The sequence below is a fragment of the Passer montanus genome, unplaced genomic scaffold (assembly GCF_014805655.1).
Source record: "Passer montanus isolate IOZ18808 unplaced genomic scaffold, ASM1480565v1 scaffold8, whole genome shotgun sequence".
In the NCBI taxonomy this organism is placed as follows: domain Eukaryota; kingdom Metazoa; phylum Chordata; class Aves; order Passeriformes; family Passeridae; genus Passer; species Passer montanus.
This window is the reverse complement of record NW_024373256.1, coordinates 8037004-8181182: the sequence shown is the minus strand read 5'-3', so window position 1 is coordinate 8181182 and position 144179 is coordinate 8037004. Positions and strand designations below refer to the sequence as shown.

General features: G+C 44.5%; 3 protein-coding genes and 1 long non-coding RNA gene across 6 annotated transcripts; all 4 read right to left on the bottom strand.

Moving 5' to 3' along the window:
- Positions 1–44110: 44110 nt before the first annotated feature.
- On the bottom strand, positions 44111–48127 carry RPS15A (ribosomal protein S15a). The gene is made up of 5 exons (XM_039732000.1): positions 48015–48127; positions 47093–47230; positions 46875–46954; positions 45375–45460; positions 44111–44246 (listed from the first exon to the last, which is right to left on the bottom strand). The coding sequence occupies exons 2-5, from the start codon at positions 47223–47225 to the stop codon at positions 44153–44155; spliced, it is 393 nt and encodes a 130-aa protein (XP_039587934.1). The 5' UTR covers positions 47226–47230; positions 48015–48127; the 3' UTR covers positions 44111–44152.
- Positions 48128–48558: 431 nt separating this feature from the next.
- Positions 48559–55020, bottom strand: ARL6IP1 (ADP ribosylation factor like GTPase 6 interacting protein 1). 2 transcript variants are annotated; one of them, XM_039731998.1, is made up of 6 exons: positions 54870–55020; positions 53299–53432; positions 51495–51614; positions 50549–50666; positions 49836–49920; positions 48559–49606 (listed from the first exon to the last, which is right to left on the bottom strand). In XM_039731998.1, exons 1-6 carry the CDS (start codon positions 54903–54905, stop codon positions 49488–49490), a joined length of 612 nt encoding a protein of 203 aa, XP_039587932.1. In that variant the 5' UTR covers positions 54906–55020; the 3' UTR covers positions 48559–49487. The 2 variants fall into 2 exon arrangements, with proteins under 2 accessions (XP_039587932.1, XP_039587933.1); XM_039731999.1 differs by having other exon boundaries at positions 51498–51614.
- Positions 55021–58899: 3879 nt separating this feature from the next.
- Positions 58900–119113, bottom strand: SMG1 (SMG1 nonsense mediated mRNA decay associated PI3K related kinase). 2 transcript variants are annotated; one of them, XM_039731877.1, is made up of 63 exons: positions 118798–119113; positions 109766–109929; positions 106679–106834; positions 104055–104191; positions 101691–101749; positions 100782–100995; positions 99900–100025; positions 99733–99805; positions 98952–99049; positions 97304–97477; positions 96116–96340; positions 95908–96009; positions 95196–95465; positions 94509–94639; positions 93772–93933; positions 93195–93313; positions 92680–92767; positions 92497–92598; positions 91836–91976; positions 91347–91546; positions 90905–91101; positions 90085–90252; positions 89139–89293; positions 88514–88659; positions 87643–87844; positions 86625–86734; positions 86099–86246; positions 85573–85732; positions 84829–84949; positions 83934–84182; positions 83367–83651; positions 82121–82265; positions 81710–81848; positions 81181–81411; positions 80910–81087; positions 80131–80292; positions 79639–79856; positions 79314–79468; positions 78189–78411; positions 77006–77252; positions 76211–76440; positions 75419–75667; positions 74900–75038; positions 74703–74812; positions 73876–74094; positions 73118–73308; positions 72353–72525; positions 71701–71980; positions 70667–70939; positions 70312–70546; positions 68627–68853; positions 67811–67961; positions 67528–67717; positions 66829–67298; positions 65711–65848; positions 64703–64855; positions 64198–64377; positions 63765–63992; positions 63124–63335; positions 62824–62930; positions 62339–62518; positions 62117–62223; positions 58900–61469 (listed from the first exon to the last, which is right to left on the bottom strand). In XM_039731877.1, the coding sequence occupies exons 1-63, from the start codon at positions 118884–118886 to the stop codon at positions 61392–61394; spliced, it is 10989 nt and encodes a 3662-aa protein (XP_039587811.1). In that variant the 5' UTR covers positions 118887–119113; the 3' UTR covers positions 58900–61391. The 2 variants fall into 2 exon arrangements, with proteins under 2 accessions (XP_039587811.1, XP_039587812.1); XM_039731878.1 differs by lacking the exon at positions 109766–109929.
- A 1433-nt stretch (positions 119114–120546) lies between these two features.
- On the bottom strand, positions 120547–131116 carry LOC120513277. The gene is made up of 3 exons (XR_005630233.1): positions 130944–131116; positions 124929–125070; positions 120547–120911 (listed from the first exon to the last, which is right to left on the bottom strand). It is a non-coding gene; the product is annotated as an uncharacterized LOC120513277 (long non-coding RNA).
- Positions 131117–144179: the final 13063 nt, after the last annotated feature.

The window sequence follows — 144179 nt, the reverse complement described above, 5'->3', positions numbered from 1 at the left end:
CTCATCACCTTTCAGTGATTGAACAGCTTCAGGAAGAGCCCAGTCATACCCAGCAAACACCTGACTTTCAGAGAGCCTTTCCATCAGTTGTTTTGCAGACTGTGATTTGGATCCTTTTGAAGGCTCAGAGTGCTAAAATTTGCACTGCCAGACAGGTGCAATTAGCCCCATCTGTTCCTGCAACTCATTTACTGGTTTGTGTAATTTCTAGTGCAAAACTGAGCTTGAGGGGGGAAAAGAAAAAGTTATTTCAGAAAATCATTGTTAGGAAATAGGATTTGCTGTTTCCACAGTCTTGAGTGATGGGACAGGGAAATCAAACATCACTGTGGAGTCATACCTGACCCAGCAAGCAGCTCGGGCAGTCCTTGCATGCATTGCCAGACCTTTGTTGAACATAAACCTGCACAAAACCACAGGGCTTAGATAAAACCTGATGCACACGATGCTGTTACTGCCCAGTAAGGAGCTCTGCAGGGGCCAGGCTCACTCTGCATTCTGCCCCCACAGCCCAGGACCAGCCCCAGACTCCTTCTGACCTCCCTGTCTGCTGGCAGCAAGCACTGAGCTATTACCTGTAATTCAGTAATTCAGTGCTGTAAGCTGGGCTGAAGAAAACTGAATTAATAGCAAACTCATGCTTTGTAAATTTGGATTGAATTCAGCCAGCACTTAATCAAAGAAGGAGAAGCACTGAAAGCCTGCTGGCCTTACTTTATATTTTCAAGATTCATTACTGATATTGCATTCCACAGAAATTTTGTTCTTTTTTTTTTTTTTTTTTGCAGCAAAAGCAAAAGGCTTAGATCATTTGAAAATAAAATTACTTATTCATTTCAAGCTGAATAAAACATCTGGGTTGGAATGATGTTGGGTTTCCTTTTACCTGCATTTCTCCCAGAAATAATTTTTTTTAATGTTGTCCTTGTAAGAGGCAATAGCATGGTTATGTCACCCACTGTCTTTCAAGGAACCTCAGGCTGTGTTCAGGGTTTGAAGCCGGAACAAAAATTTGTTTTACATTTACAAATGGATGCACAAAAGGCTGTTTGTGTACTACAGAAAATGACATCTACCTCTGCTCTGCTCCCGTGAGGAGTGAGAGGGGAGCTGCAGATCCATGAACAGCTCAGATCTACAAATATCTCAATTTGTTTTGGGATCCAAGTAATTTCCACAGATCCTTTCATCAACCTGCAAAGAATGGATCCTTCCACATCATCTTACTGGTATTTAAAACAATGGGCTATATTTCCATTATGACAAAAAACATTCCCAGCAAGTTTCACAGCTGCTCTAGGAAGGTTTTTATTCTCCTGCATCAAAGCACTTGGAGTGTTATTTGAATTGTTATGATTTAGCCTGTCTTGGATACAGGTGCCCACACCTTTCTAAGATGGTGCAGTGATTGCAATGTTATGAAGATGAATGGGATGATATTAGTCATCTCCATGATACACAATATTTTTGGAGGAATTGTGCATAAAAAGGACAACCAATCCCTTCTTTGCAGGTGTGTGAGGACGCAAAGGAGTGGAGATGGAGCAGTACAGGATGGGTGTGGGGAGTGGAAAGCACAGAGACACCTCACACCTTCATTGTAACACCACACAGGTGATTTCTGGGTGGCCCAGGGGTGGGAGAGGTCCACACACCTTCCTAGCACTGATTCACATCCATTTTAGTGTTAAAGGGGACTAGAATGGTCGCTGATTTCTCCACCTTGCATGTGACAGCATTTCTCCCAGTAAGTTCTTCACCAGACACTATCTCAGCAGCAATCTTATTTTCAGGAAAAGCACCCAGTTTTAATGAATCCAGCACAATCCAATGTAAATTGCTCAAACAGCTAATTCCCCTGGCACCAAAAATGTTCACACATTTCTAGGCCTGGCACATCCCTTCCTTCTCCACTGGTTTTGCAGTACCCAGGAGATGCTCACACGCCCTGCTCCAGTTCCGTGGAGCAGAGTCACACACAAACACAAACGATGGGAGGTGCTCAGTGTTGGACACCCCCAGGCTCAGCCCCTGACAGAGGGCAAGCCCAGCCCCTGGTTCTGTGCAAACATGAATGCTGCAGCCCAGGGCTCTGTGCTCTCCCTGCCAGGATCCTGCTCAGCCTGCAGCCTTGCCCTGCTGGGCAGGAAAGATCAAAACTTTTCCATCGTGACAACAGCAGTGATTTACAGCAGCTCAAAAGCTCTGTAGAGCAACTTAAAGCAAGGCCCCATTAGTTACCAGACAGAAGATAGGAGTAATCAATTTTTCTGAGTCTGGACTGAAGTTCTGGAACTTTCCACGAGTTCAGAAGAAAGACAAAGGTGTTTGAGCACCATTTTTTAACCTATTGAAGAGAAGATGATAAAAAAAAAACCTCATAGAAAAAAAATCAGCTTGCCCTTCTGCTTGGCTTTCAGCATGTATAAACAAAATTTAAACAAATAGTGGTTGAGATAAGTGAGGATTGAGTTAAGAGTTTTTTGTTTCTCCTGGGGCTGCTTTTTGCCATTAAGTAGGACCTTGCTTCTGAAACAATTCATGGTGAACAGCAAGATTAGTCAGAGAAAAAAACTCTTTACACAAGAAGCTATATCAGACTATAGGAAAAGTCAGGATTTGAATAAGAGGGTGCTTTAGGCAACTGGACTTCAGCTGTGCTGAACTACATCCTTGGACTGCTCAGTGTGTCAGCTGCATATTGTCTCATTTCATCTTCAGTAGGTGAGCCAGAAACCATGGGAAGAAGCAGAATAAAGAAAACAATGAGAAGGAGACTGAAGAAAACAATGAGTGATGATGAGGACTTTGAACAGGAAGAGGTTTGTTGTGGTTCTTTAAATAAAATGCTTTCACAGAAAGGTTTAACAAAATTTACCTATGTTGTAATACCCTGCTAGATTAAAGGCTTAAGCACATTTGCAAAATGAAAATGAATCCTGTGTTTAATCATTCTATTATAAAATTCATTAATATTGCAACAGCTTTGAATTACACAATTACACAAATATTTTGCATTCTGTGATTTGATTCAGTAATCTCATTTATTTTAGATTTTATTAGCTATTTACTTCAAATTGTTCTGTGAGATGCTCATTTGCTTTGCTTCAGAATGGGAAGGATGATTTCTTCACTCTAGTAGGAAGATCAGAACCAGCCCTGATATCTCAGGGCTGCTCTGGAGACCAAGTCTCTTCTCCCTGGAGCATTGCTCCTCTCGGGGAAGTAAGTTAATCCCCTACCTTTTCCTAATTTTCTTGAAGTAGAGGAAATGGACTGAATAAACAGCTGGTATTTTTTGCTGGTGGAGCTCTTCCAGCTCCTCAAGGGCATTGCTGCTCCTTTTCCCCACTGCTGTCCCACAGGAGACAATCCCTACCCTCTCCCCCACTTTTCATGATCTCTCCTCCCTGCACAGCACGGATGAGGAGCAGGGGGCTGGGGCAGGATCTGCTGCTGAGAGCACAAAGCAGCAAGAGCTGCTTGGGCTGTTCTGCTGCTCGTGTGCAGGGTGAAGGAGGAGGACACCTCAAAGTTGGGCATTTCTTCAAAGCCTCAGAGGATTTTGGATTAACTGTGCAAAACTTAAAGACCATTTCGTCCCCATCCTCCCCCAATACACAGGGATTAAACAATTTAGCTGATGATTTTAACTTAACAGAACAGGTGAAAAAAAACCCAAAATGTAAGTCCCCATGGGCAGACCCCCACAAACACAAGTACTCTTCCTGAGCACCTGATCTGCAAAGCAATTTGTTTTAACAATGAATTAAGTGGAAAATATCATTTTATTATTTTATTTTATTATGTGGAAAGTATCATTTTAATTGTATTTGCAAAAGCAGTGGTTCAATTCCCTTGTCTACTGCTGAGACAACTCCACTTTAGAGATGACTTAAGCATTTGGAGCCAAAGATCACAGGGTATAATCCTTCTCTGGCCTTAGTGAATCTGTAAACAGATAAGAAATGCTCTCTGCAGCAGGTCAGCCTACACAGACATGCACACACACACTCTCTCTTCCTCTGTTCTAAAGGTTCAGAGTATTTTGTTAGCTGCAGGTAGGATTAAAGAAGAATTTAAGTCCCCCAAAGCCTTTCCCTAAATGTGAACATGTGATAAGACTTTGAGTTGAATCATCAAAAGCAGTGAAATTTGGGACTGAGAACAATAACAAAATCAGTACTGCAGATTCACATGAGCAATGATTCACATTATCAGCTCTTTCTAAGGGTTAAAAAATAGATATAGAAGGATTATTGCAGCCAGCCTTAGGCTTTGAAGGCCCACACAGACACATCTCCAAGGTAGAGGGCTTCATTCCAACTTGAAAGGCAGAGGGAGGAAAGTAAGAAAATAACAGGTGTGATGTTCTACTGCATTGAGAACTGAAAATCTGCTTTCCATATTCATTACAGAAGAATAAACCTGGAGTCACAACATTATATACCCACACAAAATTAATAAGATCTGCAGTTCATACAAGAGTTTAAACCAAATTTTCAAGCCCCTGTAGGTGTTTCTAATTCATAGCACTGAAGTATTTCCCTAAAATAGTTGGGATATGTACCTCACCTCTCACACACACACGGGTAGGTGGCACAGATGTTAACCAGAGTGTAAAGCTCCCTGTGAACTGCCCTGTCCTGTGAGCTGGGTGAGGCTGACCCTGTTCTGAGAGCTGCAAACAGCCTGCAGGGCTCCCTCAGCTCAGCTTCCCACCCTGCTGGGAGCTGCAGCATCCCCTCCCTGCTGCACAGCAGTCCCAGAGCTGCCGAGGGGCACACAGGTGACCCAGGCTGGGCTGCCTGGGCTCACCTCCCTCCCCTGCAGACAAACCAGCAGCAAATGGACTCAGCTTAATCCCCCTCCTAGGGAAATTAAAATCCAGGGAAGGCTTGGAAAGACAGCAGTGCCTGTCAGTGTTGTCTCAGTTGTCATTAGTGGAAGGCTAAAGCAGGGTGGAACTCCTCACCTCCCTTTTTCCTTGTGAAGGTGGTGTCCAAACCTGCTCCAGCACAGGCTTGTGGTGCTACAAAGATGTGGTTCAGACACCAGCAGAGGACTCAACAATTTCCTCACACTGAGAAAGCTTCAGCTGCCTTTGGGCATTTTGTCTATGCCCAGGAAGGAGGTTTACTTGGCCAGCTTGGCAGTCCACAAGAGTCTCTCTCAGGTTCAGAGTGAGGCATTGATGGGAAGGAAAAATTCCCAGCTGCAGATTTTCCCTACTGCTGCCCATCTATGCTGATGGCCTCCAAACAAAGGGCAGTACAGCCAGGGTGTGGACACCTCCTCTGCTTAAAATCCCCACTGACCTTGGGAGGTTCTTCACTCCTCCCTGGTTCTCAGAACTGCAGGATGGATCAGGTGTGCTGCTTCAAGTGTCATCCCCTGTGAGCAAGCCCTGTCCCTTCAGATGACAATAATTTATAAATATGTAAGTGTGCAGCATTTATCTGGAACACTGGCAAACACAAACAATTGCTACAAGGTCACTCAGACAAGAATTTATAATACTTTACATCAGCTCTTCTCACTGGGTATCAGTAAAGAATGGCTCTTACTGCCTTTGCAGACCACTTTTAAATGGTTCAATTCTATAGTGTTCGTACACAGAGAATGGCATTTTGACTTATAAATTACACCAAGATCAGTAAGCCTCTATTTCTTGAAGTTAAAGTTTCATTTTTTCACTTGAAAAAACACTAAGTCACTTCAAGGCAGGGAACATCTTCATATTGTGTATACGGGAGCCTCAGTCCCTGCTCCAAGAGAGGGGGAAAGACCCAAATACATCCCTGGGCAGCACCTCTGCCTTAAATTGGGTATTTACATACACAAGAAGTGGTGGCTGTGGCTGAATGAGAATCAGGCCAATTTTTTTCTGTCACTGAAACAAAGCTGCAAAGTTGATGATGAATTGAAGCCTGCAAATTTGGCATCACTGCCTCCCAGCACACATCTGCTGGGCATTTCCTCTGCCCTAACCCCTCTCCTGGCCCTGGTGCCTCAGTGCCTGGGAAAGGGGCTGCAGGGAGACTAAATGGTTTGGTGAAAGTCATGCAGGACAGGTTTGAGCTCCAGACTCAGCCTGGTCAATCCCCCTTCACTTAGCTGGGCTTTATTTAGCACCAGCCAGCCATTCCCAGCCAAAGGAGCCTCACAAAGACAGAGCCAGGCATGCATGACAAGGAAATGACTGTGCAATGCAGGCAGGGGCTGGCACTAACAGACATTTCAACTACAAAACCAAAGCTAAATTAAAATTAAATCTCCCTTATTAAACTTCTAATTGTCGTGTGATGCTGTGTAATCATTTTTAAACCACTGGCACCTTTTTTTTATGTGACAAAAGTAGAGGAAAATATGGACTGAATCCAAACCTTTGCTTGGCTGTATTATGTGCAATTCCTTTTTTAGCATTCTGAGCATTTAACCTTGAAAAATAGTGTTGTTTTGTTGCTGTGTTTTCTGATTGTTAGTCTCAAGGCATCTCAGTGGCATCTTTATAAATCTGCTGTAGCTGGTAAATATTTCTTGTGGTCCAGAGCTGAGGACTGAAAAACCCAGATCACTTTTAGCTGTCAGGCAATTAATGTAATCCAAAGGAAATGAAAGGTATGTGCAAGTGGGACTGCTTTTAATAACACAGGGTTCCTGACTCATGCTTCTAGGGGAACAAGGAAAAACATCAATAAAATAAAGCATAGACAGGGTGCTGGAAAAGATCTTGAGAGTCTGAATGCCATTTCATTGCAGATTATGTGACAACTAATATTGTGAGAGAAAACACTATAAATGTATTTATTGATATCCTGTTGCAAGCAACAGCCACGTTGTAGTTACACAGGGCTGCATCATCTCACACCATCAGTTTCTAACTTTTCCTCTTTTGGGCCATTCCTTTTTTTTAAGCAAAGCCAAGCACAGGAAAGAGGTATTTGTGTTTAGAGATGCAATGCCAGTACTGATGGCTGCTCTTAGCCAAAAGACAAGGGACAGAGGGAGCTAAGCTGGTGAGATACAAAGGTGGTCAGGCACAGGAGCAATACACTTTGTGTATGAGCCAGGACCTGAAACAAGTTGCAGGCTCCTTGTGGGCACAGAGCTGCTGCTGCAATCTGGAGTGCTGGAGCAGGGATTTCAGCCTTCACCCAAGTGGTGTGGCCATCAACAACCTCCCTGCAGGTACCAAGGCAGGAAGGAAGTGCTTGGCACTTCAAAGCTCCAACCAAAGTTTAGGGAAATGGTATCTAACAGCAATTCAGGGATTTGGCAATCTAACAGCAATTCAAGGATTTGGCAATCTAACTAGCAGCCTTTTTATTTGGTCAATAAAAACTGCCAGTGCCACAGAAGATGTGCAAAAGGAGTGAGTTCAAAAGCCTGGCTGGGGCAGGGTTGGAGGTGAATAAAGCAAGGGACAGGTTTTGTGAGCTTCTCCAAGGTCCCCTGGCCCAGCTGAGGATGTTGCTGCTTTAGCTAAACAGGGGCACAACCTGGTGGGACACAGCAGAGAATCTTCTAACCTCAACAGCTCCCCTGAGCAGAGCTGGGAGAGCATCAGGGCCTGTGGCTGCCAGGGCACAGCACCTCTTCTGTGGATTTTGCATGCACCTTCACCCCCCAGAGCCTGGACAATGTTTCCCTGCCCAGTTCTGCCCTAACCACTGTATAAGAAACCTCTGGAGCATCTCTGCCAGCCCAGAGCCACAGCATTCCCAGCTGCATCTCCTGAGTAGTTCAGCTTGCATCTACTAATCCTCCTTTCCTCCTCTGGAGCTAGAAAGAGCACTGTCTGTATTAAGATGGCAGGATCAGGCCCTTTTATGGTACTGCCAATATAGAATAATTAAAGCAAACTAAAAGAATAATTCCAGCAGATGAAAATTAACTCAGCCACATAGGCAGATAAAAGCATCTGCTGTTATTTGAAGTGTCTGTGGAGCTGCACCTTTAAACACCATGGCAACCAATACCATTACTGAGTTCTTTTTTAGATCTCATTTAAAATGTAGGAAAATTGATGCTTTATTCACTCTGGGTTTTCTTTTTTTTTTTTTTAATGAAAAAAATTTGATTCGGGTACGGTCCTGCTTTTAACAGCTAAATCCCTTTTTCTTGTAACCACTGTCCTCACCCTTCTGCATGCAGCTTTTCCTTCTCTAGCTCCCTGCAGGATGACCATTTAACCAGCACCAAACATTCCTCCCCAAGAACCCCTTATTGATCTGTTTTCTGTTCTTTGCCATTTCCTTTCCCAGTTCCAAGGGCTGCACTAAAAGCACGTTTGTACATTTTCATCTTGGCACCTGATGCTCTCACAGCCCACAAATGCTGGGTGGTTTTAATCAACAAAAAATCACTCATTAGTCCTGTGTCCTGGCTTGGAGCAGGCATTCCCAGGGCTGGGAAAGGGCAGGACTGTGCCCCTGCACTCTGCAGACTGAGGGGGTGCCTTCCCTGGCAGGATCCCACACAGCTCATTTGGGGATTTGCTCTGCCTGGTTTGTGTGTGTGAGCTATGGTCAGCCATTCCCTTTGAAACACCACTGCAGGCAACAGCAAATAGACAGAAATCTGTATTTTTCCCCCAGAAGATCAAGCTTTAAGCACAGGAAGGCTGAAAAGAGGAATTGCTGCATGGGATTCACCAGCCAAGTCAAGCATCTGCTGACCAGTCCCAGACACCTTGGGAAAAGCTAATTATGAACAACCTGTGATGAGAACAGACAAGCTGCCTCTCCATCACACTCTGCTCTCCCTGTCTGCACCACGGCTGCTCTGGAAGTGTCTACAAGGAGTAAAAGGTGCATGAGAACAGCCAAGAAACAGAGCAAGCCTCTGGCTCGCACAGACCCAGCCACAGGACAGCAGCAGCTCCAGATGCCTCCAGGACAGGCTGCAGAGGACACAGGAGCTCAGGTTCTCATTCCAAAAGAGCTTCATTTACAGCCTGAAGGACAGCACATGAGGTCCCTTCCATCAGCCTTCAGGATGTTTTTGATACTGCAATTGCAAGTTCAATCCCCTTTTCATTCTTTCTGTGTCTTGGCTGCAGTGCTGCTGCTCCAGAAGTTAACCCCTCTGTTTCCACTCTGCTTGCTGTCATTGTCTAACTGTTCACATCCTGCTGAAAAGGCCAGAAAGCTGCTGCAGCACTAAAATATACAGGAGGGCAGTTTATACCAGAGTAAAATAGAAATCCCCTTAGGTCCAGCTACAAGCTACAACAGAGGCATCACACTTTTGAGTTAAACTGTTCATTAAATAAATTACTTGTTCAAGAAATTTAGCCCTTCTTCAGCTCATTAACTGTCCCTCCAAAAAACAGATTAATTTTTACATGTTTTTTTCATTACTAACAGCTGGTTAATATATTCAAGAGTGCAGACAACTCCCAAGGTGGATAAAAAGAACCTAAATTGTTGGTGGCTGTTTGCTGCTCTGAGTTTACCTCTCTGCGTCAGTGGCTATTGGGTGTCAATTCTCCCAGCTGAATTCAACATTTCTGATTCATACTAAAATAATTTTTGTTTGTTCTTTATACACATTCTGATTCATCAGACCCACTGAAAGAGTTTGCCTTTTCTTGAAAAATTTCCTCTTGAAAAATTACCGGAGGTGTCCATGAACAATAAAATGGAAGATGAACAAGCAAATAAGTTACGGTAGAGCTTATTCAGATCTATTTTCTCCTCAAAAGAGTTTAAAAACTGCTGCGTACTCTGTTATTTGCACTTTTCTACTCACTTAACATAAAAGTAATGGCATTTTCTACTCAATTCTGCACACTCTGAGTTAAAGCAGCAATGGTCAGCTCTGAGCTTTCAGCTCAGGAGAATAAAGTCACACTTTGCAACACCAGACAGAGTGACAGAAATTTTCAGGGATGCAGTTTGCACTTGCTGGGTTGCCTGTCCTGCTGCCTGCCAGCAGAGAATGCACCATTCCCACCCAGCTGGGAGTGCTGACACAGGTGCTGCTGCTGAGCTTGGTACTGACAGAATATTTTCCCACCACTGCAAATATATTCCAGGAAACAGCACACTGGTGCAGCGGACACTTGGTCAGCCAGGATCAGAATATTGGGAAGAAAATTCAAATCAACACCACTTGGGAATTTCTCTTGCCTTCAGCTTCCAGGAAATCTGGTTCTGCTGCATGGCTGGGATAGGAGCCCAGCACCTCACACAGCTCCATTCTAGGATCAAGAAAGAGATCTGGGTGAGGGCTAAGGATTTGCTTTGAACGGTTGAGTTGTTGAGATTTATCACCAGTTATCAACAGGCTGTTGGATTGGAGTGGGCCACGCTAAACATGGGCAGGAAAACAACTTTATCTTTGCTGTTGGAGCAGACATGGGCAGCCAGACTGGGCTCACCTGGAAGCCCTGTGCCTCCTGGTGGCACTGCTGATGTGGAGCTGAACCAACACTTTCAGTTGCCATAACTCTCAGCCACAGCACCAGCAGCATTTTTTCACTAACAGCTTGTTCACCAGATGAGCTATTGCACCCATCTACCAGCAACACTCTAGATTTGTTTTTAGCAATTTTTTTTAATGCTGCTTGACTGAGTGACCTAAAGCATGTTGGCGACCACAAAATGTGCACACATGGAAGCATTATTAGAAAAGATTCCAAAGAACTGAGGAAAATGAAATATTGTACTATAAGCCAAAATGCAATCTTCACAGAGCTTCTTATTAAAACCTGAGAAGCAGCCTTTTAGTACTCTTTCTTCTACTGATATATGGAGAAGTGCCCAGGACAGCAAATTAACTCCCAGAGTCCTCCCCTTGGTTGCTTTTATCAAACAAGATACATTGCATTTACATCTGTGCTGGTGTGTGCACTTATGAGCACTTGGCCAAATTTAGACCTGAAATAAATATGTCATTGCAACTAAAAATCATCAAGCCTGCCTGTCCAGAGAGGATTTTGTCCTTTTGTCCTTAAGAATACATTTTGTTAGAAGTTTTTGCCTTCATGGAGCTGTCTTTGACCCCTGCATGGGGGAAATAGGGAAAAAACCCCAACTCTTGTTGACCTCTGTATACAGCTGGCCAAACAGTAAGATGTCTGATAGATCAATACCTGTTTATATTGAAACAAACTATGATATCCCCTGGATTCCCCTTCCTGAAGAGAAAATAATTTTTGACTAAAATGAAATTTTTCCTCAAATTATTTTTAATTTTGTGGAAGCAGGAGCAAGGAGTTGCTTGGGCATTTAGTCTGAGGATTTTGCATTTGCAATCTACAGAAAAAAGTTCTACCAAATGAATTCCCATTACAAAAGCAGAACAAATGAATAAACAAAAGCCACAAAATTCAGTAAAACAGCCCTCACTTGGCTGATCCAATGCAACTTCCTATAAAACCCACACAGTATCTTGCAAAGGTGAAAAAGATCAGCTCGAGTAAAGTCAGCTTCATTACAACTTGCTGACAGCTCTAATGTGGTGCACATATGCTTTGTAGCACAGAAACTCAAACATTGCTGATGTGTCCACACTTCCATGTGCCACAGTAACACACCAGTCAATCATCCAGAATCACTTTTGCCACCATGAACAAATGTGAAAAACTTCATCAAAAGATGAAGTTTTATTACAAAGATATTTCTATAATAAATAATTGACAGCCACAGAACACAAAATATTCCATCATTTGTCTACAGACCTAAGCCCTGCAGGTGCCCCAATGAATTTCACAACTGCACTTAAACTGAGTAGAAAAGTTCTCATAGCCAATGAAGATTTGCATGCCCACAAAATAAACATCAAGTGAGGTAAGACAGTGCTGAGATTTTACAGGGGCACAGTGGGATACATAAAAGGCTCTCTGCTCTCCCCCAGTCCCTGCTAATATCTGCTTCCACAGTAACTCCTTACTCTGAATGTTTCACAAAATAAATGTGGTTTAAGGAATTTCCAAGATCTAAACTGCAAGAGGAACTCTTGGACATGCCATCAAGGTACTGTTTTGCCCTGCTGGCTCCATTATTTCTCCAGAAGAAGCTCATTTATCAATAAAAAATTTCATTATTGCCAAGGTGCCTCACCCAGGAGGTGCTTTCTAGGATGCTGGTGATACAATGATGTAGAATGTGACTTGATGGCATCAGCAACAACAGAAAGAAGACATTTACCAATTTTCTTTTGGGCTCCAAAACAAGGATGTTTGGCTGTCAGAAATTCTGCATTAGACAGCTCCCAGCCTCCACATTCCCACTGGGAAACAAGCCACCAGCACCTCCCAGGCTGGGCAGAGAAGGAAGGGCAGCTCTGGGGAAGCTCTGGAGACAAACCAGCTCCTGTGAGGAGCAGGATGAGGGGCTGGGACACCTCCTCACCTCCTGGAAGGGACAGCCTGGGTCTGACCCTGCCCAGCTCTGCAGCTCTCTGCCCCAGGGTGGGCCAGTGCCTCAGTGCCCCCAGCATGTCAGGTAATTCACCTGCCTATTTCCCCACTTCTGTTCTTTTCTTTTAAATCATTCTCTCAGCTTTCTGCTGCAGCATCCTCACAAACAGCCCTGAGGAAAGGATCTCTTTGCAATGGGATTTTCTGCCCTGACAGCTCACTATAAAGTTCCTCATCAGCCTGGCTCCATCGTGCCTGTGCCACTTCACATCACAGCTTAAACAATAGGAATAAATCAAGTAAATGAAAATATGCATCCTGAAGGCCTAATGCAAGCGATTTCATCCATTTTAAGAGTCACCAGCTATGATTTACCTTAGAACCTTGCTTCTGCCTTGAGGGTGCCTCTGAAGTACCCTGTGACTAATGCCCCTATTTTTAGTTTTGTAGCAGAAGCCAAGGAGAAATTAAAGAAATAAAATGGAAAAAATAATGAGAGCTCATTTCAGCTTATAATGGTATTTTCTCAGGTGACTAAACATTCATTTGACTTTTGGTAGTGTTGAATTTGTTCTCCATTAGGGCAAATATGATTTGGAGGCAAGCTTGACCTCTGAAGTGTAGAGCTTTCCTTTATCTTTATTGCTGGCTCCAGTTATTTATCAGGTCAGTGTGCCTGCCCAGATTCCAGGAAAACAGAGCAAAGAAATGAAATTAGCACCAAAGACAAACACAGTTGGAGGAGCTGGCTGTTGACTCAGATGAGCAATTTCTTTCAGACTGTCACTAGCCCCAGTACAAAATGAGATGCCTGTCAGAGTCCAGTATCTGTCATCTAAAGATTCATTTCACTGAATGATGGGAATAAGAAAAAGCTTTTTTTTTTTTAATAGAATAAACTAATCTGGAAACATTTACAATATGCTTCATATATACTTGCTCCTTTTTGCATGATCTTACAGCATTCAACTTCCATAGAAGTCTTCAGAAAAATCTAACAAACCCTAGGATACATATTTTTAGAAACTAAGATTGCTGTGAAAACCACATTTATTAATAAATTTCATGTAGAAGAAACAAATGTTCTTATTGAAATGCAAAGCCATCTCATACTCTGAAGGTGGACAGCTTATTCTGTCTGTTCATCTGTGAAAGAGAGAAAAAGAGGGACCTGTTTCAGACTCTCTGTGAGAAAATGACAGATTTTTCTGATTCAGATCAAACATTTCTGTATCTCCCCAGCAGGTCTGAGGCCACGGGTTGGGAATTGGCTGCATTAAGGTTTAAATGTGCCACAGCTTTCCTCGCAGCCCTGCTCACACTCCCTTTGTCCCAGCCCTGCTGCAGGCTCCCAAGAAGTCTGAGCCATCCATGGGGGAGAAGAGATTTTTGCTAAGTAGAGCATTGCTAACTCATTTAGCAAAAAGTCATCCAGGACAAAGACCTTGCTCGAGCCTGTTTTGCTGAGGGTTTCTGTTATGAAGGGAGAGACTAAAGCTGTTAGTAATCCTGCCTTGTCCCTTGAGAAACACTGAGCCAGATTCAACAGGGCTGAGGAGCTCCGTGGTACAAGCAAAAATGGTTTCCAGTTGCAAGGAAAATTAAAAAAGAGCAGAGCCCAAGCTGGCTCTGTCAGTGGGAAGTGCTCCATTTAGCAAATTCAGTTCTTAGAAATGCAAAATGCAAACTATAATGCTCCCTGTTGAATAAACAGCACAACTGGCTACGTTTAGCCAGCCTATATGAAAAGTGACATTTTTTCCCAGGAATACCCCTTGTAAAATTAAGGATTTTTGGTGGTTATTTTTTCACAGACCACAACAGGAATTTCTGCACTAGTGAAAGGTGCCAAAAGCAGCTGCAGATAGTCAAATCCAATTTATTCCTCAGCATGAAACAGAGCAGCAGCAATGCAAGCCTCTGCAAACATGCTTGGAAAACGTCCTTGAAAGAGCCATTTCCAGAGGTGGCCAGGGAGCTGCAAGTCCCAGCCCCACAAACATCTGCCTCTCAAGGGTTCTGCCCACAAGGGTGTCAAGTGCAGCCTCTGCAGGGCACAGATGTGCTCACCAGGGAACAGGGGGAGGTTTCTGCAGGTTTCACCTAAAATCTGGGAACAAAGAAAAGGGGTTTTCCAGGCTCTATCCAAATCTGCACGAGGTGATCTCCTGCAAGTCAGGCTCTGCTGGTGGACCAAGGACCTGAGGTGCCACCAGGGCAGCAGGGTGACAAGCTGCTCCTCACTCACCTAGGGGGAGGAACACCTAAGGGGAGGAGAAAGAGGGGGTTTGAGTGTGAAAGGGAGAAAATGAAGAATCATCTTCACTAACTGAGAATAAACTGTGTAAGGAATGATTTCTGGGTAGCTGTGCTTCTCTCAGTACACATTTGTTACCTGCTGGCCCTGCTGTTCAGGCTCAGTGCTTCATTTAGATGTAGTGCTCTCCTCAATTTTTTTTTTTTTTTTTTTTAGAAGATCCTTTCCTATCAAACTTCTAACTCCACTCTGCTCCATCCTCAGCAAATCCCAGACCTGCCTGTTGTCCCAGCACCACGAGCAGCAAAGGAAGGATGGCAGTGACTCTGTGGTGTGTCCCTGTGCACCGAGCACACCCAGCTGTGCTGCTGGTGGAGGGGGAACACAGAGGGCCTGGGCAAAGGGCTGCCCACAGGAGCACAGGGCCCTTGGCATGGATGCTGAAAGGATAAGGGGCATCAACCTGACTGCTGCACCAAGGGCCAGTACACGACAGATCTCTGCTTGAGTTTCCCAATTAGATAGAAGAGAAATTAATTTTCTCAAAAACATCCTCTTTGGGATGACAGGAATGACCATAATGGCTATTCCAGCCTCTTGTTCCAAAGCAGCACAGCAGTCCACAGAGCAGTAAATGAGAAGCAGAGGGCAAGATACTCTGCTCCAAGGGCAGACTGTAAGAGATCAGGACCTCAGCAAATCCTGCAACTGCAGTATTCACTTTTTTAATCCCTTTCACAGAACTGAGGATTCCTCCCATCAAGAATTCCTTCCTATGAAAACACTAATTTCTTGTCTTTTAAAAAAAATTAGTCTGTAAAGGCAGCTATGCTGCTTTGGGTAGGATTTCAGCTTTTGATAGCTGCTCCTTCCACTTATTTAACAATGTAAATTATAGTCACAGCGCCATGTCTTCATTCCACCAGTCAAAGGATTTTGCCTCCCACAATGAATTAGAAAATGCACATTAGGAAAAAGCTGGCAGACAGATTATTGTGATTATCTTAACAGCAGGTATTTAAAGCTCATTGTCACTAAAGCTTCTTGCCAATGCCCAGCTTCTTTGCACAGTGGTAAGGTCTGTGCTGCTGGGACGTTGCCCTGACAGGCATCATCTCCACTGGTGCTGCTCCTTGTTTGGGCTCAGTGAGTGCAGCTCAGCAAGGCTCAAGCAGTGCCACGGTGACAGGGGCTGCTCACGGGGGGAGATGTGACCTGCCATCTGCTCATCCTCCACTTTATGGTCTTTAAATTGCACTGTAATAATTTCCTGGCTGTCATCCTGGAAGGAGATGCAAGCAGTGTGAGCTCAGTCAGCCAGCAAGGCGAGGTGAGCAGAGCTTTCAGGCATTAAAGAGGAGAATTATTCAAGCATCAGGTGCTGAAAGATTCTCTCATCTTATATATGGCTAAAATGAGACAAATGGAATTATTTTCTGGCCTCCAGCCTTCTCAACATTTGTTCCCTTTGTACCACGTGAGGTGTTTCTGAAGAGGACACTCAGTGGACAGGGACTGGTCTGGATCCAGCCCAGGAAAAGCACAGTGACAGAGTGAAATTACTTGAAAAGGGTTGAAATAAACAACTTCCCATCACTCAAATATCGGAGCTTTAAACTCTGAAGTTGTAAAGCATATAACAAAGTACAAGGCAGTTAAGGGCCAGCTTTGCTCACAGGAATATCATCTTGCACCTTGAATAAGAAACTGCACCCAGGCACATCTCCAGGTGTGACACAGTGGTCCCTTGGGCTGGGGAGGTTGATCTGGGCAGTGGCTGTGGCTGCTGAATGCAAACACCAGGTCAGAAAGGCAGAGGGAAGGGCAGGGCATGAAGGACCAGTGCAAAGCAAGGGGCAGAGTGTTTGCCCCCACAGAGGCTGCAGGGATGCAGGCAGGAGCAGCTCCCAGCAGGGCTCAGCATTCCCAAGGGAGGGGGAATATGTCTGAAGGAGAAAACAGTGGTCAAAGACTGAACACAGACAGACCAGGGTATGATTTTTGCCTTCTCCATTATTTTTACTTATTGAACGGATTAGCAGCAATTATGAAAGCTCAAATGCTAAAGGTCAAAATTTTAAAAAGAGGCAAGAATAAAAATTTAGCCAACTTCCAGGGAAACACAGTGTTAGTGTTATCAACAGTACAGACAAAGCAAACACTGGAGCAAAGCCTAAGGAAACACAGGATGCTGGCATGAGAGTCAAATAATTTAGGTTTCCTTTAATTTTTTTAATTTCTTCTCCTCTCTGTGAAGGCAAGCTGTCATACGTAAGGATTAGAAAGTATTTTTGTGTGCTTTGTCAGAGAGAACAAGGTCCTCACAAGGTGTCTGTGCAGCAGTGGCTCAGCACAGCTCCCTGCATGCCCAGGAGCTGCTCCCAGGGGTGTGTGTCCCCAGGAAGCCTTGCCCTGGTGCAGCCCAGCACAGCTCTGTGTGCATCTGCCCCTGCAGCAGCAGGCAGGGCTCAGCTGGGCTCCCCTGGGGCTGCAGCACCTCACACCAGCCCTGTGCTGAGCTCAGAGGCAGCCAGGTGACAGCAGAGCTGGGTTTAGAGGGAGGAAAGGAAGGTGAGAGCTGTGAGGCCACTGGTGTGCAGTTGTGGGTGTCCCCAGGTGCCATCTCCCACAGCATCCCCTCCTGCAGCTCCCCCAGCCAACAGGCACGATGGCAAACGCTGGCACTGGATTCACTCCTGCCCAGGGAGACTTTCATCCCAGTCAAATGAAGAGAAATGCACAGGGAGAGCTCACAGGTTATTGCAGCTGGGATAGCTCTTTACCTTTCCTCGCCAGAAATGTCAACACAAACAGGGTGAGCTATGAACTCAGGAGAGCTGCTGGTATTTGCCAGCTGGCTCCATCAAGCTTCATGTGAGATGAGATAACAGACATGCCACACTGCCTCCCATCAGCCAGCTCCCGTCAGCCTCATCACAAGCAAAAATTATTGCTGTTTTTAAAAATTTATGTATTTAGCCATTTGTTTCTTCCTCTTTGGGAATCTGTCCAAATAAACTGAAAGCAATTCTCCCTTTTCCCAAGCTCCAGATTAAAAGAGATCAGAAGCACTTAAGAATCCAGTATGAGAGGGATTCAGACACTACAGCACAGGAATGACTTTTCTTGTGTCTGATGCACAATAAAAGTGTGAGGTGAAGGGAGGGTAGCCTGTGAGAGATGCAAGTGAGTCTTTTCTGGAAGATGCAGAAGTGAGAGGGGGTGGTCTGCAGCACAGAAACCAGGGCAGGGTGGTTGTTTCCAAGTGCCCTCAGGTTAACCACCCCTGGCAAGCTCAAGGGCATCAGCCCATACCCCAAGGGACGTGCTGCCTTGTTCCATGTCACCATCCACCTCGTCAGGACAGTTGAGCGTGCTCCCACGTTAATGACCAAGTAGCTTGTGACAGAACCTCTTGTTTGAAATAATCCATTATCCCTGCATTCATTAATCGAGACACTTTAGCAGTAGAGGAAATTTACAGTGGGATGGAGCACGATATGTCTGTGCTTATATTTACAGAACATGCCATGGTGCATTTTTGTCTACCCAATAAATCACACAAACTGCTGCTGTGTCTCATGTACTCCGATATATTAAATGCAAAAGTCTCTTTTATATTCCTCAGCACAGAGGAGGATCTCACACTGGCTATGGAGATTGCTCCTAATGTCATTGAAAGTCAGCAGCCAGAAATCCCTGAAGTACTGAATGTCACTGGCAATATTATGGTACATGGGCAGATGAACATGATGTCAAGCTCCATGTCTGCTCCAGAAGCTGGAAGAAAAGCACTGTGTGGAAAGCAGAAGCCTGTGCAGGATGGTGGTTGTGCTGCAGAGGGATTCCTGGAGCTGCTCTCATGATAACCATTACACCACAAATCCTCATTTCACAGCAAGGCTAGATAGCCTCATTTCCTAAGGAGTGATTCCTAGAAAACTATCTCATCAGCAGTGCAGAGCTGGCTGCTCTGTAAAGCCACATTGCAGTTCTGAGTCCTGCAGAGCCACTGCCCCTTGGGACACGCCAGGCTCTCCCAGAACAGCCAGTGCAGCTCTCCATGGCACACGGCCTCCAGCGGGTCCCCTGTCCCCTGGAAACACCAGGGACCTCCACAGAAACCACGGCTGAGGGGTCAGCTCTCCCCTCACAGGGCCCCAAGGGGCACTGCCAGCCCAGGGAATGGGGGGCACTGCCAACCTGTAGCCGTGATGTTTTATGAAAAATCCTTTGCTAGGATTTTTCTCCTATTCAAGCTGACAAGCCTCAGAAAAGCAATGTAAACTAACTAAAATAACTATCTGCTGCTGTGGAATGCAACAGGTGCATCTGTGGTTGGTGCATGTTGGTTATTTCTAATTAATAGCCAATCACAGTCAACTAGCTTGGACTCTCTGAGAGTCATAAGTTTTTGTTATTCATTCCACTCCTGTTCTTTCTAGCCTTCTAATGAATCCTTTTCTCGTCCAGGAATGGGGGCACTGCCAGCCCCTGGGAATGGGGGCACTGCCAGCCCCCGGGAATGGGGGGCACTGCCAGCTCCAGGAATGGGGCACTGCCAGCCCAGGGAATGGGGGCACTGCCAGCCCCGGGAATGGGGCACTGCCAGCTCCAGGAATGGGGGCACTGCCAGCCCCGGGAATGGGGCACTGCCAGCTCCAGGAATGGGGGCACTGCCAGCCCCGGGAATGGGGCACTGCCAGCTCCAGGAATGGGGGCACTGCCAGCCCCGGGAATGGGGCACTGCCAGCTCCAGGAATGGGGGCACTGCCAGCCCCGGGAATGGGGCACTGCCAGCTCCAGGAATGGGGGCACTGCCAGCCCCGGGAATGGGGCACTGCCAGCTCCAGGAATGGGGGCACTGCCAGCCCCGGGAATGGGGCACTGCCAGCTCCAGGAATGGGGGCACTGCCAGCCCCGGGAATGGGGCACTGCCAGCTCCAGGAATGGGGGCACTGCCAGCCCCGGGAATGGGGCACTGCCAGCTCCAGGAATGGGGGCACTGCCAGCCCCGGGAATGGGGCACTGCCAGCTCCAGGAATGGGGGCACTGCCAGCCCCGGGAATGGGGCACTGCCAGCTCCAGGAATGGGGGCACTGCCAGCCCCGGGAATGGGGCACTGCCAGCTCCAGGAATGGGGGCACTGCCAGCCCCGGGAATGGGGCACTGCCAGCTCCAGGAATGGGGGCACTGCCAGCCCCGGGAATGGGGCACTGCCAGCTCCAGGAATGGGGGCACTGCCAGCCCCGGGAATGGGGCACTGCCAGCTCCAGGAATGGGGGCACTGCCAGCCCCGGGAATGGGGCACTGCCAGCTCCAGGAATGGGGGCACTGCCAGCCCCGGGAATGGGGGCACTGCCAGCCCCGGGAACGGGGGGCTCCCTCTCTGCCTGGGGAGTTGCCTGCCGCCCGCAGCAGCCTCGCTGCCCGGCAGAGGTGACATCTCCCCGGTCCCGGAGCCCGCGGGGGGCACTGCCAGCCCTGGGAAGGGGGCACTGCCAGCCCCGGGAACGGGGGTTCCCTCTCTGCCTGCCGCCCGCAGCAGCCTCCCTGCCCGGCAGAGGTGACAGCTCCCCGGGACCGGAGCCCTCCCGCGGCATCCCTGTCAAACACGGCCACACACCCCAGCCTGACCGGGGCTCTGGCAGCACGGATTAAGGCGACAAAAGGCGCAGCTGTCACTCAGGGCAGGCTTGCCCGGGAGAGCAGCCAGGTCCCCGCTGTCCGGCCGGGGTGACAGTGCCACCTGCAGCCCGTGCCCCGGGACACGGCTCCCAGCTCGGCACGGAGCTTCCCGGGCTGTCGGGGTCCACTCCGGCTAGCTACAGACCCCCGCCCACACCATACTTCACAGACGATGGTGAAAGATCGGAGAGGCGCTCTCCTCCACGCGGGAAACGATGTCCTTTATTCCAAGACACATCAGGCGGACAAACCCACGGGAGAAAAGAGATCATTCCCTGGCGGCAGGGAGCTTTTACACCCCGGGATGGGGACAGAGGGAGAGGTCCACAGCCAGTGGGACACCAGTGAGGAGTGTGAGGGGAGGGGTAACCCAGGGGAGAGACCACCAGGTGGTACCGGGATAGGAGAGGAAAAGATCATGAGATGGGGAAAAAGGGGTAACAAACCACATAATGTAACATAAGCTATACTGTGCAATATAAAACCATTCTGGGCAAATTCCCAATCACCCACCGCAAGAGAACAACTATACTGGTGCACCTCAACAGCACCAGACAGGCACGGCTTGGGAGCAGGAACCTTTGGGGTTTCACCCATTCTTGCCCCGGTCTCACTGCAGGTTCAGCAGCACAAGATGCAGCACAAATCAGTCAGCGAGGCTCAGCTGTGGGGACAGGCTGACAGAGGACAGGCTGACAGACACAGCTATGTCCCCACGCCTTTGGAATCATGATAATGTGAATACTCTTAGCTTATTTTAACAAACGAATTGTTGATGCCAGTGCAGTTGGTCTGGGAGCTGCACTAATCCAGGACAGCCAAGGTTTTGACGAGGTGAGCCCTGGGACTGAGCTGGGCTGAAAGGGGCAGAGGCAGCAGAGAGGAGTGCAGCAGCAGCAGTGTGAGTGCCAGCACCTCCATCTCCATCTCCATAGCCCATCCTGAGCCAGGCAGGCTGTAGTGGGGCCACATGCAACAACAAGAGTGCTGTGAAAACAAAATTGAGAGTACAGCAGAGAAAACGGTCACACCAGCCTTCATACCAAGTCAGGCAACAAAACCTCCACAGGCAGAAAGCAGCACAGTGCACTAAAGGAAAAGGTGGTGTCTCCTTTTTAACATGCTGTGGTGTTTCCAAATCCCAGGAGTGAGGGAATGCAGATGGAGCTGTCTGACAGCTGCCTGCAAGGAGCAGGGGGAGCTGAGCAGTGGCAGAAAGGGCTGCCAGCACCACAGCACCGAGTCCAGCCCTTTCCAGCTGCTGGCACAGCTGCTGACATTTGCTGTTAGGCTCCCATTCATTTTCAGCTCCTCTAATGTTTACTAGCTGGACAGGCTGGGTGGTGGCTGGGCACTCGAGTGCTCTGCCACACCACCAGCACCAGGCTATGTGGCCAGGCTGATTTTCAGCTCCTCTAATGTTTACTAGCTGGACAGGCTGGGTGGTGGCTGGATTCGAGTGCTCTGCCACACCACCAGACACAGGACACATGGCCAGGCTCTCCTGGCCTCCCACCCCAAATCTGCCTCGTCCCTCAGCTCCCAGCCACACAGCACCTCTCACTGCCTCCTTTCCCCTCCCTCACCAAAGAATATGTCCATATATTTCATTTTTCCACTGGTAATATTTGGGAGTTTTAAAATCATCTGTTGCCAGAGACCAACCTCTCCCTGCTAAAACCCCAGTGCATGGGCTCTCTTCACAGGCAGCACCCTGCAAATATCCACCTGAAGGCAGGTTCTAAACACCACACCCCTCTGTTCTTTGGGCTCAGTCCCCCAAGTTAATCAAAACTCAGGTCACAACACAACATCTCAGTTTAAAGCACAGATTAAAAGCAAGTTTTGTGCTACCTGCAGTTCGCACTCTGGGGAACCTTGGTTCATATATTAACCACTCAAGAAATTAAGAAATTATGAATTCCACTTGCACATCACAAAGTGTTTGTGCTCGTCAGACTGGGAATTATTTAGGGAAGAATCTCACATTTTGTTGCAATGAATTTTTTGAGAATTTAGCAATCTGCTCACAGGCCATTTTCAGATAGAACAAAGGAGGAATTCATCCAACAACGTAATTAATTGCAAATTAATTTCTCATGTGTAACAGAAGGACTTTCCACCAAGCTTCACCTCCTATGCAAAAGTTTCAGAACATTTTGCACACAGCAATGCAGCAGCACAATTACACTGTCAGAAAGGAGAAACTTGCTCTGTTACAGAAACTGAAAACAATGAACCACAGCTAGGCACTAAAAAGTAGCCAAAATACCCAAGGTAAAGAGAAACTAGAAACTGTGATTTTCAGATAATAACAGCTCAAAAGATTTGTGGGGGAAACATTTCTCATACTTCAAGGGGAAAAAAAAAGAAAAACAAGACAAAAAAAGACATTTCCCCTTCCATAGTTAATCGCAAAAGTCAGGTCAAGACTTCAGCTTTTTCACAGACAAACAAAAACACCAACAAGCTTGAGGAGTGTCATCGACTATCCTGAATGCTCTATTGCAGAATCAAGCAGATTTGCCAAACATGTTTTAAAAACAGAACTTGGAATCCTGTTTCTGCAATTTCAGACAGTCCCCAGCAAAATCTGGTTTGGGAGACCTGCAGAAACCAGCACTTCCCTGTGACCTCCCTTTCTGAAAAACACTGAGTTGTTACTCTGATTCCAGAGAATTAGAACAGAAGCACCCAAATGGTAAAACTGAGCTGGGCTGTGCAGGGTTGAGCATGGGCCCAGCCCAGCCCAGCCCAGCCCTGCCCTGTCCAGCCCAGCCCAGCCCTGCCCTGCTGCCCACCCTGAGGTCACTGCAGCCCCCCTGCTCAGCTCACCGTGGCCAGGACAGCCCTGCACAGGCAGCATCCAGCCCAAGACACTTCAGCTGAGAAATTAACCCCAGGAAAGGCTTTGCTTTTTGCAGAAGAGTGAGGTTAAGCATGAGTAGCTTCCTGGGCTAGCCTGGGCTGAGGGCTGCATCCCAGGAAAGGCTTTGCTTTTTGCAGAAGAGTGAGGTTAAGCATGAGTAGCTGTGTGTGCTCCTGGGCTAGCCTGGGCTGAGGGCTGCACGTCACCGAGATCCAGAGCTCTGTCACAGAGTGCAGGTGACAGCAGCTGCTGCTTACAGCCACCAAAAATAGCCTTTACAACACCAGCAAAGTCTCACACAAAGTGAGGCCTTAGAAACAGAGCTACAGCTGAATCCCCTTTCCAAGAGATCCAGGTACAGCTGTGCTCCCTGTTACTGAAAACTGATTTCCCAGCTCCGTGCTGGGCACTCTGCCACTGGCAGTGACACAAACCTGCCTCAGTGCGTTTTGGTTTTTAGTTTTGATGGACACTTGGACTGTTTTGCTTCCTTGAGGAAAGAGGTTTGTTTTCCTCTGTGTCACCAAGGTCTCCTCACCTCCTAATGTGAGAATGCCAGGGTGGTGCTGAGTAGCTCCCCACAGAGAGGTGACAACACAGCACACGAGGAGCACAGCCAGAGGGGTTTCAGCCTTTGAAGTAACACCACCAGACAGCTCAGCTTCATTCAGGCAGCTGGGAGCAGTAAGGCCCAAAACGTGTGTCAGTATCCTCTGCTTACACCAGTCAAAATTTGAGACCTCTAGTGTCAGGCATAAAATAGAGCTTGCATGGTAGTGTACTTATCTAAGTACATTACCATGTAAAATTATATTTTACTTAACTTTCAAAAAAGCTCAAATAGAATATCCTGTCAAAGCATAAAGCAAAGCTGGAATTTCAGAAGAGGCTGTTCAGTTGTTTTAATCATCTACTCCAGTTCTAAGTTCCTATTGTATAAATAACGTGTATTTTAATCGTGTCACATAAATTAACTCCACATACAAAAGTGAAATCAAATACTTAATTAAGGTTTGTGTGATAGAAATATCCTCATCTAAATGAGCTCAAAGGGAAGCACTCTCAAGACTTGAAAATCATTTTCATTCTTTATCTCAGCACAGAGAGAACAGATTTGAGTTGAGGGCGGCTGGGGATGTGCTGCTCCAGCAGCTCAGGGTGTCCCCAGTGCTTGGCAGAGGCACTGAACCTTCTGGCCCTGGCTGCTCTCAGCTCATCTGCACCCACACTGCTCCTCTCCTTCTCCTCCTGCTCCTTGGCCAAGCCTTCCCCAGCTCCTGCTGTGCTGGAACTGCTGCACCAGGCTCTGCTCCCACCCCTGATGGTGCCCAAAGCCCTGCTGAGGAACAGCCAAGACCTTTAATTTCCCCTCTCTCCCTGTGGGTCAGGCAGGGCCCTGCTGGCTGAGGTTTGGGCTCTGTCCCCTGGACACCCTGCAGGTTTGTCCCCAGGTGCAGCTGCCTGCATTCACAGCCATTCCTCCCCTCCCTGCACATCACCTGAGAGACCCCAAACCACCTGGCCATTAATAACACATCCTTTAGTCCTTGTCCCAGCAAAAATCCCTCACCATCTGCAGCCCTGACAATACCCTGCAAAAGCTTTGTCATCATCACCTGAATATTCCCAGCTCAGTGAGAAACCAAGTGTTCTTCCAAAAAGCCAGCACAGGGTTTTCTTGGAAGAAAAGAATAGGTGACATCAGTAGCCCAAGAACTTCCACAGATTTTTAAAAAAAAACCCCTCAGATTTCAGAACACTTCTGGCTCTCAAAACATCTGCCGTAGAAAGATGGTTTTGGAGGCTACTTAAAAGCAAAGCAAACTTCAATTGTCACACAATCAGCACAGCCAATTGAATTAGAGAAGCATATTTATGCACCTAACAAGTCTGAATCTGAATCTGCACCTAACAAGTTTGAACCTGCTGGGAGCAATTTAAAAAGACTAATGAGACTTTTCCCATCAGCAGACGGGTATATTCTCCTTTAAAGGTTTATGAGCATGTCATTTAGTTTCACTACAGCTTTTGCAAAATCATTAATGAACTTGTGAAAACAATTAGAGAGATAAAAGGCCAAGAAATTTATGTGTTAGCCTGAAACCTCTGATAATTCAGAGTCGACTAGGCAGAGGAGAATGCTCTGCTTTGAAGGCATCACACAGAAGATCCTGGTGGTTTATTCCTTTTAGAATTATCATTCCTAGTTTTGCTCTTGATAATATTTAAGTGGAAAAATATCTTTTTAGAAATTGATCCTGGAGACTCTGTTGCTTATTAAAACAAGAAGGACAGCAGAACAATCTTGTTAGGGTGAACAGAAAGACATGACTGTCAGGCCATATAAAACACACCTCATTAATATCTGCATGAGCTGAATGGCAGAGCCATGAATGCTATAAAGACTGCATCTGCCTTTGATCTTTTGAAGCTACCTTTGAATAAGTCCCAACCAACTACAGATTGCAGAAGAAAAGCAAATGTTCAAAGGGAGAAAGGACCTAGAATCACAGACTCACTGCCACAGCAGTCTTTTACTCTGGGCATGCATGGACTGCTTTAGCAAATGAGCCCACCAAAGACTGTGACCAGTGAATACACTGAGCACTTTCCCTGCTAAGGCATTTTCTTTTCTTTGCCAGGCTACAGGAACAGACATGGAGAAAGCCCTGCTCTGCTTTAGAACACCCCACTCTCCCTGTGAGCCACTCCAGCTCCCCAGCAGCACAAACACCCCCAGGGATGTCTGTGCCTGCCAGAGCTCTGGGCACCAGCACAGCCCAGGCTGCCACCTCACCTGGGCCAGGGCTGGGGCTGGGCAGCCCAGGGGGCTGTCACAGGGCAGCCCAGAATGCTGTCACAGGCAGCCAGGACTGAGCTGCAGACAGGTGTCCAACCCCTCCAGGTGTCACACTGCTCCCCTCCTGCCCCAGTGACTTCCAGCCCATCAGCCCAGCTCCACGCCCGTGCTCCACCTCGCAGCATAAACCTCTTCTCTGCCTCCATTACTAGGGAATAACCAATTAATTGTAGAGAGACTGCTCTGGGAACCAAAAATAAAGTAATGACCAGCTTCCTAAAGTGACAAGCAAGCTACAATTTTTTCTCTTCTGTGCATAAAAACTCTATTCTCAGCCCTATGCAACTGAGCCTGTGCCTTGGCATTCACCATCATTCCTGCAAGTGGTTTCTCTTCTTCACTAGCTCCTCTCAGAAGTACAATCGCTAATTCAGAAAATGGAGACTGCAAGCTTCACTCCTTCCCCTTTCCCTTGGAAACACCACAAGTTTGGCCAGCTATGTGGCAAAAAATATACCTAAATATAGGTCAAAAAACAACATAGATTCTGGGTCACTTAAAAACTAAACTTGAAGATAAACTTGAAGATAAACTCCAGTAGAAACTTGCTGTCTCTGGGAAAGTCTGAAAATTGAATCCCTTCTCCTCTGCACATTAATGACCTGGAGCTGGCAAACGGGATCCCATAGTCTGTCCCATCACAGCCTCAGGGCTTAGGTAATGTCTGAAAAGCCTCTGCTCCACAGGAAGGGGAGCGTTTCCATGTGGTTTCAGTGCTTAGGTGACTATGTCACTTGCAGAAATAGAGCTTGGCTGCCTCTGTTATGCCATCATTTATAAGTGGTTTAACCTACGTGCTGGGCTCTCTTTCCCAGTAGCCATGGACAATTCCAGTTTGGGTCCAGAGTCCCAGAGCTGGAGACAAGGACACGCAGCTCCTGGCTGGGAGAGAGAGAGCGAGTACAAATGGCTCAGAGTCAACACACAGTGATAGAAAAAAGTGGATTTTACCATCCCCTACACTCACACAAACTGGACTGCACTAAGCAGGATTGGTCCACAGCCCAGAAAAAGCACTGTAAATCTTGGCAATGACTCCAGTGATTTTAAATCACTTTAGTGGTGAGTGAGAAACTCTAGCTAGGATCTTCAGCCCCTAGGATCCACCTCTAGAAAGAGCTGCATTATTTCTTCTGCTGCAGCAATCAGCATCCTTCACAGACCACCCCTGTGCACCCCAGCTGGCACTGCAGTCCCTGCTGCCACTCTGTAAACCTGCATGCTCCAGTGCTTGCTCCACTGCATCAGAATCTGGCCCAGCCTCTGTGTCTGGCAGGGAAATTTGCATTCAAAGGTTCTCCACACCAGTCATTTCTTCCTCTCTCAACATGCTCCAGTCTTCTAATTGCCTTGTTTGGATTCTCCTCTCATGCCTCAAATCTTCCTGATAGGAATAAAATACACAGTAGATGACAACTTTCAAGTAATTTTCATGTCACGTCTGATAGCTGTGGTAGGAAGGTTATTGATACTGTTATTAATTCTTTCATTTCAATTTCCCCTATACATTTCTGCCCCCAGCAAACCCTCAGTATAAAATGATTTCCTGAACTGTTTCCAGCCTGTTCCTGATGTTGCTCTCAGAATGATCTGGAGACAGATAATACAGCTGTCATTTCTCAAGGCTCCACTGCCATGCTTTGATAAAACCCAAATTGTGGTTTTGATGGTGCCAGACTTTACAAGCCTATTAAGCTGTCTCTGCCAAGAGATGGTTTTCCCTTTACAAGTTCTGGGCTGACACAGGGTTTCCACGCTCTCCACAACATTTAATATCCCATCTCCACCCAATTGTCTGCCATTTTTTTTATTATTTTTTTTTTAATTTGACTGCCACAATAGCAGCAGACTCAAATGAGAAAATCAGCACAGTCACAAGGAGCAATCACTTTGTTTGTCCTCAAGCAGGGTGTCAAGGACAAATGTTTGCATTTAAACAGGAAAATATAAGCTATGTTAGGAAAAAAAAAAGAAAAAAAGATACCCTGCCTTCTGGTTTGGATTTCTGTACCTTTTCTTCCTGCTGAAACATCTCACATTCCCTCCTAGATCTCCCAAGTCCCTCCTAAATCTGAGAAATCAGAAGCTCTGCACATGGCCTGCACATCCAATTGTGCCACGCTGACTTTGTGCCCTGGTCCCATCCCTCCTGGCTGCCTCAGGGCTGAGGGCCTCGGGCTGACCTGGGTTCTGCTGTGAAACAGCAATCTGAAGCCAAGGAGCATCTTCCCTGGCAGGGCTCAGCTCCCTCTGCCTGGCAGAGCAGGGAACCTGGGCACCTCCAGGCTTGGAGCTCCTGAGCTTTCATACCCAGAGACAGATCCTGTCTGGGGTTTTAGAGCTATGGACTGTGCTGAATAAAAAGTTATATGCAAGCACTAATGAGTGAAGCACATGACAGATTGCAGGTCCCTCCAGCCATGCCACCACCCTCTCCCTCCTTAGGACTCCCTCAGTGGGTGCACTCTCTGGAAAAGGCTGTGGTCCCAGAGGTGCTGGGCTTTGCTGTCTTTCCTCACAAAAGGGTCATCTCCCAAAGGTCATATTCCAGCCAAAAGCCCCCCAAAACAACAGCCCAGCACAGAGAGGTGGTGTCCCCTGCCAGCAGCACACAGCCTGTGAGCTGAGCACACCTGCAAGTCTGCCCCAGCTCTGCAGGGGAAGCAAAAGGCTGGTACCAGGGGAGGACAGACAGATAGAGCCACCTGTGCCATCTGCTGCCAGACCACTTAGATCATCCCCAAAACGTGCACTGTGCATCATGGAACTGGCTCATTTTCCCAAACACTGTGGCAGTGTGGCACTGGGGATGTGCTTCCCAGGTGGATTGCTGGGGCACCCGAGCAAAGTTTGTGCTCTGAATGGCCAGACCAGAGCTGCCTTCAATGCAAGGGTCAGGCAATGCAGTCCACTTCAAATTCTTCCCTTCCAAGCTTTTTAAACACCTGGAAGAGCCAGCAAGAAGGAGGGACAATATTGCTTGTTCAACTGTTTTTCCATTCATTACACTTTCTGAAATCCAAGAGACTGCTCCAACCAGATAAGCAGCTGAGCCACATTCACACTTGCTCCTAAATCACTGATTTCCCACTAACTGCTTTAGGATGGCAAGAACATCAGGTAAAGAAGCAGTAATTTTCCATCATGAAGAGATGAGGTCATATCTGCCTATTCTGCTTTAGATTTTCCAGAGCAGGAGTGAGCCCTTGCTTTTCACGCACTGCAGGCGCCTTCCAAGCGTACTGTAAGTTGTTCTCTAACGAGCTGGAACATCTTGCTTGATGACATCTCTGTTTAAATTGTTATTTTCCTCCAGCTGGGTCAGGGCTTTCTGACCGACACAATGAGAAAAGCACACACATTTTCCATGATTTATACATTGCAAAGGCTCGAGTGTCCACGCTGGCAGAGGCAGCACTCTGGCATCCGCCCTTCTTCCAACCAGTTGCTTCCCCTTTCTCCCTTCAGCTTCAGGAGAGCACAGCCAGTCATGGTCCTTGCCCAGGTGTTATTTTCCAGTCTGGCCCGGCAGGAGCAGCTCAGCCTGGCACAGCACGTGCACAGGTACCCTGACAAACGTGTCCCTGCCACCAGCGTGTGACACAGCCAGGCTGCCACCAGCTGAGCTCACCTGCCACCACCCTCAGCTCCTCATCCAGCACTCGGCCAATTTGCAGTTATTTGCTTTCACAGTGTCTCTGGCTTGACAACAAAGCTGCCCCTGCTGCAGCGTTTCACAAACAGCCGTGCAGGGCTTTGCCTCCAGAGGAAATTCCCACCGAGGCCACTGTTTCCACTCCACCGCCCCTCCTGCACGGGCACCAGGTGTCCACCCTCCCCAGCAGGCACAGAGCAGCAGATGTGCCAGAGCACATTGCACAGTTTGTTAGAGCAAGGTTAGGAAAAGCAGGAATAAGCCTGTCTCGTGGATAAACAGACCTGTTAATTACAGGTATGCTCTGACAGGAAGAATTTGCCATTCAAGCCCTTCATGGCGCTCTCCCAAAAATAGATGGGGACCCCAAAAACATCAACAAACATATCCTCACATCACCCCTGCAGGGTGAAGCAAAATCCATTTTACAGAGAGGAACATGAAATAGGGTGTGTGCCTACAGAAATCCACGGCACACAGAATCTACAGCCCCCCTGATGCCACAGCAGCAGAGCCCCTTGTTGGAAGGTGAGGCCTCCCATCACAGCTGGGCAGCTCATTTAACCCGTGTGCAACATTCTACCTAAAATGTCATGCTGTCTTATTAAGTTCTTGCTGTTGTGCTTGGTTTATCAGCAGAAAAAGCAGAATAGAAGCGATTCCTGCCTTCTTTCCACCTCCCTGGCCTGCCTTCAGATTATTCAAAAACTTTTGCAGAATGCTAAATCTTGTCTTTCTCAGCCATTCTCCTTAGAGAGAGGGGTTCTTGCTTTACACTGGTTGCATCAAAGATGGCAAAAAATATCAACTGCACAGTAAAGATGTCTCTACCTATCAAGTTGCACCAAGGGAGTTTTAGGTTCAACATTAGAAAAAATCACTGAAAGAGTTGTCAAGCATTGGAACAGGGTGCCCACAAAAATGGTGAAGTCACCATCCTGGAGTGATTTGAAAGACGTGTGGGAGATATGGTTTAGTGGTAGACTTAGCAGTGCTGGGTTAATGACTGGACTCAATTATCTTAAAGATTCTGTCCAGCCTAAAAGATTCTCTTGCTCTAAAATTCTGTCCCAGCAAACGGCTGGAAAATTCTGTTCCTTCAGACACAAAGACTTTGTCTGAAGTGAGAAGACAGTGGAGCCACCATCACTCAAGCAATGTACATTTTATCTGCTCTGCAATTCCCACTGTCCACCCCAGGCAGTCCAGAGCAAAATGTCACCCAGAAATGGAATAACCTGGGAAAGGGATTGCAGCACAATTACATTAAACACCAAAAAAAAAAAAAAAATCCTGCAGGGAGTGTGCAGCCTGAGCAGGAGCAAGCCCTCCAGGAGCAGCAAGGCTCTGAAGGATGCACAACAGAACAGCAAGGCACAGGTCAGCAAGAATTCTGTCTCCTCTCACCCTGACTTTGATGAGGTGCTCAAAAAAAAAGAGGCAGAACTGGAATTTGGGTCTACTTGAAAGTCAAAGGACATCTATAAGGTAGAGCAGTGCTTCAGCTGGTATTTAGGGGCTGGATTGTGCTCCCACTCTTAAATCATAGAGCAAAGAGCTCAACAAATGCACTGCCCGGACATCCTGCTCCTGGCCAGGCATTATTTGGTGGCCACTGCCACCTCGTGGCACTGTCACCTGCAGAGGGGCCCCAGACCAAGCAAAGCTCCTCCACCCTGTCACTCAGCCACCAACAGCACAGCTGAAAGCAAAGGAGCTCTCTGCACTGCACAGTGCCATGGAAGCAAGAAGAGAGCAGAGTGTGTGGTTTTCCCCAGCTGGAACAACCTTGCAAAACATCCTCTGCCTAATTCCAGGCCAGTTTATTCAATGCCTTCCCTGTCAAGACATTTTTACCAGTAGAACAGAGCAAAGCAGGTTCTGCTGCATTCAAAGCACACTTGTAACTAAGATTTTTTTACATGTGGTACAGTTGCCCTTTAAAAAAGGAAAATCTAACATTTACAAGAAGAATAAGGCCTGGAGAGACATGAAGTTTTGAGTCCTGATGCGTGGCTGAGAAAACACAACACCTGCACCACTAGAGAATTGTTCAGGGTGTATTGGGCAGCATCTCCTGCAGAGAAGGTGCTGTTGGCATTATCCCAGCTGTCCCTGCTGTCTCAGAAGTTCACTCAGCACATATTTGGTAGGAGCTGATGCAGAGCACTGTTTCCATGGTCTACACCCAGTCCTTTGGGCAAGAGTCACCACGGGTTAACCCAGGCAGCACCGCAGCACAAAACATTTCCTCTAGGGGCAAACAAAACCTTTTCCAACCTTCCCTTCCACAACTCAACAACACAGCAAAGTTTTTGTGAAAATGGGGGTGAAACATGCAAGTTACACCCTTGAGGATGTGACACCCACCTTCAGAGGCCCAGCAGAAGCCAGTCTGACCATGCCCTGGTTTTCCCTGCCAGGTTTTGTGGGAGGGTACACACAGAGGCCCAGCAGAAGCCAGTCTGACCATGCCCTGGTTTTCCCTGCCAGGTTTTTTGGGAGACACGCACAGAGCAGGCACCCCTGTGATTATCACTTCCATCCTCCCAAGCCCAGCTCTTGGGAAATGGAAGCAGAAAACCCCTCTCCTGCTGCTGTGTGACCCCTGCCTACTGCCTGTGTGGCATTCACTCCTGGGGTCCCCTCTCACTGCAGGCTGACCCAAAGTCTTTTCGTTCTGGAATGGAAACACTGACAGGGAAAGTGATTTAAGCATCCAGAATCCAAACTCCCATTAAAACCCTGGCACACACAGGAGCACATACTGATATCCTAAGGAACTAGAGTCAATCTGAAGAACAATGGGCAATTTTCCTCTGTCTCCTGCTCTTTTTATGGCTCATACTACCTGTCATAAGTAGCTACTAAAGAGCCCATACCACAGCATGGCAGAGAGGAGGGGGAAACCCAAAGTACACTACAAAACATTCTCCCTCAAATTCTGCCCATCAAAGGGAATTTAATCTCCAGCTGTCTAACATTTTAAAAATATCAAGTAAAATTGTGAGAGTAGACTGCAAAATGCTGGGCTTTGCCATTATGCTCACTGCTGAGGGAAACATTTTTGATGGGGTGACCTTTGCATGGAGCTGTGTTCATTCTGAAAAGCATTCTGCAGACCACGAAGAAAAGCTGCTCCTTTTGACAGCTGAACTCAATACATAAGAACTATTTAAGAGAAGCTGCTTTACAAGCAGTGGGTGGCAGATGACAATTAGGTTTTTTCTTCTGTTATGGTACTGGGGGGTATGGGAAATTATCACCATTAGTCACAGTGTGCTTGATGCAACAACAAAGAAGGACCAGGCTCTCTGTGCTGCCTTTCCCATGTTTTATTTTCCCTCTGTATCTGCACATTGCCTTTATTCCTCCCTACATGCACACACACACTCATTCTTCAGTCTGCTCCCAATTTCATCCCCCCCTTGCTTTAATTCAACCCTAAATGTGTTCCATATTTAAATATGCTAAATGCAAATCTGACCAACTTCCTGAGCCGTTGGAAGCGTTTTGCTTTGGTCCTTGAAGATCAGGATAAAAAAGTTGAATCCAAGCAAGACAGGGATTAAAGAGGAGGAGGAGGGGGGAAAAGAGAAGTGCAGGGAAGAGAGGGGGCACAGCACAGATCCTCCAGCAGCACTCAGTTACAGGGACAGCAGGAGCTGGGACAGGGAACGGGGAGATGGGGCAGAGGGAATGGGGAGATGGGACAGAGGGAATGGGGGAGCTCCAGCTGGGCAGGGCTGGGGGCTCCTGCCTGCAGCCCCTCAAACCCTGGCTGGGCCAGGAGCTGTGCTGGGCCATCAGCCCATCCTCCTCAGCAGCAGTGAGAGCCCCAGCTGTGCCTGGCCCATCTGAGCCCACAGCTGGGCTCAGCTCCAGGAGAGCAGCCTGGGAAGGGTGAATATCCCTGGGAAAATCCCTGGGAGAGGGGCCCACCCCTCAGCCATGGGCAGAAGTGGAGCAGCCTGGGAAGGGTGAATATCCCTGGGAAAATCCCTGGGAGAGGGGCCCAGTGTCCCCTCAGCCATGGGCAGAAGTGACCCAGGAGGGAGCAGCAAACCCAGGAGCTTCTTGGCCACAGAAAGGCCATTTTCAAGGGTTTGGAAGCAACACCCCACGTGGGGATCCCCAGAGCATCCCCTGCCTCTGTGAAGAGCTCGTGGCTCTCCCCTGCCCCACCAGCTCAGCCTGGAAGCACCAGTAAAGCCCAGCTGGGTCAGGAATGCCCAGTAAAGCCCAGCTGGGATCAGGAATATCCAGTAAAGCCCAGCTGGGATCAGGAATACCCAGTAAAGCCCAGCTGGGTCAGGAATGCCCAGTAAAGCCCAGCTGGGTCAGGAATGCCCAGTAAAGCCCAGCTGAGTGTCCCATCATTGCCCCTCTCTGCCAATGGCCCCAGCAGCAGGGACTGCTCCGAGCTGCTGTCCTCACCAGGAGGAGCTGGAGCACTCCTTGCTGTGTCCCCTCTTTGTACCAGCACCTGTGACTTCATGGTGTGCTGCACTGAATTTGAGGACGCTTCCAGAGCTCCAGATGTGGCACTTCTTGCTAAGAAAAGGACTAATTTCAGCAGACTATCTGCAGTAAAGTGACTTTTTTCCTCAGTTTGACACAAAGCACATCAGACTGGGGGGGCAGAGGCCACAAGAGCTGCAGTCCCGAGTTCAGCACGGGCCCAAGGGTGCCACACAAAGACATTTATTGAGCACATTCCCATCAGGCAAGGCAGTACACAAAAGGGCAAGAAAAACTAATAAAAAAATCCCATCAAAAAGTTATTTGGCCATAAATGAACATCAGGGTGGCAGCATCAGATATGATGGCTCTCAAATACTTTCCTTTCCCCTGAAGGTCAGGCAGCCCTTTAATAAAATTTGAGAATCACAGCTGTAAAGTCTGCTCCTGCCTCTGTTCTTTGCCTGCAGAGAGAATATATATGCATGAGTCTGTGTTTCAGATAGCTGGGGCTAAGGAAAACTCAAAAGATCTTCAAAAAAGGATAAAAACATCCTTTGTCATACAGCAGCTCCCAAGCCATGATTTTGGTAGAAAATAGGCAGAGTCCTATGAAAAGCTACACAGAGCATACAAAAGGCAACAAACAAAAGCATGTGAATTCAGGACACGGCTGAATCATTTTAATATCAGCTGAAGCTTTGAAAATGTGATTAGCATATAGTTAGGAGCCACTTCTCCTTTGCATCTAAAAATACCGAGGCAGCTCTGAAGGAGCAGGAGCTGCAGGAGCCTGGCCCAGGCATTGTCTGCAGGAGCAGGAGGGCCCAGGTGCCTCCTCGGGGGGGTGGAAACAGCAGCCAGTTCATTTGGCAGTTTGATTTTTATGGCACTTAGCATAACAAACACATCAAGGTCACCTGAAATAGTCAAAGACACATATCCACACCAGACCTGGCATCCTGTGGTAAAAGGCTGTGCATCTCCTGTGGCACTTGAAAACAAAGGAGGAAACAGCACAAAGAGCCCCGTCTGGGGGCTCTGACGGGCAACGAGGAGGCATGGCTGCTGTCAGGGCAGCCCAGCTGGCACTGCTGCCTCTCTGGGCCACAGGAACCTTCCCTTGCCCTGCTGGAGCCTGGAGGGCTCGGGCTTGCACAGCCCTGAGTGGGAGATTGGTGAGGAAGGGCTCAGGGCAGAGCCCCAGGCAGGAGCCAGGAGCAGCCCTTGACCCTCAGACAGAGAAAATCGCTTTATCCTCCACACTGGGAGCTAAAGGCAAGCACCTGAACGCCTCCCAGGCTGCAGGGAGCCCTGAGATCCCAATCTTCCTGTTCCCCACCCTGTGCCCTGTGCCCTGAGCCCTGCTGCCCCCCTCACCCCCTGTCCCTCCCAGAGGATCCTGGCTGCTGTCCTGGGCAGCCAGCTGGTTTTACTTAAGGCAATTCCACGCTTTTCATTGTGTTTTTAATTTCCATTTCACCGAGATTCCCTCCCACGACCATGTTTTCTGGCTTCTTCCAGTTTCTGTCCTTTATTTTTACTGCTGGAGTCAGAGATGATTATCTCCAAGAAAGAGATTTCAGCTGTGTTATACTGATGGCAAGTGCTGCTTTTCCTGCTCTGTCTGATTTTCCGTGCAAGATGCTTTTGGTGTAGCTTTAGCTGCTGCAGACTGTTTGCCAGGTGTGATTTCCCTTCCCTGTTGTGGAAGGTGCCAGCATTCCTGCCAGGAGGGAGGGCAGCCTCTGGCAGCCCAGGGGAGCAATCTGCCCAGGAGAGCAGGAGCCCCACACGTGCAGGCTGCCCTGGGGCACCCTGGCCTGCCCTGGTGGCTCCCTGGTGTCCTCCAGCACCTGGAATTGTGTGTCCAGGCAGGAGGGATCTGCTGTGCCAGGGCTCAGGGCAGCCAGGGGGTCACAGGCAGGCAGAGTGTTCCATGCTGCTGCACAAGCTGGGACACCTCCATCCCTGACAGCTCGAAATGGAGATCCTCCACCCCCTGGGAAATGCCCAGGCAGCAGGGAAGCACTGCTGGAGCCCAGCCCTGAAGGCACTGATGCCACCCAGAGTCACTGGGGACTGGACCTGGCCAAGATTATCCTCCAGAGCATCATTCTCTCCACCCTGAGGGGTTTATTGAGGTGCCACGTGGATCTCCAGCTCTGGCTGAGCATCTTCCTCCCCCCTTCAGTCAGGGATGCCCTCCCCACCTCCCCAGCAGCACTCTGTGTTAGCCTTGCCCTCTTCATTCCCAGCACCACTGCTGGGTGCTCGTGCTCCAGGGCACTCAGACACCTCTGACAGTGACAGCTGCTGCCCCAGGCACATTTTACAGTGAAAGCTGCTCCCCAGCCCTTTCCCCAGGTGAGAGCTGCTGCCCCAGGCACATTTTACAGTGAAAGCTGCTTCCCCAGGTGAGAGCTTCTTTCCCAGGCACCTTCCCCAGGTGAGAGCTTCTTCCCCAGCCCTTTCCCCAGGTGAGAGCTGCTCCCCAGGCACCTCTCAGAGCCCCAGCAGTGGCAGCCCCCCCTGCTCTGCCCCCTTGCCAGCCCGGCAGTGCCAGGAGCTCTCTCACATCCCTGCCCTGGCAGCCACCCTGGGAGGGCAGACAGCCCTGCAGGGGAGGCACCAGCAGCACAGCAGTGTCCCCAGTGTCACAGCAGCCAGCAGAGGCACAGCCAGGCTCCCTCAGCTGGCCAGGCTGCCCGTGCCCTGCAGGGGACACTGGCTGCAGCCCAGGCACGCTGCAGCTCAGCACAGAGCTGTCCCTGCCTGCCTCCCTGCCAGCCCCTCTGCTCACAGCAGCTGCTCATCCCCAGCTCTGCATGCCTCACACACCAAAGCCAGCAGGACTGAGCCCCAGCAGACCCCCACAGCATCCCCAGGCCCGGGAAATTATCTCTGTCAGGGCAGTGCAACACAGCAAGTGCTACTGAAAGCTGCTGCTGCCTCAGCATTTTTGTTTTCAATCAAAAAGCTTTTTTTTTAATAGTTTTTTCCCCTTTGGCATTTTCATTAAAAGACCAACAGGGAAAAAAATCCTCAGCAATCCCAGAGTGGAAGTTATAAGCAGCCTGACACCTGGTAATGTGATATTTCAAGCTCTGGTCTGGCACTTTTATGGTATTTCTGAACCAAGCACTCAATCAAGTGGTCTTAAAACAGAAAGTTTGTTACTCCCAGGTTTTTCATCTTACATTTCAGCAATGGAAGACTGCAGTACAATGAGGCAGGCAAATACCTAACAAGTAAATACTTTTACCACAGTATAATTATTCCCCTCCACAGAAAGGTTTGTGAGATGGCTCCTGAGACAGCGCTCAGCACCCACAGCCCACCTGAGAGCACCTTGGCAGCTTCTTTGAAGTGCCTGATGGCTTTTTTCAAGGAAAGAGGGCTCTAGCAGTCCCTTTGTCTGTGCACCCTGCTGTCTTCCCTCCCCCAAGCAGCTGTGCAACCCACCAGACACCTTCACCAAAGCTGCAGCAGGACAGGAGAGGTCCAAGGCTGTCCATATCCACACATTCTGACATTAAAATGTATGCAGAAGAGAGGGAAACAAGGCAAAGATGATGAACCCTGAACCACTCACATGCCAGATTTGTCTGGAAGCTCTCAGGAGCTCTTCAAGCTCTTCTCCCTGGGCTGGCTGCAGTGAGTGCCCAGCAGAGCTTCCCTCCCTCCTTGCTCCAGGGCCTGGGGCAGGATGTGGCAGCGATGGTGCCTGAGCCCTCACTGAGCTGCTCAGTGCTCCTCACATCACAAACCACGGGCTGGGGCACTGAGGGGGACAGCAGCCAGCTGGGCTGCTCTGCTCTCTGTCCTCTGGCCACAGCGAGGGAAGGTTTGCCCAAAACACAGGGAAGAAAAGGTTGCCCAAAGCTCAGGGAAGGAAGGTTTCCCAAAGCAGAGGAAGGGAAGGTTTCCCAAAGCTCAGGGAAGGTTTGCCCAAAGCTCAGGGAAGGAAGGTTTCCCAAAGCACAGGGAAGGAAGGTTTCCCAAAGCACAGCCGTGCCTGGGCCCCTCTCTCGCTGCCACAGCAGCTGGCACCACCCAAACACCAGTGCTAATTGCAGAGACAGCAGAATCATCTGCATTCTGCCCAAAACAAGCCATTGTTGTTTTTATGCACGCACACACAGACACAAGTAAAGAACCCTTCTCATTTCAAGCTGTGCTATTATGCTAACTACAGAGAAATAAATATGCCACACTGTAGCTAATAAGTGTCATTCACATCAGTATTTATTCCAAACATGTTTCCCCCATCACGTCTGTTCTGCCTGGAAATGCTCATCACTAAGGAGGAGACCTTTATTTGTAGTGATTTAAGCAGACAGGAGAGAGTTAGCAATTAAAGCACACTTTTGTACAGTTTAATTCTTTTTATTTCAGCTATCAGGGAGGGTTATGTGCTATCCCTGCATCTCTTTCTGGACCCACCACCTACCAGCACTGGGTTTGTAATTCAGCAATTTGCAAGATGGGGTCTCTGGTCTCTGGGCATGGGGCTGACTCCTGATGTGCCATGGGCTTGTGGCTCTGAGCCCCACCCCTGCTCCACAGGACAGGGTCTCCCTCAGGAAAATGGCTCAGAATCATTTTTGTCATGCTTAGATGCCTTCCTGCACTCCAGCACTTCACTCTCATCCCATGCCTGCATTAGGTGATATCTACAAGTGGCTGCTGCCCCAGGAGCTGCCCCAGGAGCTGCCCCAGGAGCTGTCCCAGGAGCTGCCCCAGGAGCTGTCCCAGCCCTCCCAAGCCACACTGGGAGCTGCCAGCAGCCCAGCACAGCTCCAGGCACCTCTGGCTCTTCCCTTCAGGGATTATTTCTCTGCTCATCAAAGGCTGGCGAGGACTCAATGTCATTCAATAAAAGTATTTCAGAGCTATAAATAGTCTCCTGATTTTTGCTTCCCTCCCAGAGCAAACACCTGCCTGCAGATGAATTCCTTGGTGCTGTGCACACATCTCCTCTTTCCCCTGATGTAACACTCACTGCACAAGGCTTCACACAAAACCCCAACTCCTGCTACCTGGGCTGGAATAGGGTGTTAAACTGGAAATAGAACCCAGCCAGAAATCACCACCAGCCATGGAAGACAAGCAAGGCTTTGGCTTCTGCCCAAGAGGGACAGAGCCACGAGCCCATCCTGAACAGACACAGGTCCCAGCAGGAGCACCACGAGGTGTGCAGGCAGCTCTGACACCCACAGCCTGCCCAGTGGGGTAAAAATGGTTTCAAACTTGAGCAGTGCAGGTGCTTAACTGAGGGGCTGATGTTGGTGCCCTGAGGAAGGAATCCCAAGGACTGAAGGAGGGGCAGAGCTCATCACCTGCCCACACAGACATGGGGATCACGTGCTGAGGATCCTGCTATGCAAGAACACAGCTGGGCATGTTACTGCAGGTGAGGAGACAAGCATCCATGTAATTGCAGAGGGGTAGGGAGAAAAGGAAAAAAAACCTTTAATTTCTCCTCTTTTTTTCATTCTTATGGTTAAAGGCTTGATTTGTAAAGATACTGAAAACCTGAAGTTGTCATTGATATTTCCTGGACTTTGCTTTTTAAACTGGCACAAACAGAGGACCAGACACAAACTGAGCTCCATGCATGGAGCTAATGAGACTAAGACAGTGCCCAGAGGTGGGCTTCAGCTGCAGCTCTTCTTTAACCTCATCCATCACCTGCTTTTCCCCTACTCCAGATATAACCCTTGCCCCTTCCTGCTTACAGCCTGCTCCAGCTGAAAGCAGAGTTAACTTGCATCAGGGGAAGACAACAAGAATGGTTGTGCCATGTTTCTTCCCCACAGATGAAGGGGCCAATCCCACCCTAATCTAATGGGGAGGTGGAGAGGGAGGAGTGTTGCACATACACATTTCTATCCAGGATCACATATCAAGCATTTCAGTACTTCTGTCTTTTTCATATTTTCTTACACTGAGGCAAGAGAGACATCTAGAGATGGCAGGCAGGGGATTGCAAGCTCCTGGAGAAACAGTTTTCTGGAGAATGTGTAGCATGGTTTGTTCACAATACATCAAGTGAATTAAATATGAAAAAAAATCAAACCCCAGTCATAAATTATAGAAGTCCAAGAGGAAATAGCAATGGATTACAGAGTGGCAGGAATGGTCTCCATTTCCATGGCCCTCACACAGAATTATCCCCAATCTGTTAAAAAGCAGTCTGAAAGCTGGGGAGGGAGGGGGGTCACACACCCTGCTAGAGCACCTTGTCCAAAAGCAGACAATGCCACAGGAATGCACACACAATGATTAAGTGCAGCACAGCAGATAAAAGCCTCAATAAAATGTAACTAAACTAGACTAGGAACTTGCATCCTGCCCCAGCACAAATGTACCAACAGCATCACTGCTCCCAACTCCATCACATGCCTGATCAGATGGGCTGTCCTGAGCATCAGGAAAATTACAGCCCATTATGCATTAATAATACAAGAGCAGCACCTGAGCAGAGAAAACATCAGAGGCATGAACAAGAATGGAGGGCACCAGCCTCTGAAACCCCTTGACTTCACTAGAATAGTTCTCCAGACTAAACTGGTTAAATCCACCCAGATATTTACTGAGAGATGGATACTTACATTAATTGGCAGTAAGACATAGCCTTGTCTTACACCTAAATTAGCTAAATAGCATTAGGCAAAAGGATGAGAAAAAGGTGCATTTCCAGTCAAGGCACTGTCACACACCAGTGCAGTATTTTGAAGATCTGCACTTATTCTCACCTCCAAAATTACCTTAAACCAGGCTCAAAGCATCAAAGCCAGTAAAAACTCTCACTGTGGACCAGGGCTCAGAAATCAGGATACTCTCTCCTCACACAGCCTCCCTCCATCTCCAGGGGCTGCAGGTGGGATGCTGCCCTCTCCTGACGCCTTCTCAGGCACCAGTAGAGAGGTGTTTGGATCCACAGCAGGCAGTTGGTTTGAACACCCTCATCCCCTTCTGTAGCCGCGGCATAAGGAGCAATGGCACCCCAAACACTGACCTGCCTGCAGAGGTGACACTGGGCTGTACCTCACAGAGACATCACCAGCCCTCCCCCAACCACTTCTTTTACTCATTTTCACAGCTGAACTCAGCTGTGACCCACGCTGCCCCCGGGACTGGACTGTGATGCTCACAGGAGGCTGTGAGCAGCGGAGGGGCTGCAGGCAGGGCAGCAGCAGCCCGGGCTCAGGGTGAGCTCTGGAGGGCTCAGGGTGGGTGTGCAGGGCACAGAGGTGACACCATCACCTCCAGTGTCAGACCACAGGGAGCCGGGACAGCCCCAGGGCACAGCTGGTAACTCAGGGGCTCCCTCAGGGGACAGCCACCCTGCCAGCTTTCCCCCCAGGAAGGTCAGCCCCCTGTCCCTCCGGGGGCTCCTCCACCACGGCTGTTCCCTCTGCCCTCAGGTACCAAACCCTTCTCTGAGCTAACAGCTGCCCCCACCACCTGCTGTAATCCACACTGCATTTCAGCTTTGGGCCCCTTCCCCTCCCACCTCTAGCAATCCTTTTCTTACCCAAAATGCTTTTACCTACAAACTGCTTGCCCAGGGCATATACATGTACTCAGCCCACTAAACATCACTGAAGTTAAAAAAAAAATTACACCACTTTCAGATTTTAAACATATCTGGGAGCAAAAATTCCTGCAAACTTATTTAAAGCTGTTGTATTGTCATGATCTCTCCTGTCAGCTCCCAAGCCCACCTTCCAAAGTTCATGGCTCTCAGCCAGCAGCAAAGCCCTCACCAGTGAGGTGCAAGCTCAGAGATCATCTCATGAACCCAAATCATCACCTTCCACATGTGGTAAGCCTGGATGCAGTTACTTTTGCAGATATCCTGTGGAAAAGGTGCTTTTGTTGCTGCTTCCTTTCCTCCAAGTCATTCTTGTTACATCAGAGCTCCAATTTTCATTTAATAAGTCTATAAAAGTTGCTGGGCTGGCTTGTGAAATAAATTTACAGTTCATTCCCAACTGATCTGTCAACTGAGAACATCAAAAATTGTTACCTCAGGAGACTCTGTGGGAGTAAAGGACACACAGCTAAGCTGGGTCAGAAAAACTACCACGTATGTCCTGTGTAAAACTGATTTAAAACACAACTGTCAAACTAGCAGGAAACTTGCCATAGTAAATTCATCTAAAGGAAGCTTTGGAACTGTCATTGGCCTTCTTCCACTAGGCATGAGAAACATGTTCTATTCTAGACTTGATATAATCAAATTTTATAAAAGAGAATAGTGAATCTTGATCATCTTCAGGGTTACAAGAAGTACAAAATCTCAGGTGTCAGTGCCTGGTACTGCAGAATGAAATCCACCAAGGATAGGGAAAACCCCACCTGTCACTAAAGAGCTCCATTTGACAACAAAGTGGAGGTTGAAACAGACTCTTGACTTTGTAAATACTCTTAATTCAGTGTACAGACCTGCAGCTAAGGAGATTTGTCTCATGAAATGAGAACCAGTGATGCCATCTGAATGTTTTGATGCTGTCTCCAACCCACCACAGCTGTGACCCAGCAGCTAAACCAGCTGTAGCCTGTGCCCCTGCCCTGCTCAGCCAGGCTCAAGCCAGGATGCCTGTGCCACATCTCCTGTAAGCACTTCCAGAGCTGCTGGCTCTCATGCTCCTCAGGAAGCACATCAGTGACACTGCAGTGTCTGTCAGAGACCTTTTGCTCTACAGTATCACCTTCTCCTTTTCTCCATGAAGAGTAACAGCCTGAACCAAGAGAGGTTACAGTTATTGAGCTCAGACTCTGCCTGAAGAGCCCTTCCATGCCAAGGTCCATGATGAAGTATCACCCCTTCAAGGCAGGACACCTCCAGCCCAAGCAACTGTACATGGTGGGCATAGGGATGTATCACCAAGCAGGAAAACCTGGTTTCCAACTGTTTGCATCAGAATCACAAATTTCACCAGCTGGTTTAGTGTGTTGAAGCACTTGCTACATCTCCAAAGGCTCCCTCCAGGCACAACTCCAAACCAAGTGGAACAAGGCAGGGCAGCTGCTCTTGGACAATGCAACCAGCCCAGCTTGCTGCCCATCCTCTACCAAGCTGTGCTGCTCCAGGTACTGCCTTGAACAAGGCAGGGCAGCTGCTCTTGGACAATGCAACCAGCCCAGCTTGCTGCCCATCCTCTACCAAGCTGTGCTGCTGCAGGTATTGCCTTGAAACACATCTCATTTCTCTGCATCAAGGACACTGAGCTGTCATGTGCCTGAAGAAAACCAACTCATTCAATATTCCCTAAATATTCCCTACCTATAGGTTCAGACAACCTTATTTCCTCACCCTGAAAAGGTAAAGAAATCCCAAAGAGCTGTTTCTTTGTGCCAACACACACAGCAGCTGCACAGCAACTACTCTACCCAAAATTCTGGGGTTTCAAAACACTTTCAAAGTAGAAATTTGAAGGAAAAGAATTATTTACCTCCCAACCTGTTACTCCTTTTACCATATGATGTGGAGCAAGTTTGTGATCTGAAACCAGAACTTCAACCATTTTAATTATTCCAGAATCCCACATCCCACAACTTTTTTAACCATGAACAGGAAATACCTTCTGGCAAGGCATCTTCTATTACTGAGGCAAAAGGTGAAACTAGAATCACACACAGGTAACTGCAGACACATGTATTGAACACTGTGAGGTGAGCCCAAGCAGGAGAGCTGGGATTAGCATTAGTTTAGCATTAGAGCTCCTGCTGAGGCTCTCCTGTACAGTGACCCCAAAATGCCACTCCATGTGTAACTTTTAGAAGTATATTATATAATTAACAGAAATAGAATTGTGACCAGGGATGGTGTGGAACCCAAACATCATTTGAAGTGAAGCTGGACCTCGAGCACTACTGAAGAGCTGTTACAAGAACTGTGTTCAAAGCCATTAAAATACCCACTGGAAACACCAGAGTCCATTTGAACAATTTATTAGTATCCTCTTTTTTTACAAGCTTTAGAAAAAGAATCCCAGGATTTTGCCTCCTGTGTGTTTTCGTCTCGCCTCCTCATGGTCCATGATGCCAGCTGAGGTTGTCAGTACAATATACCTGCCAAGAGAGTACAGAAGTTCAGTTTATCTCCCTGTTCCAGGCTGCTGCAACCTGACAGCACCAACTTCATCAGTGTTACAACAGCAAGGCCTGTTCCTGTAACAGGCCCAACACAGTGGGACTGATTATCAACAGTGCAAAAGCAGCTTCTCTCTCGAGCACAGCTCTGCAGCACACACAGGACACTGACACACTTCTGTTCCACAACTATTTGCCTCTTTCCCTGCACATTCCCACTGGGCAGTCCCTGTCCAGCTGCTGGACAGGTTTCTAGCCCAAGTCCACTTCTATCCTGCACAGATGCTGCTCCCCAGTGCAGAGGTGCCTCACTGGGATCTGCCTCAGTGCTGAACACTGCCTGGGGCAGGGAAGGATCTGCGCCTGCAGCAGCTGCCACTGCCAACATCTGCACTATTAACACACCTCACCCAATGTCTGAGAACCTCCTGTCCCACTCTAAATACTCTGAACACTCCCAATGACAACACAGAGTAGCTACACGGGGCCAGCTGAAGCAGGAGTTACTGCTGGAGCTTTAAGAACTGGAACAGCACAGAACTGTTAATCAATTCTTCCTCTGATGGGACAGACTGGCTGAGGCCCTGGAGACCCTTCCTGCTCTGCCACCCTGGTGCACTGGGAATTACAGCTCTCAATTCCACACACGTTGTGAAGAAAAGATACACTGCTAATAGTAAGATTTCCTGTGTTGTGGAGGTTTGTTCAACAGGGGCTCCAAGTCCCTCATCACTTCATATGTGATTAATGTGCACAGTCTGGACAGGTGAATCCAAGTGAATTCCACTGACCTGGTAACTTACATAACTTCTTCCCCATTTAAGAATGGCCATTTAGAAAACCAAAACAAGTATGAGAAAATCCTATTCCATTAAACTGTGAAATGGTCAAACAAGGATTTTACCAAAGCCAAGCAGAAACAGATCCTTGCTTAGCAGTGTCCCTGTAAAACTGGTTTAAAAGGGCATTTATATGGAGGATGGATTTTTACACTGGAATTTAACTCCAGGCTGTTCAGAGGAGAAGGTGCCAGGTGAGTCTAACTCAGGCAGTTTGTGAGTGAAACATTTTTACACACAACACACAACTGACCCTCCTCATACTCACCCAAACTGACGGGAAGGCAGCAGGTTGTTCTGCCACTTTTCCAAATCCTTCAGCTGCACATCAAATCTGGGACTGATTACACCACACTGTAAGAGAGGATTCCATTACAAACTGAAGAACTTTATGGATTTGCACACGTGTGATCCAGCTCCCTGCCTGAAGGGCTTCACCCAGTGCTGTCACACACTCTGTTACCCACAGCACCAGTGGTGCTTCCTCCCTTCCTCCCACTGGGACCTCCATCCCTGCTGCTCCCCTGAACAGCCCTGAACTGCTGCTGAAGCTACACCACCCACTGATGCCCACACCTGGGGAAGCACAAAAGCAGGCTGTAACACCAGCAACATTCCTGGGATTGCTCGGGGATATTCCACCTCTAACCACCACACACAGTTAGCACAAAAAACCCCATGGAGATTTTAACCAGGAAGAAATTAACACATAACTGGAATTTTCAAGGTAATTGTGTTACTGACCAAGACCCCAGCACCAGTTACCTCACTGGCTCCAATTATCTTAACAACTATCCAACACCAAACCAGAAGCACACCTTCCTGCACTACACACATCTTCCTGAAATAAACAACTGTTCCCTTATTGCAATGACTGAGAGAAGCATTACATCCATTAGCCTGGAAAATCCATATCATCCTGGAAGAGTTCAAGGAACACCACCCTCAAACCTGGCCTTTTATTACACACACATAACACTGTGTCCACTGTAATTACTGTGTCTACTGTAACTGCTACAGCAGCTTGGGGGTGTCAGCATTATCTGCCTCACACACTCTGCAATTTCAGATGGCATATTTATTCATCAGGACAGCCCCCAACACACTCTGACCAAGACATGTTTTTTATTTCTTTACTGAAGAGCCAACTCTCACAGGCTGGCTGTAAACAATGATGCACAGCAAGTCACACAGAACTACACAGCTCAGTAGTTTGAGACAGAAGCATGGAAGAATTTCCAAAACACACACAAATGCCTCATATGCCCCAGGAACCTCACAGGCACCAATTAATGTGACATTCAACTTTTCCTCACTGCAGGCAAAGCCCCCCTGGCAGCAGGAGAAAGGTTTGTCTTCTCCACATCTGCAGCTATCAAACATCAACTGGAAACCAACTCAGCCCCTGTCTCTGCAGACAAATCTTCCAGACAGCTTAAATATCAAAGAAACTGGGAAAGCACCAGGTAGCCAGAAAGCCTTTGAACACAGAGAAATACACAGCACGTGCAAGCAGCCTTCCCTGAAAGCATATCTCACACAGTCAGTTTAAAACAAATGTAATTAGTGACCCATGCCACTTCGAATGCAAATTAACCATCCTTTTAACTGATAACTTATCCATGCTACTCTTATTTACATGGATTCAACAAATACACCTCCTTTACAAGCAGTTCTTTTAGAAATGGAGCAGACAAATATGACATTTTAAAAAAAGTCTAATTTAAGCAATACTTTAGAGAACTGAATTCAGGAAGACAAATCCTACCTTGTTGAGTCTGCCTGTGAGGTTGACAACAATCTTCCCAGCTCTGTGGTCATCAATAATCTCGAATTCACCAATGTACCCTGCAGCAGACCAGCACAGACACAGTAACACTTAGCTACAATAACACAACCAATCACCTATGTTGCACCATTTCAAGCAGCCGGATTTCCATGGTTGCCCCAGCAGCACCCGGACCCGGGGAGCGGGGCGGGACTCACCGTGCTTCATCATCACGGTGAGGAAGCGGACGATGACCTTGGAGCACGGCCGGATGAGCACCTGGCGCTTGCCTCGCTTCTCTGCATTGTTGATGCTTTTGAGAGCATCGGCCAGAACGTTCATCCGCACCATGGTGCCTGGGGGAGGGAGGGAGGGAGGGCACACTCACTGCACGGCCCCCGGAGGGGCACAGCACACCGAGCAGCTCGCTGTACACTGAACCACCCAACATGGCACAAACCCGCATTAAACCTCCAACAGCGCTCTCGGGCTAAAGCAGCAAAGCGAGTCACACGCTCAGCTGTGACCAAGAGTCACCACAACACGTCAGGAAACCTGACACAGTTCAAAAACGTGGCCTTATCAAAGCACACACACGATTTCAAAACCCAGACACCATGTCAGCAGTGTGACAGCTCCTCAGGTAAATCAGTCCGGCCTTAAAACCCAATGAGCACCCAACTGCACAGCACCAGTGCTGGGCAATAACGAGATCCTACGTGGTATTAAACCAACAGATGCTGCTCGGCTCACTGCTCCGCAAAAAACCTGCGGGATGCACAGACACAACGGCCCGCCAAGGACACCCGGCAGCAGCGCTGAGGCTCGCCAAGAGGAGCCGCGGAGCAGCCCCGGCACGGCGGGGATGACTCGGCACCGCCGCCGCTCCGACAGAGCCCGGGCGCCGCCAGCACGGTCCCGGCGCTGCCCCTGCCCCGGGACACACGAGGGCTCTGCCCACGGACACACCGACACCGCTCCGGCCAACTCCCGCCCGGCCGGCGCCGCCTCCCCCCGGCCCGGCCGCGCCCGCTGCCCGCTCCGCGCCCTCCGCGCGGCGGCGCGGGCGGGGCGCGCTTGGGGCGCGGATGGCGGCGGGACGGGGCGGATGCTGCGCGCCCGCGGCCCGGCCCCACTCACCGAGAGCGCGATGGCGGAAAAGGAAGAGCCCGGGCCGCGCGGGCTGATGGGAGGGCCGGCGGCGGGAGGAGATATCGCGAGACTTCGCCTCTCAAGCCTGGCCTTCCCCATTGGCCGAGGCCCCGCGCCGCACTTCCGGAGCGACGCCGCCGCCTGGCTACCATGGCAACGGAGACGCTTCGCCCGCGTACGGAGGGGCACGAGGGACAAAAAGCTGCGCTCCGCCGGGCAGAGTGCACGGATGGAACCCCGGCCCGGGACAGGAGCGGGGACACGGGGACAGCGCGACACGGGGCCGCGGTGAGCACAGCCCCCGCTGAGGCACGGGCTGTGCCGGTGGTGAGCTGGCACTCCGAAGGGGCACAGGGCACCCGTGCTGTGGCAGCGGACGGGGCAGCTCCTCAGCCGGTGCCAGCGCATTCTCCACTGTGGGGAACAGAGCTGGGGACAGCGCGCCGTGTCACCGCCCCAGCATCCCCCCACCGACAGGCACTGCAACCCTGCCCACATCCCTGCTCCACTGAAAAATGCATTGACACCCTTCTCTGGTTCTCTTTAGTCTGTATTTACCTACCCAACAGTTACAATAGACACTGAAGAGAGTTCATTTAAAACAGTAAACTTTTAAAACATTAACACAGGTTTTAGCTTTTTAAAGAAAAACAGTTCAGTTTTAAAAAAGGAGGGAGAGATCATAGAAAAGCACAAACAATTCAGGCTTATTTACAGAGTCAAACTCAGCATATTCATTGTGATTTTGTATACAGACAAACATTCATAAAACCAAACGTGCTACAAGGCTCCATGACAACAGCAGTTTCCAGAACAATCAGCTCTTAAGGTTACACACACCTCCACTCATTTTCTACATCTCAGTGCAATGAGTTCACACTACAGCTAGATAACTGAACACAGATTTATACATTCCAGACCCCTACTGCACACATTCCCAGGCACACGCAGCCAAAGGAAGCAAACAGATCAGTGAGACAAGGAACCACTTCTGCCCCATTCGGGATGTGGGCCCCAGCCACGGCCACTCTCACTCTGCCAATTGTCCTCCTGCCACGAGGATCAGTAGTAACAAGCCTCCAGAACTGCCTCTCACACGTGCTGTAGCCACAATTAATGACCAGCAAATCTAACACAGTCACAGAAACACTATCAGGCATTACAGCTCTGCTGTTGGGGTAGTTATGCCCAGGGTGTGTTTGATGAAGACACTTAACAAGCTCCACACATCAAAGAAGAGGATGTCTCAGACAGGATCAGCTCCAGGCTGCAGAACCCTACTCAGCACAGCAAGAGACAAACCCACAGCAGCTGCTGGAATGACTTTTTCACTTCATCAGGGAGCCAATTAAAAAAAAAAAAAGTCAGTGAGCAATACAACTTCTATTGTCTTAATTATACATTAATTCTCAAAACTGTTCCCAAGAAAACCTTCTACTAGAGTGAACAGCAGTTAAGCCTTCATTCATTCTTCTTTTCCTTGTGCTTGAGAAGTTTGTTGATCTCCCTTTTTGCCATTCCAATGTACTTCGTGATGATCCCATGTTGGTTTAGTCCAGGAAACAGTAACAAGAAGCTTACTAAAGAGGAGAAGGAGAAAGAAAAAACAATTAATACTCCCTTAACAAGCTTCTGTCACTCTGCAATTCTCTGCTTCCCTTAAGCCCCATTAATTGCTTGAAAAGAGAAAAATATAACCCTGCAACAAAACCACCCCACCAGACTTTATCAAGCACTACTTCTAGCAGTCTCAATCCATTTCAGGCAGCTAACAAGAGAGCTCCTGGTGTTTTGCATGCCCACACTTACCAATAAGGTAGGTCAGAAAGAGATTGTGAACTTGCTGTCCAATCCAGGCAACCACAGCAAGAGTGAAGACCATGGTCATGAAGTACTGGAAGTGAAAAGGGCAGAGTCAGCACAGACCTGCTGGGGATTCTCCCTTCCCTGCAGTGTTTGGCAGCACTTCAACACTTCACACTAATGTGAAGCTTTCTGGCTCTTCCCCACGTGATACCTATGCACAGGCATGTTAAAATTGAGATTACAGATCTGTGATTGTCTATTCTCACTTATTTTCAGACCATCAGCTGGCCATGGTCACGTTCTTTTTTGTCCAGAATCCCTCAGTGCCAGGATGTGCCATCCCCAGTGCTGCACCCACACTGGTTTGGGACAGTGCCTCAGTACCTCATGCACCAGCTGGCACACTACTAAAGATCCAGGCTTTTGGACAGTTTGTGCACACTCAAAACACCTTGTTTCCAAAAATTTATCTATCCAGAGAAATCCAGCCTTCCTTTATCTAATTATCAAGGGTATGCTCCTAAACTACACAGAACTGCAAGTTTTGAAGTTTAGTATCTTCCACTCCAGGTCTGAATGAACGTGTGACCAGGATCAAGTCACAGCCTGGAGTGCCAGTTGTTGGTTTGGAATACCAGCTCATTCAGGCACATGTTTGCCAAAATACTTCAGACAAAATCTTAAGACAACAGAGATTAACTCCCAGCACTCAGTACCATTTTAGGCTTCTCTTCCTTCAGAGTGAAGAGGCGCTTCCACCAGCCAACAATCCGGCGGCGAGCTTTCACCAAATTGCTGCAGATCTCATGAAACCTCTGCTGCTGCTCCGTGGTCCTTTTATTAAAGGGAGGGTTAAAAAACAGAAACAAGAATTCAAGATTTAATTTAAGATTTTAAAAATCCCCCATGGCATTTTGCCAGCAGTAAAAATGTACCCAGTGTTTACCCCAGCATTTGCTTGGCCTGATACCTTACTGAGCACTGCAAGGAAGTGCCCATGTAATTTTCCTGTGTGCTGACTGTTAATTAAATTGACTCCCTGACCTTAATCTGCTCCAGTGTGATACACACAAATAATGCTTATCTACATAAGAACATTTATCCATTAGTCATCCTAAAGCATATACTTTAAAATTCACCTTTAACTCAAAAGGTTGCTCAAATTAGGTTCTTCAAGTTGCTGCTTGTATACAACACTTGCTTTTGTCAAATCTGTTTCAATCACAATCACACTCTCTACATTACTCTCTTTTTTATCACATTTACTACTGCTTTTTTCCAAACAATCAGTACTCTTCCACACAATTTAACTTTTCAGTATATATTATCCATTAATTAGTAAAAACTAGTTTAGCAGGACTAATTAGCATCTTTAATGGAGAGTACAGAATGTGCCTACTTCTTAAAAAAACCTGATTTTTTTTTAAAATCTGATTTTTCCAGAAGAAAAGGAACAATAAAGGTATGTTGTAGTAGTAGTAATCTTCCAGAAAGAGAATGAAGAACATGTTGCTGCTGTCCTCACTTCGTGTATTATAGAGATTGCTGACTTCTCACTAAAATGACTCTACAAATTAACTATTTACTATCCACAAATCAGATATCCAGTTTGATAAAGATCACAATTACACTCAATAAACTTTCAATTGAAGCTTTCCTCACCACTTATTAGAGCCAAAGATTCGAGGAGCAAGAGCAGGAACCAGGTAATCAGCCAGGCAGAGGAACATAACCAAACAGGAGACACCTGAGAGAACTGATGGGTCCAAATAGTAGATCATCCTGCAGAAAGAAGAGAAATTATTTCTGAGTGCTCCAACTGCTAAATACTAGACATGCTTGGTCACTTCTTCAGACTGGCTCAGAGCTTCCAGACCTACTCTCTTGCCTAACCTCAAACAAAATTAGAAATTTACAAAAAATTACAAATCACAAAATTACAAAAAATGCCTTTTTCTCTTAATATACCAGGTAAGAATATGCTACAAGCAAATAAGGTACAAAGTTCAGTAGAAGTAAAATTTCATCATTATTATTCTCTCAGAAATAGACCAAGAGTGAACTTAACACTGATTAAGGGATGAGTGAGTGAACACATGAAATAACCAGGTAGAGTAAAAGCTCTTAATTTTGTTGCTCAAGTCACAGAACCCAGATCCACTAGAGGCTGTCATTTGCTCTGTCTCTCCTGGCAGAGCCAGCCAAACCTGTTCTGGACAAGAGGCCATCAATCTCCACTTCAAGCAGTGCTGCATTCTCCATATTCAGTCTGCCATCACTCAAACACAGCAGAAGGGCAACTGGGTAAGAAGCAGCTGATCTCTTAAGTGTCTGATAACACCCAGCTGGGCCCTCTGCTATCCCACTGTGCTTCACAGAACTTCCTGAAAACTGAAACAGTGGAAGCAAAGAAATGACCCAGCCCTTGGTGGGGCTGTTCTGTGCATCTGCAGAGTGCTCCTGCAGGGCCATGTGTTCTGTTCATCTGCACAGCCACACTGTGCTGGGTGTTCAAGGTCATTTTGCTGAGTTCAGAACCAGAAGCAGTTCTGCATTTCCACAAAGTATTACTCAGCACAAGACCTTCCCTGCTATAATCACAGAGTTTATAACAGAATACCCTCAACTTCACACAATTACTTCTTTTAAAAGTTACTTTTCAGTTTCCATTTGATTCCCACCTTCGTCATGTCCCCTAAAAGCAAAAAATTTTATATTAACCAAAACACCAATCATCCCTGCCTCACCTGGTTCAACATTTTTTGTAATTTCTCTCCTCATTGCAGGAACAGTTACAGCTGGCAAACTGCAGAGCTGGCACAAACAGCTGCCTGTGCAAGGCAGCCAGGTCATTTTTACTACCATGTTACATGAAGGCACATCCAAATGCCTCCAGCACCTCCAAACAGACAGGCAACATCCTTCCACCCTGCTGACTGAAGTTACCTGCAGTCCTCCCTTTTCTCCTTTCTCAAAAAACATGACAAAGAATATTAAAAACCCTAGTTGTGTAAAAAAACCCCTGAACTTATCCTAAACCCACAGCAAAGAGGCAGAATAGGACATTGTGCCCTAGGGAAACAAGCTTTCTGTAAGGATACTGCTGGTGGTGAGGGAGACCAAAGGAGATCATGAGATCTGAGTAAGAAGCAGGGGACAAAGAATGAGGGCAGAACATGAATGCACCACTGAAGAACATCCAGCTGAGCACAGTAAAAACCCCAGCAACTACTGCTGGCAAACAGCTTTTGCAGAAACCATTCTGAGCAGGATGTGAATCACGTTACTTCCTGCTTTCATTACTTCTGGTTTTACTTTCCATCAAAGTTCACACGTTTTAAGAAAAAGACCCTAGAGTAAAAACCTTTCCATTAGACCTCTCCAAATGTCTACTAGTTTTCCTGATAGGTTTGGAAGCAGCCATGAAGATGCAGTGATGCTGCAGGCTCCTCCAGAAGGTACTCACAGGAAGGAGAAGGAAACAACACTCATCAGGGCCAGAGGAAACCAGGCTCGCTCCCAGCGCAGGACTTTATCCGTCATCAGGATCACTTCTCCCCATCCTTGCAACTGCTCTTCCAAGCTTGCAGTCTCAGCTGCCTACACAGGGAGAGAAGAAAATTCCTTTAACTAACCAGAGCATCAAATTAATTCCCACAGAGAAGTAGCTTAAAAAAACCTCAGTGTAATAATTAAAGATCCCAGCCACAAATCTTTCTGAGTGATTAAATCAATAATAATATTTTGTACTAATTATGACATTGTAGCTGTGATGCCTTTAAATAGCCAAGATCCTACCAGCATGTACAGGCCAAACAATACCCCTCCCAGATTCTGCCAAGGTGTTTTCCCCTAATCTCCCATTTACCACACCCCATCCCCCCAGACTAGTACAAAGTCAGGTTTTAAAGCCTCTAAAGTTTTCAGTGTCAATGACTGGAAAACTGTAATATGAGAACTGTTTAAAAATAAATGTATTTTCCAAGACAACTCTACCAGATTAAACTGAAGCTTTCTAGCTGCTGTCCAATGCCAGTTTATTATGAGGAAAATGGGTAAAGACTCAGAATCCACAGTAAAGTTATCCAACTGATCACAGCAAGTTTTCCCACAAGCTGCCCAAGACAGCTTTGTGATTCCTGCATTGCTCCCTCCACCTCTCCAGCAAGGAGGCCCCACCTGGGCTGCCACCAGCTTGCTAAGCAGCTCACCCGAGGTGCTCCACACTTAACAGAGCTTAACAGTCTCACCTCAGTGGGAGACGGCACCTCGGACATTACAAAACTCAGTAAACCATGAACAGAACCGAGTGCTGCCGAGCAGTAAGAGGTGAAAAGCCATGAAGGCACGCACGTCTGCCGTGCGGAGCCAACAGAACAGGATTCACTCCAGCTATGTGTTACACTTAATTCCAGTGAGAACTCCGCCGCCACTACAACACCAGCACAGCTCGTGGGCTTTCCACAAACTGCGGAGCCTCGCTGGGAGCTCCGAGCTCCCGGAGCCGTTCCCTGCGCCCGGCCGGGGGGCGCAGCCCCTTCACGGCTCCAGCCTCTGCCCCTGCACGGGCTTTTACAGCCATTTGCCATTCCCCACAGCAGCCGCTTACCAACTGAGGCATAACTATAAATACATATAGCCGTGTGTTTATTTAACTATTCACGCGTATCCTGGCACGTTCAGTTAAGCCGAATCACCCGACGCGCGCCGCTCTCCGGGATGGCTGCGGCGCTCGGTGCCGCAGCGGGAGGCTGCACACACACAAACAGACACGCCCGGACAGACAGACTGACACGGACAGGCACAGTCGGGCCGAGCGCCGCAGACCGCGTAACGCCAAGCGCTGCCGGGGCTCCGGCCCGCGAGCAGCAGCACCCGGCCCACGCGCGGCCCCGAGCCCGTCCCACACCGAACCGCGTCACGCAGCGCGGGGCCGAGCGGCCCCCGCCAGCCACCGCTGCGGGCAGGGCAAAGCACAGCAGGGCGGGCCTGGCTCCGCCGCCGCCCCCAGCAGGCCCGAGCGGCGGCCGCCCTCACCAGCTGGTAGACGCTGTTGTTGTCCCCCTCCGCCATCTTGCGCCGCTCCCGCACCGCCGGCCACGCCCTCCCTCACCGCGCCGCGCCGCCGCCTTTTATAGCCTCCGCGGGCCGCCTGAGCGCTGCGATTGGTCAGCTCCGGCGCCCCGCCGGCCGCCGGTTGGCTGCTGGGATTCGAACGGCGCGGGGCGTGCGCGCGCCCCCCTGCGCGCCGCAGTGCGGCTGAGGCGGCGCCGGGCCCGCGCGGGGAGGGCGGCACCCGCACCGAACAGTCGCGTTGGAAAAGAGTTCTGAGTCCAGCCTGCGAGCGAGCACCGCTTTGTCAGCTGCGCCACGGCACTGAGTGACGCACGTCGCGTCTTTCCTTAAAACACCTGCAGGGGCGGTGACTCTACCGTCACCTCTACCCTGTGCCGCCCGTTCCAGTATCTAATCACTCTGAACAAATTCTTCCTTATGTCCGACCTAAACCTCTCCAGGCTCAGCTGAAGACTGTGTCCCCTTGTCCTGTCCGTTGTTTCCTGGGAGTACAGCCGGCTCCAGCCCCCACTGACCAGGTTCCTGAGGTGACCCCGAGCCTCCCTTTGTCCCCAGTGAACACCCCCGGCTCCCTCAGCGGCTGCTCCTCACGCCGCTGCCCTTCCCCAGCTCCCTGCCCTGCTCTCAGCTCCCTGAGTCCCGAATGAACACCCCTGGTTCCCTCGGCTGCTGCTCCAGCCCCTTCCCAGCTCCGTGCCCTGCTCTCAGCTCCCTGTGTCCCCAGTGAACACCCCCAGCTCCCTCACGCCGCTGCCCTTCCCCAGCTCCCTGCCCTGCTCTGGCACCGCTTTGTCAGCTGCGCCACGGCACTGAGTGACGCACGTCGCGTCTTTCCTTAAAACACCTGCAGGGGCGGTGACTCTACCGTCACCTCTACCCTGTGCCGCCCGTTCCAGTATCTAATCACTCTGAATAAATTCTTCCTTATGTCCGACCTAAACCTCTCCAGGCTCAGCTGAAGACTGTGTCCCCTTGTCCTGTCCGTTGTTTCCTGGGAGTACAGCCGGCTCCAGCCCCCACTGACCAGGTTCCTGAGGTGACCCCGAGCCTCCCTTTGTCCCCAGTGAACACCCCCGGCTCCCTCAGCGGCTGCTCCTCACGCCGCTGCCCTTCCCCAGCTCCCTGCCCTGCTCTCAGCTCCCTGAGTCCCGAATGAACACCCCTGGTTCCCTCGGCTGCTGCTCCAGCCCCTTCCCAGCTCCGTGCCCTGTGTCCCGAATGAACACTCCCGGCTCCCTCAGCCGCTGCTCCTCACACCGTTGCTCTTCCCCAGCTCCGTGCCCTGCTCTCAGCTCCCTGTGTCCCCAGTGAACACCCCCAGCTCCCTCACGCCGCTGCCCTTCCCCAGCTCCGTGCCCTGAGCTCGCTCCAGCCCCTCAGAGTCCCTTCTGAACCGGCCACACCGCCCGATGTGCGGCCTCAGCAGTGCCCAGCACTCGGCCTATTCTGTTGGTAACATCAAAGCGCAGCAAAGGTGTTTTATTGCCTTCAGAACTCGTGGCAGCATGGAAAATAAATACAGGAGAAAGGCACTGGGATAGAAATATTGTTTCTGACTCAGCTTTCTAAATGCTTCAGGCACGTGAGGTCATGAGCGTAATGACCGTGCCCAGGGTGCCACGCAAGGCTATAATGAGAGCCAAGAAAACACCTCGGGCACCAAAACTGCTCTGGCACCAGCTTGAGGGAGACAAAAAAAGAGGAGGACTAAGGAGGACAATGTAAAAGCAAACACAGGTCTGTTCTGAACGGATTGGTCTTTCACAGGGTGCTTCTCACTAACCCGAGAACATATGTCAAGAACAGATTCCACACTGAATAACTCAAATTCATTCACATGCCACTAAAAGCTAACAGTATTTTAGTGTAACTTTTACACTTATAAATGTTGGAGTTCACTCTCAAAAGCTGTAATTTTACCACAGTAAAGCTCACATAAAAATTGATTTCATAAGTAAGTGATGATGCCAGCAATAATTTTATTAGTCTTTTAAAAGAGCATGGAGCCATACAGAGGCATGACCTCACAGCAGCCTTGCAGTGCCTGAAGGGGCCTGCAAGGAGAGGGATTCTTCATCAGGAACTGTGGTGACAGGACACGGAGTAAAGGGTACAAACTGAAGAGGGGAAATTTGGGTTAGATATTAGGAGGGTATTCTTTACTGAGAGTGGTGAGAACAGGCTTGCCCAGGGAGATTCAATGCTGGGAGATGCCCCTGCCCATGGCAGGGGTGTTGGGACTAGATGGTATTTAAGGTCCATTCCAACCCCTCTCCATTGTGTGGTTCTATGATGCATTACAGTTTCCACAGATATTTGCAGTGCCCTGCAGCAACACTGCTCTGGTCATCAGCCAGCTCCTGCTTTCATCCATTTATGTGATTCTCACCACAAAAACCCAAGCACTTACCGATGGACAAGCAGGCACTGCCATCATCTCCAGCAAGTCTTTCAGGTGCCCTTGCAGCTTTTCTCCATCCCAGAGGGCCCGTGCAGGTGCCTTTCCCTCCTGTTACGTGCTGCTCCATACCTCAGAGGGGCAGAGGGACCCAATACACATTTCATTATGCTATTAATAAAAACATTAGCCTGATGAATGGCAGAATTGCTCTAATCAGCTATGCATTTATGCACACAGCAGTAGTTTGTAGCTAATATCTGTAATTTCTGTGAAATTCTTTAGCTAAAGTGTTAACAGTATGCTCACAACTTCACTAAAGAAAAAATGCATTTTATAATTTGGGACCACATTAGCAAACACACAGATGGCAGGTGTCCTCTCAAATATCTTTCCTAGTCAAATTCTTTAATGCATAAAGTATGTCTGCTAATTTTAGGAAAAGCTTGACAAAAAAAAAAAAGGGAAGAAAAAAAAGAAAGCAAAGAAACCTTTGAAGTACTTGAGTGCACTAAAACAGAATGACTAATGTACCAGGCACAGAACATATTGGTGAATAATTGAAGTAAATTAACCTTAAAGACTACAGCACTTAGAAAGTGCTTCAATTTGGGGGACTTGGGTCTTTTGCAGACATTTGAAAAATTAGACAAAACATTATTCTATTTAAATAGGATAATCCTTGAGGGCAAAACCAATTGTTGCAAAGCAAAACCAGACCATGAAGTTCCTAAAAATACAAAACTAAATTCTGTTAACTGTATAGATCTGCTGCATTTTCCATTTGTTGTATTGACTGTGCCATTATCCTCCTACCAAAATAACCTAGGACACCACTAATGACTCCAGTTTAACACATCCCAGCAACCCATCTGGCCGGGCCATGCTCACATCCTGGCTTTCCAAAAGGGGAGAAGGAAGAGAGGCAAACAAGCAACTTGATTTTCAAAGGGCATCTCAACCATGAGACTACAGAACTGTGAGGGGGTAACAAAACTGCTGAACATAGGTGGAATTTGGCTTTGAGAAATCATTTTATAGCATGGACCCTTGGTTAATATTTACTGACGGTAAGCTGCAGGCAAAAAATAGCCCTCAGCTGAACTGACTTGTACAGCTTCAGCTGGTTTGTATGTGTTCAGAGAGGTGATTCTAGACTGCATTATTCTAGGTGTGCCTCACTGCAGAGAAAATATACACCAGTTCCTCTGAAAATAAAGGAAGTGCCCTTCTGTCTTTGGAAGAAGTGTCTTTTAAGAGAACGTAACTAACACAGTCTTATTTACTATGCAGGATGTGTGAGCAGAACCTGAATTTTAGGTTTCATCAGGACTGTACCAACCTCCCATACTGTCAACATTTCAACATTTCCAAGCAAAATGTGTCAGCACACAAGCCAACAGTGACAGTCCCACTAACTCCTGCACATCTGAGCTGTCTCCTTTGCATTAGTTATGCAAATTTAAGCCTCTGGAGAATCCTGCTCTAATTTGGGGTTTGGTTTGTATTTGTTTGTATCAGGCACTTGATTCCTCCCTGTAATTTTCACAACCACACAGTGTTGCACAGAAGGAAATTAAAAACACATATTCATTTTTATTTTTTAAAACTTTATTAAATTACGCAGTAAGAACCCATCTCCACACAAGTGTTTCATTTCTGGATGGCAGAGGTATAATACATGAGCCACAGGTGAGTGCATTACCCCTCCCTTCCCCCCAGCTTCCAAGAAACAAAACAGCAGGTACAACACACTCCTGTCACTACACTTCTCCAACAGATTGTTCATAAGGTCATTTTTAACTGGAGAAAAATGAAAAGGACCAACAGTGTCAAGTGTCCTGTTCTGCATGTGAATGTTCTTCACTGCAACATTCCAACAGCTTTTCCTGGGGTGCCGGCAGAGGGTCAGGAAGCAGTGGCAGTGGAATGCGTTTGCACGGGTACTGTTAGATGCAAAGCCTGTGACTTCCCTAGAGGTAATCAGGCAATCAGAGTGCAAGGAAGGCCATATGACTGTTGAAAACTGTTACACTTCAAAGTGCATGTCCACAAAAAGTTGGCAACGGAGGAGAAAGTGAATTCTAAGACCTACTGCGGAGGCAGAGCAGTCAGCATAGTGCAAATACTGAAAGGAACAGAAGTTTGCTGGCATTATCCAAAAATCACCAGCCAAGCTTCCTACTCAGATGAACTGCTGCAAACCCTTTCAATTAAATTCATTTTATGCCAGTAGTGGGCTTGGCTCAAATATTTTAATACTTGGATTTTGACTGAAAAAATGCTGTATTGAAAGTGTGGTTTTACTCTGAAAAGTGACTAAAATGGCATTAAGGACCTTCCCACATTTTTCAGCAACTGTCCATAATGAATTCACCAAGTTTACAAAAGAGAAACTCTCTATACAGAGCTACAAAGAATTTATCTGGGTTCAGAATGCCAGGGTGCATTTCTGCTTTAGCTATCAGCACCTTTGCAGTTCTGCAGTTGTAGCTGAATTCTGTGGGGTTTGTTTCTCTAAGAAAAGGAAGTTGCCTTTTCCTAAAGGTGTCCTACTTAAAAAATAAAACAAAGTCTTTCAGACAACCAGGAGACAAGCAGGACCTTGATCCAAGGAAGATGATGCCATTTTTAGTGAGACTTTTCTGACCATAATCACACTTTGAGAACTGATTAAAAAAAAACCTTGGTGGAAGATTCCCTATGGATGCATTACTGAACAGCCATCTATAGAAGAAATATGGCAAAGGAAAACCACTTTGCAGAAATCTTTACAGATCTAGTTGAACAAAAATTTGAGAGTCCTTCATTTCTTGGATTATATGGTATACCCCTGTGAAGTGAAGCACTAGAATTTACAAGTGTGAACTAAAAGGATTAGGAAAATGAAGTAAAAAGCATATCACTCTACCTCCACCAGAACATCACTTTATTGTTTATCTGTCATCAACAATGTAAAACTCTACTAGATACTCTATCCTGGTTTTTAAAAAGGTAAAGATTACATTGGATTAGCTACGTCGTACGAAAGAAACTACAGCAATCACAGTAGAATGAGATTGGAGGGACAATTTGAATTACAAAAAAGTGTACACTGCAAGCAGAGGGAAGTGCACATTAAATCAAATTCCTGTAGGAATCATTACTTTTAAATGCACAGTGACAATTTTGAGAAACTGTACATAATAGAATCACAAAAATGACTTTAAAATAACCAAAATTACATTTTGCATTTGACCATCCAACTCATAAGTAATCGTTGATGTTCTATATTTTCAGTGCTTTTGGAGAAATTGTTTACCAAACAGAATTTAAGTTGTTAATTTGACTAAACTGTGAAGTAGAAGGATTGAAATAAAAAGTATATTGGAAGTACGCCTAACCTACAAGAATAAGCCAAGAGGGGTGTATGCAAGGAGAGGCTGGGAGGGAGGAGTGAAAGGAAAGAGGAAAGGGAGAAGAGAACAAAGGCTTTTTCTTCTATCTCAGAAGTTCTTCCAATGCAGCGTGTATCTGATGTACAGCTCTTTGCTTTCAGTCCATTTCTGAAGTTTACATTTTGTAGCCTTTTCCCGTACTAACTGGTCAACTCAACCAGCACTGCTGCCACAGAACAAGAGGAACAAGGATCTGAATGCATCAAATCTGCCCTTGCTGTGATTTCTTCATGGCCCCATTTTTCTGTTTTTCTTTGAACAGGGTTCGGTGTTTCCTGAATTGTTCACAGGGTCAGGTGGAATTGAGTTCCAAATCACTCTGCCGTTTGTAGCATCCTGATTTCTTTCTGCAGCTGACCCCCAGACACGTTTGCAGTTCTTCCGTAGCAGAAAGACAAACCGTGTTGCTCAAGCGGTGAGCTTTCACCCTTGACCGTGGGGGTTGCAGACCATTGTGTTTAGCGTATCCCTGAGTGCAGCTATCCTGCAGGATTCACTTCCCAGTGCACCGAGATTTCCTAGGTTTCCTCAGATTAAGCCCCAGTATGCATCACCACCGACTGTGGTGCGGCTACGGATGCCTGAGGCCGAGTTGATTCTGGTGGATGTCTGACCTCGCTGAACCAGACCGAGCTGCTGTCTCCCTACTCATACCCAGGCAGTCCAACCTTCATACAGCTGAGCCAAGTTATCTAGATTAGTTGCTTCCTTAATCACAAAGTCAACCTATTAAAAAGGTCAAACAAGGAATTAAAAATAAGCTAGAGTTTTAAAAGTGTTTAAGTGATCTTAGAATTTACTGCTGAATGCCACCTGCAAATGTTTTATTGAAAAAAATCTGAAATAACTGTAGACATAACTTTGTGCAGTCCACATAATAAACAGGAAGCGCTACTGCAAAAAAAAAATCACATTATCACCTCATTCACAGCCCCTATCTTGGCAGTAGCCACACCATTCTCAAATAGACACGGACAACTGTGTCCCCTGACTCTGTTGCCCAGAGACAGGAGTGTGTTATGTTAGTGAACACAGAAGTCCTGTCCCTTGGGCAGCTGTACAGATCTCGTGCTCTCCCGGGCTATCAGCTGCTATGGAACAAATGTTAGCTCACTGACAGACAAAAGACAATTTTATCTGATTCATGGCTTTACATAAACGTCCCATATGGAAAACAAAATCATATGACCAAAAAAAAAAGCAGCAATACAAGGCAGCAGCAACCTTGATTTGCACTGCAATAGCTCCCATCCCCAAAGGAACCCCCACTCACAACACGATTTCAGCCCTGAAGGCACACTTCAGCATACACACCTGCTAATTAGTGTGCATTTAAAGCAAGCACCAGTACTGGAACTTCATTTTCAACTCACCTGTTCAGCCACAGACATTCTCCTGTTGGGATCCACATCTCGGCCCTCTAACTTGGCTTTGACCCGCTTCCACACGCTAACTGCGTAGGAATTCCTCTCCTGCACAGCTACAGGTACAAAACAGAGTTAGTGCAGCTTGACATTCCTGCACAGAAACCCGCTGAGGTATTTTTTTCTTGCTGTCAGTGGTAGGGTTGTTGGTTTTTTAAGGTTTATATTTACCTTTTCCTGTTTTAGGGTCCCTGGCTGTCTTTTTGGGACTACAAGCAACACTTTTGCCAGTTCCTGGGACTGTGTTTGGAGGAGTATCTGCTGATGTTGCAAGATTTTTCTGAATTAGCTTTCTTGCATTCTGTGACATCACCTCTGGCTGAGTTTTCTGCCCTGTATTGCTACGTACAGCTGTAAAGAAAGTTTAAAAGTGCTTAAAGTCTTCAAAATAATAACATATTATAGAGGCATGAAAAAGCACAATTAAATGCATATCAAATAGACCTATCAGTTTTTTCAGAAAAAAATGCATTTTAAATTCTGCACCAGTTTTCAATCTTTCCATTTTTAAATTTCACTTCATAAACAAGAAGTTTTATTCCACTGCTAAGAATTTATTTATATTAACTAAATTGTCTGCATTCAAAGTTCAGTAAGAGCTATGATCCCTTCTCTAATATAAATTCCTGATGGCTTCATGTTTGTGTCAGTATTACCTGCAGCAAAGGTTGGCTGATATGTAGCAGCTGAAGTTGGGCTGGAGCATTCATTTGCTGTATCCGTGACTAAGGGTGATGCAAACCCCACCAGATTATTGTAGACACTGGGAAACATAATGGAGCTGGTAAATACTCATGCAACTACTTGACTTACTAAAAACCCAAAAGTTAAATTAATTTAAATTTTGCAAGAGGATTTCTAAGAAAATCATCAAGTATGTGCCCCTGATGTGTTCCTGCTACATAAAAGCAGGTATGCAAAATGTCTTTTCTCACCTGAGACAAGGTAACTCTTACCTTTGGCTCTGTGTTTTAAGCTCTTTCAAGGTGGGAGTTATCTCCTGCAGCATTTCAACATGTTCCTGACTGCGGACTTGACCCATAACCTGAACTAATGTAAACAGAACTGTCTGAATATTATCTTGCCATGATTTATATTCACCCAGGAACTGCCTAACACTGTTCTCATAGGGAACATCTTCACCATCTGCCAAAGCCGCTTCTTCATCCTGTAACCAAGATGTGCAAAAGGTCAACTGCTATATTTTGGCTAAGAGAATAAAGTGGAGATTTCAAAGCCCTTTCAGTCCTTCAGTTTTTCATCTGATTACAAATAACTGTAATTTTCAGTAGTTACATATGAAAAAATAAATTTTTAAATTACAAATTTTTTTACAGATTTAGAACCAAGAGAATTTATAAACACAATGTTTCAACTGCCAAGAGAGAGAAAAGGTTCAGTTCAACCAAAGCCTGCTGAGGCTAATGCTAGAAAGTTTTATGAATTCTTAAACATGAACTTTATGTATTGAACTCCATATGCACAAACATTTTATTATTTCTAGACACTTTACAAAGCACATAGCTACAACTGTTATTTTTCTTAAACTGTACTGACACAGGTTTGAGGAATAAATTTAACAATGTTTCAGGCATACCTTTGCCATAGCTTTCAGTAGATGCTTGACATCTCCAAGCTGTCTGTTATGACCCGTGAGCACAGTTTTAATACTATCCACCAGATTCTGAATTGTTTCACAAACTGTTTCTATTTGCTGTTCTCTTTCTGTTTGTACTGTTCTCTGTGTAGATATCTCCTGGCTCAACTGCTTGTGAGCTGAGTGAAGCCATTCAGAGCTGCCAATAGGATGTTCGAGACCAGTGCCCTAAAAATAACAGAAACATTTCTTTATCTGTACCCAGAGATAAAATTCACTTGCTGTGTAGACAGCACTGCCAAGTGTTTAACTGACAGCATCAACTCTGCAGCCACGCTCCATCTGCAGGCATACAACACTGAGAATGGAAGACAAAGCTGAGAACTGCTGCAGTGATTCTGAAGGCTGCATGCTTGCTTTGCCCCATGCTTACCACCCTCTGCAGCAGGCGGAGCTCCAGGTCGGACACGGAGCTGTTGAACTGTGAGGCGAAGGAGCACATCTGCTGGCAGCGCTTGAGGAGGTCAAACAAGGCAGTGTCCAGGTTCAGGGCTTCTGCTGTTCTGATACGTAAACTCTCAAAGTGGATGATATTACTGCAAAGGAAAGTGACCTGAAAGTCAAAGCAAGAGTGAGAAAAATTATTTCACTTCAACTGTCTATTAGACAAATGGTGTTTTTTTCACGTGCTTTGAAGCGAGGATTTTAAACACGCAGATACTGCTCTGTTACAGTAGCAGTATCATCCCAGGGTCACCCAACCCTGCAGCAATTCTCACAAAGATTATTCCTATTGCTTTCAAATGCAATTTCCAGAAGTACTTGGTTACCTATGCTTCAGATGCAGAGCAGAAAAATATCATCTACATAAACCTCAAGTAGGAAATGAAGAGTGAACACACTCATGGAATCAAGAGTACTGTACTTATCCACAGTACCTGGCTCGCTCTTTGACTTTCTTTCAGTACAAGGTTTCTTCTTTCAGCAATAGTGGCATCAAAATCTTGCAAGACTGGGGCCAGTGCAGGATTAGCACCTCCTGCCCATTTTAAACGCTGCTCAATACTTGCTTCAAGTGCTGCTAATTTCTCCTGCATTGGGGAAGAAAAAAGCCCATATAGATAATTCACACTGATATACAGCATTCTAGGCCTGACTTTAAATAAATTGTGCATATATAACACATGCAGACACTTTTTTATGCCATATATGTAAAATACCATGGCATTCATGATTAACAAATGTTAGTTTATGCTTTTTAAAAGTTTATTTTCAGTACACATCACAACTGGATTTGATTGTTATATAAAGTCTACCTGTCTAGACTTTAACTCACCAAAAAAAAGGCAAAAGTAATCAGATTTCTAGACTAAGAATTATATAACATCATAGGAGTCTTGCCATTATTTTGCAAATAATTCAAGAAATTATTATAAACAGTACCTATGCAACTAAAAAAGGAAATTAAAATTCAGGAAGCTAAGCAGTATTTAACAAACAAACATTCTATATTACTGGCACCAAAGAAATCTAAAGTACTGAGCAAAGCCACAGTACACAAACCTTAACACACAGAAGAAGAAATTTGCCCATTTCTACAAAGGGAACTTCGACATTTAGCTATGAAAAATGATAGTAAGGATGATCTGAGGCACACAGACTTAAAGAAAAGGAATATTAGTTGCCTTCAGAAAGAAAGGGACTTTCACAGATTTGTTTTCTTCAAATACATTTACTGCTATTCCAAAGAACATTTTGGATGAGACAGCAAAACCAAACAATACAACAGTATCCATCAGACAGACTGGAAGAGATCAATGATAGTACCCCCACATTTGTGCAAGACAGCAAGCCAGACAACATAATGTGAAGGTGGCAGATGATGTGCAGTTTGTGTTAGCAACATTTCCATGTGCTGCTGAAGAACCCTCCCCAAACACTCCTACCTGGACCGTTGCAATGGAAGCTTCAATCTGACTGAGCGCGTGAAGTTTCTTTTTCATGTTGGTTAAAATTGCAGAGCGAGGTGGAGGAGTGACAGAAATAGCCTGGGGGCGACTGATGAGGAGATCTTCATGCTGCCACTTTAAGAAAGCAACACCAACACTTGATTGTCAATATGGATCAGCACAAAATACTTTGCATCACAAACAGCAATTCCAGTGCTCTGGTACCCTTTATAAGTAAGGGCACTTAAAAGGGTTGAGTGTCAGACAGCACCAGCACAGTTCAAGGTCCTAAATCATTCAAGAGCATTAAATTATACAAGTAGTTGTAAATGATGTTTTGCTGGCTTGGATGTTTATACCATTAATCAGGCTACTAACTTACTAGATGTGATTTACGCACATCTTTTTAATCTAAAGGAAAAGCCATCAATATTCAGAAATTCACTTGTGATACCTTAAAACAAAGATAATTTTGCTTATCGGTGTAAAATGGTTTATTAACTGACCTGGAGAAAGCCTTGTCCCTTATACAATTAAGATCACTGATAGTACAACACAAATGGATACCTGTGTAAAGGTACACAATGGTATTTATCTAAAGCCTCAGAAGGGCATTTTTCAGGACTGATACTGCTGCTATTTGTATTTTTAATGAAGCAAAGAGTGGAGAGAAGACAGTCAATGCATTAAAACTTTGAAGGAAAGGTACAAAATGACATTCAGCACTTCATACCCTCTGTTCTAAGCCATCTGCTCCCTTAAAGTCAATCTGAGAAAAAGGGGAGAACAGGACAGCATTGCTGGTAAGAAAGCCAGAGAATTACCTATTTTCTAAAAACCTACTTAATGGCTATAGAAAAAAATTACATGTATCGATTTAAAAATGTATATGTTGCAGAATTTGCAAAAAATTAACTAGTTTTCCAAAAAAACTAGCAGCAACATTGTTCCTTATATATTTACAGCATAATTACAACCAAAACAACATATTAAGTCCATTAAAATACCTCAGAAATTATTCAACAAAACATCAATGTTTGTTGTGCCCAGACACTAACTCAGGCTCGTTTTTCCCAGAGCCAGTCCGGAATCCCCAGCCCGTGCTGGGCTCTCACCTGGAACATGGCAATGTGCAGCTGCACTCTCTGCAGGCTGGTCTTGCACGAGGAAATGCTGGTTTCCAGCCTGCGTACCAGGTCGTGCTTCTTCCAGGCCGTGTCGTAGGAGCTGGCCAGCACTGTGGCCCTGTTCATCACCAGCTGTGAGAACTTGCCAATCTGGATGTTGTGCTCCACGGCTTTCTTGCACAGGTCATCCACAGAAACTTTGCTCTCTGCTCCAAAGTCTTTAGCCTCTACCTGAGCTATGATATCGACACCCAGAGCGCTGATGAAACTGCACAAGGTCAGTCCCAAAGCTTGATTTGGAAGGCCAATTAAAAGCTGCCTCACAAAGTCTGCTGTAAAAGCCTTAATTGGCTTGGCCATTTGATCTTCACTAAAACAAGAGTTCCTGTAAAGGGCCTTCACATTGACAATTTGAACAGGTCCATTTACTGCATTCTGATCTTCAATTGAACTGATTCCTTTTAAAGGGAAAGAAATAGTACTTTTGTTATAAACAAAACATTTGATGCATCCAGAAGTATAATACCCAAATTACAAACACAGCAAAATCACAGGAAATCAGTTTTAGTTTCTGCTTCCTTACCACATATCCAGGGTAAGATACAGCAAAAGTGACCACTTTATGTTCTTCTGAACAGGATAAGAAGTGGATAAAGGCATACTGAATATCTGATAACATTTATTTACCTGACAGTGTCTTAGAAAAGGTACCACAGAGCCTGAAAAATTCTTTAATTGTTTGCAGTCTCTTCAGAAAGAAAATTTCCTCCAGGACTTGCCGATTATTGTCATCATCAAAGAAGTTCACCTGGGTGCTGCGGGCTTCCCGAATTATGTCAATCTTACGCCAAGCAAGAGGTATCTCCATCTTGTTTAGCTGAACAACATAAAGGAAATTAATTAGTTTGGGGTTTTTTAAATGTTTCCTAATTCTGACTCCAACAGTACTCCAAAAAGAACAAATCCATACCTTTTCAATCAATAAACCAAATGCAGTTTCCACTTGAGCAAACATTCCATCAAAAGCTACCAAAAGCATCTGACCAGCTGACATTTTGGGAGTTTCATCAACTGAACCATTTCTTGGCTGAATCAGTTCACCATACTGAGCATGAAGTACTCTTAACAGGAAAAAAAAAGAAAGAAAATTTACATGGTTTTGCTTAGTCCACAATAAACAGAATTTTCTTAAGCTGATTCCACAGGTTCACTGTACCACTGATGGACTCACCACAACTGGCTCCAGGGAAACACCACTTGAAGATTTTGAATTGGTTTGTTGTGGACCAAGCACCTACACAGAAATTTACTGTCCCACATTACAAGACACACAAGTCTTTGTTTGCTTGGTGTTTTGTCTCATTTTGCTTTTTTAATCAAGTTACTGACTCATTAAGCAAAAGCTGCTCATCAAACCTCCTGATAAGTAGTGCCATGGTTACAAGTTCTCCCTTTCACAGGTTCCTCCCACAAACTAATGAACAAGTTCCTATTTTTAGCATCCTTTCACTTCAAATGCAAAAATCACAACTAAGTATTTGGAAGAAGTTGACTACCAAAAGTCAGTTTTAAGCAGATGTAAGTGTAAATTGCTGGAGCTCCATATTTCTGTGTATGTGGATAAACACACAAACATGCAGAGAGGAAACCAGAGCACACTTTATACCCTGCACTCTGCTGAAGGTATTCTTGGGCAAGAAAAGTCTGTACATCAAATAAAAATTAGACAAATTAATGTTCTTCAGTCTTCACTCTCTCACACCTGAACTGAAAAAAGGTGATTTACCTTGCAACATCAATGTAATGAGTGTGTGTCTCCTCTTCTATACCCATAGCAGCATTTCTTAAGTAGGCTTGAAGAGATTCAACCAACGTTTGCAAGGGGACTCCATCAGTTGTTTGCTCTATAAGATTATCCAATTCATGGAGCATACTTTCTAAAGTATACTCTCCCTTCATTAAGCACCTAAGTGCTTCAGGGAAAATGATCTGCCGGAAGTTTGAGTTCAATTCCTGTTGGGAAGTAAGTATGAAAAGGTAAGAACTTTTCCCCTTCAAAAAGTATCATGTGCAACATCTTTTGTCATTTTAGTACTAGACCACCATGCAGCAGACATGATCTAAAATATAGCATGATGGTGGTCAGCCAAGAGTCAGAAGTCTGCTCTTGGATTAACTTTGAAGAAACCAGGAATACATTAAACCCCGTACAAAGCCAAAGCTTTGACATCTGTAGCAATGTAGTAACAACCATCTCCACAGCACCAGCAGCAACACCTGACAGCCATCCTCAGCAGAGGCTGGGGGGCACAGAGCTCATAATTTGTGAATTGGTTTCATCAATGTCAGCTTTTCTTTTCCATTACATAACTATGAACAAACTAAATAATTTACTGAATTTATGATTTGCTAAACTGATTGGACTAGACAAAGGAAAAGTAGCAGAAACTTTCCAAGTAGTGATAATTTTACCACAGAAATCAATGCAGAGAAGAAAAACACTAACTTAAGTGGCACAGAGCAATTTCCCCAAGCAGAATGCAGGAGAGGCCTAAAGGCAGCTACAGAAAGAACCAATGTGCTCTGTCTCCAAAAGGAGATGAAACACCAAAAAGACTGGTTGTCTTGACTGCCAAGTGAGCAGGAAGCTCAGTGAATACATTTTATCTAAGAGCTCACAGGAAGGACAATGTGTGGGTGAAAGATCCCCACTGCAATGCAGTGAAACTGCTGCCATGCACATTTCTGAAACAGTTCTGAAATGTTACAACTTCAAAGAGGGAAAAAAATAAAGTGATGAAAATCCAAATGCACTTATGCAGCTTGAGAGGAAAATATTTCTCAAATACAATACAATGGAACTAAAAGCCTCAAAAATCTATTTTACCAGCCACAGTTTATAAAGCACATCAGTCTTCAGTAGATATTTCACTCAGACTGCCCTTCATGAGCTTTTTTATGTTTCATTACTGTGGAAACATTTCTGAACCACAAAATTATAAAGGCATTTTTCTCCTTCCCAATATTGGAGACAGGGTCCTGTACAACAGATTTTCTGAGTTTATTTGAAACTATTTCATTCAGGTGAAAATTAAGTTTAGCACAAGCAGAGAACAGAAAGAACACAGTCTGAAGAGTTTGGAAGTTGATCTGGACTGCCAGCAACAGAACAGAAAAATGAAAAGGAGACATGGAGCTGGTGTGTCTATAAAGCTGATACCAACGTCCTCCTCATGATTACTTACTTGACAGCAGTTTTTTTGCAATTTATCATGTACAGATCAAATAAAAATATAAATGACAGAAGCAAATGCCTGTTCAGCTCAACCAAATAAAGCAATGAGGAGCAAGACTTATGAAAAAATCTCAGCAGCATCATGAACAAACATTTAGCCCATTAAGGAACAATCTATTCAGAATGACTTTGCTGACGCCTTGAAGGATAGGGGAAAAATAACATAAAAGAATCACCTGAAGTGAGATATATACTCCATTGGCTAAGTGAACAGCTTCTGATGCTTCCATGGGGTTTGGAATATCTAAGTCCTGGGGTACAAGATGGCACTGCTTCAGCAGCTGCACAAGGCACGTGACATTCCCACTCATGCTGCAAAGCTCCTCCAGGAACCAGGCTCCATCTCTGGAGGTCAAATCAACCAGCTGCTCTCCAGCACTGGACGCTGCACCTTCCATCATCAGGTTTCGCCTGGATGAATTAAAGAGACACTTAGGCACAGTGCCTGCTGCCACACTCCCCACAGAATTCCACCACCGACTATTCCTGCCACGTGCTCTCCACCAGGAGCCTTCTCTGGAGAGAGCTCACCTGGTGAGGGCGCACAGGGCGGAGATGATGACGCTGGCCAGGCTGAGCGAGCCCTCCTCGCCGTTCTCGTGCAGGAACACTTTGATGCAGCGCTCGATCTCCTTGAGCTGCTCCTCGCACACGGGCACGGTGACGGCCTCCTGCTTGAGGCGCTCCACCTGCCGGATCAGCCGGCTGTTGATGTCGGCCGCGTAGCGCTGCAGCGTCATCTCCGTGGCCGTGATGAACTGGCACACGCTGGGCGGCGGCTGCGGCGCGTACTGCATCTCGTACCTGCCAAGCACAGGGACAGCACTGCACTTCCCTCCTCACACTGCTTTCTGCTCTGCAGGCAGGAAAAAACTACGTTCCTAATGCTCCTAAATCACCTACTCCTCCTCAACTCTAAATACCACAAGAGGTTGATGACTCCCTAACAATGCTTTTATAGGGTCCTAAAATGCACCATATTCCACACCTATTTGCAAGGACATAAGACAACTGTCCTTGAAGAAAAGAATGAATAGAAGATAAAAAGAAAGATTTCAGAAGAAATGCTCAAATATAATCTAGATCTTTTAAGCCAAGCCATAGTAATGCTGAAACAGCCTGACTTGAGAACAAAAAAAACAAAAAAAAAAAAAAACCAAAAAAAACCAACCAAAAAAAAAACCACCCAACAACAAAAAAAAACCCAAAAAAAAACCTGCTGGAAAATCTACTAGATTAAAAAAACCTTTCCATATTGATTTTTAAATACTAGAAGTTTCTAAAACTCAAAACATTACTACTCTGAAGGCACAAAGGTGAATTCTCCATTTGTTCATTACAGGACAATGTCACTCGGTTTTCCTGTTGAAGTACACAGATTAACTTATGGAACAGGATTTTTTAAAGCAGTTCTTCATATTTACTCCAAACTTCTAGCATTACAATTTAATACTGGTTTCCTTTGTAATTAGAGAGGTCCTTGCAAAAGTATTTATTTAAGCTATAAAATTAGGGTAGTAGCTTGTAAATTATTCTTTGAAAAAGTCATTATTTTGTCAACTTACTTCCTAAAGATATCCTGACAACGCTCTATTGTCATGTTGCAAATGAGCTCTTCCATCCAGGTTTTCCACTGCTCTATTCGGTGCTTCTGGAACACAGCTTTTGGATACTGCAGAGCTACTGTTGCATAGTTGTGCAATTGTTCCAGGCAACCACGTAACACAGATCTTCTCTGCTGCAGAAAATTACCAACCTCTCCTTCCAGCTGTTCACACTGGCTGATTAGATGTGCCTGGCCTGCATTTTGCAGAAATGCTGTTGCTGGGACATAACTTGGAGGACCTTTAAAGAAAGAAGGTTAAAAATAAAGATATGTCTGAAGATGTGTTTTACAAATACTTAAAATTAATACCTTCTCAAAAATGTTTTTGTTTTATTTGAGATAAAGGAAGCATAGAGAATTCATATTGAGAATTCTGAGCACAAGGTAAGAGAATCTCATGCCCAGGTAGAATAAGACACACAATTCCTTCAGACAGCTTGGCATTGAAACCTTGAAGTGCTCTAAATCACCTTTTAAAGAAGTTCCTTTCTTTTAACTTATTACAAACAGCTCATTCTCTTTAAGTTAGAGGATACTCATAATGCCTCCTGATATTAAACTCAAGTTATTTTCAAACCATTAAAACCACCCCCAGAAATACTATTTTGTACCTAGGTCCATTTGTGTGCTAATTTCTTGGAGCAGACTTGCAAGTTGGGTTGCCTCTAAATTACTGAAGGCAGTTTGGTAATGGGTTATCCACTGCTCAAACTCATTCAGCTTCACCTGGATGGCTTCCTGGACAGCTCTTTGTTGAGACTGCAACTGTGTGTGCTCAGAATACCTGAATTATTGAAGCCACAGAATCAAGTAAGTACTACAGGAAAGAAAATACTTAACACTATAGAATACAGAACAATATTGAACAATGCAACTGTTAACCAGGAAATTAACATGTTATCACTAATTACATTACACTAACAATGTTGCATTATTAATTAATTCTGTTTTCTTACAAAACAATTAATGCCTGTGTCTATTCATGCAATTCTGAAATACTTGATTAATTTCAAATAACCTTTAAAAATAACTTAAATAATTAGAAATTTAAAATATGTTTGTGCAATAAATCAATAGCTCCCTTATAATGATGGGATACCACTTTCAGAACATTTCCCTCTCTTGCCTTAAGGATCAAGTGTGGAACTTGGACTAGCACAGGTTGTATTGATGGAGTATGAGGTGCAGGACATAAATAAGATTATTCAGTAGGAAAAGGTTTCAGTAGTTCTTCTGTACAAGAAGTAACCTGCTTACTGCAAGAATAGCTTTTACCCAGCTATTCCCTCCTATACAGATTTCTAACATTTAACCCATAAGTACATTGCTAAAACACCACTGTGAGACTTCTGACAGAATTTCTGGCTCCTCAGTACCTGGCCTGAAGTGTGCGGGAGGGATGATCCACTCCTTCGGCACCTTCCAGAAATTCAATCTCTTCCAGTAGTTTTCCTTGCAATTTTTCTACATCTGTTAACTGCTCCTGCAGGTTCAGGTACTCTTCTAAACTACTGTCCAGTTTTGGCAGCACAGCAAGCATTTCATCTCTGTTCTTAAACCAGTTAACCTGCAATCAAGACACAGAAGTTACCGAACTGCACTCAATCAAACTGGCAGCAGAAAGTAAGATATGGCAGAACTTAACCCTTCCACAATGCCCTTCATTTAGCACTGCTTCCAGTGCTACAACTGCCAAATCTTAACATTCTTTATTTAAACTGCTCTCTAAACCTCTATTTTTATTCTCCTAGCCCAGATTCAGGCAAAGCACTATAATGCAGAAACTAAAAATTAAATACTTGCAAGTTCAATAAAACACTTCACATAAACTCAATCTATCACAATAAAATTACAACTGCCAAATCTTAACATTCTTTATTTAAACTGCTCTCTAAACCTCTATTTTCACTCTCCTAGACCAGATTCAGGCAAAGCACTAAAATGCAGAAACTAAAAATTAAATACTTGCAAGTTCAATATAAACACTTCACAAACTCAATTTATCACAATAAAATTCATAAACTATTGCTGATATATGACCACATCTTCCCCCATTCCCAGAATGCAAATAAATAAAATGAAAGCACAGGGCCTACTTTGGACTAAAAATAGAAAATTATTGTAGTAAACTCACCTTTATCTCAGCCACCCTTGAGGAAAAGAGACTCCGTGTAATATCCCTTTCCATTTCCCTTTTGCTCTGTTTGTTTTCAGCCTGCTGGCCACCACCACCATAGACAGCCCCAGCAAATCCTGCCTCTCCTCCAGCTGTCCAGTCCACCAGTGGATCATAAACAAAAGCTTCCAGCAGTGTAAGCAAAGTCTCTCTCCCACGCCGCATAATATGAAGGACCTGCATCATATTTTAAACAGACTCATTCTGATTCCGTGTTATCCTTGTAGAATAGTGGAAACTTAGAGGCAAAATACTGTACTTGAGTAGGTACAGAAATGCATAATGTATCCCTAACTACTACAGAGACAGGAAGAACATCACAGTGGGTACAAATGCAGCTAAGCCTGTAGGAAGATCTAGCCTTCCACACAAACTCCATGCACAAGCCACAGACACTTAAGGAGAAAAAAATCTCCCTTCCTCAGAGCATTTTTCTTTTTAAAAACATATCTGTCATGTTTATACAGGATGAGTCCCAAAGGAAGAGGGCAAGAAAAATATCTCAAAAAACCCAGGAAAAACGTAACATTTTAATCTACAACTAAAAAAGTCCCCCTTTCACCCTAAATTTTAGTTGTGCCACTACTTGCATGTGCTTTTATCAGACAATCTCATGTTTCTTAAATACCTATCATAGGTATTTAGGATACAGATACAGTAAGTCCAATTAAAGTCACAGCAGAAAGGTGAAGGCTCTGTAAACCAGCAGCAGAATGTAGAATAGAAAAGTTCTAAGACAGTATTTGGCCAGTGATGGCCCTCAGTTTCCAAATCTCCAACCATACCTGTTCACAAGAAAGCCTGAACACCCCCTCCACTCCTGTCACTCCCAGAGCTGTTTCAATGTTGTGCGTCATCCGGAATGGAACCTTCTCTGGGACCCTAAGGCTCTTCCCTTTAAGATAAAAAATTAAGTTGTTTCTTTTAATTGCCAAGAAAGAAAACCTTTTATTTGAATAACATAGAGCATTTTTTAAATTACCTTTTTCAAAGCAAACATTATAATCTATGTGGACAACTTCTCCTGTAGTCATATCTATAAGAACATTATCCAGATGTCTGTCTCCAAGCCCAATGATGTAGCCAACCATGGACATAACTGCAGTGGATCTTGCATACGACTTAAAAGAGAGTTTCAGGAAAAAATTATTTGTGGGAATCCTCTGCCAACACATTGGACTGACTACCATCTTAAAACATTATTTTAAGTGTAAGTGCAAAACAAATCAAGCCCAACTTATTTCAAGCAGTTTTCTATTTGTTGTTTGATGGTATCTTACAAGAGTTTTCATTTTCTAGGCTGACAATTCTAGTATATTAACATAGACTTATCTGGTCTATAACCATGTTTTAATTCAATGGCACAACTGCCAACATTTCATCAGACTCACAGCAGCACCAGCTCTCCAAACTCACAAGCACCACACCTCAGGCATTTGGTGCCCCTCATCCCATTAAAACCACAGCCTCTCCTATGTCAAATACAGCTGCTGTAACTCACCTGTGTAACTCTCCACCACTCATCTGGTGTGGTACACGATGACCAGAGCTCCTTAGCGAGGAGATTTGGGGGAGTTGCTTCCATCAGCTCTTCCAGAACAGCCCTCATGACATTCAGGGGCCAGTCACGACGTGACACGTCGAGACTGAGCCCCACTGCCTTTAAAGCAGGTCCAATTTTACTGTAGTAAAGTTCACTGGGTCTAGGAACTATTCCAGGGTTCTGAGGAGTCTGGTAAGAGTCCTGAGCCTAGAGGAAATAAAAATGGTATTTGACGTATTAGCACAGAGACACAGCCCAAATTCAGTTTTGGTGAGAATTAAATACTTAATCAATGCCTTGACTCAGCATGACTTCTTCAGCTCAGAGACTGCTTTCAAAATTCAGTAGTAAAGGTCTAAATAGGCTGAAACAATGTGTTTTCAGTCTAATTCTACTGTCAAAGTAGATCTCATAAATATAACTACAAAAAACTGTATTTAGAATGTAAACAAGATATGGAACTAAAACAATTTCAACCAAGGTTAATTCTATTTGTAAAAAATAGTTCTCTTGAATTACCATGCCAGAAGAGCATTTTTATGTCTCATACTGTAATTATATATAAATAACAGAGATGCAATTTCATTGACTTCTGGTGAAGTCCCAAGACACATGAGCACACAGAACCCTCCTGCATTATTATGAACAAAACACAATCCTTGTAAGACTACGTGACTTAGAATCACAAAGCAAACCAAAACAAGCATTTCTCCCCTGCCTTGTTCCACTTAGCAAGACCAGAGCCATTACCTTTTGTGCCTGCAGAGCAGCTTCCCGCTGCTGCCAGCGCTTGTAAAGCCCAAAGAGAGGTGTGGCTCCATCCACCCACTGGATGAGGCCTGACCTTGTCCCCAGGGGTGTCACCGAGTAGTGCCGCGCGTGGAACCGCGGCGTCTCTTGCCGGTTGATCGTGGCAAACATGGTGTTCACAATGGACAAGAACTGCATGATTCTCTCATCTAGGTGCAAGTCTTCCAAACCTGCAAGAAATTTGTTTAAAATTTAGCTTAGATAAAATTCTCCTAAAGCCCAAAATTTAGTATTTTTTTAAACCTACTACATTTCAGTCTATGAATGTCTTTATAAAATGTAGATTAAGGATGAGTTGTTTGGCCTAAACCAAAATGTTTACATGGCATTTACCTACCAGTTCAGGCCAGCTTGCTGTGTGAGCAATAGTTACAACATAACAAATAGGCCTTTCCCTTGCAGGGAAAACAAGAAGTCTCTAAAGTTCTCTTTTAGGGGCTACATTAAGCTTCTGGAAAACTGCATCCAGCTAATCCTATCAATATGCAAGCAGAGCATTGCTTCTGATGAAAGCCTTGTAAACACGGGATTCGACTTAGTTTCACATGGTAAAATTCCTTGAAAAATGTATGGTGAAGTAGGGAACAGAGCAAGCAAATGCTTCAAACTCCTCTTTCTCTCAATCATTCAGGCAAATAAAACTAGAGTTGCACCACATGATCTTTCTAACTTTAATACAGTCTAATTTATAACAAGAGACAGTACCCAGTACGAGAAAAAAAATCTATTATTTACCTTTGAACAGGTAGGGATAGTTCTTCCCATCTGAACCCAAGAAAAGCAGTTTTTTAGGTTTGGTTTTGGTCGGCAGGATGGTGATGGTGCTGCCCACACTGTGGATGGTGACTGTGTCCCTGGTGGACACCTCTCCAGGCAGTGCTATTTCAGTGTTCATCATGGCAGCCAGCCAAGGACTGATTTCTTCAAGTCGTAAGAGGTAACTGGCCCGTTTCTGTGCTCTCTGCTGCAAGCTCAGCATTACCTATTCAAGGAAATTTTTTTCTTTTAGGTTGACACTCACCTTAACAGTTAGCAGTAAGAACAAAAACACCATCAAACTGGACTTAATGGTGGTCATCCTCCAGAAAACAAATGTTTTTCCTAAGCTCCTTTGCACCCTTGCCATGCTGTTAATCCAGAGACAGTTTAGGATGAAGATTACAAAAACTAAACAACATCCTCTATGCAGAAAATATACCCTGTGCAGTGACAAGAAGCAAAGTCACAACAAATCATGCTCCTCAAGAGGTTTGCTCCTGTATTTATAAATATATGAGCTGTGGTTAAAGGCAGCAGCATTCAGCAACCTCCTGTTTATGTATCTGAATGCTTGTCTGTTCTGCAAAGCAGAAAAGGAAGTACAAGTAAAAAAGGTCTATTTGCATATAAAACTGCTATTCTGGTTTTAAAAACACCAGGCTGGCTCTGGATAGACAAGAGAATATTTAGTTTCTCTTCAGACCCATAAACTAAGAGAAGATGACATAACTGACAAAGGACCTCTGGGAAGGGTTGATCATTTGAAGGCTGCTGGACAGCCCAAGGACTACACTTAGATAAACAGAATTAACTTGTTAAAACTTACATCAACTAAACTCAAATACCAGAGCTTCAGAAAGACAGTATTTAAAAGAAAGCCCTCTGCTCCCAAAGCTGACAGCATCCCACACAGAAGCTGCAAGATTTGAAAAATGTCATTTCGATGGGTAGAAATGCAATAACAGACAATCAATAGGACTGGCTAGAGACAAAAATTATGGTGCTTTAGTGCCTGGTTTGCCTGTGCTGATTGCTAACGCAAAGTTTGAGGCTGCAATTTTGATATGGTAAGAAAACAGCAAGAGAAGGAGAGGGTCAAGCACATGGTGCAGCAAGAGCATCAAGTGTCTCTACATTGTACTCTTCTTGCATGCAATACCTCTTTAAATGGGAGCCAACTGCTTCCAGGCTTAGCAGGATTCAAAGGATTCTTAAGTTTCTCTAGTGCATTTTCAATTGCATCTCCATAGTTATCCTGAAACCATTTCTCATGAGGAGTTTCTGCAGGAGCTGCAGTGATGCTCCTCACGTGTTCCAGAGCAAACACAATGGGCTTCATCAGAGCTGTGTGCTTTTCACGCATGATTGCTATCTTCTCCTCCCTGTTATAAAAAACACAAAAACCTCTTCTTAATGCCATAAAACCAAGTTATTTCATAAAGACAGCATTAAACAATAACTGAGACATTGAAGAACTCACAAAAATTACTTCTCTAAAATGAGGTCTTGACTTATGATCATATTAAAATGAAGAGTATTTCATTCCACCTTGAAAAAGTGTTCCTCTGAACCACACTTTAAAAAAAAAATAAAACAACATTTGAAATGCGTTGTTCACCACCAGAAACCCTGATTAGAAGCTCTGAGCAGAAATCACTTTAAGCAACTGATTTCCTTTATTATAGGACCTTTTTACTACTACTTATTGAGGATGCACCACACTATAAAGAAGGCACATTCAGATCATTCTGCTCTCCCACTCCATGTCAGTCCTGACTACAGAATTCAGAAGGCATTCTTAAGTTTAGCCAGGTGTCCAGTAAATGCATCTGCTCTTCCACTACTCTGTTCACAGGAAAACCTAGGTGAGGGAAAAAGACTTGCTCAAACTGAAAACTAAAATCAGATTAAGACATTCTTGTTTGCTCCAATTAAGTGCATTTATAGTGATGTCTAAATAGATTAAGCATGTTGAATGGTGTATACTCATTTCATCTAACTTGGAAATGGAGAATTATAGGACCTCATCATCCACAATGTACATTGGGTTCTAACATGTTATTACTAAAGAAATCACAACATGGATTCACAGGTAGACTCTCTCATTTGACTGGAGAAATAGCTGTAGCATAAAATGTTCCTGAAATAAGGTCCAGGCTTACAAAGCAGCAGCTGGGATAGTGTGGATTCAGGAACAACACCACTGCTGATTCATTTGACTGTTTACTTCCCCAAGAATAAACATTTGTTATGATTATCCCTTCTATTATGGAAACAGACATACTTCCGCAGAGTGTTGTTGTTTTGGACCCTCTTGACTTCATCTTCCAGCTGCTGAATCCGTCTGAGGACATACATGTGCTGCTGCAGGAGAACTCCCAACCAAAGCTCGTCCCAGAGAACTGTGACTCTGCGCAGCTCAGCCACAAGCATCTGAACCTGGAGAAAGCAAGATTCATTTTTTAAAAGAACTAAAATTAAGATTTGTTTCAGTAGATGAACCCGTTGGAAAAAAGAGACACAGCAAGCTTTTAGTAAGCCCAAGACACATAAATTACACATTTGTGGTTCAAGCACCCCAGCAAGCAACATACATTTGTATTATTTACCTGCAATACCATTGTTGGATTTGCAGCAGAGAGTTTCTCCACAATTTTGCTGTAGCAATCTTGCATCATTGCTTGATCTTCATTTAATCCAGCTTTTGTATCATCTTTACTACTCTCTTGGGAAGCTGGAGTGCTCCCTCCATCACATTCACCACCCAACAGTTCTTCTCCTTGTATATTGCCTAGCAAAGTAGGGATGGCAGAAGGCAGCTTGTTTCCTAAATTAAAACCAGATGATAAAATATTAGCTACAGTAAGATGTGTCACTCCACAGTTTATTCAGCATCAGGTGCCCATTAAGTTCTGGTGAAGTATAAGAAAATTTGCAAAATCTAGTAAATTGGATTAAGGGTATCAGCGAGATCCCATAATAAACATATTTAAAATCAAAACTGAGAAAACAAAAAAAAAAACACCTCAGTATCATCCCATCCAGAATACAAAAATATAGTAGCTTAAGTTTATTTGAACACTTTCTCCTTTTCTCCATACCTGAAGTCTGGGATTCACTGCTCAGTGAAATGGTTCCCACTATTGCAGGATAGAGGATGAGGTGAGGAGAATCCTGAGCAACTCGACAGAGCAAGTTGCAAATGCTCTGACGAACGTACACTTCTGGGTGATTCAGGCGGGAGAAAAGCTGGGGAATAATTCCTGCAGAAAGGGGAAAAGGAAATGTGCTGATTCACTTCATTCCTCTTCAAATGAGATAGAACTATATTTTTAAAAGCGTGCCTTTTTTTTGCATAGGGAGAACGTAAACCAAAGAAGTACAAATTTACCAATTTACAAAAAAGTCCAAAACAAAGTGCAATTTTACAACAGGTGGCCTCCTCTTCTTTGCTTCCCACACTAACTCCATCATCTTTGAGGGGAAGTCCCTGAACAACCAGAACCCGCAGTGTAGTGACAAACAACTTTTGAAATGTGTGGCTTTAGTCACACATCTTTCTCAACTAGAACTAGAAAAAACCCACCTCATTTGTTTTTTAGAGCAGTCATATGATGTAATACTTCATAAACCACATCCCCTTTCTCCTTTCTATGTCTTCAAGAGGGGGAAGGAGGGGATCAAAATCTGTGCTATTTATCTACTTTACAATCAGAGTATATGGCAGACTTTAACATCTTCAGTGACAGCATCTAGTAAAAGACAGGGTCTCTTTTCCTCACACTCAAATAAAAACTTTGATAAAGTGCAATGAACAGCTTTCTGCATTTAGAGAAAATGTCTCAAAATCAATTTTAACAGTTAAATAACATCTGCTCACCTCTCCAAGGAGCAGTAGGTGTAGTTTCTAGCCCATGCTCCAGATACTGTCGAAGTTCTCCAGCATGTTTCACAAGCAATCGTAACAGTCTCAGGGTTGCCATCACAATGACATCATCAGTGCTTTGCTCAGAGGTGTTTCTTAAGTGCAGTCTGGGATCTTCTTCATCAAGTGGAACCTTGAAACATAGAAATACTCCTCTAAGTATACAGCTCATATCCTCATTTAGAAAACTTCGTAACTTGGTTTCCACATCAACATGAACACTAACCTGACCAGCATTGAGTTTGAGGAAAGTAAAGTATGCACTGCAGGACAGTTTATAAAGACTGAAGATTCTGTCTACAACTTTCCTCCAGACTTTAATTAATCCTTCTGTTGCATTTTCATCAAGATCTGAAAGCCAGGGACAACTTGTTAATAACTGACGCCATATCACATCCACCATATCATCTTCTTCATTGTCCTCATTTTCAGTGATTTGTAGAGTCATGTCTTCATCCTAAATGCAAATAAAGGGAAAGCAGATTTGATTAAATCCTCCAACAATTTCTACAAGCAATCAAGCAATCTTAATTCCCAAGTCAGTTTTTGCCTAGCAGCTCATGCAACTGCACTACTTGATCACTTTACCATAGCTCATCCAACAGGTAGGTTACCACACAGCTAACAGATGGTTTCTTGTACTGTCTGAATTTTAACTTAAGACACTTACAAGAGTTAACATGAACTGCAAGAAGAGGAAAATAAGGTTCATGCTGAAGCTGGACATTTTTTCAAACAAATAAACCTCCACTTACTTGAATGCCAGCTGGCCGGCACACCGCCTGCCCAAGAATGCCGTAGATCTTCTCTTTATCCTCCTCTGCAATGTTGTCTGGAAGCAAGCTCTGAACCTCAGACTTCTCCCGGGGCAGCAGCCGAACACCTTCTCCCTGACTGTAACAGTTAATGAACGATTGATCCCCATTACAGGAGTATTTGTAGACCTACTGCAAGTCTATATATAAAACTTTTTGAAGGAAGCAATAATTTTTATCTCAGAATTAAGTTAGCTTTGTTTTACAGAGGCAACTAACCAGGAGAATATTCATTTCTCTGCTCACAGGAAACTTCAGACCACATACAACAGTAATCATAAATACACAGATAAGGTTTATCTTAAGAAAACCAATTGTACTGTACAAATTCAAGCACTGGGCTCTATTTACCTGGCATTATCAACTACTTTGCGGCCCCATCTATAAGCCCAGCTAGCCAGGGCTGCCCAAGACTTGGCTACTTCAGGTGCCTGTACTGAAGACAAGTGATACAGCTGGCCCAGGATGAAGTCTGGCTCTCCAACTCCAATGTTTACTGTGATGGGAGAAATAGAGTAATATGTGTTACAGTGTAAAACCTACTTCTGCCTTCCTCAGCATAGACAATAACACAAAAAAATAATGGGTATACAGTATTTAGTAAAATTAATACCCAACAGTGCAAAATTTTCCAAAATGCAATTATTTTTCAGTTCTGACACTGCTTTAAAATAAAGCCTAGTTTCCATTTGCCAGCAATCACTGCTGATACTCTACAACTCCTTCCTCTTTCACAGAGAGGTGGAACTGAGGCGAGGAACTCATGACATCCAAAGGAGCACCATGCTTCAGAGACAAGACTTCTATGAAGTACCCAGGGCCCTGTGGTTGTGTTTATCTGTGTATATATTTATTTTCTTCGCCATCAAGTCAGAAAGCACCTACTGTTTAACATCCACCAACAGCTCTACAATAATTCTGACTTTGCATGAGAGGAATGAAGTTATTTATGAAATCCAAGTTTAAAGCAACAAAGAATTTATCTTAACATTTTAAGAAGTGTCTGCTGGAAATTAGGAATGAGAACACATTCTGCAGCAACAGAAGTGTTCAGATTAATTACAGATTAAAGATAATGAAAAAAACCTAAAGTACTTTTCACATTTATGGGAACCTTTGTAACACAAACCCTGTCCATGCTTAAACCTGAAAGATCTAACTCAAACTTCAGGAAACACACACAGACAATAAGTGATATCTGCAATACAAAATAATATTTATGGGAACCTTTGTAACACAAACCCTGTCCATGCTTAAACCTGAAAGATCTAACTCAAACTTCAGGAAAGACACAGGACAATAAGTGATATCCTCAATACAAAATAATCCAAAATAAACATATCCCAGTTTCTTCCTCAGGTCATCATTACTTGAATGAGAAAAATGTGACAGAAGTTTGACATATCAGTATTAAGGTGTTTGGGTTTTTTAGCTGTGTATAGTTACCTTTTACACAAAATACACACCCTCAACACATGTATTAGAAAAACAAATACATGAGTGATGGAGCACTTAGTCTTTATCAATGCAGCTGATGTTATCCCTCATTATATTTATCAGTAACTATTTCTAAAAAGATCAATGAGAACAAACATACCTGTAGATTCACTTTCAATCCTAGGATATTCATCTTCCAGTGTATTAACAGCTGGCAGCTCAATCAAATTATATATGTTTTTAGACAAAGTAGACAGGCCAGTGTGATTCTGCTGCTGTTGGGCTCTATATACTTGTTTCAACTGTCCTGAGATCTCCTTCCATTCTGCCTGAATCCACTTAGCCAGTGTGAGAATAGATTTAGCAACTGCATATTCAGCTTTGGCAGATTTGCAGAAAGATATGGCACAAGAACTCAGCATTTCCATGGCATGTGTTGACTGGCCTGCATATCATGAAAAGCAGATCTTCAGTACACTGCTATTATTTAAAACAATTCTGAAATTCAGCACACTCGGATACAACTTGTAACAACATATTTTTACACAGAAAATTCTCTTTTGAAGAACGACAAGCATGAAAAAACTTGTGAAAACACCTTCAGACAGACAACAGCTAATGGGATGAAATCAGTTCCTAATGATACTGCTCTATTGTGACTTCAGGGTGAGGGGAATTAGCCTGGTTATAAGGAAAAAAGCTCAAGTCACTACAACATAACACTCACCTGCTGTGTATAACAGCTTTGTTTTCTCAATCTCAAGTTCAGGACCCCATTTTTCATCTATCTGACCTGGTGCAGACAGTTTTTTAAAGTGCTGGACTAGGTCCTGTGCAGTGGTGGTTTTCCCCAGCTGAACCTCGCTGCACTGGGCGAGCAGTCGCGTCGCCAGGGCGATGTTCCCTCTCTTCCGTGCAAATTTCGCTGCTGTTAAGCCCAGTTCCATTAGATGGCTTTTAATTGGGACTGTTGGTTCTAAAGAAGGGAGCAAGACATTGTAAACAAAAGTATTAAACCACTGTCTGACACATAGAGAATTTCTGCCCAATGTATTGTGTACATGGGCACCAGTAAATATTGCTTCAGAGATTTAGATGACTTCATTTCTGCCTAGAATATTTATATATCCCATCTCAAACAAAAAGTATATCCATAGGTTATCTGCTGGGCAAAAGATTTGTTTTCTACTATAACCATTCTTCTTAGCTAATAAATCAACTTGTCCCCTGACAGAGCTTTTTTTCTCCCATTACTTCTTATCATACTGCCCATTTAAATAGCTTTCATAACTGTGTATGAAGACCCATTATTCATAACGTTTAAATGCTCAAAAGTAAAAGCAGTTTAAGTATGAAGTGATGAGCAAGTAAGGGGTTATTAGGAGAGTAGTATACAACTATTAAACACTTCAGAATGTTGTTTTTCTTTTTGGCACTATTTATATCACAGCACTAATCAAGACAATGACTAGTAAAGCAAGACACCCGAAGGAAAAAATTTGGCTTTTAAAAAGTGCTCGGTCTAAAATACTAGAAAAAGACACAGCTGCTGCTTTAAGCAGACAACTTAAGTGCAAATTCTGCATTTGCTTTTCACAACACCATAAGGAGAGCTTACACACCTTTAAGCTTTTCCATCAGTTGATTCTGGTACACCGTGTACCTCAGGGCATGCATCCATGGCCTTACATCGTGCTGCTTGCATGACCTCAAGGCTTCATTGAAGAGAGGTATAAGACAGTCCTGCAAGGCACAGAAGTTGAACAGTTGTCATGAGAGACAGCTTTCCTACAATGCATTTTCATTTATTAAAACCAAAGACCATTTTTAGAGCAAATATTCTTATTTATAATAGTAACCATGCTGTATCATTAACTAAGAGAAATATGTTTTGCATTTGATTTCGAGAGGACAACACTAAGAACTGCTCAAATCAAGCAGAACTGCCTTCTGAACAATGTGATTAGAAATTATATCTAGAACATTCATAGTGGTTCAAGTCTGACATTCAGTTTTTAATTGCTGAAGTGAGTTTTTTATTAAGATTATTTTTAAGTTGCTTTGAAAGTAAATTAAGTGCATGTTACATGTGTTCAGAGAAGAAATACCAACACTAAAAGGGACTATCAATTACACTTCAAAAACTAAAGAAAGGTATATTTATAACTATAGAGGGAAGTCCAATTGAGATGTAAACTTATAAAAACTTGGGTCAAGGCACATCAAAAAACTAAATTAGATCTTTTTACAGTATGAGTAACAGTCAAAACAATTAATGTATGCTTTATATTCAATACTCCACAACCTGGCATATTGACATAGCAAAAGACATTATCCCAATTTCTGTTTTAAACACACAGAATTACCTCTGATGTCAGCCTGTTGCATACAGTGTTTTCCAAAGCAGAAGAACAGTACAACTGAAGAGTGCTCAACACTGGTAAAGACTGAGACACGGTGAGCGTGGAAAGCCTCAAAGGCCCAATAGCAATGCGGGAGGTTTGCTTTAAGTACTTTATAAGATTTCTGAAATTAAAGGATCAGGACAGTCATTTTTCTTAGCTAGACTTTAAGAGTAAATAGTGATATTAAAATTACTGAAGAAAAAACAAAATCAGTATCTTTAAAAAGGATGGTGAGAAAGTGTTGCAACATACAAGTTACGTTCCAATACTTTAGTATTAAGCTGACACACAGAAGTACTTTAGCAACTCAAGTACTTTATAAACTGTATGAACTACAAGTTAAATATCTTATTTTTCCTCAGTAAGCTTATAACTTACAACAGCTAGAACTGCCATAGATGCTGAAGGTTTACACAAAGTTACGTTTAACAAACTAGAACAGGTTTTCACAGTGCATTACATTAATTCATAGCACATTTCAACTTACTCAGATATTGACTGCCACTTTTGCTCCTGTTCTATGTGGTTTACAGCTGTTGCCAGACATACTGAACTTCTCAAAAGCTGTACTTCAACTGCTTTTTGAAGTTCTCTTGGATCAGGACTTAGCATATTAGGAAGGAGCTTCTTCATGTCTACATGGAGATCAAACAATTGAAACCAACTAGAACTGCCAAAATCTATCACGTTTCACCATCTGATAATGCATTTTCACAGTAAGAAAGTTAGGAAGAAAAACCCTCCTTTAAAAAAAATATATATTTTATACGTATTCATAATACAAATTCATCACAGATTACTTATAAACAGTCACATTAACTCCAGAAAACACACTTGCATCAACATTTAGGATGACCACTGCCAATCATTTTGAAGCTTGATTCATAAGGGTTATGGTCAGTCCACTGAACACAGCAAACTGCATTCAGAAGTTTCAGTCTGTCATTTATACAGACAGATACACAAAGAAATATTTACTTTTGCATTTGAAATGTTAATTGATGCATTTATACCTATTTTTTCTTTGGATCCCCCTGCAAGCAGGTTGATATTTTCTCCTGGTAGTAATTCTAGTTGTTCAGTGCATTCAGTAAGTTGTCCAGACTCAAAGCTGCTCAAAGATCTGCAATTCAACAATTATAGTTTTACTTTCATATTTCTTACTTCACTTCAGTCGCCAAGTGTATTACCCAGCAAAAAGTAACTCTAAATCCTACAGAGCACTTATGATTAATTTTAGCAAAAATCTCAATTATCACATATATCAATAAAAGGCTCTAGGTTGTGCACCAAATGAATGAATCCAGTACCAAAGGGAAAGAAGAGCCCCTTTCAGAAGCAGTCACCTTTTCAGCCCTGCAGATTTTATTTCACTGCTTCCTACTGTGCTTTTATTTTCAAGTCAAGAAATTTCAGCCAAAAGGATTTTACTATGTTTACCACAATCATGCAGGAATGGAAAGCAACCAAGTTGTCAAATAAAAAGAAACTATACTTAAACTTGGAAGGTCTGTTCAATGTCACAAGTATTTTTTCATGAACCAGAAAAATATCAAAGGTCAGGAAATAAATGCACAAGCTACGACTCTGAATTTCATTTTAAAAAGAAACAAAACCAAAAAATTCAGCAGCCAAGACCACTACTTTCCTATACTTTTTCCATTAAATTAGCATATTAAGATATTTTTAGGAACCACTGAAATACATTTTATTTAAGATGTGCAAAAGGATTCATATTCTGCTGAGTAAAGCAGAATAAATTTGGCATCTTTTTTTCTTCAATGAAAGATTTTCTTGAATACTAAGCAGTCTCAGCAACCAGAAAGCTACAGTAGCTATTTAGAATGATGCTATCTCTTCATTTGTAAATGCCTTGGCCAAGTTTTCACCCTCCCAAGAACACACCTCTCTTCTTTGTATGCCTCTATTAGAAACTGACATCCAATTTTTAAAATCCATTAAAACTTTAATATTTCAGTTGTAAAACAATGAACTCTAAGGTACTGTTGAATAAATGAATTATACCCTTACTTTATGTAGTTAAAATCTGCTTTCAGATTGATTGAGGTATTGCTATTGCTTTTCTTCAGTTCATGGACCATGTTTTGCCACTCCTGAACAGCAGCCCAGTCGGCAATGGAAATGTAACATTCACATGCCTTGTTACCCAGGTAGTTTATCACTTCAGGTGAAGAGTCACTTGGCTTAGTCAGAACAGTTTTTCTAGTTTCTCCTGTGAAACGAAAAAATTTTGTACAAACACGCACTTAAATACATCTTTTCAAACAGCAGTTCTATTACTCGAACATTATTTCTATGACTTTTGTCAAGAAAAACTCTTCATCTAAAAAAATGAAATAGTTACACAACTTTTACAGTATTCTCCCACTGACACTTTTTCTAAGGAAAAAAAGAACATTTTCAAAGAAGGTTTTGAAAAAATTTCGTTTATGTCTGTAAAGGAGCATCAAAACAGAAAAACAGAACAACTAAATCAGGAACAAAGGAGGTTCATCTTCAAGGATGAAACAGAATACTGCAACCAAGTCAGTAGTTAAAAACCTCTAAGTAACTAGTGCACTTATGATACAATTATGTCATAAACAATAAGGTTTAAGTTATGATGATCTACAATAAACTAGTTTTAAATTAGTAAGTTACAAAATATTTTACCTATTGTCTTTAGTTTCATTCAGCTAGACCTCAGTACTGCAAACCCTCCTATCTATACATAATATTGGTTTCAAGGGCATTAAGAGGTTCAGTTTAACTGCAGACAGAAACAGGTTTTCATATTTCAGAGTCAGACATTACCATGTATAAAATGGTCTCATTTTATATTTTATGCACACACATTTACACATGCAGTTGTATTTCTCTTAAAAAGAAAACAAACACTGACCATTCAAGGAATGCTTTGGGCTGGCATTGTTCACACTGTTTGAATTGGCCAACTTCAGAACAGTCTTGTCAAAGCCTGTTATACAGCAATCCACTCCAGTCATGGAGCAGAGGTGCTCCTGGTATTCTGCAGTCGCTTTTTCAAACCTAAAACAGTTCGATATTTCAGTCAGCATCTCAAAGAACCAGGTTGGGTTTGGGGTTTTTGTAAATAGACTAGATTTTGAGCATTATTTTACTCCAATACTCAAAAAGCTCATATCTCTTTCAGCAAAAGAAAAGGATTAAGACAGGATACGAGCTTACTGACTGAATTTCCAGGTTACAGCATTTGATAAAATAAAATTTTGTCCATGAAAGTTTTAATGTCAACTTCAAATCAAGTAGAGACAGAAGGAAATAAATGAGTTTTATATTTGACTGTCACAATTTTAATCTAAACAAGTAGAGCTGAATACTGATTAAAGACATATTACATCTCTGAAAAGATTCAGTGAGTATAATTGACATGGAAATTCATCAGCAGCCTTGACACATGCCACAGTTTAAAAGACTCAGAAGCAGAACTTTCCCTAGAAGGACAAAACATCCAAGTTTGTAGCATCCAAAAATTTGTGAAAACTTACCGCCCTTCTGCTTGCTGAGCTACAGAATTGATCCAGGAGAGGCTCTTCCCAACTACAGCAGAAGACCAGACAGCAATACCCTGAATAGCTTCAGGACAGTGAAGCTCACATAATGCTTCTACCAGCATCATAATTGTCACTTCCAATTCATTTCCCTAAATGCAAACCAAAAGTGTTATTTAACATAACTCATCTAATGCAAGAGCCACGTGGCTGTGGGTGAGTACTCAGAAATGGTGAAGCAGTATTTCACTGTAACATCTACAAGGGCTCCTGATATCCACCCACTGCACTGCTTTTGGAAGAGCAGGGGAGCCAAGGGAAGAGTTTGTGCTGTGAACCCACAGCCTGAACACCACTGATCAGCAATCACTGTGTGGTGGTTTTGTGCCTATATGAGAATTCTAAGGGAGCACAAAGTAACAAACAGCTATCAAACCACCTTTGGTAAAACTTTTAAGCAAATCAAGTCATGTACTGAAGAAACTATTCAACCCTTTCAAGAAGGCTTTAACTACTTTATCCACCCATCCCACCCCTGAACTCAGCTCCTAGTTAGAGGAAGGACACCCCCATGACACAACCCTACTTCTCATACCCACAGGTAAGCAAAGCAATCACACTACCACAAGTTTGGGATGGCCTTGCACTAATGCAGCACCAGTTTCACAAGGTTTCCACTAAATTAGAAATTGTTCAATTAAAACTGAATTAACTATAGCATTTGTTCCTGTGTAGTATTTGACATGTGTTCAGTACATCCTAACCTCCAAATCCACAGTATCACAATCACAATTAAAACACACCAATTAAAAATGTGGCTTTACATAACTCATTCTTTTACATACCACTTGGTTTAGTAGCTACTGGTAGCCTTAGCTTAGTTATTTTAGAATATTATAGTGAATATTTCTGCAATAGTCTCCATAGTTTGAAAAGAGAGTACCTGAGAGATACTATTATTAGTTTTCATTTCTGTGAGTAAATCAAATCCATGCCTGACTGTCACAGCAGGCTGGCCAGCCAGCAATCCAACCCTCATGATGGAAAGTCTGATCCGTGTCAGCCAATCCTGGCACGTCTGGCGATTGGTATAAAAGAAGGTCCTGATAACCTGCAGAGACAGGAGAGGAGTTTCACAACAACTTTCTTCTGCACAAACCAGAGCAGTTAAGTACTTAAGATTGATATCAAAGGCAGGAAGGTTTATTTTCTCCAGTCTTCAATTAATCTTTAAATTTATTCATGTAAATGGGCTGAAATCACATGTAGAATGCAACTGGCCAGGCACACTGGCAGGCCAGAAGTCTTAATATGAACTGACTATAAATCATGTATTACTGTCACATCAAAGTCTGCTAATTAACCAGCTTATTTCAACAGTGAAGAATGTTTTGCACTTAGAAGTACACAACAGGGTACATTGCTTATAAATAATTACTACACTCCCCAAAAAGCAATTAAAGCTTTAAATAACTGTGTTACTTTATAATAGGCTGCTGACAATCTAAAAATAAATGACTGACAAATCACAGGTACTACAGTCTTGCTGGATTTGTACCACTATGCAAGCTGGTACTCCAGAAACAAAGCCTGGTTTAACATGTTCTGTAGGAACACACCAAAGCTAAAGCCAGAATTTTTTAGGAGTCTGAAACTTTGAGAAGTTTTTCTGGAATTCCATGGCTAAGAACTGAACAATCTTGAAAACACTGTTCATTCACCAGACTGTTCCAAGCAATATCAGCACTGCAAGACAGACAAACCTTGGGTGGAGAGGTAAGGGCATTGGCACATCCTTCATATGCATTGTACATCAATTTTTCCAAGTTCTCCAAATACTGCAGAAGGAGAACAAGCCTGAGCTGGTTGCTACTGTGTCCTTCATCATTGTCTGCAGTAGTCCACTGGCTGACATCTTGATCAGGGTTTAATGTGTGGGCTGCAAGGCTCCTAATAATACCTACACATTTTACCAAAACATGGGAAAAAAAGAGTTACCAAAGGGTATTGTATTTAAATGTGCAAAGGGATAGCACTGCCATCTCTCAAAATCTACCACAAGTTAACAGTAATTATGCAGCATCTTTAAAATCTATAAGCATTAAAAAATAAACCCATTGTGCCTCTTGCCTTAGACATGAACACCTTTGCTTCACAACCTTACCAAAAAAATCTCATCAAAATCAAGTGTACTTTTTAGTTTACCTTCAATTGTTTGAAATGTATCTTGGGCTCTCCCCAGAGGAGTTCGTAGCTTTGAGAGAACAGTGAACTGAGCTGCTTCCCAGACAGCCCATTGCCACAGCACAGCATCAGTCTTCAACAGGTTCCGAGGGATGGTGGGCTGATCTCTCTTATCTAGCCTTTGACAGCTATAGAATAACCTTTCTAACCAATTATCCTTCCTGAAAGAAAACATCACTGCATTAACAAGTTTATACTGTACACACTTCATCTCCCTACTTTCACAAATAAATCCCGCACAAAATTAACTTCCAAGCAGCAATGTATACAGGAAAATATGCCAAAAAGTCTGTGTAAGATTTTTACAGATACTTAAAAGTACAAAAAAAAGTCTGAAACTAAAGCAACATAGTTTGTAATGATAGTTACAAATTTTAAACTAAATGCAACTGGGATTCGTTTACTATAAATTCAACATTCATAGATTTCAGTTCTACAAGGAGTTCTTACCCAGTTCGGTGGAGGTTTCCATACAAAATAAAACTAATGACATCAGAGAAATCCTGTGGGTGGAATGTGTTACTTGGAGCTTTGCTCATGTGACTTCTTATAGCCAAAGAAATTTCTTGTATTTCAGTGTGGGTACGGTTACTGCAGGAAGAGAGGGAAAACAACCCATGCTGTAATATACTTGAATAAACAAAAGAAAAGTTGTGTAAGAGTTACACACACACTGTATCTATATGTAATGACTAGAAGTAATTACATGTTTTGGTATTCATACCAAGTGCTTTCAGAGTTCAGGTCTTCAAGAGAAATTATAGGACATAATATTGCTGAAGTTCTGGATAACAGGGACCTTACAGATATTCAGTGTTTGCTTCAAGAAGCAATGCACAGCTAATCAAATTTATTAATTATTGTGTACTACATACTGTTCTTAGACCAGAAAAAGCATAGGAGAGATAACAAGACAGAGTCATAGAGGGTTGGGTAAGACCTTTAAGATCATCAAGGCCAACCACAAACCCAGAACCACCACTGTAAGCTCATGCTTTTTGATTTTGAACTAAGGCAGCATGATGACAGTCCACTGGCATTATTTTCCAGGTTAAGTGTCTCTGAAGAAACTAAACCATTATTTATACTGAAATTGGTCTGAGCAACTCACCTCAACACAACATCTAAACGAATTGACTTCAGAAGTTTTCCAAAAGCTTGTCTCACACGAGCACCACTATGGACAAGCTGAACACGACACACATCAACACACCTGCAACACCAAAAAGGAAAGAGGTGTTAATATCCCATCATCAGCATAATTCTAATAACATACAGAACTCTGTGCAAGTACCTCTGTAAAAGGTCATCTGGAAGGGAGGAAGACAGGGCATGGAGGCTACTACATGCTTGAAGACAAATGTTCACATCTTCCAGAAGTGCTGAATTAAGGAGTAGAAAGGAGAAAAAAAAAAAAGTTATTCTTGCTGGAATTAGGTAACTTCTGCACTACTCTGCATTTGTTCCCATATTATTTACAGATTTTGGTATTGAATACATCACAGAACTGTTCCTGTGTTTTTGATAAATGATTTGTGACTGGGAAATTGATCTACCAAAAATGTCAGTGATGTGTCAAATCTCTTAAGATTGCAATTTATTTTTAAAAATTTAATTGTTTAAGAAACAGGCAGGGATCCACTTTAAAAAAAATCATAAAAGGAGTCTAAGTTCTTACACAATACAACCTTGAAGCATCCTTAAAGTAAATTAAACAAGTACAGTTGCTACTATCAGTGGGACAAGGCTATTTATGCACTTAATTTTGAAATGTAAAAGACAGTTAAGTAAAAATATGCAATATCTTACTGTTTGCTAAAAGTCCTTTGCAAAATTTATGAAAAGATGGGAGAGAAAATAACGGTGTATATGTTTCTGATTTCTTCATCAGAAGAGCCACTTCCAAAGCCCATGTTGTAAGTAGTTTCCTTCAAAAACCAAGAGTTTAGTCACTCTACACAGTTACAGAAAGGTACTTTCAAACTACTTCACCTTGTTCATTGGTATATTCATAGCTCACACCTTCTAAACAAGTTATTTCTTAACCTTAAAGATGTCCCCAGCTTTCACAGCATTTTGGTAATACAGGATGGCAACTATTGCAAAAGGATAATTTCAGTGAGCAAACCCTTTCTTTCAGTGAAGTTTGATAGTTCTGCTTCTACTGGAGAGATCTTAGGATGGTTTAAACATCTCTAGTTTTCATATATAAAAACAAGCAGCTACTTTTTTCCCACAATTTGACTAATAGTGTATAAAAAACCCCAAACATTTGACAGGTTAGATTTACCCCAAGTTTTACAAATTCAAATTACCCTGGTTTCTGAATTACTGTGTTCTACTGGACAAAAAAAGAAATCCCAATTTTGAAGAATATTTTCCTTACCTGGTATCTTGAGTAAGGTTATCCTTCTTAAGCAGTAGCCCCAAAAGGTTCAGTATGATTGAGAAATGCTTTTTTGTTGCTGTAGTTACAGTACTTATAACTGCTCCATCAAACAGAGAGGGAGAGGAAGAACTGAGGCTACTGGATATGAAATGATCGTGCCTGAAAAGGCAAGGAAAATCAAACTGTAAAACTACCTCAAGATTAGAGATACTTCCCTAAAGTTTACAGGGAAACAGGAGGGAAAACATCAATAATCAGCAGCAACAGTTAAATGAACACATACACACATAAACCACACTCTGTCAAAACCCAAATATTTTGATCCCTAGCCTGAAAGAACAGTTAAAATTGTATATTCCCTTACTTTAACAACAGTTTGGTCTAAAATGTATTTACATCTGTTGTTTACATCTCATTACCCCTCCCAGATCTCTCAGTAAGCAAAATAGTAAATAATCTTTCCTAATTTACTTTCAGTGGAGTTCTGCCCCAGTTATCTCTATTCAAACACAAGATTTCTAATCTGCCTTTGCATAAAAGGCCAACTTTAAGCCAGGATATGCTTTCCTGACTGAGTTTCCCTGCAATTAATGAAAGTAAAAACTAATTAAGGAAGTTTGGGGAAAAGCTTGATTGTAACAGCCTATTTCATTTCATCCCCCCAACAATATATTCTATTCACATCAGTCCATCCTAGTGCTCCTAAAACACTGCTGAATTATCAAACCTCATACCTGGAGCAGTGTGAGTACAACGTGTAGAGCACTGCATACTGGACAGCAGGGAAGTGAACTGCTATGTCACCATGAACAATCATCAGGTTCTTACTCAGCAGTGCAAACACAGTCGGAGAAAGGGCCCACATCTATAAAACAATTCCAACACAAGCAAAGAAACATAAAAAGTAGAATCTACTTTTAACTATAATTTTCATACCATCAATTAATGTCTTTCCCATTTTCCCCAAAGGAACTAATTTAACTGTACTGTTTTCTGACTGTAACTATTTTCTTTCCAATTTTTTAGAAGTCTGTTAAAAGCAGTTAATATTTTTATGTGGAAAGATCTGGAAAGTGTTTTCATATGGCTAATATACTACCAAAGGACACTACAGCTGCTTTTATCTGTCTTGAGTTTCAAAAGCAATTACTATGATGATCTTAGCATTAAACCCTTAATAACCCTGATAAGATGCTCTTCCCTAGAAACTGCTTTTCATTATTCAACAACTAGAGATACAATCCACCCACTGTTTCCCCTAAGTTTTAACACTGGATGTTTTTCTAAAACTTAGGAAGTTCAGAGACAAATATGATCATTTTAGTTATACATATGTGCCCTACTGGTGTAATACATTAATTCTAAATAATCAAGTATTTTTTATACTTATTGCATGAACTGTCTGTTAAGATTTTACTCACCCCAATTAATGAGTTTTTAGCATTTCCAATAGTACTTAGAGCACTGAGGTCGAATATAACAACAAACTTGGCATTATCCACATTGGATATAAGCTTCTTGAAAGAGTCATGCTGGATTTCAGAACAGGCCTCAGGAAGATGTAAACTATGGAGCAGACTATTTAAAGCACAGGTCATTTCTCCTAGAATCAACCTGTAAGCAGTCTCCAGAACAGGAATGTTCTTCAGGCTCAATACAGCTTGGTATACAGCAAGGGCTGCTGCAACGACCTTGAGAACATAATTACAGCAATAACTGATTAAAACAAATCATAAAACACACTAATCAGCAACAAAGAATTTAAAATCACTCTTCTTTATCCATGAACAGCTTAGTCTGATACAGATACCCATCTTGAGCTTTCTGTACCTCTTACTTACAGAATTTACTAATTATTTTCTAGATCATCCACCTAATATGCTGATTATCAAAGCCAGATGAAAACTAAGCACTTCTCTACCTGGAATGATGGCAAACTTACCAATTTCTTATCAAATCTAACTGCTAAAACAAAGAAGTAGCTATATCTGCCTTGTCAGACATTTCAGATATTCAGTTAGACTAAAAAATGTATTTAGGATGAGCTTTACAGCTTAAGTTTTACAGCTTAATATATTCTAGGGAGTGCATGAAGGCTGTTGGCATACACCTGTAAAAGTCACTTTCTCTTACCTCCTTCTCCTTATGGTAACGAAGAACAAGTAGTTTAGACTCTGGTATAAATAACTTCTCTACAAATGATGATGGTAGTTTTGTATTTATTTGTTCAACAATCTGGGGATAAAAACCAAAATAAGTGACTTTACCTGAATTTTTACTAATTATTAAAGATTAATCAAAATACTGTTTTTCTAGTCCCTCAATAAAAACATGTACAAACCAGTGTCAACAGATTCAGGACCGAAATGACGTAGTCAGTGCCACAAGTCTGACAATTTTCCATTTGATCTAATCCATAGGTGATGACCATGTCACAGTGTATGGTCATACTGGGATCCAGGCTGCCAAGTAAAACCCCAACACACTCATTGGCAGCTGTGAGCACAGCTTCAGAAAAGAACACTTGGTTTGCTGCAGTCACACATCTCATTACTCTGTACAGAACCTGCAAAATTAAAAACAACTCAGTTAAGCTCCATTAAAGAGAGATGCTAATTAATTGTATTCACACCCATTTGATATCCTGTCCCATCACCTGCTCTGCAGCTTGTTCAATTCTATTCTGAAATGTCATCTTGACACTACACTTCAGAAGTGTAAGAAAAAACAAACTTTCAACTGCTTGGCTTCCAATTCAGTTAGAGACCGACAAAACCTAAGTTCATGATTCACAGTTCTGTTCAGTTCTAGCTAAGGTCAACAGAACTGCCCTTGAAAAAGACAGATGAGTTTTCTTGAGCTTTGTTCACAAGAATCCCCTGCAGAATAAGGCAGAAGTTACATAACTGTCTTGTCTTCAACTGGGAAATCCATACACTTATTTACCCAAGAAGTTGTGTCCCTCACAAAATTCTGCAAGGGCATGAATTCCAGCTCTGCAGGTCATCCAGCAACCACAAGACTTTGACTGCAGGTATTTTTATTTTATCTCCTCACCCATTTCAGAACTATATCAGCTATATCAGTTAGCATGTTATATAATATTTATTCTGAGTTTACACCATCCTATACTATAGAGCTAGAAAAGTTTGCTATCACTTTTAATAGATAAAATTTCAACAGAAATAATCACATTTTATAAAATCAAACTCATATCTAGAATTCAAGTTTCTATAGTGGCATAGTTATCTGAATAAAGAGTAACGTGGTTTCAAAGATAACAAGCAAACCCAGCCACATGAAGTTTAAATGGCTAAAAAAGTAAGCTTCTGATACAATTTCCATGTGCCACTACCACAATCTATACTTCAATAAAATTATTGTAGCATACTTCTTGGAAAAAATAGATTTACTCAAAGCTGAGAAAATACATATTCATGTAACGTCCGTAAAACCTAAATCAGCTCAGTCAATGGCATTGCTGTATGGTGACAAAAGAGGTGAGCAACAAAGCAAATGGAGCTCTTACATCAGTTACATAAGCTTCTGTTATTGGTGGTCCTCTGATGGGGCTGAAGCGCTCCCCGATGCTCCTCACCACGGTGCTGAACACGCGCAGGAGCGCGGCCAGCTTGGGCAGCGACACCGAGGGAGGAGGAATGTCCTCATCTACCGACTCCCCAGAAGCCACGTGGCTGAGGTCCTGCAGCACACAAAGTCTCTGCATCAGCACACATCATTAACTTACACATGGGTAAAACAGCAAAATGTAAGACTGAAAATACTTCATCTCGTTTCCAGACCTTAAACTGTACAATCCAACTACAGATGTATTTATCCAGTATCTCTTAACTACACACACACACGAAGGTGGGATATAGGCACACAATGACAAGGAGAAGTCAGAGTTTAGCTACTGAAACAAAGTACTCAGACTATATCTTGTAAATTAAAACTGAGGCTTATGAAGTTCCTGGTCTCTGGAACATGATCATCTGTATTGCTGCACTGTTACAACAGTTGTCTGCACACTTTTACGTCTCTTCCAAGAAATTCCCATCCCAAACTGGAGTGGAGATGTTTGACTGGCCATTCCCATCACACATGCAAACTATGTCGATCTGGAGACCAAGAGTTCACTAACAGACTACTCCATGCCAGCTGGCACCAGTGCCTGGGAACATTCCCAGAAGTGCTGATCTCATTAGTAGAGCTGCAGCCTTGCTCTACCCCACTGTGAGATAAGCACACTGGCTGGAAGCACCTCCTCCATGTTAGCACACGTTATCTTAAAACTCTTCCGTGACTAAGAATACACACATTGACCAGAGCAGCAGCCAGCTTGATAAGCAGTGATTTACTGCTCTGCCCTGTGAATCCTAAAGCTGCCCCAGCAAAGGCCCTGTGTACAGAGAAGGACACTGACCAAATTATTGATTCTGCTTTGAGTGACACAAATTATGTTCAAGTATAATTTTACCTACAGGACCTGCATATTAACATACACAATACAGTATAATTGACCTGTAAGTACATATTCATATGAGCACATACACACTAAAAGCATTCCCCCCAACCCCAAAGCTCTTTCTTTAATGACAGCATCAGATAACTCTATGCCCTGTTAACCTAGCAAAGGTTACAAAGTCAAAACAAAGTACATAAAATGAATAAAATCTGATTTTACATCAGTTCCTGCTGCATTATTTCCTGCACAATGTAATCTGCTGCTTTATTTTAAAAAGACAAATTTATCATTAGTCTTTTGAAGCATTAAGATTTCCTCTCTCCCCCCCAACAGTTACTAGTTCTGAAACACTCTGAAGCTGGACAATTAAATAAAGCATCAAGGAAAAACCATGAGTTGTCTTCACAACAGCTCTTGAAAAATAAAGGCATTCCTGTTTGATCAATTGTTTACAGTTTTATTACACTATATTCTCAATCAACAATGGCTGAAGGCCTGGTTGTGATACTAATTAAATAGTTAATGAGTATTTGCAGTTGGTCATTGTACATGACTGAATCATACTCCATAATTTGGTCCTCTTTTTTCCCAGAAAAGCCATGTAATTTTATTTTCTACAAAAGCAATACAGCCATAAAAATCACAGCTGTGGGTTTATTAAGAAAAACATAACAGTTAACTCTGGTATATACCATAAAGTCTTGTTTACCTCAGCATAAGCTTCCATATCTTCCAAAAACTGACCCAAGAGTGTGGTAGAAAAAGTTAGATCAGCTACCCAAAAGGGCTCCAAGCTCTGCAGCCATCCTGTATAAAAATACCAAGCCAATTAATACAGAGTGACATACAATCATTAAGTTTTAGTTGCATATTGCTGAGGGAAAAGCTGCTGAGCTAAGAGGTCATCTACATGAAAATACTAACACTAGATGTTTTTAAAAGAAATATAAATTGTATCTCCCTCCTCTGTCCTTTTGCAAAAATCATTTTAAGGTTCAGTTCTGCCCACAGCAGTTAAACATCAAGGACAGAATCTAGACCTATAACACAAGAGGCACAATAAACTTGCTGTGAGTAACTCTGAAGAAAACTGATAAAGCCATTGGAAAAAAAACTCTGCCCATTTTTAAAATGTCAGTATAGTATCTTGATGAGAAAGATTTTCTAAAAGTACATAGTATATCCTCTGTGAAAGGATATGTTTTTTCCCTAAGACCTATAAATTTATTAAATATTGTTACAAAATTGCACAAAACAATTGGTGTTTAAATGTACCCTGAATAAAGCATCCCATTTTTCCAGAATTAGCATAAAATGGAAAACGCAAATTTACTAAAAAGTTAGGAACAAAGTATTTTGCTACGTAGCCAGAAACTCAATTTGGTTTTATGCCAACGTCACAAGAACCAAACTGGTGTAAGCAAACCCCCAACATCTGCAAGCCAGAGCAGGCTGTGAGACCCTCCACGAGCTCCTCTGGCCAAACTTACCAGAGACCTGTTGTGTCAAAGAAGGCTTCTGAGTATGATCTATGTGCCACCCAACCAGTATGTCCACTGTGTCCTGGAAAGCAATCGTGAGAACAGAGTCATTACCCAATTTGCAGCACCAACATTTCTATTGTAGAAAGAAAGCACAAAGCAAAAAGCAAGCTTACCCTAAAATTGGTGCTGAAAATGTGTGGGTAGCATCGAGACACCATAAGGATGCACTTGACACACTTGCACAGTAACTCTGGTGTATCAACATTTTCTAGGATGGACTGCAGGCTGGTCATTACAAGCTGAAAAGTAAAGCAAAGCCATCACATATTTCACATTAAAACATGAGAGAGAACACATTGTAACAAACTACTTTGATTCAATCAACACAACTCCACTCCTTCTGCAGGAACAAAATGTAAAAAGCATCACATACACTGCATGAAAATAATCACTTCAAGGGGGCATTTGCTTGATACATAGCAGAGCCAGGGAACACCTTTCTTGAGCTCTTTAGCCACAGAACAACTGTGAAGTTTTAAGTCCTATTTCTCCTGCCAAAGCTTTCTGGCTCTGTAAAGTAACTATTGAAGTGGAGCACAGACGTGGCCATAGCTGTTCTATATCCAAAATAAGAAACCCTAAAACTTGTACAAGGGGACCTCATCTTGTCTGCTCACATCCTAGTCCTTCTCAGAACTAACCACAATTCCAGTTAGAAATTGTAAATAGGAGGTGGCACAAAACAATCAAAAGATTGGGTTTTGTGTACCATTCCACATACGTTCTCTCTCTGGTCTCAAGATTCTTCTTGGATCTGCCATAAATACTAGAAAGTTGCATCAAAATATGTATGATCCTACAAAGACTTGTCATTCTTTTCTAATTTAACCAGAATCAAAGAATCCCATTCAGTAAGAAAGTTCCCTCCCAGGTGTAAAGATATTTACTTATTATGTCAATATAGCATTACGTACTGCTCATTCCAGTTTAAAAAGTTCATTCAAGCATTGCCCTGAGAAAATCATTAATAATCATGTTTTAACTTGTAGTCTTACCTGCATTAAAGATGAAAATGCTTTCTTTTCTCCTACAGTCTCTAGTGCTTTGTAGGTTGCACACAAATAAAGAAGTTTAACTTCATCTTTTGTGGATGAACTGAATTTGCTAAAAATCCATTTAAAGATCTTCTCAGCCTCGTAGCTCAGAGAAGCACAAAGAAGGCCAAGACAGCAAGCTCCTTCCTGTCTCAATTCCTGAAGCAATTTGCTACTGTATTTTTGGAGAGAAAAAAAGAAACTTGGGATCTTCAGCCATGACAGCAAAACAGAAGTATGAACAAAACTATGCATTTTCTAAAGCAAAAGAAGATATATGCAGAAATGAAGCTGCTTCTCTCCTACTTAATGGAACCAGTGGTGAAGCTAAGACAAAATTCTAAGAAATATTATTTCTATGGAGTAAATCAACTTCAATAAAAGTACACAAATGTGCTGCTAGCAACACACTATCCAATAGAAATAGTTCTTAATAGGCAGCTGACTTTGGGAGATAACACTGACCTAAGCACCTAAAAGCCCCCACAAACCTCAGCATCCTCTACATACATTCTTAATTGGATGTAAATGAGTCAGCTTGTAAAAAAACTCATTTATTTTGGAAGCTACACCACCACGGCATTGCACAGCTCCACCAGCTGACTGAACACACCTGAGACAGACGCCCCACCACCCACAGCATCAAAGCCACCCTTGTGCACTCACACTCTGTCCAAGGCAGGTGTACTCTAGACAGCCCAACAGTATTGGTGATACACCCAAGAGCCTTCACTCCCCCCAATTTCATTCTGTCCCTGCAATGGGACACCCATGCAAAACTAGCAAATTACTTTCTCTCAACTTTTCCCTCTCTATTTCAAACCTAATGCTGACATTATTTTTCCCCTTTAGAGCATTTTTTCAACTTACCTTTCATTGAGCACATCGTGAATGGCAGTCAGGATATTATCCAGTTGTTTAACAAGTACCTGTAATATAAGATACATAAAAGGCATAAGCACAGTAATTGCCCAATACTGCCTCCACAATAGGTCCTGTTTACACCCACATTAAACACAACATTGCCATTTCTCCTTGCCAAGAGAATGCCATTAAGCTTTCCATGGCCACTGCAGACTAGCATAAGCTATATTAAGCAACACTGCAATATTATCCTAGATGTTATATTTGATATTTATTTACAGTAGCCATGAAAATACTGGCAGCCTGCTATCAAGGTTTGTTCCAAGTTTAGTTCTTGCTGATAACATGACATCACCCTGGAAGACTCATCACACAGCTCACGAGTAGCATCTACTAAAGACCAAATCTCTAATACTAATAAATCAATTCTATCACTGGAAAATGTAATGGAGCCCATAATATAATCTGGAGTATTAAAGTTTCTACTTAGGCAACCCTGCATTTTAGTGAAATGGGATACAATTTTGGAGATGAAGCATTATTGATGAACCAGAGCTTCTCAGTAAACATAACCAGAAAGACTTGTTTTCCTAATATGCACTAAATCCCTGCCACATTAGTGATTTGACTGAAAAATCACACATTAGCTACAACTGCATAACATCCTAACAGCAAGTCTTCTTGATATGTCAATAAGGTTTATCGTCCTTTCTTCAAAACACATTCTTCTTTAACACACTGGATGGTACCCCATTTTTGTTGTAAGTTTTGAGCAACATCATGCTTTTGAGGGTGAAGGGACAGAGATCCACATGCTTGACCCCTCAGAACTCGTAAGGACATTTTGAAAATGTGTCTGGTACCTGCAAGGCAGGCTAAAAAGGAAAAGACATCTCTATAATTTAGAAGCTGAAGCAGGACTCCATTAGATGACAAGTGACTACTGACTTCTACCACTTTACTCTGAACTCCTATTTCAGCCATGAAGATGAAAAGAACTCAGTTAAACTACACTAAGTAATGTCAAGACCTGCAGGAACTACTGCAGTTAACTTCATGATGGACAGGTTAAACACAGTTAAACTACACTAAGTAATGTCAAGACCTGCAGGAACTACTGCTAGGTTAAACATTGTCCATCATGAAGTTTTGGCCTTGATATCACTTGACATCTGATCTTATTCTCATTAGTGAGCTCAGAGAAGCTTCTAGGTGACAAACTTTTAATATTCTGACCACTAACAGAGTTTGTCATTGCTGACTTAGACATTACAATGGCAATTTCAGTACATTCTGACATAGCAATAAACCTAAATAAAATGCAGTTACAAAATAAAATTTTAAAATGGGGAAAACTTCATGGAGAACAATGGAAATAACCAAAAATAACCACAGAATAACGGTGGAAAGCATTTACTTCCTAAAGCCTTGCAGTAACAAGAGGAAAGCTGAAGTATAAACTAGGCTAGCACAAGGGCTGCTTACACCTAGGTGCACAGACCAGAATATTCCCCATATTCAAGTCTCTCTTCCTTGTGCTCAAGGAAAAGACCACAATTATCACTGGTTAATTAAGACACAATGAAAAAACAAACCAATTTCTTATTTATAAGGACAGATACAGATCCCACAGCTAAAGTATTAGAGCACTGCTTGCAAGTGAGTGGCAGGATATTAAACCATCACTTCCTGCTTTTTCAGTACTTGGAAAACTCTTAAGCTTTCCAAAACAGTGGGGGAGCTGTGTCAGACAATATCTCTTTAATATTTCATTTCAAAATATGTAATATTAAAAATTTATACCCACAGTGGGATACTTCCCTTCCCATCCCCATATCCTTAAAAACACTTGAGGACATTAGAGACTTCAGCAAACCACCAGAACTCCTAAAGATGTAATGAAAACAAAGATTTACTTAGTTCTCTTCCCACATACAGAGATGTTTAGTTAGAAAACTGAGTAGCTCTAAAATGAGCTGTTCACAAGAATAAACACCTGTGTATTTTTAATTTAAAATACAGAAACAGTTCTTGAACAAGACAACATTTTACTTCCCCTTCCCTGTGCTTCCTTTCTGAGGGATCCAGAGGCTATTCCCAAGAGCAGTCAAAGAAAGCCACACACAGGCCATGTCAATTCCTACAGTTCAGGCATTCAGCAGTTTTGTTAAAGGCAATACATCCTAATAAAACATTTCCTGAATGATGGAAACAAGACAGACAATCCAGGAATACACTCTCCTTTCTTGTGGAATGAAATTCTTTGTACACAAGATAATCTTGCAGAAATACCCCAATAGTCAGATTTGAAAAAGACGGTTTTACAAAACAAGAAATACCCAACGCTATGGAAAGGGAAGAATTGCTGACCAGTTTGTTTTCTGGTTGCTGAATGAATTCTTTCAGTTGCTTTACAGTAGCCAGTCTTCGGTCTCTGTCGTCTTCCCGAGTAATCCTCCGAAGAAGATTTGACAGTCGAGACTCGTCAGAATAAGACAACGGTCGCTCTGGAAAAAGAAATCATTTCTTTTCTCCTACAGCAGTTATCAACAGTACTCTATTGTCCAATATGGGTATGAGTGGAATCAGTAAGTCACAACAGTCATTTAAGAAACAATTATAAATCCTGATTGGTTTTAAACTTTCACAAAAAGGAAGTTAAATGTAAAATCCAATTTAGCTACCAAAATATTTCATTTCTTTATGTGGACAGCCCAGTACCTGTGTTGAACTCATTTAGAACTAAGCAGAACTGTCTTACTTCTAAACAAAAACCTGAACTTAGTGTCCTTCTTCATAAATGCAACTAAAAAAATGGTGTAAGGTAAGATTAAACCAGACTCCTCTTAGAATAAATAAAAATAATTCAACAAATAATATTTTGAGAAAACCTTGTGGAAAAAAAAACAAGCTGCTTCCTGAAGCAAAGAACCACATTTAAGTTCAAGCAACTACAAAGAAACCATATTTTCTCTGATAGGTAGCAGGGTTCTGCTTCAAACAGGAAAATAGCCCCCATGTGAAGAGGGACCTGGCTGTTCACATCAGCAGATCATTATGGGGGAGAATGAAAACCTTCCTAAGACAACACTTGATTGAACTTGGCCAACAGCATGAGATACCAGACAAGGTCACAATGCAGCTCACCTGCCTCAGGGACAAGTTACCTATGAATTCATACAAATTTTTAATTGCCCCCATTTGAAAAAAGGAAACAAAATTTCTTTCAATAAGTTTAGCATTAGATGTTTCATGGTGGTTCAAATCAGAGGATTCATGGAATATGATGAGGTATCCTTAGTCAACATGACTAATGAGAAAATCCAAGACAGCCACAGAGCTTTCTGCTCTACTCTGCTAGACATCAGTCATCTGATGTGACTAAAGCAGCTTTGTCTTTATTCAGTCAATAGCTAATCTACATTGGCTTTACTCCCCAAGAGTGTCAGCTAATTCTAAAAATCACAATTACAACTTAAAAAAAAAAAAAACAGAAGCAAAATAACTAATCCAAGAACATGACTGAAGCTACACTAATCAAAGCACTAGTCAACAAATACCTGTGACATCCACTTTGTGAAAATTCAGCAAGGTCTCAGCCACATGCTAGCTCACAGAAGATTATTTTTTAAATTGTTTAATGAATATACTAACAAGAAAACATCAAAGAACTTAAAACCCAAAATCTTGTTGCAGCATAATCCCACTGTATTTTAAAGAAGATTCAAAAAACCAAAATGACTTGCTGAAATCTACAACAATCAAAGACAGCCAAGTTCAAAAGGAGAAACTCTTGAAATCTGACATTTCAAGGAGAGAAAACATACAAGTCATAGGCAGTTGTTCAAAATTATATATCCTACCCTTTTAAGTATTAAAGAGATGCTCACGTACCCAGGAAAACAGTTTGAATTAACTATTATTTAGTACTGGCAGAAAGTTTTTTATTTGAAGAGTTTTCAATTTCCTCTACATAAACACAAAAAGACACCAAAAGGACTACACAATTTTAGACCAAGACACCAGAATGGGATTCTAAAGTCTGAGTTTAACCCATTCCTAAAATCACATTTTTGAAACAGTCATGTCACCACTTACACCTCAGCTCTTCCACCTGCAAAGCACACTGAACATTCTTATTTCTCCTCTGACATATTAATTCTGGAGAAGAAACAGCCTGTCCTCATGTTTATAGTGTGCCTGGCATAAAGCAGGCAGTTTTTACCAGTGATGCAATAAGTGACAGTGCTTAGTCATAAAGTTTCTATTTTCATTCAAAAATGCTTAGAATAACTTCTTTTTGCTTTTTTTTTTTTAAACTATGACTCAAACCTCAAATAGTGGGAAGAGTGAAGCCTTCTTCCTCAAAAACACAAGCCCAGCATTCCTGCACCCTCTTGAAACTCCAAATTTGTTCTTGCTGCATCTCCCAAGACCTTGCCCACATTCTTAGGATACTTCCAGCTCCTCCCTGGCCTCCATTCCTCAGCAAGGGGGAGCAGGAGCAGTGGCAGGCTCAGGATGTATCACTGCTTGAGCTGCAGCCCAGGGAGAGCAGGGAAAGGCTGAGCTGCTCCCAGCCATTGCTGCTCTTCCCACACTGGGGCTCACTGATTACCAACTTTTTACTCAGGCATCCATTTGCAACAAATCCAAAGCAAGTTCTCCTTCTTAGAGATGTCTCTGCCAAACCTGGCTAACCTAGGGTAACCCTAAGTAAGGGTTCAAAAGCCATCTAAAGGAAATTGAAAGATTAACAGCCTCAGCCAGGTAGTTGAGAGACCCACCCACCTACGGAGGGAGCCGCAGCACAAGGAACAGTAAAGCAAGACAAAAAATGAGCAAAACGAGTTTCCATCAACACCATGTAACCATGTATCACAAAAAATAAAATCCATCCAGACTGCATAACCACAGTGAACTTTTCATATTCCAAACACAAGAAATATTGCCAAAAGAGATATCCTCTTCCTGAAAATCAGCCACGTCCTTACCCTGTGATTTCCTCATGTCTTTTGTGGCTAAAGCACGATTCCCATGCGGAACACTGGTAAAATCAGGATTGGTCACATTGTTAACTCTCAGCTCTTGCCCCAACGACTTCCGACCATAAGTATTTTCCCCAGATCCTCCATTGACACTGTAGCCACCTGTGGACAAACCAATGTGACATTAAAACAGGCTCTGAGACCACATATTTGCCAGGCTGGTGAGTGCTGAGTTATTCAATTCATATGCAAATTAGCAGCTCTATCTTCCACCACCTCCTTTAGCTTCCTTCTTCACTTCCACGTGCATCAAAGTTTTGTTATATCCTATAAGTTTCCAGGCCACAGATTAAGAATCTCATCTTTTTTTTTGTACATGAAAAAATCAATTACTATTTTCATAAAATTTAATATCAGCTTTGTTGCATTTAATGTTTTCTTATTATTACTTTGACTTGAAAGGCTTTGTAAAATACAAGGTCAAACTGCTAGCACACATGGCCACATATTTTCACTTACTTGCTCCTTTATATACATGAGTTCTCCATTCTGTTTTTACTATGAATCCACCACACAAGCTAAGTAAAATGGCCAAAAAAAGGAGGAAGTTTTTGAAAAGACAAATATGATCTGCTTGCACAGATTGAACAACTCTCCTTAAACATAAAGGTCAACATTTTCACTAATACTGGCATCATTCTCAGTTAAGAAGTCAACATTTTACATTCTCTCACTTAAGATACATCTTTGGTAACAATATAAAACGAAAACAAAAGCATCATTTTGAGTAATTCCATTGATCTTACTCCTAGATCCACAAGAATAAACACACTCAAATGCTGAGACTGGAAATTTTCCAGCCTGCCACACCACTCTGAGGGGCAGGTTCTTCCTCTCAGTACTGCAGAGAAGTGAAACTGTCCCCTGAGCCTGCCCAATCCTCCACTCAGTGTATCAGAGCTCACCTCCAAGGAACACTTCTGAAGTGCCTTCCCTGTCCAAGGGAAGAATCAACTAATAAAATTAAACCCAGAACAAGAGAAAACATGCAAGATTTCTTTCAGAAAAGATATTTCCAGAAGTCCACCTGCTTCAATGTATAAAAGAAGGCCTGGGGAAAAGAAGAGGTGGTTCCCCATAAGAGGCTGCCTACTGAGATTAAAGAATTGATAAAAAAGTAGAGTTCAAAGGTTCAGGTGAACCTGGACCTTAGTAGATGTTACAAATGTTTCTTTAAGGCAAAACATTTGATGAAAAGCAGATATTAACTACCAGTATACATTTGTGCATTCCTACACCCATGGGGCTACCCTACCATTACAGAAAACCTCGTGCAAACTCTCATTTGTAATTGCTCAACTACAATTACAGTAAAGCTAGTTTGGATCTATTTAGATTTACATTATTTTTTACAGCTCAGTTTTTGAACAGAAACTAGCAAGCATGTCACTTTCACATTATTTTGTCAGAACAAACCACACTGTCCTATGAAGGAAGTAAATTCTAACAGCAATTAATGAATGCATTTGAGCCTAAACATGAGTCACATCCTCGGAGGCTTTCAAACCTGAAAAACTTCCAAAAATTATCAATTTGTAAGTGATTATTATTATTATTAACACCAGAAACTGGGGGAAGTGGATAGAGGAAGTATGGAAGCCAGGACAGAAAATCTCAAATGAAAATTGCATGCTGGAAGACTCCAGCAGATGAACTGAAAAATCTTAGTAAACAAAGAAACCATTCTGCACCTTTAAGCTTACAAATTTCTCCAATAAGAAAAATGAACTAGGTACACCTGGAACTTGGTTTTATAGTTAGAATACCCTAATCACTTCTTTTCAAGTCACACCTGAACAAAACAGCACGAAGTGCTGAGCTAGCAGAGACATGCCCTGCAAGACACAGCACTGCAGGGAGAGCCAGGGACATTTTTCTTCTCAAATTTTCACTCTTTCCCAGCGACTTCACAAACTACCTATCTCACAGCACTGCCAGTACATTCCTTAAATACTAGCACCCTTCAAACTACAAGAACAACCTCCTATGCCAGTCTGTGTTAAACACAGTACAACATTCCACATTAGCAGACAGACAAATACACTCACCTCCTAAGCAGCTTCTCTACTGAAGTAAAACAAATCTTAAAGTTCTCAAACTATGCAGATAAACATGCTTCTGCCACCTACTAATACTACCTTCTACTTATAAAAAAATTAATTTGCATCCATCTGTAACTTCCCCTAAGATACAGCAATTATTTACAACCAGTTACAGGCCAGAGAAGTGGGGGGAGTTCAAATGCTTTTTAGGTTCCTGAACAAAAACTCCCATACTACTATTCCTGTGAGATTTTTTCTTGACTCTGGCCTGCCTGAGGATTTACATAGTCAAAAAGTGACTCTAAAAGTAAGAAAGCCTCCAACTTGATATCTGTATTTGGCAATTAAAGAAAGAAAAAAAATCAGAATATAGATTTTTCATAATCACAGAAAAGATATTATTCTGACTGTTTAGTTATCTCCTAGAGATAGCAATTACATCCTAAAAATAAAAAAAACCAAAACCAGTAAAAATGTATGAATCATACATCACATGATTTACATGAAGTCAGACTGAGGTACATGAAAGTAGAAACTGCCATTAATGATAAGAATATAGATCTGACTACTAAACAAAGATTCCAGTTTGGTGCAGTGAAGCTACAACAGATCAGTCCAGCAGCCTGTTCAATCCAATACCAGAAGTACTGGAGACTACTCAGGAAGAAATGATAGCCTGAAGAACAGACACATCCAGAATATTATTCTTCAGAAGAAAGTACTTCTGTTAATGCATCAAGGCTGCTCTTGCATTCTTCTAACACAACTGCACATTTTTCTCAGTATTCACAACAACCACAACATTTCTTTGATCCCTGACAAATCTCCCAAAACAGTGATACTGTGGCAACAACACAAATCAGTTCACTGCCTTTTTGGGGGGGCGGGGAAAAAGAAACCAAAACAAAACAAGAACTTCTCCACCATTTCAGTTTACTGCCTTTCCCTGATCATCCCCTCACAATCACACATGAAACAGCAATCTGGGTACCTTTTTCTTCATTCTGTATGTCAGTGTGGACTCTGATATCATCGTGTCTTTGCCGAGACACCACAGCTGAATTTGAGGGTTGTAATCCATAGGAGGCAGAACTGCCCCGATCTCTGGATGAAGAATATTTTAAATTGTCCTGGTCAGCTGATGCACTGTCAGTTCTACAAAGAGAAAAATATATTTTTTTTATGTAGGGATATTACAGGAGTGGGATTCACATTCACTTATAAATGAAAGACATTTAAATGACAATCCCAAATGTATTTCACTATGTCAAAAAAGTTGTTAGTCTAACCTGTTGCTTAAAAAGTGACCTTAAATTCACATTGGGACAGGAATGGACTAATTATCACAGCAACATGCAAAGGAAATGCATTCTAGTGTGGCAGTGCCCTTTCTTATGACCTTCTCAAGTCTCTTTCCAGTTGCACGTCTACACAAGGAAAACATTACTTCCCAGAGGTGACAAATAAAATAAAACTAGATCCAGTATGTATCACAGCTGGATGATACAGTGCCTTCCATTTGTGAAAGTCACCACTAATCTACAGATGAACATTTATGTAATATGCCATGGGCCTTACTCAGCAACATAAACCTTCTTATTAGATGGAAGAATGTAACTGATGATCAGCACAAAAATCACATATGAAGTTTTTACAAAATAAAAACTGCTAAGCAAGGAAGCAGGCTTTACTGTGAAAAAACTGAAAGTTAAATTAAGAGCTGTGATCCTAAGCATAAATGTCTGCAGATAAAAGGCAACTTAAAAAAAAATCTGCATTATGTTTAAACCACTCTTGTATCAGAAAACTGATACAGACCAGACTAAACTTTTAAGGAAAAAGATTAAAATTATGAAATCAACTCTTCTCCCTGAACACACTAAGTGGTTTAATTTTTAAACATACAGGACTTTAATAATAAACATGTGTGCATGAGACTTCAGAACATAAACTCAACCAATCACTTTAAATGCACTCTTAGAAGCAATGACTGGGGGGTGACATTAAAACAAATAAAGCAATACCCATCCAAAGGGAGAATCAGCAGAATTTCCAGTGTATTTGGAATCAGACTATTCAGATCATTTACAGCAAGCTTCCCCTACTCTAAAGATCTACTATTTTTACTTAAAGTTTTGGATAGTACATTGGATTATTTAACAAAAAAGCAGGACAGATCACTCCTGTAAATTAACTACAATTTGTGTAAGGATAAACACCACAAGTTCATAAAGAAAACTTCTTTCATTTTTCCTTTTCAAGACAACACTGTGATTAGAATTGGTAGAAAAATTCAGGAAAAAGGGAGCCAAATACATCTCAAGGCCAAAAGGGAAAAACACAGGTAAACTTTTTGATAAGCAGTTGTTACTCCAGCAGTACTAAAGGCTTCCTACTTTCCAACACAGCTCAGCCTCAGTACAACTGGAAGAGGAATACCATGAGTACTGACACTTGCAAAACCAACTGAAATTAAAGACACACATTTCATTCTCCTGAGAATGCTAGAAGACATTATATTATCAGTTTGGAACAATAAGAAAACTGTGCTTTTTCCCTGTTCTCACAGTGCAAGCTGATATTACATTTGCTGGGCAGGAATTATTCCCTTTTGCACTATAAGCAAGTTCATTTTTAGACATACACAGCAAGACACTTTGCCTCACTCAGTATTCACTGTGCCATCACATCTACTGCTTTGGTGGGCACTCGCTTGGACTATTTAAAAAATAGGCTATGCTATTCTAGAGGCAAAGCCTTAGTAAAAGTTATTCATGACAGTTAACTAGGATTGTAAAAATCTTTCTACAATTGTTCCATTATCATTCACCTAAGCTATGCTGAACAGGAAAGTTCTGCACTTCACATGGTATGAACTTTAAATGTGATCAAATCATGTGCAAATTTCCAGACACACACAGAGACCCCAGATTTTTTCCCTGCCCTAAAACGTCCCAGTTCACTTTGAGCAATTATATTAGCCTTTCAATGAAACAGGCTGACAAATTTTCAGCTGGCAAATTTAAGTACTGATGGCTTCTTACATTTACCTTCCCAAAGGGCATCGCTTTTTTAAGGCAATGTGCTGTAAACTGAATCATCTCTAATTGTCAACCATTAACACTGAGATTCCTACGTCTGTAGAAAAGCTGATGAAATGTACAATTTTTAACACTGTTCTGTGCATCCCTATCAACTGAAGGACTACACATGTTCTCAGCTAACCCCACTTCCCACAGGACAGCCTTTGAACGCTTTGTAAAATTTTCCATTGTGGTAAAATACATGAGCCTATTGTTTCCCCAGGAAAACCCACACACTCACTTCATTCTGGCTTCTGGAACAGCTAACTGCAAGCCAACCTGCTCACACTTTATCACCAACTAAAAGGTGAGTCCAATTTTAGTAAAAAATATGTAATTGTTCTCCTATATATCAATTTAAGAGACAATAATGCCCACTGACAACACTGCTCCCACTACAATAAATGTGTAGCTTCAATAGGATAGAAACTCCTGGCCATCTTTATGAGGCAGAGACAAAAATCATCCTAGAAAGATGCTGGTATTCTGTGACCCAGCTGACTGCTATGGCTCATACTGCTTGAAAAGAGGATTTCCAATGGGAAGGAGCTTGCAAGACAACACACAGCAGAAGCAGAGCCAAGGACCTGATGGCCCTGTGTGTTTCCAGCTGCCCAGTGCCACACACACTTCTCATGGGGAAGGGAACTCCTCAGCTCTGCTGCAGGCTCCTGCAACACCACTCTGGGAACTTCTGTCATGGGCTCATGGAGACCTGGGGCTGTGACCCCAGCAGCTGTCACCTCCCCTGTGCTCCAGACACCAGGGTGACACAGGGCACTGCTGTGCACACTCGCAGCATGCACAGGCAGACACACTCCATTTCCAAATCCATTTCTGAAAGATACCATTTTTCAGGTCAGGAATGTGGTTATGATTTTGAAAGACAGCCTCTCACAACTCAAGGCAGGCACTCTGTGCTAAGGTCCTTGCCAAAGTCTTAAAAATAATTCCTTCTTCCTCCCTCCAGCCATTCCAGCAGGCCATGGGCAGAACTGTACTGCCTGCATTTCAGGAGGGCACTGTTCTGCTCACATGGTGATATTTACACTTACATTGCACTGCACCAAGCAGATGGCAGGTTACATGACAGACCTAATGCTCAACATTAACCCATGTAGCAACAAACTTAAGTTACATACATTGACATTGCCACACATCTAACAAATATGATCTATTAATAGTGTCTCAATGTACAATGTTAGCAACAGATAAGCAAAAGTAAAAATACAAATGCTATATTAGACAAAGTCAGAATGGGAAACTGCAAGGATGAACCTTTGATTACCTTATACTGTAGCTTCCAAAGTTTATTGGGCACTTTATGAGAGACTACACTTCTACCTGAAAAGCTCACTGATGGAGACTAAGCAAAGTACTTCAAGAGCTCACATGAGAGTTTCAACCCATGTCTGGTTCTGGTGGAAGATTACCCATCACCACCAAGTGGCTGCAGACACTGTTTTAGCAATATCATTTAAACAGAAGATACTGCATTCAGTTTTCTGCAGGGTGATTTTAAACCTGCCTTTGTCCAGCAGGAAAAGAAAATAGTTCACCCACCTAAATAAGCAGAAATAGCCACTAGTGTGTCCTCTCTCTGCAAAAAGCTGATTATTTTTTTCCACTGGTATACAAAAGGAAACAGACTTTCAAAAATAAGTCTACTATCTCATTTCATCAAAAATATGAATCAAAAGCATGATTGGACTTAATTTGTCTGACTGAAGAGAGCATGGCTAAGAGCAACTAGTTTAACTTATCCAAAAAAAAGAAAAATAGATAAAAGTTGTATTGCTACTTTTGTTATATGGAAGCCTTAAGAATTTTTGTCCAAGAAACTTGCTACAATCTAGTGTATACTGTTCATTATGTGTAGCTTTTTCAGAACAACCCTGTGATAGGGACATTATTTTGAGACAAAAATCATTTAATTATTCTATTTGATTTTATTTCCAAGTACAGGACCTACATGAAAGATTTACTCCAAGGCAACTTTACTGTGTGAGCTCTATTATTGCCCAAGTCAGTTGATTTTACTTGCTTACTTGCTCTACTTGCCAAGTTTATTTGAAGCAATGCAGATAAATTCTTCATTACTGAAATTCTTAATCAATAAAATATTTAAAACTTTAGAGTCACTGTATTCACCCAAATTAACAGCTTCCCACCCAGTTTCTGACTGTTCTGCCACTGGCATGCAGAGCTTCTTTCTGCCATGATCTTCTCATCACTTGGTCCACCCTGCCAAGCCAGAGCCTGGCTGAGCCCACCCCAAGACCTACTTCTGCTTCTTCTTCCTGTGCTGAGAAAATACAAATGGCTGTGTTTTCTATGCATGAAATAACCAATTAACTATCTTCCTACTGCAATTCTGCCACCTCCATTGCTGGACGTCTACCTGCCATCACAGTAGCATTTTAAATCACTCTTGATTCTGTGTCACTCCCTTCTTACACAGTAGTTCACCAATTTCATTCTGTTCCACACTGGGCATTATTAGAAGGGACTGGCAGGGAAAGGTATTGCATATACACATCCTCTTCTTTTTCCAACAGACATTTTGGGGTACAGGATGTTGAACTAGCTAAACCCTTGGTCTGATTTAGTATGGCTGGTCTTGAATGGAGTATGATCTGCACTCTAAGTTTCTTCTGCTTCACACTGACACACTTTCAGCTTCTTTAATCTTTCTCACATCTCATTCTCCTCTGTCTTCACATTAAAAACAAAAGCTTTTACATTACAAATTTCAGCTCCTCCATTTTACCAAAACCCAAAAAAAGCTTGGGAAGGTGTGAGATCAAAGAGTTATCATCATACTTAACACAAATGTGAAAGGAGATCAAGAATTATGGCTGCAACTCCAGAACTGAACCCACTCCTGTTCAGCATCTCCCACATGCAGTCCACTGAATCTCTTCCCAAGGCTTCCATTGATGTTTTCACAGTGGCACCTCACAACTGATCCTGCCTCTCATTCTTTAAGCTGCCTTCAACATCACTGACTACTTTTCTCTCTCCCTCCCTATCTCAGCCTTTGCTCTCCTCTCTCTCAGTACCCCTGAAAGGACAGAAGTCACATCCATTTCACCCTACATGACTCTACACCCATCCTTAGGTAATCACAGCAACATCCTCAAACACCTCTATGTTGCCAACTTAGGTCTCTCACCTGTGTAAACCACAGTTCCAGCCTACCTCTAACAAAGGTTTTACAGGCACTTTGTTGTAAAGCACAGAAGAAAGAGAGTCAGTGAGCTCTATTATTGCCCAAGTCAGTTGACAAACAAAGGTTTTACAGGCACTTTGTTGTACATGCAAGCACAGAAGAAAGAGAGTCTCTGTCTAAACTTTCCTTCTGCAAGCACCTGTTCCTGTCACCTGTTTGTCATTCACTGCCTGGATGCAGCATTATGATCAGACAATTTCCACAGTGAGTGCTTTTTGTAGAAGACATGCCTCTGCCCTTCACAGCCACTGAAAAGCACTGCTCTGAGCAGCACCTTCCTGGGCCATTTGGTCTAATGGGTTTCTTTGCTCCCTGCCAACATCTCCCAGCCTGTCTGAATTAAAGACAAGGTACTTACTTGTCCTCAGTTACAAACTTCCAGCCAATATGCTCTCCTGCTTAGGCCACAATCTACCTGTAGTAGACCATATTTTACTGTCTTGTCTCATCGAGTCTAAACCCATGAGGACCAGGCAATAACTTGGTTTGGCAGGGACCATGCTAACAAATCAGTAACTCGTAACACTGACTTGTGCTGTAGGAGAAGGACTCATGCCATTTTCATTATTTCAGTACTAAAACCTAATAGGACACTTCTGGAAATTTGTTCAGATGTGAAAGATGTTGTTTTACACTTTTTCACATCCTCCCCTGCTAACCTACATTTATGATAGGTGAGGGAGAGAGAGAGGTCCTGTTAATTAAAATCTTATCTTCCTTTTCACACTTTCACCTGAGAATGCCATGGTGCACCCTGCACTTGCTAACCTGCCACCCTGCACTCACACTCCTGCATTTCCTCCCAAAGAGCAGTACTGCTTGTTTCAGTACATAATTAGCCCTCAGCACTCTAACAAATGAACTCTGTTCACACGAGGCCTGCACACTGAAATTATTTCATTTTTTGCCCCAAGAGTTGTAACAGGGAAAATGCAGTGAGATCTACTGAACAATGAGAAAAGAAAGAAGCAAAGGTCTAGACAGCTGCAAAGATTAGAAGGAGGAACAAGATCTCATCAAGCCTTCTCAAGAAACCCTTCACTGCTCTCTGTCACATCTATCCAACATCTGTCTACAAAGTTTTTGTGTTGCTATTAATTGAGTCTGGTACACAGCAGTGCACAAAGCAATAAGCCCTTATACATCAGGACAACTTCTTCCTCTGTAACACGCAGACAGCTCTATCTGCACACACACTGCTGGAAAACCAGCCCATGTGCATCTGATGTATGACTGCATCCACACACAAAAAAAGATTTCATTTTCATTAAAAACTACTCTTCCTTAAAAAAAGCTCTGCATTCCAACTTTCAGTTTCACTCTCTTTTCACCACAAGCCCCAGTGCTGATCAGCATTACTAAAAACTGAGAGGAATCTGGACTTATTAATGAAAATTAATTTAGTCACTTTTACACACAAAAAAAGTGCATTTGAAAACAATCCATCTGATGATCCACCCATGGATCAGCAGTTCCTTTTTTGCCTTTAGGAACTGGAAACAACTACAATTACTACAGCTTTCAATGCTTGGGCCACTTCTTCACACCTCTTCCACACCCTGCAAGAAAGCATTTACCAGCAGCATCACCTGAAGTAAATAAAACAAACAGCCAGCAGAAAGGGGAAGGAAAGAATATGTGGGTATATTTGTGTTGTGGGGTTTGTCCAAGATCATATTTCATATTATGAAAGAAACACAGTCAGTTTTATATAACAGATCTCCTTTCAACCATGCGAGTGAATCACTTTTAAAAATTAGTTAACACCAAATCAACAGCCTGATTTAATCTCTGCACTTTCCTTAAATTCATACTGTAGGCTCAGGTTTCCCATCACCAATCTTTCTGAGGTGTAAAAAAAATGGAGAACTGCACACAGATGAAAACGTGCTGTGCTCAGGATTCTGTGAGCATTTCTGATTCCTGGTATCCCCCACCACAATAGTAACAATAAAAAAAGGAAATGATACAGTTAAATTCTGAGAAGTGTCAGGACCAGTGTAGAGGTGTTGGCTATTTCTTAGCAGAAGCTCTTGATCACACGGTGTGATGGAAACAGAACAAGGTCCTGTTTATCCTGAGGCTCCCTTAGGCTGCCACATTTTCTCTGGTGCTCTCAGAGCTTTGGCTCTGCTGTGGCTTTGTGGATAATTATTTTAGCAGCCCAGGTCACACAGCTGGACTTGAGAGCTAAGGAGGCACCAGACTACAGGGAACACACCAGAGCCACACATGGAGGAAACTTTTTAAACCAACCTTTCCACCAGGCAAAGCCTTTCTGCAGCTACACTCTTACTTTCACCCTTACCTCTACTGAACCCTGTGTAGGCAATACTACACTGGATAAAATCAGCTTCCTAACCCTCATAAGATGTATTTCTCAGATTAAAAGCTAGAACTCATGACAAATTCGTATATCCAACCAAAATGCATTTATAGAAGTCATCCACCACAGGCACATTCAATTTCTTCCAGGTGGAAAGGTCACGAGTTAGGGCCCAGAATTACACACTGCAGCCCAGAAAACTGAAGCAAAGAAGTAGGTAAGGAGTAAGAGATCAGTCTCTTAATTCTCTCCCAAAAAAATCTAGATGCTCTAACAAAATGTCACCAATGAGGTTCATAAGTTCTTAAGTGAGGAAAAAATAGTAAGTTATGTGACCAAGTATTTCAATCACAGAAGAAATTAGAATTTAAATAACCATGCCCCATACAACATTAAGAATTGAACAGCCTCTAGCACCGGCCCTAGAGGCTGTGTCATTAGTTGTTCAAGCAAAAGGAAAGCTTCTTTCATAGTAAATGTTGAAGTGACCTTCATATTCACCCAGTTCTTCTAGTCCAAACTACATGAGACTGGAACCATCACCTGTCAATACATTCCCAAGCATGTGCCACTCTGTTCTCTACTGGAAAGTTTGTAACTAGGGCCCCACGTTGTTTTAAACTTTCAAAAACACTAAAAAAAGCCTCAAACCCACGTAATTTTTTAAAAGCCTAAGAAACACCAAATTTATTTAGGATTTCTACAGGACAATTTTGACGCTGAAAACAGCAAGACTGAGCAGTAGAGCAAATACACTGGCATGAGACAGATTAGAAAAATAATTAAGACCTGAAATACACTCTTTACATCCAACTAAAGTGAACAGATTTTGAATTTTACTAAAACGTGCCAGGTGTAAACACACCGAAAGCCTTACAACACATTTTTAAGTAGGCTGGGGTGAGAGCTAATACAGATCAGCTATTCTCCCGATTATTAAAAAAAAAAAAAAAATCAAAATAAACCTATGTAGTACGATGTTAACCCTCAAAAACTACGAGTACTCCTACAGCCTCAGCTCTTCCCTGGCAGTGTTCCAGCTGAAAAACAGGCTGAAAACACGGGACCCGAGCCCAGCCCCGCTCCCCCGCCAGCGCAGCCCCCCGCCCGCCCCGCGGCCGCCGGGGAGGGACGCGCTGCCCGCAGGCACACACCGGCCACCGGCCGCACACGTTACAGGCCGCGGGAGCTCCGGGGGAGCGCGGCGCGCTCCCACCCCGCCGAGCGCTGACAGAGCCGGCCCCGTCCCGCCTCCGGCGGACGCGGCCCCGTCCCGCCGCCTGGGCCCGCCCGCCTCCCGCGCTAGGCCCGGCCGCCAGGAAGTGGCTCCCGCCCCGCTCCCACCGCGCCGACCCCGCACCCCCGGCCCCAGCCCTGCCCACCTGGGTTGCCAGTCATTCCAGCCCCGCGGGTGGTAGTGCTGCCTGCTGCCGGTGCCGCTCAGCCGAGACCCCGGGGCTCTGCGGCTCATTACCTTGCCCGAGACGGCATGGCCGGCCGGGCAGCGGCGCGGGACAGGGCGGAGGAGCAGCAGGAGCAGGAGGACGCGGGGGGAGAGGCGCGGGCGGCGGCTCCTCACTCGCGCTCCGCAGGCGGTGCTGCTGTCTCACAGCGCAGGGAGGGGACGCGGCCGCCGCGGCTGCTCCGGCTGCTGCCCGGGCGCGCAGCACGCCGGGATGGCGGACATGAGCCGCCCGCCCCTCCGCGGGGCACGCCGGGAGGGCGGGCGCTCCGCCTCCGGCAGCCGCGGGACGGGATCCCCGCCCGGGGCGTCCCCGCTGCTCTCCGCCCGCGCCTCCCCCGGGAGCGGCTGGGCGGCGGCGGCACCGGCCCGGGGGTGAGAGGGGTGTCAGCCCCCGGCCCTGCGGGGCGTCGGTGACAGCCCCTCTGCTGCCAGGGGAGCCCTGCGGGAGGGCGGCCAGGGCGGACCAACGCCAGCAGCGTGAAGGGATCGCGGAATCCCTGAGGTTGGAAAAGACCTCTGAGATCATCGAGTTCAATCTCTCTGCGAACATCACCACGTCAACTGTACCATGACACCGAGTGCCACGTCCAGTCTTTCCTTAAATACCTCCGGCGACGGTGACTCCACCACCTCCCTCTGCAGCCCATTTCAGTGCCTAATCCTTCTTGTGAACTTCTTCCTGATACCCAACCTAAACCTTCCCTGAGCACAGCTTAAGACGATGTCCTGCCATCTTGAGGATAAGAGTATCCCGGGCTCCGAGGGCATCCTGGCTCCTGAAGAGCCCCGGGGTGCCCGGGACAAGCGGGAGGCGGCGGCGCCCAGTCCCCAGCTGTGAGGGGAGCCAGGGGATCCCAGACCCCGAGTGCCGAGGGGAGCCAGGGGATCCCAGACCCCGAGTGCTGAGGGGAACCAGGGGATCCCAGACCCCGAGTCCTGAGGGGCTCCCAGACCCCGAGTGCCGAGGGGAGCCAGGGGATCCCAGACCCCGAGTCCTGAGGGGCTCCCAGACCCCGAGTGCCGAGGGGACCCTTGGCGCCCGTTGCTGCGGGGCCGAGGTTTCCAAGGCGTGAGGGGAGCCTGGGGCCCTCGAGCCCCGGGAGCAGCCGGGGCTGACAGGAGCTGAGCGGGGCTGGAGGACGGACCCTGCCCTGCTGCCATCCCCCCTTCCCTCTGCACGGGTCTGTCTGTGCTGCCCCACGCCTCGCTGCAGTCTGCAGGGAGCTGTGTCCCTGCGGATGGAGCAGATCCCCATCCCAACGCTTCTCCCATCAGGGCGCTTCGCCCGTGCATGAGTGGCAGGGAGTCTGATGTTCAGCAGCCATCAGCAGAAAGCTGACCAGCTCCACATTAAACACTAACTGAACTCCTAAGGTTTCCCCATCTTCCTCGCAGGAACCTTCTAAAATGCATTTCAAAAGTAAATTTTGACACAAAAGTGTCCTTCTGAGGCCGGATACTTTTCCATGTATCTCCATGGTTATCCGTGCTGTCCTCCACAGCTATCTTCACAGTTTCAGGGAGGGCATTTGGTGCCCGCTGTTGGCAAAGCCTGTCTGTTACCAGGAAGGCAGACAATTCTGAGGAGAGAAAAAAGGTCGCCTCCATTTGGCAGATATTCTAAGAACATTTCCCAAAAAAAGGTGTCTACACTGTCTCTGGCATATTTTTATTTTTCCTGCAAGGTCTGTAAACTTACATTAGCTGATTTGTTAAGTCCAATTCCTGACAGTAGACTATTCCTCTTTATGAAAAATCATAATAGTTTGTTCAGATATTCAGCGAAGAGGCATGAGTAGATCAAAATCTTTTTTTAATTGCAATATCCAAGGCTTGAGACCACTGCAAGACCTGAGGAGACTTCTGAAATTCTCCTGTGCCTATTTTCATATTAGAAATCCTCATAATATGCCAGGGTTCTGTTGGAGTCTTCACTCAGACAGATGGCATCCTGCCGCCTCCCTTGGACTCTGCTGGGCAGCCCTCATCCTGCTGACACATTCCTATTGCCTTGCGCTCAGTTAGCAATGCCTGCAAGACACAGAGATTTCAAAATCAATTTCAGGACAAAAAGAAAATATTGTATCACAAAGCTTCATCATAATAAAATGCCACTTCCATGCAACAACCCCTGCCCATGAGTCTGAATTTCAACTGACATACATTTGTGTATCTTAAGAGAATTAGTTTTGCAAAACCAATCAATTTCATGAGCCATGACAGATTTTTTTCCCTGTCCTTTATAACTGAGATGGGCATCCAGAATTACACAATATACCACAAAATTATTTTCTGTAAGTATAGCAACAATACCTGCTGCAAATTGGCTGACCCTTCCCAATTAAGTCAAGCAGATCCTCTGCCCCAGTGATGCAGCAAGGGATTCTTTCGGTTTCATTACTGAGTAGCATCCCAGTGGTGACAATCATGAATCACTTAAGGGAAAAGGTAATAGCAGCAACGTATTTTTAACTACACTTCCAATTAATTTTGTAAGGGGAGGCAAGAAAGCAACATGGATACTATGACCAACGACTGCCTGTATCCGCCGAGAGTTTAAGAACCACTCACTTAAAGTTCAGTAGAGTAAATTTTGTATCAGAAATCCTGTATTCTAGTGGTGAATTTGCTGCAGTCTGTGTGGTCTAATGCAGATCCCTCTTCAGAGTGCAGTTGTCTCCACTTGTAAAATGGATCAGTGATGTTCAGCTTTCTAAACTGCTTTGGTGCACAGCCTTAACACTGTAAAAATATTATAAAGCTACGAAAATAACATATAGTCTAGATTTGTTTCTACAAATATGATTATATTGTGAAATTTGAATGGTATTAAGGATATTAGTTTAAAAGCTCATCAAGATTTGTGAGATACAGTAATAATTATTCCTACAGCATTTTCTCAGTAGCAGATTTCAATCAGCCAAAGATGGATAAGGCCATTCAGATATCGCACTAGGAATTAAGAAAGCCAGGGAAGATGAGGCCAGGATTTTCAAAACTGCCTTCTAAATTTCAGTCCTCAAGTTTGAAACTTGGATACTGAGTAGCCAGCACAGACATCAGTTGGAGCTGTACATTCTGAAGACTTGCTAAAAAATAAAGTGTTTAAATATGGACTGTCTCAAAATAGAAATATATGTACTTAAAAGACCTGCCTTAAATTCCAGAAAGAGTTGATGACACTTGTGGAGATACGTGCCCTGTCTCACTCCTGGGTGCATGCTCAGTCCACTCCACCAAACTGCCCCCATCCATCCTAAGGCACAGCTCTGGAGTGACAGACACTGTGAACCACACTTTTCCTGCTTTGTAATTCATGCTAATGGTTTCTCGATTGAATATATCAAAGAAAGCTGCATTAATCTGAGTGTTATTTTTAGTTGGAATGAAGTGCAGATTGTATATATTTAATGTGCTGAAATAGGGTGGTAAGCACCATATTGTGTCTTTTACCCCTCACTAATTTATTTCCTTACTAAGCAGTGTGTCTGGAGAGACCAGCATGTGCTGAGAACTGCAAGTCACTCCTGGCCCTTGGCTCCCTCTGATCCATAATAAAGCTACAGATTGAGAGAAAAACAATCACCAGCCATGAGAGGGAAGAGATGCTATTTCCTCTTGTGGAAATAGGACAGAAGCCAAGGAGCAAAACAGTATTTAACTAGAGCAGAGAAGTACCAGTCGCCAAGATCCTGTAGTCTGTGTATGTCAGATAAACACCTCTTAAAAATTAGAAAGGATTTTTAGAGGAGTTACTCCCTACACCTGCCAATTCTACTGTTTTGATGGCAGAATCCAGTTTCTATCAATAACCAACCAAATTTTCAGTTGAATGGCCCCACAGACTCCTCTGGCCATAGCAGCACATGTGCTGTGTGGCCAGTCTGTGCAGGCACTGAGAGCACAGGGTGTCCAGCACACGCTGTACTGGCGGCTCAGGCACAGCCCCAGGATGCACAGGAGCTCCCCCAGCAGCTCTTCATTAAAACCTGCGCAGGTACAAGGATCCACAGAGGTCTCTGCCCAGCAGGGACTCAGTCCATCAGCACCAAATGCTGCAGCCCCTACTGAGGCCTACCTTGTCTCATCCCAAACTGGAATTTTTCCTTATCCTATGAGTTGTTTTGATACAGAAATCCAACGTACAAATAATTCTAATAACAATGTATATTGAACCCATTAGTTCATCACCAGTTTTGAGTTAAAAATCATTATAGTGTAAAAAAGTCAATATTTTGGTTTGGAATTCCAAATTTAATATCAACAAAAATCAACTTTTAGCTTCTTTTATTTGTATTAAAAACTATGGGAACATTGTTGGGGTTTTTTTCTGAGTATTTATAAAGCCACTTTGAATTTAAGTGGGATAGAACATGCAACCATCTGCTCCATTTCCTCAAGGTCTTTTAGAGGATATCTTTTCCTGAACAGCATTCCTCTACAACAGAGCAACAAATATAAGACATTAAATTTCTTAGAACTTGCTCTCCTGAATTTCCTTATTATTATTACATCTTTAAGACATTTTATATCTCCTAAGTGAGATGTACATCTTCTAGCATGATGTACAGTATGTAAGTAAATATCTGAGTTCCTGTCACAGACATTATCCTGTCATAGATTTATTACATCGTGGGCTACATTAGTCCTTGTTTGTGTGTATAAGCTGTTTCTTCATATTCTGTTTATTAACAGTATGTTTTTCTGTTTATTAAGTGTATACTTCCTTAAATGTTCTAGATATTATTACATATTGCCAGCAACAGTTATACATAGCATACAAATTGAGCACTTCCATTTGAGTGACAGGTTTCTAAACAAGTAGTTGTTGCAGTAATTTTGACCTGACAAATGTATATCTTAAACCAGTTTCAGGTCTTTAAAACTTTAGGTCCTGAAAATCCAAGGAAAAATAGTAGGAGAGTAATTTTTTTGCTGATACAAGCAGTCATATTATATGTATTAAATTTCAACCAGGGTGAAAATGGTGAGATAACTCAGAGCAGTAGTGTAGTAGTTTCAGGAGAGTGGGAACTGCAGCAATCCTTTTCTTTTTTGGAATCCACACAGAGCTCCTTAGAGGGAAGTCATAGTCTGCCTGCAGTGTGTTACATACGAAATTGACAGCATGGTAACAACTCAGTTAAAAAATTTTTCAACGTCTCTGAAAAATCAAACTTCGTGGAACAGCGGAATGTCTGATGTGTAGACAGCACTGGCTGAGAATCAAGTGTACATTTACTCACAGCAACTGCAAGGTGCTCCACGAGCAGCAGCTCCCTGTCCTCTGCCCAGCGAGTCAGTGCCGTCCTGCTCGAGATTTCTGTTACCTGCAAGCCAAGCCTGCCTGCACATCAGTCCATGCTGCTGCAAGAGCTGGCTGCTCAGGCGGCTGCAGGGAGATTTGTGCTGCTTGCATTATTGCTGAGAGCCTGGGCAGAAGCCTGAGAAGCACTGCATGTGCAAGAGGGAAAAGCTGAATGGGGGCTCACGAGCAGTTGCACATTATGAAATGCTGCACAGTGCTGGAGCAGAGCTGGCGCGCTGCACTGCACTGCAGAGAAAGGCAGAGTTGCAGCAAGAAGCAGTTATCTCTCACCGTGGATGCCAACAGTACAAGACTATTATACTGTGAAGCCCTTTTGAAAAATTAATGGTGTACTTGATGCTTCACCTTTCTGGTGAATCTGAGAATTTCCACCTGTTTAAATAACTGCTCTCGCACATAAATTTTCATGCTCTGCAGACCCAAGTTTATGTCATGTTTGTTGAAAGGGTAATTTGAAAGAGGCTGCCAGGAAAGTATCAAGCCTTTAGGTGTAATAAGCCCAGGGAAATTTGTTTGAATGGTGTAATGAATCCAACTTGTTAATTTAGATCTGTTTGGTGCTTATATTGATAGTGGAGTGCTATGAAAATGAAAAAAAAAAAAAGATGGTCTAAAAGGTGCAGTACAAATAGAAGTGAAACATACAGTAAACTCCCCCAAGATATTTATCCTTTAATCTTCTCTAACTTTAATTGCTTTTTCTAGGCTTATTTTCCTACCTGTTTTTTTAATATGTTCCAGATCTCAACATTACCAAGTCCTTATCTCTCCATCTTTCCTTGATGCCTCTGGAAAAGACTTTGATGAGATCAGTAAAGATGTCACTTGAGTCATACTTCGTGAGACAGCTCGATAACCAGCCTTTATGAGAAAAAAAACATAGTATCAGAGCATGAAAGAGAGGAGCCACGAGTCCAGAAAGAAAGATTTAAGCAGCAGGTCCTTATCTCTCAGAGTTCAGTGCTCTGACGCAGACAGTGTTCTGTAGGACTAATTTTATGTGTGATGTACAACCAAATTTTCTGTCAGTTTTGCACACATTTCTCAAGCATCACTCAGGTTTTCTCACAACCTTTCTAGGGCATTTTTGTGGAAACTCACAATTCCTAGAGGGCCCATGGCTCATCTGCTGGCCGAGGGACCATGTAAGCTCTGCTTTCACAGGAAACCAGGTAAAAAGACAAAATCTTTCACATCTCTGGATGTTTGCATGATAAGGTGCTAACAAGGTGGGAAAACATTCATCAGCAGAAAAAAACAAATTGTGTTGGATAGCTTTGTGGCATGTGGATAAAATCCGGGTAAACACAGGGAGCAACAGCAGCTTCTCTGGTTCTTCTGCAAGCAGGGCTCTGCAGAGGACGGGCATCCTTGTGACAGCGGTCACTGGCACTATCTAGAGCAAACCCAGGAGGGTTCAAAGTCTCCACAAGGGGAATTGAGGCCCCAGGCACTGCTTGGTTGAAATCTCACCTGCATAGTTGTTACTGCATGTTACTTTGTGAGAAAGGCTGTGCCCTGTCTGAATAATGACACAATTCAATCTGAATCAAAGGAGGATAAATTGCCTTCTACTGCCAGATACATGCAGTGCAAAGACTCAGTATTCCTTTGAGCCTGTGAAAAGCCTGGTGTGGGAGAGCTGTCTAGCATTATGTAAAAGGGAATCTGATTTCCCAAATAACATACACTCATTGTAACCACCAAATCATCTTCCCATAGTGCCCTGTATAAATCACTACAATTTGCAGCTTCTCTAACAACAGCCTTACAACCACAGCTTCCTTCAAAAGCAGCTTTGACTCATCTCCAGGCCAGGGTGAAAAAATAGCATATGGCTTTGTGCATGAAAAGCACACATTATTCCCAGTCAACCTGATTTCTTACCTTTTCTCAGATTTTCAAGTTTTGCTTTTTTCAGCCTTCATAAAGTTCTTTTAATTAATTTTTTTGCATGTTTACAGAGAAAACTGCAAGGATTTACTCAGAAATAAGCAAAAGAAAGACAGCAGATCTCATCAAGCCCTATTGACATGTTCTTTCAAATTTTTATTTTGTCATACTCTTTAGTCCCCAGTACTTGTGACTGCTCACATAAAAGTATGTTATTCTATAAACCGCTGTATATCTTAAAGCTTTCTAGGCAGAAATTACATTTTTTCTATGTTTAGAATAGTCAGGCCTTGATCAGGTTGGCATCTTGAAGCATAACATAATATTGTCTGATAATTCTGCTATAGAAGAGAGCTTCATTATCTGAAGCAGAATGAAGCCTTAAGCAGAGCACATCTCTCTCCTTCTCTTTCTCATTGTTTTCCTAGACCACATTTATTCTACACTTTTTCCCAGTTCCCTGTAGCACCACCATCCTTCTTACCCAGAGCTCGTGCAGCCAATGCACACAGAGCATTACAGCCCTGTTAACAAACACAATCAGCCTTTCATTCAGCTAGAAATGTTACATAAACTTACTGTTTTCTTTCACGTAATTCCTTTAAATTCTTATTTGATATATTAATTAGGCTGTTTTCAACATATGGTTTGCAATTATTTGGTTCTTTCAGTTTCTTGAACTTGTTGTTCCACAGTCTTACAGATATGACGATCCTTCAGAATGAATAAAATTAACCTTGCAGTAATCACTAATGCACAAAGATAGTGCTTCATCATGGCGGTTTTTCTTGTTATTTCTGTCCACTGAATATAAAAACAGTAGATGTTTTGTTCTCTCAGCTCATTCATTCAGATGTTTTTGTAAAACACTGACATTAGAAGCTGCCCTGCATTTATTCCATGTCTGATGTGCCATTAGTTAAACACCTACTCTCCAGATAAATGGAATTTAGCTCCAAGCGTGCAGACCAAATCCACCAACCCCTTAATGACATGTTTGCAAATCCATAAATCCTGGCTGTAAGCTTTCACCAACACACAGCTGAAGAGCAAGCCAAGCCTTTAAACACCCAGAAGAAAACCCATGATGAGACAAAAAAGTGCCTCTGAGAAATGTAGCCATATGAACGAGAGCTGCACATGGAATTGCTGCTTGGGCATAGCTACCCCCATGAAGTGCAATCCCATGTGTGGTGTGTACATACATACATTTCTACGGATACTAACTGGATCCAGATAATCAACTTCCATCAAATCTGGGATCCAAGTCGAAAACAACAAATCTAAGTTTGAGTGAAATACATCCTTTACCTTTTGAACTTCACAAGACTAAAAATGGCACTGAAGCAAATTACAAAGCAGCCAATCACTGCTGAGAGACACTGAAATGAACTGCTCAGGGTAGATTTTCAATGCATTTCCCTCCTCTTTTCCTTCTCCACTGCCTGTGAGTGTGCTGGCTCTGTAATGCAGAGGGGGATTTTGAGGTGCACATCCTATACCAGCCCAGCTCTGGGTTGTGCTGAGCCAGCCCCAGTGCAGCACATGGAAACAGCCCAACAGACACCAGGGAGATGCACATCAGCATTTTAAAGTAATTTCATGTGCAGCCAACTGATGCTATAAATCAGTGAACAGAGAGTGATTTGCATAAGTGACAGGGTATGTGTGAATCCTTTGGGTTTCCCAAACCCTACTTCATTAGAAACCATGTGCCTTAGTAAAATATGTAAATTTGTACATTTCTGTTAAATGACTGAATTGATTAATTACTTCATTTTATTTATTTATTTATTTATTTTCTGTTAGCTGGGTTCAGCTGTTCCTACTACCTGTTGAATATTTATGACCCTGTGTAGCACTAAAGTGGAGACTTGGAGGGTGTCTGTCTGCTTCTGGGTACAGATGGACTCTGAGTTACCCAGTGAGGGTAACAGAGTCACTGTGCCCATCTCAGAGCCCTGCAATGGCCTCCCTGCCCCAGGAGCCAAATGACAGTCTGTGTGCTCCTGAGGTACTGCAGGGCACAGACTGACACATCATGCAAACTGGAATTGAGGGTTATGCTAATAAGTCAGATTGTGCACTGCAGGGGGGAAACAGGGCAGGGAGCTGGGAACCACAGCCCCAGTTGCCATCTCAGTCTCACCACAGAGCTGTAATTCCCACCTTGAACATGGGACTTGATTATTTTATAGGTTGCCCTGGTTTTTTTGGGGTTTTTTTTGCCTGCTCACTTGCATCAGCTTCAGAAGGGATCTTTCAATGGTATTAAGTCCCTGTGGGAGCATTTTGCCAGGATCCTTCTCCCGTGTGTCTCAGAAGGAAGATGTTCTGGTGTTTTCAAACCCACTGCTGCAGGCCCTTCAGCCAGCAGTGACTGCTTTCCTGTGCACAGCTCTTGTAAATCCCAAGTGATAACTTCTCTTATGTCTTGCTTTTCTCATTACAGACTACACTTCTGTACTGGCCAAAGTGGTTTGAGTGCACACACTTGGCCTCCTCCAGGCTGCCGGTGCCACTTCTGCTGCTGGGCTGCTGCTGTGTCCAGTGCAGCTGTGCCACAGCTCCCCGGGAGCCGAAGTGCCCCTGTGTGACTGTCACAAACTCCGGTGCTGCCCCGAGGGGGTGCAGCCCATCTGCAGCAGCAGGAGGCTGACAAACCCAGCCACGGATCCTCCCTCTCGCTGCTCCCCTGTCCCCTGCTAGCCCTGCTGCGCTGCTCCCTCCCTCCTGCCCTGCAGCACAGGCCAGCACAGTGCTTCTGTTTCCCTCTCCTTGCACTGGTAGAGTTAGGCATTTTTCTTGGTTTCACCTCTGTTCAGAACCCAGCAGAATGCCAGCTGGAGACCTCGAGAATGAGAAGGGTTTGGACTTGGAGAGCCATGCTGAGTAGCCAGGGCAAGAATTTGGCTCCCTCCCACACACAAAGCTTGTCTCAGCTTCCAAAGCATCCCCACTGAAGACAACTTTGTGTAGCCCTGCCCTTAGAGTCACGCTGTGTCAGCTCATGAGGGCTCAGCACAAACAGTCCCTGGCATAGCCAGGCTGGACATGCAGGTGAGCAGCCAAAAATTAAACAGCACTCCTTGTTCTGAGGAGTGAGTTATGAAATACATATTCCTCGTGGGGCACTGGGGAGTTGCTAAATGAGTTTGTGATAGTCTCCATAGCAATGGAAAAGCATACTAAGGAGAAACCACAGAGAAGATGTATGCCAGAGATATGTCTCCTTGACAACAACCCAGGCATGGGACTGAGAGCTGCCTGGAGGAGCTGAAGCTGGATCCTCATGTCCTTCTCTCTGAAGTGACTCAGGACATCAGAAGGAGCTGCTCTTAATAAAATAAGTTGCTTTTATTAAGAGCAGCTTAATAAAACCTCAGGACATCAGAAGGAGCTGCTCTTAATAAAAGCAACAAGCACTAAGACAAGAACAAATTAAACCACTAACACAGATTTACATGAGTTAGAAATATATGTCTGGGTATATCAGCTCCTTTACATACCTATATGAATCATGTATTAATTTTACATATTCATATGCTGTGAGGTCAAGTATTCAAAAGTTATCAGTTTTACTCAAGGCCATGCAGCTGTCTCCAGTTCTCCTGTCTCTTTGCCTTTCAAGATATTCTTTAATAACATGATCAAGGAGATCTTTCTTGTAGGACCCATGCCTTGTTCAGCACAGTGGGCAGATGATGCTCACTGAATTGTTGAGTCAATATTTTGTCTTTTCCTTGTTCTTCAATAGCTTGCCTCAGGCCCTCTTTATTTCATGCAGTGCAAACATACTCACAAAGACAGAATAAATTCCCTCATGACAGTGTCTGCAGCAGTTATTATAGCAACCAAGCTGAATGCTACCAAACTGGAATAATGCTAAAAATATCAGAAAAAAAACCCCAAAACCCAAAAAACCTGCAACTACAAGGGAAAAAAAACCAGGAGACAGCAAGCCAAGACTTCTCCAGCTGTGCCACTCACCAGCTCGCCTGCAGCCAACAAAGCCAGCTCTTACTTTTGCTCTCATGTCTCTTTCTACTTGCCCAGATTTTGATACATTACTCCAGCCTGGGACTACTGGAAGACTCCCCTCACTCAGCTGAGTGCTGAGCCCCTTCAGGGAGAGCCTGAGATGGCTGTGTGTTCTGTAGGGGAACTACAATACTTGGGGGATCTAGAAAACATTCTTAATAAATAATACCCAAACAAGCAGGTCATCATTCAGTTTAGTGCTGGGTTCTCCCAGTGAACTTTGGCACTTGTAACAGATATTGCTGCACAGACTTGGAAATGTCATTTTGAAACAAAGTGTAGGGCCCTGTTTTCTTTTTCAATCAGGTGCTGAATATTAAGCAAAGTCCATACCATGGTTTATTGACTGAATGGTGAAGGTAAAGCATGGTATTTCCAGGCAGAGTATTGCAACGCAGGAAGTTCTGTCACTTTAAATTAAATTAAAATAATAGCTGAGTTGGTAGAGGTATTATTGAAATTAAATCCTATTGTTTCCCTCATCTTGCTTATAATTAAATGAAGTAATTGCTCTTGGATTGTTCAGGTGATTTAAAATTAATTTCATTGTTGTCCTACTGCATTTATTAGCTGACAGATGCAAATCTCCCAGGACCATTGAATAGCTCTGTTCCTCCTCCCTCCCTCCTTGCTGACTCTTCCCTTCCCTGGAGTTTGCAATATCCCCTGGAAACCAGGAAAAGCCCATGAATTCTCCTGCAGCAATGTCAGCAGAGAGGACTTTACAGTTTGCTGCCAGCAGTCAGCTTTAATAAAAGCAAAGAAAGGAAAAGAAGGAAAAGGGGAACTGCAGTGAGTACCTGGGGCTCGGCAGGCTCCAGCCCTGAAGTGCCAGCTTCCCCACTCAGGGGAGCTGAGGAGCCTTCCCTTCCTGCAGTCAGCTGCTGCTCAGTCCTGCCGGGTCCTTCTGGACCAGTTTGCCCCGTGAGAGGGAAAGGGCCACCAAGGCACAAGGATGAATCTGCTGGGAGCTGGGTTCATCCTACACATGTAGTTTCTGGGGCAGAATAAAATACAAGCACATTGACTTTGGGCTCATCCAACACATTTTCTGCTAGCAGTCAGCGTTATTACTCCCTGTGGTCTTTCTGAGCATGTTTTTCATTTTCTACACAAAACAGAGATTTTTTATTGTGCTTAGCTCAAGCTGCACACACTGCCCTACTCCCTGAGGAAGTTTTTCTTCCAGAGACCATGATGTCATCAGTGACTTGGGCCTGGCTACTCTGGACACTGTGTGCAGACACTTGTGTGCCAAGTGAAAAAGAACAATGCCAAAATATCTCCAAGGCTGCCAGCAAGACAGACCATGGTGCAAGGTGCCTGCCTGGGAAGCCAATTAAATCCACAGTGCTTGAAGAGAGCTCAGAACACTTGGTGTGAGAGCACAGGCCCACGCACAGGTCAGAAAACACATCTTAAAAAACAGGGGATATGTCCTTAATGCCTTTTATCCATGTGGGCAAAGCTGACAGTCTTCAGATGTCCAGACCTGCTGTGGGGTGCCAGGGATGAGCTTCTGAGCGCTCCCTCTGATGGGAGGAGGATCAGACACTCAGATATTGTCAGAGCTCACCTGAGTGCCTTCCTTTGGACACACTGCAAAATCACACACCCTTACAGAACTGTTTTTGTAAAGCCAATACCAACTTTCCCACCTTCTTTTAATCTAGACCTTTCCCACACTGTGTTTTTTCATCTCCCCTTCTTTCTCCTCACACCTCTCCTTTTCCTCTCCCGCCCAGGTGTTGTACCCTGGTTTTGTTCTCAGGTGTGGTCCACGACCCTGTAGGTCAGACATCAGGCAGATGCATCCCTGCAAACACCTCCAGCCACTGAAAGGCACAGACTTGCCACAGGCCAGCAGGGTCAGCTGCTGGCTGCCACCCACAGACACTATTACAGACCAAGATGGTGAGCTCCAGCCTGGATTTAGGTTTCTTTAGATATCAGGAAGCCCAGATGAGGCTGTCAGCCCTCTCACATCATGTGGAGCAGATCCCAGCACCTCTCAGGGTGTTGGGGTCCCTCGGGTCCCCCCTCCTGGCTACAGCTGCTGCAGGAGCCAGTGTAAGGGGCTCCCTCCTGCCATGCCCGTGCAATTCTGGCTGTCAGCAGCAGATGGCCAAATATTACCACACATACATAACATTTACATCCAAAAGGGCACATAACTGGGTAGAAATCGCCTTTCCTTGCCAGCATTTATTTATAAAATGGCATATGTACACTTGGCATTTACCTTTCTATATGCAACATTACTAAATGTGTGACAAATGGTGACACTCATTTCCTTTCCCACTCCTGACATGCTTGCCAAAGCAAAGAGCCTGAAGCAAACACGTAGTAGGATAAAGCCTTGTCCTAAACCATGTAAACCTTATATCTTATTTCAAATTTATTTTACAGGATAGAAAAAGCCCCCAAGGCCTGGACCCAGCTGCAGCAAAGCCTGGGTCAGCAGCAGCTGGCAGCAGGTGGCAGAGCCAGAGGCATCTGGAATTTGGATGCAGAAAGTGTTTCATTAAACACTCCACAAGGCCCAGTGAGGGCTTGGGCTGGCAAAGGCACAGGTTCATGGTTTTAGCTGTTTTGAAGGAGAGCACACAAAGCTGTCCTCAATGTCCCACAGCGGCACAGGGAGGGGCTTTACCTGCACTCTAGTGCATTGCACAATGTCTGAAAATAATCGATGAGGCACAAGCGTTAATGTGACAAACAGGAGCCAAAAGGCAAGGAATTACCTTTGCAGCACCACCCCGGGGCACGTCTGTGCAGGCAGTGGGGCACACACTGGGTTGGTTCGGCCAGGACATGTGCCACACACTGAAAACAAGGCTGCACTTGCAGAGGATTGGGAGCACACACACCTCAGCTCTGGATTCTCCATCATCTCCTGGGGACGATGGCAAAAACACACACCTGTGTTTGGCTGCCTTGGACAGGACTCCACTCTTTGGTGCTGCTGTCTGCCAGATCCACCTTTCCCAGGGCTGTTTGGAAAACCTACTTAGTATCTGGCTCCACATCCTTTACTGTACATCAGTTAAAGAGAACAAGTGAGAGGGAAAAGTTCCATCACTTGAGCCTGCTTTAAAGGAATGATTTTCCTGAAATGCTGAGTTTCCAGTAGCTCAGAAATTGCCTTTTAATCTTCAAGTGATTAAAGGTTACTCCAAGGTGCCAACCATAATGAAACCAAACCACTTTTTTGTGTACTACTTGTGTAGCCCTGGATTTTATGTTTCCTCAGAGCTTTGAGCTCTGTGCTAGCTTGCCAGCAAGCTGGGTAGTAGCACGAGCTACTGGAAAGGTCCTTGGTGTCACCATCAGCTGCAGAAAATGCATGACTGCCCCATTCTCACACCCTACTTCATTTTTGGCTGACATTTACCAGCAGTGGCAGCCTATAACTCTCAAGAAGAAATAATTTAGGATGGCTTTCTAAAAATGCATGATCTGGGGACCAAGCTGGCAAATAAGGCTGAATTGTTATTTGATTTCTGCCTTTTATGCTAAATCAATAGGACTACAGGTATGCACAGAGGGCTTTCATGTTGAATGAGTGCTCCCACCTCTTATTCCTCCCCACAGCAGCATAACTACTCCAGACTAAACGGGGTGTGATATTCAGTGATCATTTCCCTTGAGCAGAAATCCAGCCTCTGGTTTGGAAGGTGTTGCACTCCTCCTGGCAGCCTCTGACACACAGCAGAAACCCTCTCCTTCCTTCAGTGTTCCAGCCCCAGTGCCTGACAGAGACCTTCTGTCTCACCAGCAGCATCCTCCTGAAATAGCATCTGTCCTTGCAACAACCATCCCTCCCTGATAAGGCAGTGGGTTATCAAGGAGCTTCTAGACCTCTAGTCTGTCCCCCAGCTGCCCAGATCAGTTTCCCACTCCAACAGCCCTCCCTGCACAGCCTTGCTGCCTTCCTCTTCCCAGAGCCTCCTTGGCCTGTGCTCAAAGCCCTGTGGCTCTGCATCACCACTCTGCAGCTCGGACACACTCCTCACATGGCTGGTCACACATGATGAGGGGATGCAAGGGCAGGGACAGGAGCTGCAGCATCTCCTGGAGGGTCTTGGGCAGACAGGAACAGGATGTGCCCCAAAATGCACAGACAGCCTCAGCCTAATTTCTCAGGTTTATCAAATTATGGGACATGCTTACAATTGTGCACCAGCTTGGGCTCCTGCCATTTTGGAAACCAGGCCCTAAAAGTCCTGTGTGTGTGCTGTATTTGTACCTGCAGTAACTAATCTCAGGATTTTCTTGTTTTAAAGGAACCTGTCAGGGCATGGAGACGGAAAACAAATCTTTCTTTAGCTTAATGTATTTACAGACTTATCTGTAGCTCAGCAATCTGATTTGATCAAATTGAGCAGATATAGTTTAAGTACCAGAGTTTTGAATTTGAGAAAATAACTGCTTTTGTCTTCTGAGAGCCTTAATTCTGAGGGTATCACTGACTTTACAACAAACATAATTCCCCTCTCAGACACCAGCAATCCCGGTAGGCAGCTTTAGACACATGCAATTCTACATTACGTCAGAGAAAACAGATCATCTGAAAGTAAAACAGCTCACCAAAGAGTAAACAAAGCGTCCTGCCAAGGTTTATTGCACCGCGTTTCCTTGGCTGTGGATTCGGGACTTCCACAGGAGCGTGTTTTGAGCCCAAGCCCCTTTTCTGATGTCTGCTCCCAAGCCGAGCAAACCCAGAGGGAAGGAAGGGTCTGCTTGCCGGAGGGGTGAGTGCAGGGCAGGGGATGAGGAGCCCCCGGGGCTGTCACTGCTGGACACCAGCGCCGGGCAGAGCCGCGGGCAGGGCTGGAAATAATCACCAGCAGGGCTGCGAGCCCTGGCTCGGGTGGCCGGGGGAGCCCGCACGGAAATCTCTGCACGTGTGCGTTCATCATCCGCCCATCCCCAGCGCGGGGCTGCTAAGCAACTACAGCCGGCGAGGAGGCACTTCTGAGATAATGCTAAAAATAGTCCCAGCAGGCGAGACAGCCCAGCAGCCGTGCCCGCTGACGTCAAGCTCTCATCGCTGCCCTCTGCGCCCAAAAACGCCTTGGAGCTCCGCAGGGACCGGCACCGGGCAGGGACCGGAGCTGGGCAGGGAGCAGAGATGGGCAGGGAGCAGAGCTGGGCAGGGAGCAGAGATGGGCAGGAGCAGAGCTGGGCAGGGAGCAGAGCTGGGCAGGGAGCGGAGATGGCCGGGAGCAGAGCTGGGCAGGGAGCAGAGATGGGCAGGAGCAGAGCTGGGCAGGGAGCAGAGCTGGGCAGGGAGCGGAGATGGCCGGGAGCAGAGCTGGGCAGGGAGCAGAGATGGGCAGGAGCAGAGCTGGGCAGGGAGCAGAGCTGGGCAGGGAGCGGAGATGGCCGGGAGCAGAGCTGGGCAGGGAGCAGAGATGGGCAGGAGCAGAGCTGGGCAGGGAGCAGAGCTGGGCAGGGAGCGGAGATGGCCGGGAGCAGAGCTGGGCAGGGAGCAGAGATGGGCAGGAGCAGAGCTGGGCAGGGAGCAGAGCTGGGCAGGGAGCGGAGATGGCCGGGAGCAGAGCTGGGCAGGGAGCAGAGATGGGCAGGAGCAGAGCTGGGCAGGGAGCAGAGCTGGGCAGGGAGCGGAGATGGCCGGGAGCAGAGCTGGGCAGGGAGCAGAGATGGGCAGGAGCAGAGCTGGGCAGGGAGCAGAGCTGGGCAGGGAGCGGAGATGGCCGGGAGCAGAGCTGGGCAGGGAGCAGAGATGGGCAGGAGCAGAGCTGGGCAGGGAGCAGAGCTGGGCAGGGAGCGGAGATGGCCGGGAGCAGAGCTGGGCAGGGAGCAGAGATGGGCAGGAGCAGAGCTGGGCAGGGAGCAGAGCTGGGCAGGGAGCGGAGATGGCCGGGAGCAGAGCTGGGCAGGGAGCAGAGATGGGCAGGAGCAGAGCTGGGCAGGGAGCAGAGCTGGGCAGGGAGCGGAGATGGCCGGGAGCAGAGCTGGGCAGGGAGCAGAGATGGGCAGGAGCAGAGCTGGGCAGGGAGCAGAGCTGGGCAGGGAGCGGAGATGGCCGGGAGCAGAGCTGGGCAGGGAGCAGAGATGGGCAGGAGCAGAGCTGGGCAGGGAGCAGAGCTGGGCAGGGAGCGGAGATGGCCGGGAGCAGAGCTGGGCAGGGAGCAGAGATGGGCAGGAGCAGAGCTGGGCAGGGAGCAGAGCTGGGCAGGATCAGAGCTGGGCAGGAGCAGAGATGGGCAGGGAGCAGAGCTGGGCAGGGAGCAGTGATGGGCAGGGAGCAGAGCAGGGCAGGGAGCAGAGATGGGCAGGGAGCAGAGATGGGCAGGGAGCAGAGCAGGGCAGGGAGCAGTGATGGGCAGGGAGCAGAGATGGGCAGGGAGCAGAGCTGGGCAGGGAGCAGAGATGGGCAGGGAAGAGAGCTGGGCAGGGAGCAGAGCTGGGCAGGGAGCAGAGCAGGGCAGGAGCAGAGCAGGGCAGGGAGCAGCACTGCTGGCAGTCCCTGACACACGGTGCCCTGTGCCCAGCCCCAGCCTGTGCCCCGAGCCCAGCTCTTCCCTGCCCACACTGGATCCATATCCAGCACAGGAAGGAATGGAAAGAAGCCCCTGGGCAAATCTAGTGTTAGAAGGAGTAATTTGATTAATCTGGCAAAATCATGCACACCATTGGAAATGACAAGTGACATCTACAAACACGAGGCAGAGCACACACCTCCCTCTGTCTCTTCAGTCTGCTGTTCCTAGCAGCTGAAATCACTTTTGTACCTCATCTGTACCAAGCCCAGCTTGCCTCTCTCCTCGTGCAGGGATGGCAGAAAGCATAAGCCAAAACACAGGGAAAGGAGTCCGTGTACTTTATGCAGCAGTGTTTGAAGCTCCAGGTGTAGAAGAGAGAGAAATGGCAGGAAAAATGGCTTTTACCTGTTTGGTAAAACCACACTGCCCTTATCACAAGGGGAGAACCTACTCTTCAGCAGCTTTGGCACCAGTCCTGCCCAAAGTGAGCCACTACACCTTTTTTGGGGAGGCACAGTGCTAAACCACTCCAGTGAACTGATCCAGTGCAAGAATCACACCACTTTGTCCACTTCTCCTCTCTTTTGGCAGCAAAGTATTTCTTGAGCACACCCTTCCTCCATGACTGCAGCCCCTCTCCAGCACCCTTTACCACATCAGGGAAATTGTTAGGGTGGAAAGACCCCCAGCTCCCTTTCCCCAGGGGTATTTTGGCCTGGGTCTGCTCTCTCAGAGCAGCATGCTGGGCACCCCGGGTTCCAGCAGGGCTGAGGTGGGATGGAGGGAGTGTGCTCCTGTCAAGAGCTGTGGCAGGAAGGGTTGGTGAGTCACAGGCATTGAGCAACAGCCTCTTTCACCCCCTTGCAACACCAACTGCAGGAACAGGAAAGTCCAGGCAGGTGCTACCCCACATTTAAGGATTACTTTGAATAATGCATCCCAGAGATGTGTTTAACTCCTTGAAATACCACTTTCTTTTAAAGCAGTGGCCCAAAATCCTGGGTAGGTCATATCCACAGTTGCATGAGTACAAAATCAGCAGCAAGAGTCAGCTGCTTCAAACCAGCAAAGGAGCACACAGCGATGAGCAGGGCCTGGTGACACCCACACAGGGATGCCCCTGGAAACTGGGACATGCTTAACTCAGTGTGCTTAGTAACCCAGGCAAGCACCTTTACCACGCATTCTCCTGCCTGATGTCTTTTTCTAAAAAAGCAGTACAAAGCCCTAGGCACCAGCCTTGCAAACTGACCCAAACCACTTCCCTTGGAGGTATTTGGGATGGTGTTTCTTCTTCCCCTTAAGGTGCTGTTATGACCCCAGGGTGCAGCTCTTGGGGCAGGTGATGTTTGCACCTGCAGCCAGCACACATGATGGGATCATCAGCTCCCCTGGTCACCCAGGAGAAGCCCCAGAGGAAGGCAGCAAGGTCTGATGAGCAGGTGGCTCCCAGCTGGCACTGGACTGTTTGCTCTTTCCAGGACCTTCCAGCACACAAAAACATACTCAAATGGAGAAAGGGCAGAGCTAGAAAGCAAATGTTGATGTTCATTGTAGAGAAAATGGCCTCTCTGCAGCTGGGCCATAAATTTCCCTGTGAGTGTAAAGGAGATGTGGGTGCACATGCCTTCCAAATGCCAATGTCATTTTCAGTGGGAGTAAAACCTGACTGATCTTTAACATGCAGCAGTTAATTTCAATGCCTTTTGTACATCAACACTACTAGTGAAACAAACACCAGATTTTACTAAAATGAGTACGTGTCAACATATTGGTGAGTCACACACACCCAGTTGCAGACTCTGAATTACCCAGAAGCTTTCTTCTTCAGCACTTTTTATCCAGTAATGATAGAAATATCCCAGCTGGAAATCCTGGTGCATCCCCAGTCTTTCTTGCTCTTGCCCTGAAGCTGAGGTTTCAGCATGTTTGGAAAGAGATTTCCAAGTGGGAAATACCATATGTGTCAGCCACACATAGGCAGCATTGGAAACCTCAAGGCAGCAGCTGCCACTAAACCTTTCTACAAACCCGAATGGAGAGGGTTCAGCCAAAATGGGAGGTTTGCAAACATTTTGGAGCAGGCTTGCTGTGACCCTTCCTCACCATCCCTGCCACTCAAGCACACTGAGCACTTGCTGGGAAAGTGGATCTGCCTGGGACCCGGGGTGCCCAGCCTGTGGTTGCAGACTGCCACAGCTTCACTTATATTTGCTGCTGCTCTTTACAGCTTACTTTGAATGAATCATCACAAAAAAAGCTGAGGGTTTGATACCTCACAGCTGTGAAGTATAAAGAAAGACCTTTAGAGATATCTTGCACCATAAATGTATTTGTCTGTGCTGGTCTATATCTAGGTGATAAATGAAGACACTTGAAAGAGCTTCTTAATCTTTGAAAAGCAAACCAAAGCCAATAATCCTTTCTAGTTTTATTATACCATCCATCCAATTTCCTTTGCTCTGCTTCCAAGAGCATTGGTGGCAGATGGGCTGCCTACAACTTCCAGCCTGGCTGGGTTTGCTGGTGGGTTCATTGCAGGGTGAAGGCACTGGAACCACTGAGCAATCATCCCCACTGTGCTGGCCCCAGCCTTCACCAGGCCTGCAAGCCTTCTTCCTCATGGCTAGCTCCTGACAAAATCTCGTATCAAACCAGAAAATCCAGACTGTTTTTAATGCATATAAATATCTCAAAGGCAGGTACCAAGAGGATGGTGCCAGATCCTTCAGTGGTGCCCAGCAACAGGACAAGGAGCAGTGGCCATAAACCAAAACATGAGAAGTTTCACCTCAACATAAGGAAGAACTTCTTTACACTGAGGATGGCAGAGCACCAGAACAGGTGCCCAGAGAAGCTGTGGAGTGTCCCTCTACAGAGACCTTCAACACCCCTCTGGATACACTCCTGTGTGACCTGCTCCAGGTGACCTGGCCTTGACAGGGGCATTGGACTGGAGGATCTCCAGAGGTCCCTTGCAACCCTAACTGTTCCATGATTCTACTAGACACAGCTCCACAAGCCACCCCTCATCTCCTGGGAAATCTTCTTGCAGAGCTCTGGTGATTCTCACAAGTCCCAGGCATCCACACCAGTCTGCAGCCACCCACAGCTCTCTGAGGACCCAAACCAGCTGACAAAAAAGACCTACCACCATCACAACCCCACAGTGAGGTGGGAGGATGTTACAGAATCGAGAGCCTGTTGCTATGCTTCATTTTCCCTCTGGGCTCCACCATGAAGCCTCTTCAATAATGGCCTTATGGCTCCATCAATCTTATTTAAACTTCAGTACAAATAAATTGCAGCGCATTCAGAGTCCCATCACAGCTCTGACTCACCCAGTCCCAGCAGACATCGTACATTAAATTAGTTTTGGAATGTATTCAAAAGCAATTGTTGCAGCTTCTTCAGCTAACTCCCCATGCTGCATGTGAGGGGAAAGCAGAGCAGGATGTCAGCCCCAGTCCCCTTGGGCTGGGTTTTGGGTTTGACATGGCTCTGAATTCCTCCCTTGTTCCCAGCTGCAGGAGGGGTTCCTGCTGTCCTGCCTGGGACAATTTCCACCGTGGTCCCCCACGGGGTGCAGGGGCACAGCCTGTCTCATCATGGGGTGCAGGAAGGTCTGCTATGGCACCCAAAGCATCTCCTCCTTCTCCGTGGGGAGGGCTCTTCACACCCCTTCCTTGCTCCAGGTGAAGTCCCTCTCACAGGAGATGGTTCTCCATTAACTTCTCCAGTGAGAATGTCAATGTGAGTCCCCCAAGGATGCAGTCCTTCAGGAGCTGCCTGCTCCAGTGTGGGCTCCCTGCAGGTCACAAGTCCTGGCCAGCAAAGTGCTCCAGCCTGGCCTCCTCTCTCCACAGGTCCTGGCAGGAGCCTGCTCCAGCCTGGGCTTCCCGAGGGGTCACAGCCTCCTTTGGACACCCCTCTGCCAGACCTAAAGAGAGAGACTGGGAGCTGTGGTCCTAATCTATCACAGTGTCTCCTTCAGAAAACCAGAGGTGTATTCTTTAAATAATTCAGTATTATCCAAGACATCTGGTCCTTCATGACTGAAAGAACTTAAGGACTGAATTCCTTTCTAAAGGCTCCCATCCTTGAGATGTAATTCAGGGGCCTGTTGGATGTAAACTACAACAAAAAGACAAGAAAAAACCCCAAACAAACAACAACAACAACAACACACCACCACCACCAATGATAATATGACAGCAATAATAATAGTAATTGCTAAAGATAATAACCCCCCCCCCCCAAAAGCAAACCCCTCACAAACCATGAAAAACCCAACCAACCAAACCCCCAAAACCCCGATGTTTTCTCCTCCTTTGCTCTCCTGCAGCCGCAAGGAGCTGCACGCAGTGTCACCCCAGGGCTGGGGGTGGTTGTGTCCCTGTGTCCCACAGAGCCCGGGGAATCCACAACCTGGAACCTGGGCAGCATGACAACAGCTCATGGAGATGCGGAAGTGCCAAGTACGCTTCCAAGGAGCAAAAAAACACCAAAACAACTGTGTGCTTAAACTGAATTACTTTTTCACTCACTGGCTGGCAAGATAATGATCTGACACAGCTAATTAGCAAATTCCTGAGGCTGTTGTAACCCTCAGACCAGAAGCATTCCAAACTCTTTGTTAATTCAGCTGCTCTGTCTCCTCTGCCCCCTCTTATTGTGTGCACTTATCTCCTCTGAGAAACAAACGGGAAACACCTCCCTGATTAACTGCCTGTGCTCTGGAGAGCTTTCCAGTCAGGGAACATCAGCCTCAGCTTCAGATGCAGAAATCCAATTAATCTAATCTGCCGCTGGTTGATTGATGCCCGAGAGGTTGCTGTTCCAGGGAGGGTGCCCGGCCAGGCTGGGTGTTGATAGCAGCGATGGTGCAGGCTCGGGCACTCCCCACCCCTGGCCCTGCGAGCAGCCCCGGCTGGGAGGAAGCAGCAGCTCTCGGCTCTGCTCCTTCAGCTTCAGCCGCATTTCCATTCCAAAGGGAGAGGCTGGGGGTCTGTGCTGATAAGGACTTCCCAGGCAAAAGGGCATCTCTACTGACCTTGAAAAGCGACTGAAATATTCACCTCTGTAGCAAACTGAACTCGCCCTTCCCAGGTCCTGCCAGCAGGTCTCAGGTTTTCTGGTTTGCTGGTGTGAGGGGCCTTACCTGTACCTGCAAGGACCTTGGCTCAGCTCCAGCCATGGACCGACCTTTCCCTAAGCTGTGCTGGTCAAGCCTGGGAAATTACAAGTACTGGGGCTTTTCTGCTGCCTTTCTAAATCATACCAAGCTGCTCAGCAAAAGCTGCATTTGCACCCTCCCTGAGCTGGGTGGGAGGTGAAGGGCTGGCTCTGCATCCAGGGATGCTCTGCAGCGCTGTGGTGGCACAGGGGTGGCCAGAGTGCAGGTGGGGCAGGGCAGGCTCACAGCAGACCTGGCTTTCCTTCCTCTTGCAGGGTTCTGGTATCACTCTCACAACAGCTCCACAACACCCAGACCCTCAGGAGCTGCCTCTGTGGGGCTGGCAGGGCAGGAGCACTGGGCCTCCCATCTCACGGCTCCTCTTCCACAGCATCCCATTGGAATATTCCACAGCCTTCCATCCCGGCACAGCGGCAGGGCACTGCTTCTTTTGGTGTTGAAAATAAAACGTAGGGTGTCTGGCTCCTGCAGCCGTGTTTGCGTGGGGTGATGATGGCTTTGGTGCCGGGTCAGCGCTGCTCAGGCAGAGCAGAGGCAGCCGCAGGTTGTGGCAGCCTGCAGCCGGGGCGCTGGAGCACCGAGCAGCCGACGCCGTCTGCCGGGATGACTCACTGCTGTCGGTCTGGGCAGAGGCAAGAAAAACAGCCTGAATTGCACGAATTTAACATTCTTATTCCCAGCGACGGGCTATTAGCTCAGAGCAGATCCCCGTCCCATGCTCCCCCCCACCTCTCTTCACTACAGCATCACTGAAATGTATTTTTCAATATCAGAAAAGTCATTTATTGAGAGCCTTATATTGGGAAACCAGCTTACATCACTACCAGAGACATCACATACAAATGGATGACATCTGCATCAACAAAATACCTGGCACACTTTGACTTGATAATCTCCCCAGGCAATTTTTTTCCCTATGGCTGCTTAAGTGTTGGCTTTGTGACATCTGCATCAACAAAATACCTGGCACACTTTGACTTGATAATCTCCCCAGTGTTGGCTTTGTGATCATGGGAAGGATAGGAGGAACCCGTAGAGCACATGCTCATGATAGCTGGGCAGGATGGCAGTCACTGGGCTGTTCTCCCAAAAGCATTAATCCCAAAAGAGAGCTTTACTCAGGGTGAACCCCAGGAGGTATTTCAGCCCTGCTGCAGCTGCAGCCAAGCCACTGGTGGGGCTGCACCAGGTACCAGTGGTGGGTGCTTCCCCAGGGGAGAAGGGATCACACAGCACAAAGCAGCCCCAGGGCTTCAGAACATGGCACTGCAGTGTGGGTGGCAGCTCAGCTCCAGCCTGGTGTGGGAAGTGAGCTGTCAGGTTGCATTTCCTACATCCAGCCTCAGCAGCCACGACTACTCACTTATATTTTTCCAATAATTTCCATTTTCTCTTTTCCTTTTCAAAGGACCACAGATGAGCTGTATGGTCTCACACAGATGGAAAAGAAGGGCTGTCATTCCAACAAATAACCTCTACAGCTGCTGGTACCCTGGAGCTGTCAGAGCATAATCTGTTTTGAAAGAAATCACGCTGGTGGATTTTGTGGGGATGGAGGGATGGATAGATTGAGTCATGCTTAGCTCTGGATGGGGCTCACCAGAGAGGGATCAGATATTCTACTTTCTGAAGTTCATTTCTGAAACCTGTTGTGCCTGGTGGTAGTAGTTACCATTCAATCCCGGGCCACACACAGAATAAACACTGTATACAAAATAGAATGCTCACTTGTTTGCTGCCTGTAAGCTCCATTTTTATGCCCAGGAAAGGGCTCATTACGTGGCTCCAGATATTGCAGCGTGCCCCTGAAGTGAACAGGTGGGCCTGAGACTTCCCGTTTCAGTAAATAATTTTAAAACTCACAGAAAATTTTTATCTATGTTGGGCTGAAACACTAAAAAGCCACTTGAGTATGTTGCTTGGAAGAAAGGGCTGCTGGTGTCCCACTACACGGTGTGGTGTCCTGGATGCTCAGCTTGGGCTGTCAGCTGCCACCGCGGCGACACCTCAGGCATCTCAGGGCTCTCCCCTCGCACCCAGGGTCATCCACGGGGTACAGGGAGCAGCGGTGAAAGCGCAGAGAGCGGAAGAGCAGTGCCGGAGGGACACTTCCCCTGCGACGGGAGCCGATGCGCGGAGCCGAGAGATGGCAGCACGGAACCGCGGAACGCTCCGTGCCCGCGGGGCACCCGGAGCGACACGGCTGCCCCGGCCTCGCACCGGCCCAGGGCGGCTGCCACGGGCTGCAGAGGTGGCCGCAGGGCAGGGACGGGGCCGCGGCTTCGGGCAGCTCCCGGTGCCGCTCCCGCTGCACATCCCGGTGCCGC

What these genes read in the sequence shown, in the direction of transcription:
- RPS15A (XM_039732000.1), bottom strand. Translation starts at nt 47,225, where the DNA reads ATGGTGCGGATGAACGTTCTGGCCGATGCTCTCAAAAGCATCAACAAT. An exon ending in TCACAGGCAGACTCAACAAG is followed by an intron (nt 45,461 to 46,874) that starts GTAGGATTTGTC and finishes CCTCTCTTACAG; the next exon opens with TGTGGTGTAATCAGTCCCAG. An exon ending in CTGCCTTCCCGTCAGTTTGG is followed by an intron (nt 44,247 to 45,374) that starts GTGAGTATGAGG and finishes CTCTCTTGGCAG; the next exon opens with GTATATTGTACTGACAACCT.
- ARL6IP1 (XM_039731998.1), bottom strand. Translation starts at nt 54,905, where the DNA reads ATGGCGGAGGGGGACAACAACAGCGTCTACCAGCTG. An exon ending in ACAACAGCGTCTACCAGCTG is followed by an intron (nt 53,433 to 54,869) that starts GTGAGGGCGGCC and finishes CTCCCTGTGTAG; the next exon opens with GCAGCTGAGACTGCAAGCTT. An exon ending in CTTTCTGACCTACCTTATTG is followed by an intron (nt 49,607 to 49,835) that starts GTAAGTGTGGGC and finishes TCTCCTCTTTAG; the next exon opens with TAAGCTTCTTGTTACTGTTT.
- SMG1 (XM_039731877.1), bottom strand. Translation starts at nt 118,886, where the DNA reads ATGAGCCGCAGAGCCCCGGGGTCTCGGCTGAGCGGCACCGGCAGCAGG. An exon ending in TGGAATGACTGGCAACCCAG is followed by an intron (nt 109,930 to 118,797) that starts GTGGGCAGGGCT and finishes TTCTCTTTGTAG; the next exon opens with AACTGACAGTGCATCAGCTG. An exon ending in GGACCCTAAAACAGGAAAAG is followed by an intron (nt 62,224 to 62,338) that starts GTAAATATAAAC and finishes TTGTACCTGTAG; the next exon opens with CTGTGCAGGAGAGGAATTCC.